Source organism: Podarcis tiliguerta (genome assembly GCF_965153285.1).
Source record: "Podarcis tiliguerta genome assembly, chromosome: 9".
Classification (NCBI taxonomy): Eukaryota; Metazoa; Chordata; class Lepidosauria; order Squamata; family Lacertidae; genus Podarcis; species Podarcis tiliguerta.
In genome coordinates this window covers 72,202,715-72,331,633 of record NC_139542.1, presented here as the reverse complement: position 1 = coordinate 72,331,633, position 128,919 = coordinate 72,202,715, and the positions used below count along the sequence as shown (strand labels likewise).

At 44.6% G+C, this 128,919-nt stretch overlaps 3 protein-coding genes across 8 annotated transcripts; 2 read left to right on the top strand and 1 right to left on the bottom strand.

Annotated features, from left to right (window-relative positions):
- Positions 1-18,267: 18,267 nt before the first annotated feature.
- ACOX3 (acyl-CoA oxidase 3, pristanoyl) lies at positions 18,268-42,028 on the bottom strand. 5 transcript variants are annotated; one of them, XM_083398997.1, is made up of 19 exons: positions 41,894-42,028; positions 40,441-40,600; positions 39,481-39,714; positions 36,104-36,178; positions 34,251-34,340; positions 33,422-33,565; positions 32,434-32,522; positions 30,383-30,479; positions 29,941-30,123; positions 29,100-29,222; positions 27,344-27,464; positions 27,099-27,221; positions 25,623-25,736; positions 24,624-24,739; positions 22,209-22,383; positions 21,316-21,383; positions 20,650-20,736; positions 19,416-19,569; positions 18,268-18,992 (listed from the first exon to the last, which is right to left on the bottom strand). In XM_083398997.1, exons 2-18 carry the CDS (start codon positions 40,582-40,584, stop codon positions 19,450-19,452), a joined length of 2,103 nt encoding a protein of 700 aa, XP_083255123.1. In that variant the 5' UTR covers positions 40,585-40,600; positions 41,894-42,028; the 3' UTR covers positions 18,268-18,992; positions 19,416-19,449. The 5 variants fall into 5 exon arrangements, with proteins under 5 accessions (XP_083255123.1, XP_083255124.1, XP_083255122.1 ...); XM_083398998.1 differs by lacking the exon at positions 41,894-42,028 and adding an exon at positions 41,556-41,863; XM_083398996.1 differs by lacking the exon at positions 41,894-42,028 and adding an exon at positions 41,566-41,792.
- A 45-nt stretch (positions 42,029-42,073) lies between these two features.
- On the top strand, positions 42,074-66,921 carry TRMT44 (tRNA methyltransferase 44 homolog; the record flags this gene model as incomplete). 2 transcript variants are annotated; one of them, XM_083399003.1, is made up of 11 exons in its annotated part: positions 42,297-42,642; positions 43,738-43,855; positions 48,306-48,525; positions 49,185-49,253; positions 50,193-50,300; positions 51,967-52,038; positions 53,922-54,022; positions 55,845-56,028; positions 57,706-58,090; positions 63,759-63,875; positions 66,535-66,921. In XM_083399003.1, the coding sequence occupies 11 exons, from the start codon at positions 42,297-42,299 to the stop codon at positions 66,777-66,779; spliced, it is 1,965 nt and encodes a 654-aa protein (XP_083255129.1). In that variant the 3' UTR covers positions 66,780-66,921. The 2 variants fall into 2 exon arrangements, with proteins under 2 accessions (XP_083255128.1, XP_083255129.1); XM_083399002.1 differs by lacking the exon at positions 43,738-43,855 and having other exon boundaries at positions 42,074-42,642.
- A 2,055-nt stretch (positions 66,922-68,976) lies between these two features.
- Positions 68,977-101,399, top strand: CPZ (carboxypeptidase Z). The gene is made up of 11 exons (XM_083399012.1): positions 68,977-69,202; positions 80,041-80,070; positions 80,529-80,903; positions 82,683-82,892; positions 84,087-84,283; positions 85,002-85,163; positions 85,839-85,997; positions 91,909-92,044; positions 95,792-95,931; positions 99,373-99,472; positions 100,846-101,399. The coding sequence occupies exons 1-11, from the start codon at positions 69,118-69,120 to the stop codon at positions 101,208-101,210; spliced, it is 1,959 nt and encodes a 652-aa protein (XP_083255138.1). The 5' UTR covers positions 68,977-69,117; the 3' UTR covers positions 101,211-101,399.
- The last annotated feature ends 27,520 nt before the right edge of the window (positions 101,400-128,919 follow it).

Genomic DNA, 128,919 nt, shown 5'->3' with positions numbered 1-128,919 from the left:
TACTGTTCACTAAGTGTCTGTTGCGCAGCAAAATGTTCTGTGAACATTTCTCCAAGAAAAACAATAGAATCATAGAAATTTAGGCACCAGCAAAAATGTTTCTCCTTAACCAGGCAAATTAACAGTCTCTGTCTTTCTAAATGTGTTTGTGGAAAGGGAGGTTATTGTGTTTGTTTTGGATCTTACTTTCTTATTTTTGTGTTCTCATCTTGTACTTCTATGTCATGAACTGCCCTGTGATCTTTGGAGGAAGGGAAAATACAGATTTAATAAATAATAGTAGTAGTAGTAATAATAATAATAATAATAAATAATAGAATTGTAGAGCTGGAAGGGATGCATCCAATCCAACCCCTAAGGAGAGGAAGAGATTAATTTTATTAGTAATTATTTAGGCTCTACTGAGTGAGAACTAAGTGGAAAGGACCTTGTCACATCCTCCATCTAATGCGCGAAACTGCTGGCTAGCCTGCCAGAAGGCTGGAGGCGACACAGCACCGCGCCACTCACCCCACTTCGCTTAGGATCGCCCGAAAATGGGTTTCCCTGCGATTAGGGGGGGCGCTAATGGTGCCCGCCGAATCCCAAGTTCACAGGCTTCACCCGCCTGTGATTTTTGATGGGTCTCTGCCTTCGCCGCGGTGGCCAGACCCGATTTCCGCGGAGCGGGTTCATCTCTTTCAGAGGAATTCCGCCATTGCCGATGGCGCTAACCCGGAAGTGAGCAACCTTTTTCAGCCATGGCCTGGTCCACCATCCCTCAGACCATGTGGTGGGCTGGACTATATTGTGAAAAAACAATAATGAATGAATTCTTGTACCCCACAAATAACCCAGAGATGCATTTTAAATAAAAGCACACATTCTACTCATGTAAAAACACGCTGATTCCCGGACCGTCCGTGGGCCAGACTGAGAAGGCGATTGAGCCGGATCTGGCCCACGGGCCTTCGGTTGCCTACCCCTATACTAGAGGGGTCCGGCATTTGTGTGCGCAGACTGGCTGAACCACTCAGCCTTAACTGATGCTGGGGGTTAGTGGCAGCACTCCCACTTTCCTCCTGAGCTTGGTACACACCTCAACAGAGAATCATATTTATTAGTTTATTTATTATTATCATTATTATTATACTCCACCTTTCCACCTGACATGGCTCAAGGCGGCTTCCTGATAAAAATAAGAACAGCTTAAAAACACAGGGAAAAACAATCATTAAAAACAATTCAACATTGATAGAATTAGAATGATATACATATATAAAATCTTAAAACCATACAAATAATTGCAATAAAAACAGCAGGGCACCAGCATTTTCATTAAAAAGTAGTGAGTTCCCCAATAATTAATAATAATAATAATAAATTCTTATTTTAAACCCCGCCCTTCCCGGTTTAAAAACCGGGCTCAGGGTGGCTAACAGCAAATATAAAACATTGATTAAAATGCGACTATAAAACAGCATAAAACACAACATAAAATGCAGCATCAATATCAATCAAATCCAAAAATTCAGGGGTCATTTTGGGGAGGGGAAAAAACAACAACCCAGATAGTAGACATCAAACGATCACCAGGGCTAACTGGCCCAAAGCCTGTTGCAACAGGAAAGTCCACCTGCCTGAGGAAGGACAGAAAGGAGGGAGCCAGTTTGGTTTCTCTAGGGAGTAGAGGAGCCACCACTGAGAAGGCCCTCCCAGTGGCGTAGTGTGGGGGGTGCAGGGGGGCCGGCCGCACCGGGCGCAACATCTGGGGGTTAGGGGGCGCAAATTACTTGCCTTGCCCCGGGTGCTGACAACCAACGCTACGCCACTGGGCCCTCCCTCTCCCCCACCAAGCAGGCTAGTGAGGGAGGCGGGACTGAGATAAGGGCCTTCCTTGAAGATCTCAAGAGGCCCAGCAAGGTCCTATGAGTGCATGAAGTCCTTCACCTAGCTTGGACCTAAGCCATGTAGGGCTTTATAGATAATAGCCAGCACTTTGCATTGTGCCCCCAAACAGAGCTGCTGTAGGATTTATCACAATTTACCACAAGAAGTGGCACATGCACCCCCTTTTCAGCGTCACAAGGGGGTAGAGCAGGGCAGAGTTACATGTGTCCTGCTGGTGCGTGTGGTGGCCAGGAACGCGAGTGGGGAGTTGCCTGCAGGGGCGGAGGAAGGGGGATTCGGTAGGTGTGGTGCACCCCAGGTGTCTTCACTGGGGGGTGACAAAATGCTGGGCAGCACTCACTGCAGGGCCTGCAGCACGCCCGAGACACTCGTCTCTCCTGGGAGTGACATGGTGGCTTGAGCGCCCGCAGGCTTCGCAATGCCCCAAATGGTTCGCCCGCAGCCTGCCCCTCAGCTGTAGGGCTGAGTGGGAGGAGGCAGGCAGCCTCCTCGCAGGCCCTGCGGAGTGTCCTGGCCCCGCCCCATGGGTGGCTGGCCCTGCCCCTGGGTGCAGGGCACATACGCCGACCCAGGCACCCAATCGGCTTGCTCTGCCGCTGGTTGCCTGTACTGTAATGGATAAAAAGGTAAAGGGACCCCTGACCATTAGGTCCAGTCATGCCTGACTCTGGGGTTGCGGCGCTTATCTCGCTTTATTGGCTGAGGGAGCCGGCATACATCTTCCGGGTCATGTGGGCAGCATGACTAAGCCGCTTCTGGCGAACCAGAGCAGCGCACGGAAATGCCGTTTACCTTCCTGCTGGAGTGGTACCTATTTATCTACTTGCACTTTGATGTGCTTTCAAACTGCTAGGTTGGCAGGAGCAGGGACAGAGCAACGGGAGCTCACCCTGTTGCGGGGATTCGAACCGCCAACCTTCTGATCAGCAAGCCCCAGGCTCTGTGGTTTAACCCACAGCGCCACCCGTAATGGATGGTTTTTAGCAAATACTTATCTCTGGCCCCACATATTTATCTCTGGTACTATTTTGTGCATCATACTTGCTCTACTTACTGATCTGAAACAAAATGCTCCTTTAAATCTTGCTCTGGGCATGTAGTATGGCTGCAAATGACTAGGGCCTCCTTTGGGTGTGCATGCATTCACTTTCAAATATAGGACCGGAGAGTAAACATTGGGAGAAAAACAGCTAAAAGTGAGCAACTTCTTTTTAGAAATAGAAGTGTTGCTTTATGCCACAGTATCATATGATTTGCGCATGTTCAGTTTGTTGCCCATTACAGATTTGAAACCTCTGAAATCCTGCCACCTGGTTCCTTAAACCCATAGTCTTTCCTCTGCAGAACCCTTCGCATTTGCTGCTGCTATCAGCCCAGCGAATTTTGAATGTATCACCTTTCCCCTAATGGTGATCCTACAAATGTCTTGACAGATGTCACGAAAAAGAGATAAATTCTTTCTTCCCTGAAAAAAGGTCTGAAAAGTCTTCCAGGGAAAATAATTGAGAAAACTTGCTAACCAAATAAGGAGCTCTTGGAGCTTTTAAGTTATGTTCTGATGTTGCTATTGTAAGCTAGTTAGCACACATATTTTATTGGGCAGCCGTATAAATATAGGTTAACAATAATAAATGGTTTCCCTCCACCTTCTTTTCTTACAACGCATTTTGAAGCCTTACTTTTGGAGAGTTAAGTACTTGAGGCTTTGTTTAAAGCAAGATGTTCAATTGATTTCAAATAAATAACAAAGTAAGCACCCAGTTACTCTTTCTGTGTCTGTGTCAAAGACAAAAAAAATAGGCTTATCACCAAGTCTGGGCTTTGTCTGAGGGAAAACTCTGGCAGCAGTAACTTGTTTCGGTCAAGTTTAGGTCAAGAGAATGAAAGCATGAGAGCTTCATTAGCTAGCTTATTCTGTTATTCCCAGAAAGAGGTATCACAAGCCCATCACATTACTCAGAATTTGATCAGAGTCCCAGCATAGTTAATGAGAAAACTTTAGTGGAAACTTGATATGAATCTTCTTAAAGTTAACATAAAAATTTGCGAGACCTCATGTATGCATAAAAGAGGCAGTTCCGTGAGAATGAGTGCAATACAATGATCCTATAGATGGGGTTATCAACCAAGAGTGGTTTTCTTTCAGTTTAACCGGTTCTGCACAACCTGCTAGATAGTATATTTGACTACTAAAACAAGTGAGGGGGTGCTGTGTAATATTTACCCAGGATTCTGGAACAAAGTGGGTTCATCACAAAAAGAGGGCTCTTGTGCAAGTGCTGCTTCTGGATCAGAGACCCTCTTGTGATGCAGGTCCAGTTTCACCAATGGTGCCACAGAGGAGTTCCTTGGTCCTGTTCCCTGTCTTCTCTTGAGTGAGGGGTCCCATGGGTTGTGGTGGTCAGGTATAGAGTACAGGGAACTCACTGGTTCAGCATACTGGTTAGGTCTTGAAGAACAGGAACCAAATAAGATAAGTCCAGAAGTTCAGTCTGGGCCAAGTGAAAGATCACAGAGAACCCTGGAGAGCTCCCTCGTTGGCAACAACTCTCTGCAGTCCTGCGAAAGCTCGTCAGCCTGATACCTCTTGTTAGGCCTGGTCCCTTTGAGGAGCTGTTTGTTATTCAAAGGGCTGTGGTTCTGTTTTGCAGCCATTGGCTCCTAGAAGTGGTAAAGAGGGATGTCCTCTGAGCTGCAGGAGGTGGGCAAGGATGGTCCAGAAGTGGGGGACAATGGTGTCCTCTGCTTCTGAGCTGCATTGCATATTGTTGGCCCAAGAACAGGACACCCAAACATTTTGCTAGTGTCAGTGAGTCCCAAGGTGTTGGCAGGCTGGCAGAGGAGGAATAATAATAATAATAATAATAATTTATTATTTGTACCCCGCCCATCTGGCTGGGTTTCCCCAGCCACTCTGGGCGGCTTCCATAGAAACAAAAAATACAGTAAAATATCACAGATTAAAAACTTCCCTGAACAGGGCTGCCTTAAGATGTCTTCTAAATGTCAGGTAGTTATTTATCGCTTTGACATCTGATGGGAGGGCGTTCCACAGGGCGGGCGCCACTACTGAGAAGGCCCTCTGCCTGGTTCCCTGTAGCTTTGCTTCTCGCAATGAGGGAACCGCCAGAAGGCCCTCAGCGCTGGACCTCAGCGTCCGGGCAGAACGATGGGGGTGGAGACGCTGCTCCAGGTATACTGGACCGAGGCCGTTTAGGGCTTTAAAGGTGAACACCAGCACTTTGAATTGTGCTTGGAAATGTACTGGGAGCCAATGTAGGTCTTTCAAGACCGATGTTATATGGTCTCGGTGGCCGCCCCCAGTCACCAGTCTAGCTGCCGCATTCTGGATTAGTTGTAGTTTCCGAGTCACCTTCAAAAGTAGCCCCACGTAGAGCGCATTGCAGTAGTCCAAGCAGAAGGGTGGCATTGCAGGGCGGCCTAAGACTGGGCAACAGACGGGAGGAGGCCTGGTAATCCCCCTTCCAAGGAGATGGCTGCCTTGGCTCAGGATGCAGGACTCTCTCCTAGGGAAAGGAGCACAGGAACAGACTCCAGGGAGGCTGTCAGACCAATGCTGGGGGCTGAGGAACCAGAAAAGGGAAGGGCTCAGCCTGGTTGCCCAGGGCCTGGCAGTGCTCCCGTCACTGGGGATTGGTGCATCTTCCCCAATGCAGTGAGCATTTGCACACTCAGCCATCTCACAAGGCACACGGATCTTGTGAGTAAATGCTCAGCAGGTGGGAGTGCCAACCCGTTGGGACCATTCTGCAGTTTCCATGCAAATCTGAGCTCTTTGCCTCCTTTAATTATTATTTGCTGATATTTTGTGCATTATAATATTCTAAGGTTATTGATTATTTGATTCAAGTTGTTTATTTTAAGTCATATCTTTTATTGCGTCTTCTTTGCATGGGATTGGGTTATTATATGATGCATGGTCTTTGCTGTATATTTTGTAGCTTCTTCAGCTTGCAAACTGCCTTGTGTATAGCAATATAGCAAGGCGGTGTACAAACTAAAAGTTTGGGTGCTGATGAAGAGCTTGGATCACTGCTTCTAGCCTGACTGCCCTCACATTTCCTGCATCAATCCTGAGCCTAACAGCTACTGTGATTCATCGCCTATTCATGTCTGCAAGTCTTCTTCGCTTCAATAAAGGCCTCTTCCTTACTCTCAAGCAAGAGTCTCTGTTGCCTCAGCCTGGATAGGCATCAGGAGAGCGAGGACACTAGTGGGAGAATATGACAAGATCAATGGGATGCCAGGGAAGGATGGTATTTAAAAAGGATAATTCACACACACACATGCTTCTACACATTTGGGCCCTCTCCATTAGAAAGCCGATTCTGACTTGGTGCCACATGTGTAAAGCCAACTTAGAATGTGACAGGTCAAACAAGTCATACATAAGATCAGGGTGTCTCCTTGGCCCCCAGATTAACATTTACTGGAAGCAAATAACCAGTAGTCTAATGTCTTAAGTACAAAACCAGTCAAAGGAAGAAAATGTTCCTTGCTTCCTTCTCAGCCTGCCATTGAATGAGTTAAGAATGAAGTCAGAAGGTGCCACAGCGCTGACTAGCAACTGCCTCATCCTTCAGTTGTTTCAAAACAATGTCTTGGCAATTCCTACATTTCTATGGTTACTAGAGAATAATGGGAAAATAGCTGAACTGAGTTGCTACAACCTGCTGGCAAAAAATAGTTTTGTAGGAAAAATACTATGAGAGAAAAACCTCGAGTTGTACATGACTACCCAACCAACAAATTTTGGGGACTTTAGCTTACAATTATAGAGCACCAAGGGGCCAAATTACACTTCTCTCAGGAGGACATAGCAATCAGACAACAGGCAAAAGTTTAGACTCAAAGAATATACTATTAGTGCAAAAGATAATTCTGTTTTTATGTTTGGATCGGGTTGGGGGAACTTCCAGTTGACATGCCAGTCTTGGTCTGCCATGCATGCCAAATTGCAAAGATAATTCACGGCTATTTCCCCCAAATTACGCCCACCTAATGAAGTCCCACCTAATGGGTAGGAGGGGAGGGATAAATCCTGTGTTGGCTGTCCGTATCTGTTCCCAACCCTACTCATCAGGTTAAGTCCTGCTCAGTTTGGCAACTTCCAAGCAAACCCCTCCCAGGTTCAGAAAGGGGGTTGTGTTAAAAACCAGGCTCAAACAACCTACTTCCCACAGACATTTTAGCAGGGCTTTCCATATATCTGGAAGGGTTTTACATTCAAGCCTGCTGAAGCTTTGCTTTAGCAGTGGCTTGCAGGGTGCTTATACGTTTATATTATGTCACTGTGTTGTTAGGTGACCGACAGGTTGGAAGCCCCACCCAACATGATAAGGATCTGGCTTGCTAAGCATTAGATTAATCTATGATATGTAGCAATGGCAGGTGAAAATATGAATCGCTGATAAAAATGGGAGTCAGGTTACTTGCAGGAGCATGACCAACTTCAAGTTGATGAAGCCCAGGGGGCTGATGGGATGGGTCCAAAGAGCCTAGCACCTTGGAAGAGGCAGTGAGGCATCCTGTCCTTAAGAGGTCCTCCCTGGAATCTGAGGATTTAAATAACTACCATCCAGCTACCAGTACCTCAAGAGGACTGTGGCCACCCAACTCCAGGCACCCTTGGATTGAACTGATTATCTTCACCCATTCCATCATCATCATCACCATCATCACCATCATAATTTATTTATACCCCGTCCATCTGGCTGGGTTCCCCCAGCCACTCTAGGTGGCTTCCAACAAAATATTAAAATACAGTGGTCTGTTAAACATTAAAAGCTTCCCTAAACAGGGCTACCTTCAGATGTCTTCTAAAGGTCTGGTAGTTGTTCTTCTCTTTGACATCTGGTGGGAGGGTGTTCCACAGGCGCTGCTACCGAGAAGGCCCTCTGCCTGGTTCCCTCTAACTTGGCTTCTTGTAGTGAGGGAACCGCAAGAAGGCCCTCGGCGCTGGATTTCAGTGTCCTTTGACTATTAGGCCTGGTTCTGGCATTGATACAGCTTTGGTTGTTGTGGTGGATAGGAGAGAGACCAGAGGACAACCCTGTCAGTTCTTCTCGAGCCCTCAGCTACTTTGATACAATTGGTCATGCTATTCTCCTGGAGCAGCTCTGTGGGTTGGGAGTGAAACCACAGAAATATGGTGATTTCACTCCTATCTGGGGGCCATTTCCAGAAAGTAACTTACAGTTAATTCTGCTCAGCCCCAGAGCAGTTATTCTGTGGGGTCCCACCGGGCTCCATCTTTTCACCAAGGCTATTTAACATTTATGAAGAGCCGTTAGCTGCAGTGGTCATCAAAGATTTTGCAGTTCGGTGCCATAAATATGCTGATGGCACCCAGCTCCAGCTCTATCATCTCATCCAGATGAATCTCTGTCTGTGATGAATCAGTTCCCGAAGGCAATAATGGGTTGGATGAGAGCCAATAAACTGAAAATGAATCCCAGCATCTGCATCCAAGATTTAATCCAATGTTCCAGTGTTTTGCAATAGTACTCCAAGATTCAGTGGCTTGATAACATGACAACTTGGATCCTTAAGTCTAAACAGGCACACGCATTATTGTCTGACTACAATTCACCTTAACTGCCTTATCTGGATTCGACAGCCATATTTCCAAGAAATACGGACCTCACTTAGCAGGTTGGCACCATCTTCTTTGAGGCACATTCAGCAAAGGGAAGAAACAAGAATCCACCACAGGACCCACTCATCTCACATGGAAACTATTTTGATCCTCTTTTCACAACACCCACTTTTTCCTGCCATGATGGCAATGTTCTGCCCATATGTTCTGTTTACTAGTTGAGAGTTGTGAAGGCAGCACTCTTGCTCTCATGGCCCGCTTGCAGGCTTCCTCTTGGCATGTGGCTGGTCAATGTGGGAACAGGAGGCAGAGATTCAGGAGGGCTTCTCACTAGTTCTTAATGGAGCTGGGTCCTTAATCCACCCCCCCCCCTTTAAACACAGGGCTCCTAATCTGACAGAGGCAGCAGTTCTGGGAGTGGGGCCATTGACCCTTTCCATCCTTGGTTATTTCTGCCTTCTAAACTGCCCACAAACCTCTGCTGTCAGTTTCCCATGTGTGTGTGTGTGTGGGGGGGAGACAGTAGCTTCTGGTGTTGGTGGGGATTTAGTTTGGGGAAATGATGAAGGAAGGAAGAGGCAGATACCTTTATCCTCAGTCCTGCTCATCCAAACAATTTAGGTCAGGCTTGGTAGTAGAGCAACTGTTTTGCATGCAGAAGGTTCCAGGTTAGAAGAGAAGAAGAAGAGTTTGGATTTGATATCCCGCTTTATCACTACCCGAAGGAGTCTCAAAACGGCTAACATTCTCCTTTTCCTTCCTCCCCCACAACAAACACTCTGTGAGGTGAGTGGGGCTGAGAGACTTCAAAGAAGTGTGACTGGCCCAAGGTCGCCCAGCAGCTGCATGTGGAGGAGTGGAGACGCGAACCCGGTTCCCCAGATTACGAGTCCACCGCTCTTAACCACTACACCACACTGGCTCTCAGGTTAAATCCTCAGGATCTCCTCCTCCTCCTCCTCCTCCTCCTCCTCCTCTTCTTCTTCTTCTTCTTCTTTTTCGATCCCTCGTAGCCAAGTAAGATTGTCTTCCATAAATATGGTTTTAGCAGTGAGTCGGTAAGTGACTGTGGAGGCCAATTCTGGATCCACACATCCTTCTACAGTGGGGACATTGGTTACCGGGCAGGAGTTGATCACAGTGAGTGGTTGGCAAGCGTGCCTTCCTCTTACCATGCTTCTTCCTTTCATCCTGAGTTTGTGCTTCTTCAAAGTCAATGACGCCTTTGGAAAGGCTGTTCCCCAATTGGAGTGCTCGCAGGCCAGTGTTTCCTAATTGTCAGTGTTTATACTACGTTTTTTTTTTAGATTTGCCTTGAGAGAGTCTTTAAACCTCTTTTGTTGACCACCAGCATTACGCTTTCCATTTTTAAGTTCAGAATAGAGTACCTGCTTTGGAAGATGATAATCAGACCTTCAAACAATATGACCAGTCCAATGAAGTTGATGTTGAAGAATCATTACTTTGACACTGGTGATCTTTGCTTCTTCCAGTACACTGGCATTGGTTTGCCTGTCTTCCCAAGTGATATGTAATTTTTTTCAGAGACACTGTTGGTGGAATCTTTTGAGGAGTTGGAGGTGGTGTTTATAAGTGGTCCATGTTTCACAAGCATACAGTAAGGTTGGTAAGTACAATAGCTTTGTAAACAAGCATTTTGCTTTCCCTGCAAATGTCTCGGTCCTCAAACACTCTGCACTTCAATTGGGAGAAAGCTGCACTCGCAGAGCTCAGGCGATGTTGGATTTTGGCATTAGTGTTGACCCTTGTTGAAAGATAACTGCCCAGGTAGGAGAAGTGATTGACACTTTCCAACACTACACCATTGAGTTTGATTTGTGGTGCTGTGGAGGGATTGTTTTGTGCTTGTTGCTACAGCACTTTAGTTTTTTGGAAGTTGAGCAATAGGCCAAGCTTTTCGTAAGCTTCTGCAAAGATATTTAGGATGGTTTGGAGGTCAGCCTCTGAGTGTGCACACACTACGTTGTCATCAACATATTGAAGCTCTCTGATGGAAGTTATGGTAACCTTACTCTTTGCTTTCAGCCTACACAGATTAAAGAGCTTTCCATCTGTTCTATATATGATTTCTACTCCGGTGGGGAGTTTCCCTTTGACAAAGTGTAGGATCATGGGGATGAAAATAATAAATAGAGTTGGGGTGATAACACAACCCTGTTTAACACCTGATCCCATAGTGAATGGTTTACTTTGAGAGCCATTGTTATCTGCAATTGTTGCTGTCATATTATCATGGAGGAACCGAAGGATGTTCACAAATTTATCTGGACAGCTGATTTTCAGGAAAGTCCACAGGGCTTTACAATTTACAGCGTCGAAGGCCTTAGCCAAGTCAATAAATGCCATGTGCAGCAGTTGGTTTTGCTCTCTGAATTTTTCTTGAAGCTGTGAGCAGTGAAAATCATGTCTACTGTCCCCCTAGAAGGTCGAAAACCATTTTGGGATTCAGGAAGCCTCAAATATTGTTAGGAGACAGTGTGCTAAGATCCTTGCAAGGATTTTGCCAGCCACAGCTAATAAAGAGATGCCGCAATAGTTTCCGCAATCCGTTCTATCACCTTTTTTAAAGAGATTGATAATTTTGGCATCCCTAAAGTCTGCCGGGATCTCCTCTGTCTCCCATTTTCCCCCGATGAGCTTGTGAAGTTCTGTTAGTTCAATTCCACCCACTTTGAAGACTTTGGCAGGTATCCCATCAGAACCGCTGGCTTTGTTGTTTTTCATTTGGTTAATAGCTGTACACAACTCACCCAGATCTGGAGATACTGCAAGCTCATCTCCAATTTGTTTTTGTGGAATTTGTGAGAGGACCTCAGCAGCTGCGAAAGACTCCTGCATGAAGCCTTGGAGAGCTGCCAGTCACTGGAGACAGCAATGAGCCAGATGAACCAAGGGTGTGACTCAGTTTAGGACAGCTTCCTATGTTCCTAACCCCAAACAGCTGCACCAAAGTTTCAAAAAACAAACAAAAGCACCCGGTGGAGATCCTGATCCCAGTCCTTCTGCGTCATGTCTAGTTTGTCTCCAAGAGAACACGACTAATTGAAAACTGACAGACCCTTCTAACCATATTAGTGGCAGCTTGGGGGGGGGAGAGAGAAACAAGATCTTTAGCATCTCTTTAAAGTAGGTCTAGCACCAGATTCATTGGCCTTGTCTTCTCAGGACAGAGATGATGACTTCCATTTGTGCCTGATCTTTTATCATGATTAAAGCACAGGTTGTCGTCATAGAGACTGTAAATGTGTACGGTACAAAAGTGGGTGTCATAAGTATACATTAAATAAATAATGCTTTTTTAAAAAATATGCTCAGCACTGACCACTTTCTTTCTCAGTTGCATTCAATTTCCACCAAGGGGATACCAGCTCAGCTCAGCAAAACTTTACATGCTCACTTGCCTCAGTTTATTTGCTGGCCGCCACTATGGTAGCAGAAGTTTTCTTTCATAAATATGTTATCATTCCACTTCAAGGGCCAACTTACTAATGACAAAGAACATGCATGGTTGGCTCTGACTTCCAGCGTTGCAGGATGAAGGTTTTGGTTTCTTTCTTTGTTTGTAAACAGTTTCCATCATGTGCAAATGTTGCTCCCAAGAGCTTTCGGGAGAATATTATTATTATTATTATTATTATTCAGGGTTTTTAAAATGATTTTTTTTCATTGTATTAAGAAAGCATTATTGTACAAATTATATACTTATGACAAGTACTGTATGTTCTACTGTACAAAGATTAAAGTTTACACAACTGAAAAGTTTTCTCTTTAATTCTGTTTAGCTATTATAGAATCACAGAATCATAGAGTTGGAAGAGACCACAAGGGCCATCGAGTCCAACCCCCTGCCAAGCAGGAAACACCATCAGAGCACTCCTGACATATGGTTGTCAAGCCTCTGCTTAAAGACCTCCAAAGAAGGAGACTCCACCACACTCCTTGGCAGCAAATTCCACTGACGAACGGCTCTTACTGTCAGGAAGTTCTTCCTAATGTTTAGGTGGAATCTTCTTTCTTGTAGTTTGGATCCATTGCTCAGTGTCCGCTTCTCTGGAGCAGCAGAAAACAACCTTTCTCCCTCCTCTATGTGACATCTTTTATATATTTGAACATTTAAAATCCCCACTACAGAACTGAGATGCATATGAATGATGGCAGCTCCTAGCTTAGCAGGCAAGAGGAGTTGTGGGCCGTCATCCAAATGGATGACACACACAACCTTCTCCCCCTTCCCCCTGAAGCCATTCTTCAACTGCCTTGGAGAGGTTAAGAGCCAATGGACACCTACAAACATATTGTGCCATCTTGTTTCATCTGCCGCAGCTAACAGTCGCCCTGTGTTATGCAACAGCTCTAATGCAACCCCCTCCTATGGCTGCTTCTTTAAAAAGAGAACACCATTTGATAGATCTGCTGACAGATCTCTTATATCATATTAAATCTGGCTTTAAGTGAGGCATGGCAAATATTTATCAGAAAATAATAGCTTAGACTTGCAGGTAACAGTTCTGCCCCACCCCTGAGGCTTGCCAGCCGGCTGCCAGCAAGGTCCTTGACAGTGGCGTAGCGTGGGGGGTGCAGGGGGGGCCGGCCGCACCGGGCGCAACATCTGGGGGGGCGCTCGCACTCACAGCTCTCTGCCCCTACCTGGCTCACTCTCTCTCTCTCACTGCAGTGCTGGCTGTGCGAATCCGATCCGAGCCGCCGGGTCGCCGCCCACTGTGGAGGGGAGGGTGCCAGGCGTGTGGTGCGGTGCAGAGAGAGAGCGAGGGACTATCTGGGGGAGGGACAGTGCAGCGGGGGGGGGGCGCAAATTACTTGTCTTGCCCCGGGTGCTGACAACCCACGCTACGCCACTGGTCCTTGATCCCAAAATTAGCAAATCAGCTGCTTTTTATCATACAAGTGAGCCAGGCAAAGGGCTGTTAACCTGCAACTCCCTCCTCCAGAGTAAACAGCAACAATGAAGGCCGCCAGAAATAATTCAACCCACATTATCTGCCTCAGAAAGGGCCAAACTATACATGACACTAAATCTATCCCTTGGAAGCAGGGTAGGTGTTTAAAATGTTTGTTTGTTTATTCACAAAATTTATACACCGCTTGAGTGTAAAAAAACCCCACAACCTCAAAGCGGTTTACAAAATGTTAAAACAAGGAAACGCAGAAAAAATTACAATACTTTAAAACATACAAAAAATTAAAATACTCAAACAGATTAAAATTCATATGAGCACTGCTAAGCAGGTGTGTTTTTAGCCTGAAAAGAGCAGAGCAAAAGTGCCTGCTTGATATCAATAGGCAGGGAGTTCCACACTAAATGACTGAATCCTTTGCTGTGATCCTGGTGATTATTAGCAATTAGTCTTGAAAGAAAAGCTCCCATTGGTTCCCAGGCACTGAGCAGCTGAAGCACATATGGAGAGCAGCTCTGCCAAAGCCTTGTTCCCACTGTAGAAAAGGGGATTAAAGAGCTTTGCCTTTGTTTTGGCTTGGGTGGGAGTGAGTCAGTAGGTGGAGCCCATATTACTGGCGGTTCAGCTCTTGCTCCATTCAAATATGGCCCCTGGTATAAATTAAACCCTGCTATTGCCAGCAAGGCCAATTTACACATTGGATCTGCCTAGCCCCATGTGGGGATATATGTCTCCAGTATATAATAGGTGAAGTCTAGCACAACTCTCTCACCCCAAGCTAGAGGGGCCAGATAGGGCAGCCGTTGCACACAATGGTTTGGCTCGAGATGAGATTTCTGGTGAGGCAGTAAGAAATCATAGATCCAGCCAGAAGATTTGCAAGGCAAGGTGCATAAGAACTTCCTAAAGTTCTATAGCCTGGGTTATTCCCAACAGATACCATAGAAAAGTATCAAGGCAACAGGTAGCCAAAGTACTGGTATCATCACTCTCAACCCTTGTGTGTTTAAAAGTATGTTTGCTTAACCTAAACCATAAGGTATTCATTACATTAGATGTTCAATAGATTATGCTGCACAGACCTCGACAGTTGGAGTCCCTTGAGCTGCCATAGTTTCCTCAAAACCATTAATCACTGACAAGATGTCTCACACATCCAGTAAAATGGTTTCATCCAAATTCTATGAGTTTTATTCCATTTTAAACAGTTTTAATAGGAATTTTATGTCCAACTATTGAGATATAACATTCTAATAACACGTTACTGGAGCTCCACCAACTGTAACATATGCTTAACATATTATGATGATGATGATATAATCTTTATTGTAACAACTATCATTTCAACTGCTCAAAATACACCCCACCCCGATATAAAAGGGAGTGTTTCTATTTTTAGAACATCTCGCCTGGTGCCCATCACAGCTTTGGGCAGCAAATTCCTCCTTAACAATGAAGCATTTTCCTTTCGCCTGCCCTGAACCTGCTGCTAAGGGTGAGTCAACGGAGCACATTTCACTGCCCTGGGCACCTTCAGGAGGAAGGATGGGATATAGCATGGGTTGGCAAACTATGGCCCAGGGGGCCGGATCTGGCCCAATTGGCTTCTGGATCTGACCCATGGACGGTCCGGGAATCGCTGCGTGGATTGGCGTGGGGATTCTGATAGTTCGGGCTGTGCCATTCCCCCCCCCCCACTGCGGTGGCACCTCCTCCCTCCCTCCTCCTGGCTTCTCCCCGCCCTGTCTAGAGAAGGAAGGGGGCTGGGCTTTGTTGAGCCACCGTTGGCTGAGCCCCATTTTAAGCAGCCCCTCCCTTTTGCACCGCTCATTGTCCCTCTACTGCCGCCAGCTCCTGCCACTCACAAGGCACAGGTAAGCAGCCACCGGGGCCCGTTCAGTGCTGTGGAGAAGGGAGGGGAGAGTCAGTGGGATCCCCCCCCCAAATATAGTCCGACCCCCCACAAGGTCTGAGGGACAGTGGACAGGCCCCCTGCGGAAAAAGTTTGCTGACCCCTGGGATATAGAGTGATTTAATTAATAAATCCATGCCCTTTTTAAGGCAGGGGCACAGGGGGCAATTATTCCAAGCCTCAGATGGGGGGGGGGTCCTTACACATGGAGGCCACATCAACTCTCCAAATGTCCTTCGGCTGTTTGTTACGCACCTATTAGAATTTGGACAATAACACTAAAGGCTTCAGTGTCTAGTTTGCCAAGACATCAAATGTTCAACTGAGGGCAGAATGCAAAGCTGTAGAGAATACTGCTCTCCAACAAGCAGACAGCGTAGAGAAAACATAGCGTCTGAACCCGGCACGCCATGTTTATTTGCACATTGGACAGAGTTGCGCACCATTATTTTTTTGTAATGGTTAGCAAAGCGAAGGTGGCCTGGGCCACTTGCAGCTCCTTGTCAAGCAGCTGGTGTTGGTTGGATCTGAAGATAAGTGCCCTCTGGAGAGCAGGACCACAGATCCGTTCAGGGAGACAGGGCATTTTCTGCTTGTGAAGAAGAGAAGCTTGAAGGTCTTGAACTGGTCTCCTGTAGAAGAATGCTTCCACTAGAGGGGAATGCTGAGCTTCTTTGGCTGAAAAACTACCAGTTGAAATTGACCTAGGAGGGGAAGCTTAGCACTACCCTAGACTTGGGGACGCGGGTGGCGCTGTGGGTAAAACCTCAGCGCCTAGGGCTTGCCGATTGCATGGTTGGCGGTTCGAATCCCCACGGCGGGGTGAGCTCCCGTCATTCGGTCCCAGCTCCTGCCCACCTAGCACTTCGAAAGCACCCCTAAGTGCAAGTAGATAAATAGGTACCGCTTTACAGCGGGAAGGTAAACGGCGTTTCCGTGTGCTGCGCTGGTGCCGGCTCGCCAGAGCAGCTTTGTCATGCTGGCCGTGTGACCCGGAAGTGTCTCCGGACAGTGCTGGCCCCTGGCCTCTTAAGTGAGATGGGCAGACAACCCTAGAGTCGGACACGAATGGCCCGTACGGGAAGGTACCTTTACCTTTACCTAGACTTGGCTTAGCCATTCTTACTGCCTTCAGCTGCAGAGCCACAGAAACCGCCCTCTGCTGCCACCTACTGGAGGCTCCCCAGTTGGGGCTGCAGCCTCTCTGCTGCCACCTGCTGCTTGGAATTCCTTACTGCATGCCTCTCAAATTCTGCTGTCATTGCTTGCATCCCCAAACTGTCAGTAAAACCTAAGGGCACAGACTTCCTTTGGCATAGCAGCATCTTGGGAGAAGGTGGAACATTCTGGACTAAAATCTATTTGTGTACTGCACCTTATATTTTTAATCTCCAGTTGATACAGAGATTAGTGTGGTTGTTAGTCAGACTATCCCCTATACACTGGAACCTGGTCCTGGGTGCTAACCCAAGGGGGGTTACACCACAATTTCCATTCATTTTATTCTGCCTCTGTGTGAGTCTCTCTCTCTCTCTCTCTCTCTCTCTCTCTCACACACACACACACACACACACACACACACACCTCTCACACAATTTTACCTAAAACGCTTATGAAAACAGTAAACCCCAGGAAATAAAACTGAGGAACCCATTTTCTCAGGTTTCCTATAGTAAAAAACCTAAAACTCGATTGGTTCTTCGTGTCCCTATGTTTGCATTCTTTAAAGACAAGAACTAGAGCATGGTGGAAACAAAACAGGTAGAGCACTGTGTGATGCTTATGCTCGAACTGCGTGCTGATGTACATGATCCTACAGGAAATAAATGTGACTTCCATGTATGAACCTGCAGTAAGTAAAACCTAGAGGTGGCAAGTCCACTTGGATAATAAGCCACAATTCTGTTAAAGTACGTTTTGCAGGTAATCAGTAAAATCTCTGACTCTGTTTCCAGATTTGTAAAGGGTGCTTGTCATCAAAAGTGATTTGTGAAAAGAAGAAGCAGATAAGCTTTTGCAAAACTGCAGGAGTATATCCCAGTGCTGGTTGCTGGTAGGGGTATATTTCCAAGTGTTGCTTATCAGGTAATGGAGGTAGTAGTCATAGGGATAAATAATAAAAGCTTTCCACGCAATATTTGGTTTCAGAGTGTGCAGTGAGAATTTGTGACTTGTTTTTCCTGGAGATGGTCAATGTGTTTGTGGACTCAAGCTGCAGAAAAGCATTCAGATGACTGAATGCTCTTGTGTGCCTTCTCTGCACATAAAAACTAGAGGTCAGGAAGAGGGAAGGTTAAAGCCATTGTCTCTGACATCTATCAGAGTCATCTTGTGAAATAACATGCTGACTTTACCTTCTTCTTTTTTTACAGCTGCAAATAAAACATTTTAAGTGTGTTTTAAGTGCAGTATACAATGTGATACTAGGTGGCGATGGTGAGCCTTATGGAAAATTCAATGTACAGTGGTACCTTGGGTTACATACGCTTCAGGTTACAGATGCTTCAGGTTACAGACTCCGCTAACCCAGAAATAGTACCTTGGGTTAAGAACTTTGCTTCAGGATGAGAACAGAAATCATGTTCCGGCGGTGCAGCGGCAGTGGGAGGCCCCATTAGCTAAAGTGGTGCTTCAGGTTAAGAACAGTTTCAGGTTAAGAACGGACCTCTGGAACAAATTAAGTACTTAACCTGAGGTACCATTGTTAAAAACAACAACGGTCTTCTGAACAGTGTGAACAGAACAGATCCTTGCAAGAGGCTGAGGTTTCTGCACTCAGCATTCAAGATTGTACTTCAAACTGCTTTTTTTTATTTTCAGCATTTTTATCCTTTTCAAGGGAACCAATAGTGTAGCAGAAAATTAAAGCAGAAATGTTCACTAATTTTATGGATTTTAAAAAATGCATATAAAATAAAACTATTTTATTCATCATTGTTAACATTTGCTGTATCTTGTCAGCACAAAACATTTCCCCCAAAATATGTAGCAGGTATAACATATATTATGTTTAGCTTTCACAAATTAGGATTTTCTGACACCAACTTACACTTAAAATTAAAAAGTGCGGATAAAATGCAGACTGTTGGTAAGGTGATATAAAGTTCAACATTTTCATTAACTTCAATTAGACCATGAATTAAACAAGAAACTATAAAAACATTTGACTACAGATGTACAAGATACGACAATTAATCAAAGTTAGAAAGTCCTTATCTGCTCTGTATTCCAGGAGAGTGAACTTGTTTTAGGTCTTTGGGCGAAATTGTGCTTGCCCAGTGCCTCTCGTGGCCCCTGCAGGAACTCTAAGGGAACTACATAAGTTTACATGAACAGAGCACACTGCTGACTTTGCAAAGGTATAATTTTCCTTCAATTTGTTATAGCTATTTCCATACCTGGAATCCAGACTTCTACTATCACGGCCACTTCAGGCTCTGAGTAGCAGCCCATTTTAAAGTGACTTCATTTCCGCAAGTGGGAAAGGTGTAAACTGGGCTGCACTGTCCCTCATTGTGCCAGTAGTCATGGAAACGGGCTGAAATGCTATTTCAAAAGCCTCTCCTTCACAAAAATTACCTTCTTCAACATGATCCTTTAACTAATAATTTTAGATTACAATTTATTATCCACGCTGTCAGGGAAGAGTTAGAAGTTTCCAGTTTCCCAGAGGGAGAAAGCATTCCCCAAGGGGGGAAGGAGAGCAGTGAATCTAATAGAAGGGAGCAAGAGGAACAACAGGGAGGAACCGGCTGTTCCCAGGAAAGGAAAGGGTTCAGTTCTAGCTCAGATTGGGAGGAGGGGAGATACAGGCCAGCTCTAGCCAGGAGGGTAGGAAAAAGAGCAGGAAAGCGAAGGGAAAGGCGCCTTCGCCATTTTGAGGGTGGCTGGTCATGGAGAAGCAGAGCTCAGAAGGTATCTGAAAGAAGTGACTCTGAGGAAGAATAGTTAAGAACCGTTTATAAGAGTGTTCTGTTAATACACAATAAGAAGTTATAAAAGAACAAGAAGCGTTTGTGTGGTGATCGGAAGAGGACAACGACCAATCCTGACACACGCCCTTGCTGGGCCTCTCCAATATACCGTCCCATTTACATTCTTGATCTTAGCCTACCTACAACAGGTTTATTAGTACAAAATTCTGACCACCAGGATGGCCTCTCCAACACCTTATTGCCTTGAAGGACGGTGCTCCACAGGTTTTTATACAGCTGGAGGGGGAGAAAAACAGAAATGGTTTCAGCAACAGCATTCATTTCCAAAATGTTCAGTCTTTGCAGTGGTGTCACCTTGATCTCAAGGAGGCACAATGAGACCTTCATTTAATAGTTTCCCTGTATCTTTACATTTGCCCATATCTCTTTTCTAGGGTGACTCAACACAACAGAGAATTCTTGCAGGTGCCATTCAGCAGAGGCTAAAATTCCTGCTAAAATTCTCCTTTCTATGCAGCAAATAAAAGGAAAAGAGCTCTGCCTTCCCTCACTCTCTTTCTCAGGGTTTCTCAACTTCATAATAATAATAATAATAATAATAATAATAATAATAATACCTTTATTGTCAATGTACAACCAGTGTACAATGAAATTAACCGAGCCTTCCCCCCAAACACTCAATCTCATTGTATTCTGTGTGCTTGTCGCACAACACACCAACCCCAAAAGTCAGTTGCACTATATTATTTTCCGTTCATATTTCTGCCTCTCTCCTTAAAATACCCAAAAGCTAGAGGGAATGGTGACGCCACCACAGCTTGTGCTAGGGCCCACTTGTGGGTATCAAGGCATCAGGAGAAGACCAATGTTTAGAGTAAATAAACAGATAAATCATTTCAAAAGAACATTATGGCTAAATTGAACTGAGCTGCGGAGTCTGAACAATGCAGTCAGGTTCCGAGATTATCAAAGAGCTGGTGAGCACATCATATGGTTTCCTCTGTCGCCTGTGCTTACAGTCAAAGTTCTTCAGTTTGTTAAGTTACTTCATTTACTTTGGCCTGGTGGAATCTTCTTCTAAATCCGTCTTCTAAAACGGTTACCTTCCCCAAGCAGAGGTGCCTCAAACTCAAGGATCAGAAAGGCTGGAAAGAGCGGTTTGAGGTGGATTTACTTCCAGCATCAGAAGAATGCAACCAACATTCATGCTGTTAGACTGTGGGTCTTCCCTCTCAGCCACTCCCAAACACACACAGTTTCTAGCTGTGACACAACCGAGCACAAATATTGAAAACACAAAGTTCAAAAAGAGTCACAGTAAACCCGAGTCAGAGCTTTGCAAAAAGACTTGCTTACCTCTCCATCAGCCCTGCCGATTGGCGAGTTGAGAATGAAGTCCGGAGGAGCAATCACATCTACCAAAGCCACAGCCTCTTGCTTCAGCTGTGCAGGAAAAAAAGTTAGACTAGAAACTGGGTATTCTGATTAGGTTTCTACAACAAGCAGAGCTGTAGCATAACTATTTTGGCAAGCCACTAACAGCCAGCAGTTTCAGATTTGTAATATGGAAAGCTCCATAATCTTCTCCAATTTTCATTTTCATAGAACCACATGGGTCATCGCGCCCAACCCCCTGCAATGCAGGAATCAAGTGTAAAAAAAGCTCAACTATTTTGGGGGTTTCCTAAAGAAAACACTAAGAAGGGTGTCCCAGGTCATTTTGAAGCATTTTGGGGTCTTCACTTGGGCCTGTATGCCTCCGAATTTCTCTGTAGTGCTCATCAATCACAGCTCTGACTTCACTCGTAAGCTAACAACAATGAAAGGCAAGAGTAGGCTCATATACCTTGCAAACCAATTGCTCTGAATGATGCCCACACATTTTACTTCATAGCTTTCAATCTAAAGGCTAGAGACTTGCACTTCTTGTTTAAAGGAAGCTCAGAGTCTGGGGCCTCTGCTGCCCCGGACTCTTCTTCTACAGGTTGCTCAGCATAATATTTAAACCAAAAGGGAACATACCTTTGAACACAGCTCTAGAATTGCATCTTGCACAAATCTGCCAGCATTTGCACCTGAAACGCAGCCACCTGAAAGATATTTATCATGATAATGAAGCTAAAGGACTCATATTGGATCAAAAAATCTGCTAGATCTGTGGGGTATGAAGAATGTTATCTGAAAGTGAGCAGGTTTCCCCTTCATGGCTGAATGGGAAGAGGACTTGGAATCTGGTGTCCAACTGCCTCACTGTGGCTCTCTGGAAAGTGAAGAATACTGCCCAGTGCCAAAGCTGAGCTGGTCGTGGTAAGCGACAGTCCTGGGAGGAACAGACAGAGTTGAGGCAAAAACTTTGTTTTCTACCTTCAAGTTCCTATTCTCCTCACGGAGCTACAATTCTCAGAATGGTTTAACAATCAATCCCTCTTCCCAGAGAACTCTGGGAACTGTAGCGGTGTGATGGGAATGGGGTTTCCCTAATAACTCTCAGCACACTTAACAAACTACAGTTCCCAGGATGCTTTGAGGGAAGCTATGGCTGTTTAAAATGTTATGGTACTGCTTGAGATATGCAGTGCAGATGGGGCCTTTAGTTACCTTGCTAGTTTTGCCTTTAAGAAGATTGCACTCCACAGCTTAAGGCAAGTTTTGTAAGAGGCTGGATGTCAGAAGAAGAGGTTTAGGAAATTCAGTATTGTATCTTAAAACACAGCTCCCCTGAGCTGTGCAGTAGAAGACGACTGGGGCTAAAAGACCAGAGCTGTAAGACTGTATAACACATTTACTGCTTCCTTGGTGCAGAAAATACACTGGGTGCCTGAACCTACTTACTTAAATGCAGTAGTAAATTTGTAAGAGCCTTGAAGTGTTTGCAGATTCTAAATTTTACCATGTAGGCAGAATGTTGATCTCACCTTGGTAGAGCACTGCCATGTGCTTATTTAAAGACCATAATCCATACAGCGAACATATATTCTTCAGTACCGGCTGGAGGCTAGTTGGTGTGTTGGAACTGTGGACGTAGTCATGATATCTTTGCAAAACAGTGTGCTCAATAAAAGCTATAGCTAAAGAACGACAATAGTACACCTTGAAAAAAGAAAGAAAGAAAAATTCAACCATAGCTACAAATCCAGGCAAAGATTACCGTATTTTTCGCTCTATTGGACGCACCGGACCACAGGACGCACCTAGTTTTTAGAGGAGGAAATCAAGGAAAAAAAATATCGCGCTCGCTGCCCAGGCTTCCTCTTTAGCCTTGCACAGCCTCCCATGGCTGGAGAGATTGCGCAATGCTTTTCTAGAGGAGGGAGAAGGGACTGACTGGCCGCGTTAGTCCCTTCTCCCTCCTGGGGAAAAGCCCGCAAGAGCCACGCGAAGCTTGTGTGTGGCTCTTGGGGGCTTTTTCTGCTTGCCTCCCCCCCTGCTTTCGCTCCATAGGACGCACAGACTTTCCCCCTTAGTTTTTAAGACGGAAAAACTGCGTCCTATGGTGCGAAAAATACGGTACTAACTGTTCAAAAGCAATAGTTAAGTAAAAGTCACCCAAAAAGAAGTTGAAAGGCCCATTCTTATTATCCTCTCTGTATCCTTCAGGGCAATCTGTGCTGCATAAAAATGATGCAGATTGTACTCTGAAGCAACTGTGTGAAGGAATGCTGGTGGCATATATAGAACTCAACACCCCAGCTGAACATCTCTCATGCGATTTCAGGGGGACAGGTATGCAAGACGGATCGTGACACTTCTGTAATATGAGGCAAGGTTGGGCATCATGTCTTGCAACTTTCATCACTAATCCGTTATCTGCAATTCTCTTGTTCCTCCCCCGGAGCTTCCTTTCAGTGGTTGGGCCCGAGAACGAGGCCACTGTCTCTGGAGTTCTGGTTGGGAAGGCCTTGAGATCCTGCCTCCAGGGGTACTGTACATCACATGGTGTCAGTCTGTTACAGCAAACAAGGAAGCCCTGTGGTATCTTAATGAGTAACAGCACTGTGGGACTCTCAGCTGTATTTAATACACTGTAGGTACCTTAGCAAATATTTAACTAGGATGAACCATCATAAGTAAGTGATAATATTGGTCCCTCCAGCTCTTTAGAAACATCCATTTCCAACCTCTAGCTTCATGAACCCTTAATTTGGATTGGTCTGCCACCATGACCCACTTTCCCCTTTTTTCGCTAGTATCCGTTTCTGACTTACCCCCACTATTTGACATGCCCATTCATGCGCTGGAGCTGCTGGGCATCTCTGGAGGAAGTCGAAACACTAGACTGACTTTGCCCATTTTTTCTGCTCCTGCTATTTTCTCATGCTCTGCCCCTTCTCTGTTATCTTCCTGATGGAGCAACGATACTAGGCAACCCTGATCCACACTCACTCGTAACCGTCCTCAGCACCTCTTCTCTACCTTTGACTCTCTTCCAAAGGCTTTTGGCATACTTGTTTCCCACCAGTGGCAGACTTGAGTACTATAGCACGATGTGCGAGGCCAAAATTTGGTGCCCCCTCCCCAGCCCTTGCACTGCCTTCCCAAAGATGGCTAAGTGAGGTACTGGGTTTGGGAAAGGAGGCACAGGGCTCTGGCAGGGTCTTAGAGCCCTCCCATCTCCTTCCCAAAGCTGGGAAGTGCTAACTAGGCTTTGGGGAAAAGGACCCCTAGGACCTTCTCAGAGCCCTGTGCCTCCTTCCCAAAGCCCAGTCCCTCATTTACTGGGCTCTGAGATGGTGTCCCCTTAGCTCAGCACCCAGTGCATGAGTATCGCTTGCAAAGCCCTAACTCCATCCCTGTTCCCATATTCACTGGAATCTCTCTGCCTCAAGTTTGGATGAGCTCTTAGGAAAGGCAACAGCATAGTGGGCATGAAACTGAATTATTATCGTTGTCATAGAGAGGGAAGGAACTGTTACTGCCTGGACACCAAACTTAATGCAGGACTTGGGGTGCCCTGGACACATTCCATAAGGTTTCAGCCCAGCATTTGGGAGAAAGAAGGTTGTGGCTCATTACACAAGAAATCTCCTGATGTCTAGATCACATTTTCCACCACTTGGTGTTAATCTCACTAGTTATTTCTTTTAAAGTAAAAAATGCATGCAGGAGGTTATTTGGCTGTAAGCCTGATGGCAGGGTTTATTCTTTTTAACTTAGTTGCTGCACAACAAAGCATGAACTTTAGCTCCAGCTGAGTTTGAGGTCCTAGGTGCTTTACTTTTCATATTTTTGTGAAAGGAAGTGTGCAATGTATAGTGTGTATGTGTAGGGGAGAGGCAGCGGAAAAGGGCAACGAAATTGCTCCACAACATAAAATCATACAATGTGTTTACCTGACTGTTGTTCCTTGCCTCAAATTCATTGCAACCACATTTTTCTTGGCTTCTCAGCTTCTGGAAACTCTCTCGGAGCAAGTAACAAACCAGCCACTTGTATGCTCTCAGAGGTACTGAAAAAAGAAATGTCAAAGGTTTAATGTTTTCATTCAAGATAACAATAATAAAAAATCCTTATAAAGCAGACGGCAAATAATGCTGATAGTTTGCATCAGAATCTGAGTTTCTGTAATGCACAGTCTGCGTTTTGCAGAAATAAGGTTGAAAAGCATCTACAAAATTAAGTATTTTGCTGCTGAAACTTAGCTGTCCTTCCGCTGCTCCACCCCAACAATTTGCTGTTCATATAAAGACAGAAGAAATAATTTCGCATTATACCAACTAATAGAGGATAGACTTTCTTTTCTTTTTTTCTTTTTTGATACTTCTATTTAAGGCTAGTGAACAAATTCATGAGCACTTCAAAGCCCCATTTTTCCTATGTAAGACTGTATTCTCCTTCATCTCCAAAGCAGTATCCTCTCTACTCTCATGTTCATCACTAACAACATCATCTGTACTGAACGTCTTTCCCAGGCATCATCCGCCCCCAGGTCCCATTTTCCCTCCTGATTTACATGCTCTCTTGTTCCCATGCCTCAAGCCCATTCACTCCTCACAGAGTTTTCATTTCCACTGTAACATATGGCATAAAGCTCCAGTCATCAAAATCTCAGTCAATCTCTACAAAAGAACTTAAAATTTATTTTGTCAAGAGGTTCCCTCCCATTCTACTGTCTCCAAGATGGGACAACCTTCCTCCTCTAGCAACCCAGCCTCTAAACTGGTACTTGCCATAACAACCCCAGGGGGCTGGTGTGTGAATTAAAGGGAAGAGAGAATGCACAAGGACTTAACCGCAAGCCCCGAAAGGAAGAATAGCCAATGGTTTGTAGGGGAAAGGGGCCACACTCAAAATTATAAGCACATGACAAGAGATGCAATTTGAACAGTTACCGGAAGAATCCATGCAATCTTGAACATTTGACACTGTGAACTTCTGGCGGAGAATATGATCACAGTCTTCCAAAAAATCTACCGATCCCAATGGTGAAGCAAAAGGACCTTTGTCTGAAATGCCAATGATACGAAAACTAAATACCAAGTCAAAGTGTGTTAATGTCTACGCACTAATGGCTTTGAAAGTCAATGCAAGTCAAAAATCTGCTCATCGGTGCATTCAGCATGGCTAATCTGATTAAGCTGTTTCCCCCATTTCTCCAACTTCAACCAAGCAAACTCTTTAACACAACTATGCTTCTGAGACACGGCCCTTTTATTTCTAAGTTGGAAGCCTTAAAAACAACCTCTATTAACCTGCACTTTGCACATGATGCACAACTGTGCACTCCTTAGCCTAATTGCATCACATTCAAATTACGTTTTAAGTTAATTGGTTTAGGAACTTGAGTCAACTCTTCTTGAACTCACCCTAAGCAGAATAAAAACAAGGTACTCAGCGTGAAACAGTAGTCAGCGCTCCCTGGTATTCTCACATGACAATTAGACTGCTGTTCTGTTGTTTGAGGACACCAGGGAGCACAGACTACTGTTTCACACTGAGTACCTTGTTTTTATTCTGCTTGGGATGAGTTCAAGAAGAGTTGACCCAGGTTCCCAAACCACAGAATATTATGGGTGCTAATTAAGTACCCACACCAGTGTGTGTTAAAAATCATGCTTTCTACAGGATGTGCCTATTCTGAGATGCATGCTTAGTTGTGGGGCAGCAAAGTTACAGGTCACCCTCAGTGAAAGTCTGAAACCTGCCAGAAGGAACAAGGATTGGGTCCAAGCTAGATCTTGAACCAGATTCCATGAGAAACATCTGAAATACATCAAGACCGCAAAGCCCACAGTTGGGTAACACCTTTATCAAAATCAAGCAAAAAGGTCACAAAAATATGGCAAGCTGTTATGCAAAACAGTGAGAGGAGGAAAAACCAAGCTTGTTCAAACAAAGACCACAGGCTGAGTTAAGCCCATACCAGGTGCTACTTGATAGCAGGTTACACACACTCTTTGAGAAAACAAAGCCTAGCTTATAATTTTTGGGTCCGTTCTAAAAAAGGTATCACCCAACTGTGGACTTCTGGATTTCTGCTTACACTGCTTTTTTGGAAATATTTCAGTTTCTGATTGGGAGGTTTCTCTCATCTCTAAAATTAAAACCGTCAAAGACACTAACATTTGCATCTACGGAGTCCAATGAACTCAAATTAAGAGTTCAAGTAAGGTCATTGTGACCCAAAACAGTACTAAGAATAGTTAAAAACAGGGTGCTTGAGTGCTGACCACCATTTCAACAGAAACACTGATAGGAATGCAGTAGTTCAACTTTGCAAACGCACAACTGCGTCTGCTGGCGGTTTTACCCCGTACCCCCTTGGTGGGCTTCTGAGTCAGTGCAACATCCAAGCTCTACATACTAACCTTGGTGTTTGGCGTTCATCCAGCCCAATAAGTAGTTGCTAGTTTGCTGCAGCAGAACATTATTGTCTCCTTCATAGGTGCAATTTGGGTCGTTGTCGTTACGGATATCACCCAGCCGATTCACTTTTGGAAAGAACAGTTAACATGTAGGGACCTTGTATCAGTGAGCTGTGCTTGTGATTTAAAATTTTATAAAACCACTTACTGACAATTATGGGAAACAATTATCCGTTAAGTTCACTTACTGGCCAGATAGCCATGTCCTCCACAAGCTTCTCTGCATTCCTGAGTTCCTTGCTGAGTCAGCCAGGAGGCCAGCGGTTTCCCCGAAGTAGATAAAGCATGGATTTCACGCCCGAGTTCCGCCTTGTAGAACCAGAGCAAACAATGAATATAGAACACAACAGCCAACATGCCGCATTAACCTTCTGGGTCCTCCTAGGCCTGAGGAACCATCAACTTCAGCGCAAAGCAGCTACGAGAGGTCTAACCAGAGGCCAAGGACATAAATCAGGGGTTGGCAAGGTTTTACCTCGCCTGGGCTGGTTCACTCCAGTGGAGATCCCTCTGTGGGCCGGATCGTGTGCGTGCGTGTGCCCCCGCGATTTCCGGCATCTGCACAGACGTGATTTCCGGCGTCTGCGCATGAGCAGACACAATTTCCAGCAATGTGGAAGCAAGTCCCCACCCCGTGCTGGTTTAGCAGCCAAGTGAGCGGCTCAGTTTCGCTCGTGGGCCAGTTAAACAACCCCTGTGGGCTGCTTGCGGTCCATGGGCCTTAGGTTGCTGACCCCTGACGTAAACGCTCAACTCTAAGCCTCTTTGTGCAGGCTTCTGGGTTACCAACAACCAGTGTTCTTTTCTGGGGGGGACTTGGGGGTACGCATACCCCTCAACATTTTGTGAATCTAAGTTTGGCCTCATTGAGGGGCAATATTTCAATATGAGTAGGAAAATGAGAGTACCCCTAAGCATTTTTTTTAGAAAAAAAGCACTGCCGACCACTGTGGGAAACTGAGCAAGGAGGATTACCAACAAGCGTACTAGCAATTTCCTGCTCTTTAGAGAATATAGCTCAGTGTCTGTGCATTTAGAACATGCAACACCTCTCTCCCCCCAAAAGGGCTCAACTGTAAAATTACTGTACTATTAAATTTATAGACGCAATTAAAATAAATTAAAACTCTAGCAACAACAGTGCCCCTCCTTCATGCTTACAAGTGATGTGTTTTAAAGAATAAATGAAAGATGCATCAAGGAAGAAGAGAAGGAATGTAAAAGAGGAGGAGATTCAGTTGAGGTAAACCAAGACTAACGTGTTTCAACTATTTCTTTTATTTAACAAAATCTAGATATTGCTTGATTGTAATACGGTAAAACCTCTAGGCAGTTTACAAGAATATTAAATGTATCATTAAGAGCAATTTAAAATGTTTAAAGATAAACAGAAATAAACAACCTGTTTCACAGTTAATTAAAATGTAATTCAGATATTACAAGACGCTCTTCCCCAAACGAATAATAAAATTTGGCTTTCATGATGTGTTCTTCTTTTCTGCATTATCTTCTCACTATTTATTTGGAAAATACAACCTTTGTACTGCTCCTGTGTTGTGTAACTTTGATTATGTACTTTATTAACTGTATTTTTGATTTCACATTAATAAAAAAAACCTTATACGTAAAAACAAGGCACTGAAGAAACATTAGGCTACATTTGTGAAATTTGTTGTGCATACAGAACTGGGTGTTTTACTCATATTCAGAAAGGTAACAGTGCTGTGCATTTTCCCACAGCTGGCAATACAGTTACTGTTTTCCTATCATGAAATTGGGGTGCACGTTGCCATGTGCTGGGCTGCGAAGCATTTAGAGCCCTCTGGTGAGCAGAATAGGTACACTCTTCAGACAGCGGGATGCTTGAATCCTGCCAGTCCAATAATGGACCAACTCATTTCCCACACAATGGCTTATAACGAAAAATTACTGACAAATCCTTACCTGCTGTGGACTTTTGTCCTTCATGAGGAGACCTATGTGGAATTCCATGGAGTTTATGAACAGCATTTTGGAGAAATGGTCTAAGACATAGGTGGCTGCTAAATACGGCAGCAAGCGCCACTGCTGGAAGAAAAATGAAATTTGCATGAGGAAAAACTGAGAGATACACATCCTTTTAAAACACTTTAAAAACACACAGAGGAGACATTTTTGTCCCCTTTGTAAAAGTGCTAATTTTCTTAACCTTCTTTCAGTGATCGATCACTCTGAGGGCCTTCTGGTGGTTCCCTCATTGCAAGAAGTGAGGTTACAGGGAACAAGGCAAAGGGCCTTCTTGGTAGTGGCGCCTGCCCTGCGGAACACCCTCCCACCAGATGTCAAGGAAATAAACAATTATCTGACTTTTAGAAGACATCTGAAGGTAGCCCTGTATTGGGAGGTTTTTAATGTGTGATGTTTTACTGTGGTTTTATAATTTGCTGGAAGCCACCCAGAGCAGATGACACAACCCAGTCAAGTCGGTGGCATGTAAAAAAAACAACAACAATCCGCTTTATTCTGCCCGTGCAGCCCTCCTCCGCAAGCACTACTTTGGATTGTTCTGAGCCAGGATTTTTAAAACTCCAAATAGCAAAACAAAAGCATCCCTCCTCATTTAACAAGGAGCCACCATCCAGCTCCAACAAAAGTTATTCTTGTTCATGAAGGATGTTTGTTTTTAAGGTGTTATATGTTAAAGGAGGACCCACTGGCCTATGTCTAAGACTTATGCTTAATTAGCAGTCTCACTGGCTGCAAAATCTAGCACTTCAGGCTTTTAAGGAGCACTCTAGATTTTCACCTGCATTTGGTATTCAAGAACAGGTATTTCTTCATCATCTGTTGGTCCAAATTGGCGCCGAGTAGCTGAGAAGCGAATTGCTATTGATATGGCCAGCTTTAAATTGACCACAGACATGGATATAATCATAACTCTTCCATTGGACAAAGCACCAAGAGAAACTCCTAAGCGCTGCTTGCGATCCTGGAGAAATAAGACAGGATAAGCGGAAAGGCTTTAAGGATTTTTAAAAAACATTTTGTACCCAGAAAATTCTCTCCAAGTACACCAAGTGTTAACATTCAAAGTATAATATTGTGTTTATGTTCTTAATTATACTGCGATAAACTCTGGAGAGCATGTGAGGAAGAACTAAACAGATTAGGCAATAAAAGGAATCCTTAGATAAGAGCAATTAAGTTTTGCATTAAGCACACGGAAGTTAGTTAAGCACAATTCATACCTTGAAGGCACTGGCATACGCTCCCTCAGCTGTGACATCTCCAGTTTGGTTCAGCAAGTTCCTTTTGGGTATCCTGACATTGTGGAACATTGCAAAGCTGCCAATCCAAAAAGAATGAATTAAGAGATAACACCTGCACATCCGATGAGCTGTAGAAATCAAATGCTGAATACAGAGACAGTTATTAGTTTCACAGAACCAAGAGCAGACATGATGTTAAATGCATGAATGCATTTAGTGTGTCTGCTTCTCCTTTCAGAATAACAGCTGCAGGGGGACTCCTGAGCAGGATCAGGCTGCAGGGGGCACTTTCAGTTGCAGTCAACAGGTCCTGTCGCACTACAAGTCCCATCATCCCTGACCACTGGCCATGTGGCTGGGGTTACAGGAGTTCAACATCTGGAGGCACCGGGTTGGCTCCATGTGACTTAACTCTATCATTCTTACATTTCAGTTCTGGTTATAGGCCTCCCTAGAGATGTGAAGGCTCAGGGGAAAATATGGAAACATTGCAGGAGGGGACTGTTCCCCATTAACAGCTGCAACCACTGCTACAATTTGCTAGTTGAGTCGTTTTAAAGGAAGCAATCAGGAAAACTATGTGCAGCACAATCCAACTGTCTCTTGGCAGGTGATGGGTTTGTGTGTGCGCATATGTGTGTGAGTGTAACACAAGGAAGTGACAGTGAGCAACACGTATTTTCTAGAAAGTAAATTCCACAAACAAATAATCTTGGTTCACTTCCTCACGCAATCTGGTTTGCATTTGTTTCGCAGCTTTGCCGGTCATCCTTGGGACCAGACTCTTCAACTCAGTGCTTCCAACCTATGAGGGTTTTCTAGAACACCTGTTAAATCTTTGTCAGTAATAGGCTGTGCATATGCAATCTGTTAATCTGCAGTGTGCTTGTGTTATGCATTCTGCTCGCGCTTTAGCCTTTGCTTTGTGCTTGTGACACAGCTGTAGTCCTGTGCCGCTAGGCCACTATGTGGTGGCTTAATAACATGTATGGATAGTTTTGCTTGGTGGGCTTGTAAGCACATTCAGGAACTGTGCACGTCAGACATTTGTCCACTCAACCTGCAGAGGCAGAGCATTTCCTGACAGGCAAAGGGAGCACCTGACTGCAGAGAGTCTAAGCCACAGGCAAGAAGGAGAGAGTCTGCAGAACATTTTTACTGCTCAAGTGGTGTGGAAGTTAAGGTGGGCAACTTACAATCTCCATACTTTTTGGCATATGAATGGGTTTGCACAGCCCTTAACTTTTCTACTAGCCAAAGTGTTTGATCCTAGAATTGTTTCTGCTTTGTGGTATTATTCCTTCAAATACAATAGAATGAAACTGCATTACAGATTTAATTGTAAAAGATAAAGGTAAAGGGAGCCCTGACCGTTAGGTCCAGTTGAGAATGACTCTGGGGTTGTGCCGCTCATCTTGCTTTACTGGCCGAGGGAGCTGGCATACAGCTTCAAGGTCATGTGGGCAGCATGACTAAGCAGCTTCTGGTGAACCAGAGGAGCGCACGGAAACGCCGTTTACCTTCCTGCTGGAGCAGTACCTATTTATCTACTTGCACTTTGACGTGCTTTCAAACTGCTAGGTGGGCAGGAGCTGGGACCGAGCAACGGGAGCTCACCCCGTCGCGGGGATTTGAACCTCCGACCTTCTGATTGGCAAGCCCTAGGCTCAGTGGTTTAGACCACAGCGCCATCCGCGTCCTGAATTAATTGTACCACTCTCCAATTTGGAATATTGCTGCTCTTTAGACTATCTTTTAGTTGTCTTTGAAAAAATGTTTGGGTTTGCAATCATTCCTTGAGAGGGAGCAGAGATTACTGTGAGATTCCAAGGCTTCTCTCCACTCTTTCATGTAATGGTGCACAATGATGCAGCAATGTGCTTGAACCATCTCAGACTGGGACAGATCAGCCTGAAGGTCCTTTCACTGTGTGATGCACATACTAGGATTTCTGTTCTCGAGGTCTGCAGAAGTGACTTGTAACTTTTGCAACATTATTTTGAAGTTCAGATTTTTTTGTTCCAACTTACCCATTATCTAATCCATTTTGCCCAAGTTTTCTACCTATATCACCAACCAACACCCCTGGCATGGGAAGAAGAGTTTTCGGATCTCGGATCTGTAACAAATACCTCCATTAAAACATTTACAAGAAGTCATTGAGCCACCCTTTTGTTCCGGTTAAGAACTCTATACAATTAATTAGAAAAATGTGCACAACTGTTTCAATGCATGCAACTGGTTGGATTATATAGCTATGATCTAAAGGGCTCTCACATAGTTCCCTGGGACAAGACCTAAGCTGAGAAGTGAATATACTTCTCCTCCCCTGGGGTTATCGGAGGCTGGGGGGAAATGTACTCACCAGAGGGGTGTCTAAGTAGACCCCTTCACTTTCTCTCACATAAATGTGTGTACCTGGGAACCATGCAGCACTAGGGTGGGGAGAACCCACCTAAAACCCAATACACAACAAACTTCACATTTCCCACAGGCGCTTCTATGGGGCTCATGATGTCTCTCAGTACACAGCTCATTGTACGATTGCACTCTCAGGTGCCCTTCAGAGAAATATTTTTGTATCTGCTACAAGGGCACATGATGCTCCCCATCTTCATGGGTCTAAAGTAACACAGGACTCAGCAGCACAGAGCTGTGCTCATCTACAGCTGCAGTGTCTCTGAATCTACTGTCCAAACGCATACAGAGGGAGCAATGCTGAGACTGCACTGGGTTGTACACTGCTTTCTGCTTGGCCAAAGCAGGGCAAGGGCACTTGCAAGCCTTTCATACCCGGTAGAAAGATGTTTGCCTGAAGAGGGACACATTTTAAGCACCCCACACACCTTTAGTGATGCCCGAGTGATCTTATGCAATTTCCAGGCTAGCAAGTGGCCGTTCCACAAAAAGTGTTTACAACTGGGAAATAATAATAGGCAAATGCCACCAATGATCCCGGTTAATGAAAAAGCTCTTGGCTTATTCCAATATTCTAGATTTAGATGAATTCATTCTCACCTGTACGACAAAGGAATGCAATCCATGGCACTGGCCATCCGGAGTATATAGCTGTGCGTAGACAACGGCATGAGTTGCGTTCTTCCCCATGTTGCCAACCCAGAACTTTGCTGCTTCAAAATCCGGTGAGTGAATAATGAATTCCTACATAGTTGATAAGAGGGGGATGGGGAGAAAATTCTAAACACACTGTATATCTTCTCTGAAATATGAAGTTGGGTGAATCTATTGACAACCTCTGTTCTGTGCTGCCGCAGCACAACCCCTGTCTACTTGGCGTTCAGCGGGGCTTTCTCTGAACTAAATGGGCACAGGACTGCAGCCTCCGTGAGCAGGGCAGAAAGGCAATGGAAAATAGTTTCACAGGAGTAAACAATACGTACATTTTAGGAGAAAGGCTCCAAACAAAGCCACAGAGGCATTTTTCTTTTTACCATTGCTCCAGTCATGGAGCTCTTTTCCAAACTATTGACCAGCAGCAATGTGAGGCTGTAGGGTACGGCTCTTCCCATGGCAGGTCCCAATACATTGGCCGGTCTGGATCAGGCCTTGCCCTCCACCCTGCTTACTGCACAAGGGCTCTGGGAGCATCTCAGGGCCCTTGCACAATCTTTTCAGAGCCTAGCCAGCAAGGCAGAGGACTAAAAAAAGCTCTTTCCAGGGTGGAATTCTCCCGTACCTCATTCATTCATTGGACATGAGTCTACGTGGGTTGCAGGCCCACTGAATAGAAAAGATTAGAGTACCTGGGTTCAGAAGTACAATGTCCTATTTTAATAAAAAGTTAAGTGAAGGATATTAGAGAACTTTACAGGGCACTGCTACTAACTTGTGTAGTCGGGTCATATCTAGCAGTAGTCCGCATGTTCTTGGTATTGCTGCCATGGCTTAATTCAGTCAGAGCAAAACATCCAAAGTTCTGGAGACAAAAGACACAAACTGAGTAAGAACTTGTACAATTCAAACCGGGGTAGCCCAAACATTAAGGCAACGGGGGATCTCTGTTCTAAAAGAGCTGCACTGGAGCTCCAGCTTACAAACTTCAAGATCTGTGAGCTTCAAAGTCTAGTCCTTAAATGATTCAAAGTGTGCACACTGCCCTGCAGCTGGGTAGAGGTCACCCACTGACCAGCAGCTGCCCTTTGGGAAAGCTCATCTCCTCTGGCAGGCTAGGACAAGAAGGGGCCAACCCTCTGCATTTGATAGGTGGGGTGGGGGGGTGTCGGGTGGGGGGGGGTGTGCCCATCTTTCAAGCTCCTGTCAGGTGGATCTGATCTCTGCAGAAATGCATGCCAAATGCTTCCAGGCGTGATCAGTTCCACTCAGGAGCTCTCAACTGAAGTTTTGATCCCTTCTGGAAGCTGCAGGGCTTGCATTTAAATTTGGCACCCAGTGCAATGCCAGCATCCTTCTTTCAGCAAGGATTACAGCTACTGTCAAAAGTTCCTGATTGGAACTGGTCCTGCCTGGAAGAAGCGGGCAGCAGGGCAGCATCGTAACGCAAATGAATTATCTGGACTGTCGTCTGCCTCCTGCTTTTTCCTTTGAAGCCATGGCTCTGCTTGTCACACACCTGGCACCATATGATGTTGGGTTAGGGACAGGTGGCCACGCGTGGCTATTGTGAGGCTGCAGCAGCTCTAAAGTGAGCCCTGAAATGTACTATATTTATCATTTTTTATTCATTTATTAAATTTGGATACCGCCCTTCATCTGCAAATCTCAGGGCAGTTCCCACCCATCTGAGCTCAGTGTTTATATTACAATTCACAGCTGCAAACGTTTAGGGTCAAGTCTAAAGGTAAATGTTAACACCAGGTCACCACAGCAACAAACAAAATCCAAAGCTTAGTCAATGTATTAGCAGTGAAGAAACACAAAATGAAAAAGTTTCCTTAAGAAGTTAAAAAAGAAAACTCTTTGCTTTATCCAAAGGAGTCTGCATAGAGTCCTTTAGAAGGAGGATCAGCAATCTCCAATCCTACTGTTCAGAAAAGCACTACTTCCCTTTGTGAACATTTTTACGCCAGGGTGGAGATTCTGTGGCCCTGTACATGTTGCCAAACTACAACTCCCATAACCCCTGTCTGCTGGTTGCACTGGCTGGGGCTAATGGGATCTGGAGTTCAACAACATCTACATGGCAACAGGCTTTTCATCCCTTGGCTAAGTTTACACCTTTTGAAAACTGTTTGGTGGTGGGAATAGGGGTCATGCACACAGAATTGATGTATACAGCTTAGGATACGCATGTGGAATCCTGCTTCTACCCTTAACAGAAGCAAGATATCTTTTGGCTTTGTGCTGAAGGACTCCACTCTGCTGATTTGATGCTGCAAGGCACTTCTTGAACTATTGCCTTATAAATTTGTATTAGATATTGGTGCTGATGATCCTGCAATAGCTTCATAAATGATCAATAAGCAAACTGATCCAGATAATTCATCACTTCCACTGTAAGAAACTTTAATTATGGTTTTCCGACAGAAACAGAGAAGCACTAGGAAATCAAAATGAAGTAACTCCATATGAGATACTACTTTACAAGAGATTTGCAGATATTGCTTCATTAGAATACGTAGCTAATCATCTTGTTTTTAGAAACACCATTAACTCAAAATTAGTGGCAGTATATATACTGTATTTTAAAGCAAACATTGATTTAGGTAGTTTAAAGAGTACCTTCATATTTGCATTATCTTTAATAAATTCTTCATGTCTTTTAGAGCCAGAACTCTCAATTGCACTTCTGAACACCTGTAAACATTAAAGACAATTAGCTGATGTAAATGATAAATAGTAAAAATCTTTTTGTTAAAGTAGAGGAAGGGGTCAAAATGACATGTTCAAGAAAGATCTGAGATAGCAAAGCATCACTGCTCACAGCTCAAACCACAAGTCAAGTGTTAAGTTGCTCCCTTCCTAGGAGAAAATGCTATTCTGTGATATTTTACGCTATTCTGCATCAGGAAACACAACTTCATTACAAGAAAATAATTTTCCTCCTGGTTTCAGCTGCAAAGTGAAATAATGAAAAGAAAAATGAATGATTCCTTGATTCCTCTGGATTATTATTAAGCAATAGTACAATATCTTCTCAAGGCCGGTGAAGAGAACAGGTTTCATCCTAGAGCACTTGCCACCACCCCACAACCTCCCAAATCAATTTTCCAAAAAGGGGGTATTTGTAACTGGGCAGTAGTCATCACAAGGCAATGGGCCCAGGGTGATTTTTTCAAGGAGTGGCCGTGTCACTGTCTCTTTCAAGATGACCAGAACCACTCCATCCCAAAAGGATGTGTTGGCCACACTCAGGATGCATGTGATCACACCCCCAACATGAAAAGAAGGGCAGGAGCCAATAAAATATGTCCCCAGGGCACATCCTTTGATCCCAAAAGGGTGATGAGGCTGAATTGAACTGTTGAGTAAGTTTGACAATCACAGTAAAATCAAACATGGAATGTGTTCGTTTTCAACCTTTGACACGCAAAGGCTCTGGTAAAGATCTAGTGAGGTAAATCCTTCCACTGCCATGATGATGATGATGATGATGATGATGATAATAATAATAATAATAATAATAATAATAATATTGTATTTATATCCCGTCCTCCCCAGCCAAAGCCGGGCTCAGAGCGGCTAACAACAGTAAAATAATACAGCATTCTAAAATTAATTTGTTATAAAATTAGTTCAAATAAAATTAATGGCAACCATTGGGCTAGAGTTCTGTGAGGATTACCAAAGGAGGGGGTCGGGCTGTGCCTCGGCCAAAGGCCTGGTGGAACAGCACCGTCTTGCAGGCCCTGCGGAAAGATGTCAAGTCCCGCAGGGCCCTAGTCTCTTGTGACAGAGCGTTCCACCAGTTCAGGGCCACGGCCGAAAAGGCCCTGGCTCTGGTTGAGGCCAGTGTAACCTCCCTGTGGCCCGGGACCTCCAAGATGTTTTTGTTTGCAGACCGTAAGGTCCTCCGTGGGACATACCAGGAGACATACCATGTTTCAGGTCTTCCCATCCTGCCTCCTCCTCCTCCTAATGGGAAGCTGGGGAGAGTTTGTTCTTCCTATTCATCAGGACTTTTGTGTTCAAGGCACTGCTGCCCACTGGTGTCAGAATAATGATACTACTTGTTTAAAAGGGTTTAGAGAAGCCCAAACATCTGCCAGACCTAAGCATTTTTATTTATTTTTTAAAAGTAAGTTGCTTGGAGACCTTTCAGGCAGTGCTATTTTTCTAGAAAAAGAGATGCCAGAACTCACCATGAACACCTCCCTCGTTCTCTTAGAATGGCAATGGCGCCCACCTGAGAGGTGCCAGAACAGTGGTTCCTGTAAGTTCCCCCGGAAAAAATGCCCTGCTTTTAGGCAACAAGCAACTGATAATAAAAACAGTAATGGAATGTCAGGTGGGAATTCTGCCTGCGTGGCACCATCCGTGTCTGTCCAAAAGGGAGAACTTGAGGAAGATTCTACATAACTCTTTACACCATTAGGTGCTTCTTGGCCTTCTAAAGGTTTCTTGGCCAGCTCAGATCACTGCTGTAAGCGACTAGGAGGTTATGTAGACTGTCTGCTTTGCTCCCTGTATGACAAAAACCACCTTAGCTTAAACCCAAAGGAGACAGTGCAATTCTGTTAGCTTCAATCAGAATCTGATCAAGCTCTGTATCAACACAGGGAAATGGCTTAAATAAAAGTAGAGAAATAGTAGTTTAATCATTTCTCACAGTTAGATGATTAGCTGACATGATGAGATAATAGTTTATAATTCTGATACCAGTTTTATAAATTTATTTATAAAAATATTTATATACCACTGTATCATAAACACATATCACAATGGTTTACAACCATATCAAAATATACCGTAAAACCAAAGAATTGTTACAATATGAGTACATCGCAGGAGGAGGCAGTACATCGCTGTTTACTGTTGGGCGTGGTTCTGCAAAAGGTCCAGAGGATAAACCAGTCAAGCAAACAGGATCAGCACCTCATACGCAGGTCTGAGAGAATCACAAAGGGCGTACCACCCAAAAGGTATTCTCAAGAGTTTGGTAACTCAGCTGTTGCATGTGTTACTGTTGTTGACAACTCTAGACAAGTTAAAGGTGTGTCTAAGTCAGAGACAAAGACACAACTGGGAGTTACTAAGCGCAACACAACTTTCCCTACCCAAGGTAATGCAGAAGCACTCATTCCTTGGAAAACAGACAACCAGAGAGTTACACTGGTGAAACCAGTGGCAGGTAGTTCCAAAGGTGGAACTGAAACAACAGGGGATTGTTACGTGTATAACAACTGCCGCTGGGAGATGTTGCCTATCAACATCTGTCTGGGATGCCAGCCAGACAGTCTGTCTGGGATGCCAGCCAGACAGTCTGTCTGGATGCCAGCCAGAGGAAGATCACCGGTAAACAAGCTCCGGGAGCGGGAAGGCTAGCCTCTCCCAAGGCGGCTAGTTTTCCAACAAGAATAACATCCTAAAACCACCCTGAGACCTCCAGTTATAGGGTGGTATATAAATTCAATACTAATAATAATGATACAGTGGTACCTCTAGTTGCAGACACAATCCATTGCGGGGTGCCATTCGCACCCCAAAAAGTCCGCAACTAGAGCGGTGCTTCTGCGCAAGTGCAGAGTGCAATAGAGTGCTTCTGCGCATGTGTGAAGCGCACAGAACGCTGTGTATACACTTCCGGGTTTGCCACGTTCACAACCCCAAAATCCACAACATGAAGCGAACTCAACTAGAGGTATGACTGTAATAATAAGTGAAATAATAATAAGTGAAAAGCAATTTAAAAGCAAAAAGAAATTAAAAACAAATATCAATAGACTATTGTGGAGGGTGTATGTTCAAGCAATGAAGTTTTCACTACAATTACCACGTGAAAAAAGTGTCAAGCCACTATAGCCTCTAAATCAAAAGCGTAGAGCAGCTCAGATGCAATCTCCAAAAGTATTTATCCAAAATAAAAATGGAATGCTTTGCTAGTAGGCTTGAGTCTTTAAGGAAATCTATAAAAGAGCTTACAGCTGCATTGTACATACCTGGGAATTTAGCACATATTTGGCTCCTAGAGACCAGTCATACATCCCCAGGCAAGTAATCAGCGCTACAACTTTTAATGGTTTCTCAATTATGTCTTCTAGCCGTAGAAAATCATATTCAAAAAGTTTCCTACAGCGGAGGAAGGTTAGTTCACGGTATTTCTCAAGAGGTAATTCTTCTCCAGTGTGACGAGCAAAGATAGGGTCATTTTCAAGAGCTGAGAATATTCTGTTCTTCATGGAAGAAACACATCAGAATAGCTGAACGTCAGATTTGAATTTATCATTGAATTGAAGTATTCATATTTTATATATTAACACATTTAGTCATTTCCCTATGCCATAAGAAATGTACAACGACAATCAGGAAGCCGTTTAAAACTTAATAAATGTCAACCACCTGACAAGCAATATTACTAAATAAGTTCACACCCAAATATTGCCTCACTGATTAAAAGCTCTTTGAATCATTATTATAGATATTGCATTTCATGTACTGCACTAAAAGCAGAAGAAGTTTGGATCTGATAAAGAAGTGCATAATTTCAATTTTATACTAATATAATTGTGTGGTTTTCCTCCAGATCAAAAACACAATACAAAAGAAATCTATCCCCTCCTCAAAAGGCTTCCAATATTTTTGAGAATATTGTTTTTACTCAGTCCTAGATGGAAAACCCTTTAAGCATGAACATCATGCACAGTCCTATCAAAATGTAAAGTAACTTACTGGGCAGCCATTTACACTGACAAAAACAAAAACACCTCAAATCCCTGTTTATCAAGGATCATGGCTCTCTTGACCTAAGAAAAGGTCCCTGGCCATGTCAATCCCTTGGCCAGACAGGCCTCACAGGAACCAGAATTTAATGGTACATATTGGATACTTTAAGGAGGGTTATGGCAGATTGTGTTTAATTTGCAACATCGTTTTTAAAGAAATATTATTCTAAGCCTTACTTTAAAACGGAGGAGATCTTCTTCCTCTACGAAGAGTGCCATCTCTTTCCAGTCGAAGGATGCTTTCTTCCGGTAGGCATCCAGCGGTCCACTGGGTAGGTCTGGGAGCACCAAAGTCTTTTCCCGATCACTGACAGATGCCATCTTAACATGCAATGTTCTGTAAGCAAACCCAAAAATCATTCAAAACAAATGCCTTTTCAAAAAAGAAGAAATCCTTCAAAAGTTACTTGTGGAGGATAACAGAGCCAGTGTAGACCATCCTCTCAGTGTACATTAACAGCTCCTGGTGCTGTGGGTTAAACCACAGAGCCTAGGACTTGCTGATCAGAAGGTTGGCGGTTCGAATCCCCGCGACGGGGTGAGCTCTCATTGCTTGGTCCCAGCTCCTGCCAACCTGGCAGTTTGAAAACACGTCGAAGTGCAATTAGACGCGGGAAGGTAAACGGCGTTTCCATGCGCTGCTCTGGTTTTCCAGAAGCGGCTTAGTCACGCTGCTCACATGACCCGGAAGCTGTACGCCGGCTCCCTCGGCCAGTAAAGCGAGATGAGCGCTGCTACCCCAGAATCAGTCACGACTGGACCTAATGGTCAGGGGTCCCTTTACCTTTAAAAGAGAGGTTGCTGCTGCTAAAAACTTTACCTTTTCTCTCTCTGACTGGATACGGGAACTGTAAATAAACTTCGACCCTGCACAAAGAAAGCTTCAAGGGGTGCTTAGATACAAGAAGGAGCAGCTGGTTTATGTGCCTGTTGACACGTCCCCTGCCTCTTATGCCATTGCTTTCATAAGCAGGTAATCGCTACTTATGCAAGGCAGCGCCCGAGTCCAACTTCCACGGACTGCGCAATCGGACAGGTGCGCTGGCAAGCAGCTCCCAAGGGCGCTTCCCCGGCCAAGGCGCGCAGGGCGGCCCCCCAGCCCCCTCGGAGCAGCCAGTCGGGGCTCCTTTCCCAGCTACGCGTTTGCGCCCCTCCGCCTTCCCAAAGGTCCCCGAGAGGGTCTTGCGGCGTGTCGCTTGGGGGGGGGGGAGAGAAGGCGAGACGCGCCACCAAACAGCCGTTTGGGGAAAGAGGTGGGAGGCCCCTGCCGACGCCCCCGGGGATTGACGCACCCGCACCCACCGTCTCTCCACGGTCGCGGAAAACGCGAGGTCGCCGCGCTGCGCACCTTCCCCGACGGCGACAGACTTCGCTCCGCGCCCCGCCCCGCGCGCGCGCAGAGACACGCGCCACCCTCTCCTAGGGCGCGCGCAGAAGCGGAGGCAGGGCGATGAGGCCCCGGGGCGCGCATCCAAGCCGGCCCCGGACGAAACGGGCTTCCTGCAGCGCGCCTGGGCTCTGCATCGCCTCTGATGGGTCTCAATTCGTGTTTGAACTTACGAGACGCTGCCTCTCACCCCAAGATCCCAGGGCGGTTTGCAGCGCGGAGTTTGCAGCGGGACTTCCGCACCTGCGGCTGCCTTTTCTTCCGCGGTGAAAGCTTTGCAGCCGCCGTGAAAGTTACATGGAAATCCTGCCTTGCCCCCTGGTTGTTGGATGGCCACCTGCCGTGGATGCTTTGGTTCAGAGTCCTGCATTGCCCGGGGGTTGGGCTAGATGACCTTTGGAGATCCCTTCCAACTCCCCCATCATGCTATGTTGCTATGACTTCCTCCAAATGGTGCCAAAGGGGAAGAGGTTTCTTATCTCTCGTTGTTGTCGTTGCAAGCGACTCCTCCCGGAATATCCCCGTGAGCAAGGAAAGCGCGCCGCTCTTGACCTTTTTCATAGCTCCCTGGGTGAGATGGAGCGGAAGAGCGGGGCGGGGACAGCTCCTTGCCCGGATGTGACGTCGTCAACCCGCGCCGGCCGCCATGGAGCTGCTGGCGGAGGTCTCCCTGCGGGCCTCGGCGCTGCTCCCGGGGGGCTTCTGGGCGGCGGTGGGCGTGTGGCTGGAGAAGCCCCAGGTGGCCAACAAGCGGCTGTGCGGCGCACGGCAGGACGGGGCTTGGCGGGCCGCTCGGCCGGGGGCAGGCGGGGAGGGGAGCCTCGGGAGGCGGGCGCTGGAGGCCGCGTGCGAGGCCTTCTGCCGCTGCTGCCGCGAGGACTTCGAAGGCCTGGGCCTCGCCGGCCCCGCCGAGGAGGAGCTGGAGGTGGTGCTGCGGACGCTCGTGCCCAAGGCTTGCCCTCCCGCGCCCGCCAGGGAGATGGTCGTCAAAGGTGACTGCGGGGCGGGAGGACGAGGAGGAGGGATCGGGGCGGCTCCCCAGAGCGAGCTCGGACCTTGGGCGGGCAGGCGGGTTGAGGCTTTTTGCTTGTATGCCCCGCCGACTGAATGACAACAGAAGGCAACCAGGTTTGCTGCCATGGAAGGCAAAGCCACTCTGTGCGGGGCAAGCGGAGAACCCTAAGCGCTTGTCCACAGTTCCACTTGGCCCGTGCCTAGAAAGCACAGGTCTGAGCAGTTTCCTGTTTGGCCCACCACTTCCCCCAGGAAAACTTGCTCTTTACTGCTGAATTGGGAGCAGTCGTCCATCCGCGGAAAATCCAGTTGACGTTTGCGCTGATTCAGCGGTAAAAAGCGGGTTTCTTGGGGTGGGTGGAAGCAGAAGTTTGGGTGAGCCCTAGCTTTGTCCAAAGTGGCCCAAAGCAAAGAGAAAACATTCAGAACATCAAAAATGAAAAGCACACACACACACACACACACACACACAGAGAGAGAGTCAGTAAATTCAAAAATCAGCTATGTGCTTGATCTTGGTGGGCAGGGACACCTTATTACTACAGTGGTATCTCAGGTTACATATGCTTCAGGTTACAGACTCCACTAATCCAGAAATAGTACCTCAGGTTAAGAACTTTGCTTCAGGATAAGAACAGAAATCGTGCTCTGGCGGCACGGCACCAGTGGGAGGCCCCATTAGCTAAAGTGGTGCTTCAGTTTAAGAACAGTTTCAGGTTAAGAACAGTTTCAGGTTAAGAACGGACCTCCGGAACGAATTAAGTATGTAACCAGAGGTACCACTGTATAGGCAATGGCTTCCTTGTGTCAATGTGGCTTCACTAACTAGCAGCACTGTGTATTTCTATGTTCAATGCAGGTGGGGAATGAAGCCTTGGGCCTTGCTAGGAAAGGGCTTGAGCATCAATAGCAAGAGCTTCCACAGCCATCCACAATAGGGTGTTGATAATAATGCTGGCCTGCTTACAATTTTATTATAAAGGTTGCAGCAATATGCTGTATGCTATGTAAGTCTTAAACACTACTCTGTTTCCCAAAGGTAAATAAAACCTACTGTTGTGAAATATTTACAGATACATTTAATAGGACCGTAACTTTTTTGCCATTGGTACAAACCCACGATGGGAAATACAAGATCAAGAAGAGCAATATTTATCAAGTTCGACTTCTGCATACACAAGACAATGAATGGTGGGTGCTGAGAAGATTTTTCACTCTTTGGAATGTATTTGTCATGTGGAATTATTACGGGGTGTGTGGTGGCTAGAGTATAACATTTTTGGAAATTTATGAAACCATTAAATGAAAATCATGCACATCCAACTTACACATTGAAATATAAGCAGTTGAGTGCTTCCTGAAACACCTAAACCTATTTCACTACTTTGGTAGCATAAAAAGCATTTATAACAGAGGTGGCATACAGGCAACTCCCCATTTATGCGTGGGTTGCACTGCTGGTCATTGCATGTGTTGGCCGAGTGTATGTAACTGTTCTGTCCCCTTCCAGGGCCGAAAACAAGCGTATGTGTCGGTGGTCACGCACACACAAAATGATCGTCACCTGTATATAATTTTTACTATTTAGCCTATATATGAAATTTAAAAAGCAGTCGTATCTCTATGTTTACTCAGATTTACCCTGATATATGGAGTGTTTCCAAGGGACCCGGGTGGCGCTGTGGGTAAAAGCCTCAGCGCCTAGGGCTTGCCGATCGAAAGGTCGGCGGTTCGAATCCCCGCGGCGGGGTGCGCTCCCGTTGTTCGGTCCCAGCGCCTGCCAACCTAGCAGTTCGAAAGCACTCCCGGGTGCAAGTAGATAAATAGGGACCGCTTACTAGCGGGAAGGTAAACGGCGTTTCCGTGTGTGGCTCTGGCTTGCCAGAGCAGCGATGTCACGCTGGCCACGTGACCCGGAAGTGTCTGCGGACAGCGCTGGCCCCCGGCCTCTTGAGTGAGATGGGGCACAACCCTAGAGTCTGTCAAGACTGGCCCGTACGGGTAGGGGTACCTTTACCTTTACTATGGAGTGTTTCCCAGTTGTACACGTAGGAATGCAGCCTCAAAAAGTATGGATGTCCAAATTAAGACAGGCAAAATCATGAATACTCCCAATCCTAGAGAAAGAGTGTTCCAAACTTCTGCACGATGGAAACCACAAATTCTGTAATAAGCAAAATAAAATTTATTTATACCAAAATGGTCTCCTGCAGTCATGGTATTAAGGGCAGAGCCCACAGCATATTACTTGTGGCAAATAAACACCCTTAAATGCTAGTATGCAAAACAGTAATATAGTAAGCCCACAACCTGCATAGGAGTTACATTCCAAGGGTTTGCCTGCAAAGGCAAAACTTTGCAAAGTCCAGAAGACCCCTGGAACCACCCTTGTGTGACTGCATTACTAGGTTCTGGAAAGGTTTGAGGCCTCTGGAAGGCTGTGGGAGCCTCCCACGAGATCCAGTAAGCAAGGTGGTGGGCTTAAAAGCCCTTTGCGGGCAGGAAAATCTGGCACAGGAAAAGCTTTTTAAGTAATCTATCTTGCTTACCCAGCTCTGGGGAGGTCATGCAAGATCTAATGAGGCCTTTTGAGATCTCGAGACGGCCCATTCTGACCTGTGATAGAAACTCAGATATGTAAGCTAATCACCAAATGGTACCTTAAACCTAAGTTATGGTCACCATAATGGAACGTATTTTTAAAAAAATAAAATTTATTTTTATTATGATGATTATTTTCATTTCTATACCACTTTATATTTGAAAGAAAATAATCTCAAAAGTGGTTTACCTACTTAATTTATAGAGATACCCCATAGCAGAAGTCCTCTGGGAAGCCAGTGTGGTGTAGTGGTTAGAGTGTCGGACGAGGACCAGGGAGATTGGGGTTCAAATTCCCACTCAGTCATAAAGCTCATAGGGTGACCTTGGGCCAGGCACAGCCTCTTAACCTACCTCACAGGGTTGTCGTAGGGATTAACTAGGGAGGGTGAACTGTGTACTCCTTGGAGAAAAAGGTGGGAGACGAATGCAGTAAATAAGCTCCCCTTAAGAAAGCTGGAGGGGCCAGCCAGGTGGAGACATCAGTTGTTAGTCTGGCATCCAGAGATCTCCACATGGTCACAGTTGGACCCTTGGCAATTGCAAAATGTGCCTGGCACCTGGGGAGTTTCTAACATTGCTTCTGACACTTTCTCCTGCTCTCCATTTATTAATTTTTCTGTCACTCATTCAAAGCTGCAATCGCATAAGTAAATCATGTGTAAGTTGCAGCTCTGCGGTACCATAAATACTAGCATCTGTAATCGGAATCTGTTTCTCCATGATTAATAGCTTGTGATCCCGAATCCGAGGCTTCATTGTTATCTCCATGGATGGCACAAAAAGTTTGAGTTTTGCACAAATGGGACCAATGTTTCTATCACATCTTGGTTATATCATTTGGTGTGGGTCAGTTTATTTCATGTGGAGGAGTCTGAAGCATGTACATAAACAGGAGTTGGAGGCTGCATCACACAGATCTAAGTGTTGCATATCTCTACAGAATACACAGAACTACAGGCGTCCCGCACTTACGTGAGGGTTATGTTCCGGGCCCCCACATCAACAAGTGAAAATTGCATAAGTGGGAAGCACCCTCTAAAAAGCCTCTAATTGTTATTCCTGCCCCCCCCCCAATCAACTCTCCTTTCAACTAGAAGCTCCACCGGCTGGAGGACATATGGAAAAGTGGTTGCAGCTGCTGCGCTACCAGCTGCTAGGCCTAAATGAAGCCCCACTGTGCCTCCAGTGTCTGGAGCTTCCACTGTCCCTGAAGTCCTCTTTGGGCTCTTGCCATTTCCTGGTTTGAATCTGTTTCCAGACCCCAAACGTCTACATGGTCATGTGCAAATCAATTGCACTTAAGTTGGACGCCTGTATCATTCTATAATGCTATAGATTATCTTACCTAAAACTCTTCCTGCAACACATTCTTTGAGAGTGTAAACCATTGTCTTAAAAATGATTTCACTAATTCAAAATTATTTATTGTCCTAATTTATCAGTTTTATTACTGGGGGACAAGGTGGCATTTCCTTTTTTTTTTTTTTTTGGAATAATATTTTATTAAGATTTTCACATAGAAAAAAAAGAAAAAGAAAAATACAAGAATAAAAAGAAAACAAGTAAAAACAATTCCATTTTCATAATATTACTTACATTCGCTTGTTTCCCAGACTTCCCCACACCTCCCCTCTCTGTATTCCAATTCGAATATTTAATCAGCAAATCCCTTCCCTCTGTCTTATCCTTGTCTTTATCTTAGTGTATTATATCTTAAATTCTTCATCTTTTTAACCTTCGAATTTTCCATACTCCTTCACCACATTATTACTAATAACCCTTTAACCTCCATCCAACATCATTCTAACATTCATTAATTTTATGATATTTCTGTAAATAGTCTTTAAATTTCTTCCAATCTTCCTCCACCGTCTCTTCTCCCTGGTCTCTGATTCTGCCAGTCATTTTTGCCAATTCCATATAGTCCAGACAAGGTGGCATTTCCTCACCCCCCCCCCATTGTTTTCCTCATAGACCTCTGAATCTCTATTACCCAGACAGCTAACTTGGGGGAAAATATTTCTTCAAAGTTTATTGAATTTTTCCATTAATGTGGTTCAGTTATGCCAAGCTTCTCTCTTTTTAAAAATAGCCAGCCTAAAACTTAAAATTGCATTTAATAGAAATTAGGAAGGTTGGACCCAGCCATGATGACATAGACCTTAGTTACGGCCAGATTGGTTTTGCTGCAATGTGTTTTGCATGGGGAAGTCCATGGAAACATACCCTCTGGCCACCTTTTAAATCCCTAAATGGTTTGGGCCCATGATACCTAAAGGACCATTTCTTTCCGATACGAGTCTGACCCTTCAGGGTCTAAAGGGGAGGATGTTCTTCACATTCCCAGAAAAGTGAAGGCATGATTGCTTGGGATGCCAGAGATTATATTCTCTATGGCTATTCCCAAACTGGAATTCCATTTTCCAAGAAATTTGGTTGACCTCCCTTCTTCCAGACACACTTTTTCATCAGGTGTTTTGGCCTTGTCAGACTGAGTAGTTTTTAAGAGACCAGTCCTCTGTAGGTTTTGAGCTTTATCTACTTTTCTTGCCTTTGATCTTCAAGGTTTTATGATTGTATTGATTTGTTTAATGGATTTTGTGGGTGTTTCTAAAAGCATTGTGTCTGCAGTGCAAGAGCAGGGTATACATATTTGTATATATTTTAAACGAAGAAAAATAGGTGGCATAAGTCTAGCTTGGCCTGCCTGTCATTCTTCTATCCTGTCTTATAGGAATGAGCACATACAAAATTCAGTAAGATAAGGCTAATTAGGTAGTGTGCTAGGCCCTCAAGTCATATCAAAACCTATTTTATCCTTCCTCTTATTTCTTTCCCCATTTCCTGGAAAGAAAGGTTTAGCTGACAGAGTTAAATTCATGCATCCATACCATAAACATGCAGGAGGCATTCCTCAAAGGCAGCTTCCTGTTTTTGATACCTTATCATTCATAGACACACGCTGAGCCACAGATGATCTCAAGCACTTTATTACCGAGCAGCTCTGATTTCTTTTTTTCTTTTTTTAACGTTGAAGGTCTATTTCAATGTTTACATCACCTCCAGAAAACTACATTTCAGATGGAATTCTGTGCCCTAAAACATCATGGCTTGGAAGTGAACTGCTGCCAAAACTTGCTAAATGGTCCACAGAGACCACAAAACGTGAATTTAAGAACACACTCTCTCTCATTTCTGTTGCTAGATACAGCAAAATTTATCAAGATCTAAAGGAAAAGTACAAAGACATTGTAAAGGTAAAGAGCAGAACGACCAGATAAACTTTTTGCTATTCAATTTTTTATTAAAATGTATGTGACAGTGTTTGTATTTCAAATCTGAATGCACGCTAAAGAAACTTCATTGGAATCTTTCACTCCATATCTAGATATTTGTATGGTGGGGAATGTTAGTATTTGTAATATGGCACAGTGATGAGCAAAAAGCCTTGCCTTTAGGAATTTTCAAAACAGCTTGCCTCCAAAACATCCCTCCCTCAAAATGCTCCAACCTTGCCAAAGAGGCAAACTGCCATTGCTCAATTCCTGTCTTCTTATTCGTACAACTGGCTCTGTGGAATCTAAAAAAAATGGGGCACTTTCTAGAAAGGCCCACCATTCTGGTGTGTTTTCTGTGGGCTGTGTATGTGTGTGTATTCCCTGCCCAGAAACCTATGTCCCCACTGTGGAAGGATCTGTGGATTCTGAATTGGCCTCCACAGTCACTTAGGGACACACCGTTAAGACCATGGAAGACAATCTTCCTCGGCTACGAGTGATCACCAGAGAGGGATACTACTATCTACTATGTGTAGATATGTGTGGTTTTGTGTGTGTGTGTGTGTGTGTGTGTGTGTGTGTACAATTTTGAATATTCACAGTTAAATGAATTGTCATTTTTGCTTGTTTACCTGCAGGTATGGCCTGAAGTAACAGATCCAGAAAAATTTGTATATGAAGATGTTGCTATAGCTTCATACCTGCTGGTGCGTGGTGGTACAAAATATCTCTAAAAATGTAGATTTATCTTTTTTTAATGAAACAGATTTCACATAGTGCTTGTAAAAGACAGGATGGAATTTTAACAAATGGAAATGTGAATTTGACTTTAAAATGCACAGTTGATATAAAAGTCTGAAATAGAGACAGAATAATGGTCTCAGCTTGGAAATGCATTTCCAAGGGATGACTGATAATGAGAAGTGATGGCGTTGAGTTTTAAAATATTTGATTTATCATGGGTATGTTATACAGTGGTGCCTTGCAAGATGAAATTAATTCGTTCTGCGAGTTTTTTCGTTATGCAAGTTTTTTCATCTTGCGAACCACCGCTGTGTATTGACGGTTTCCCATAGGAATGCATTGGCGGTTTTAAAAAAAAGGTGCAAGACGTTTCGTCTTGCGAAGCAAGCCCATAGGGAAATCCGTCTTGCGAAGCAACTCAGAAAATGAAAAACTCTTTCGTCTTGCGAGTTTTTCGTCTTCTGAGGCATTTGTCTTGCGAGGTACATCTATGAAAAGGAAAACTACAAAACTCAGTGCACAAAAAGAAGAAAATACATTGACGCACAAGAAGACAAAGCAGTAAGAGCTAAACATTTGTCATCTTTTGTGTCTATGCATTTTTTTCTTTTTTCCGTACTGAGTTGTGTACTTTTCCTTTAAGAGCTATTCTTAGTACAGGCAACTCCCCACTTATGCGGGGGTTAATGGAGTCTCTGATTAACTTACATTTCTTAAAGAATGTAGATGGACATTTCTTTATCCTTCTTGTCAAAATAGAATGTAGCCACATATCCCTATTGCAAACACCATTAGAAAATCATCTTGATTTCTGTAAACTAACAAACCTTTTTATAGTTTTCATTAATGCTGGTTTTGCCACCAGTGGTTTTTTTAAAAAATGGGTTTTGTCTTTTTCTTAGATCCTTTGGGAAGATGAGAGAGCTGAGAGAGGATTGTCCAAGAAACAGTCTTTTGTGGATCTTGGCTGTGGAAATGGTCTCCTGGTTCACATTTTAAACAACGAGGGGGTAAATAATTTGGAGTTGTCAACTTATTTTATTTCTTTATAAAACATTTATATACTGCTACCTCATTATTGTGAATAACTTCAATATTTTTTTATAATACAATAAAAGCACACCAAAATTTAAAACTCAAGGCTATCAACTAACTACAGTGGTGCCTCGCAAGACGAAAAGAATCCGTTCCGCGAGTCTTTTCGTCTTGCGGTTTTTTCGTCTTGCGAAGCAAGCCCATTGACGGAGTAGTGCTATTAGCGCTATTGACAGTTTAAGGGCTAAAAACGGCTTTTTAAGGCTTAAGGGATTAGCGGTTTTGCTGCTAAAATGCTTTTAGCAGCTTAGCGATTCAGAAAAAGGGGTTTTGGAGCGGAAAACCCCCCGAAAATTTTCGTCAATTTTCGTCTTGCGAAGCAAGCCCATAGGGAAATTCGTCTTGCGAAGCACCTCTGCAAAAGGAAAACCCTTTCGTCTTGCGGGTTTTCCGTCTTGCGAGGCATTCGTCTTGCGGGGCACCACTGTATTATAGAATGATTTTGCCTCAATGTCTGCAATAACCCAGCAGCTTAGACAAGTTTTCAGCAGGCATTTAAAGAAGAAGAAGAAGAAGAGTTTGGATTTGATATCCCGCCTTTCACTCCCTTTAAGGAGTCTCAAAGCGGCTAACATTCTCCTTTCCCTTCCTCCCCCACAACAAACACTCTGTGAGGTGAGTGGGGCTGAGAGACTGTGACTGGCCCAAGGTCACCCAGCAGCTGCATGTGGAGGAGCGGAGACGCGAACCCGGTTACCCAGATTACGAGACTACCGCTCTTAACCACTACACCACACTGGCTCAAAGGTTGAAACAGAAGGCGTCTGCTGTTACTCATGCATTCTGCTATATAAACTGAAATACTACTGGGTTGCTATATCCCTCAGTCCTGTGCCTGCCTGCCCAGAGCATATTTTCTCTCACTTCTGCAGTCTCAGGACAATGGGCAGTTGGAGCAGAACGGTTTTCCTGGTAAGGTGGGGAAAAGCAGGCTCTCTGCAGCTGCTCCTTGCTTGGCCGATGGTTGTGGCTCAGATGGTATTCTATTTGGGATTGAAGGCTTGCAGCCTCTAAATGGGCCTTTGGCTTCTGGCTGAGGCCATAGGGGACATGGATCTGTGTATTTTTTTAATGTATGTGTCTATTTTTGTGTTATGATTTATTTTAAGCTTTTGGAAACCTTTTGGCAGAAAACCAGCTCCTAGATATGTATAATCACTGCTTCAGCCTCTAACAGCGAATAGTATTCTCGAAGGGGCTTTAATAGGGGCATTCCTGTTAACAGGAGACAATGAACTGCAACATTTTGTTGTAGGACTCACATAAATACTGTATAAAAACTTGTCTTAGCGCTGATGAAGTAGAATCAGGCAATACATTGGGATGAGGGGTAAGGTAAAGATATGGTTTTATAATCAGGCATCAGTCCTGTGAGAGTCCCCTACTTTCTTTACAATTTGTGCTCCATGTGCTGCCCTGGACTCCTTTAGCATGGGATATAAATTGAACAAATACTAGAAGAATTTATGCTGATTTCAGGATGTATGGTGGTATTCTGTTCACTGTTTGTATCGTTTTTGGAAGGACTATCTAAAAAGTAAGGTACCGTTTAACTGATAATTCACACATGGAATTTTTCAGCATCCAGGCAAAGGAATTGATATCAGAAGAAGAAAAATATGGGACATGTACGGCCCACAGACACACTTGGAGGTATTGTTGAAACATGGGCTTTCTGGATGGAATCTTTATAAATTGCATCTTACTCAGAACTGCCTTTTGCAAACAAGCTCACTTACAGTGCAGTCCTGTGCATGATTACTAGGAAGTAAGTTTCATTGAGTTCTGTGAGGTTTATTGCAGGAAAATGGATGTAGGATTGCAGCAGAAGGGCAAAAGACCCACAACTTTATGTAAAGCATATCAAAATGTAGCCTAGCCCATTTTGTAAGTCTGTATTTGTGCTCAAGATTGTGCAGAGAAAACATTATATCAGCTTCCCTTCTCCACCCCCCCCCCAATTGGTTCTGTTGTTAACACTGGATACTTATATTTTGATCTCTCAAACGGAATAAGAGTAGTTAACAGGAGGCAGAGAAGTCTTAGGCTGATCATTTGTAGGGTTTCCACAGAGACCTGATGTTCATATACAGTGGTGCCCCGCAAGACGAATGCCTCGCAAGACGGAAAACCCGCTAGACGAAAGGGTTTTCCGTTTTGGAGGTGCTTCGCAAAACGAATTTGCTATGGGCTTGCTTCGCAAGACGAAAATGTCTTGCGATTCCTGGGGTTTTTTCCCCCCTCCCCCCCTTTTTCCCAAGCCCCTAAGCCGCTTAACAGCTGATCGCTAAGCCGCTTAACAGCTGATCTACGCCGCTTATCAGCTGATCTAAGCCGCTAATAGCCTTTTAGCAGCTAATCCGCTAATCCCTTAAGCCTTTAATAGCTGCTAATAGCCTTTTAGCAGCTAATCCGCTAATCCCTTAAGTCTTTAATAGCCGCTATAGCGCTAATCCGCTAATGGGCTTGCTTCGCAAGACGAAAAAAACCGCAAGACGAAGAGACTCGCAGAACGGATTCTTTTCGTCTTGCGAGGCACCACTGTACTTCATAAGGACTCTTCGTATTACCTGTATCATTTGTAACTAAGCTTTTGTTCTTGCAGTGTTTTATGTTGTAAGCTCTCCTAGTTTCTTTTTAAAGAAGAGTGAGGTAGAAACTTTGTACAATGAAGAAGTAAAAAAACAAATTAATCCCGCATTCACTTTAATTTGGATTGTTGATTCTTTCTCTCTCTCACTGTCTCAACCTTCCCCATCATTGTGAGAGAGAACACCACGCAGTAATTGACCTATACATTATGAGAGAATACATAACATATTAAGGTGGTTTAGGGGAAAGGTTGCATTTTATTTCATTTTTAATAGCCTTCGGAATTCGCTATGACCCATTGCATAAAAGCATCTTGCTCATAGCATAAGCTGCAATGGATACAGAGAAAGGGGGTGTATTAAACAATCTTTTTGCCTCAGGTGTGAGGTGGCACTGAAGTGAAGACCCTTTGCCGAAGTGATCAGGAAGAAATCCAGATTTTCTATTTAGTAGGAATGGATGATATGAAAAACCCTATGGGCTACAACCTAGAGTTCTCAAAAGAGATTTTGAATCTTAAAGGTTTACTACCAAAACTTCTGTTAGAATTTCTCAGAAGGTAAAATAACCTTCAGTTTTCAACTTCCCTCTTGTTTTAAAAGAATAAGCTTAAAATACATTTGAATTGTTTTTTTAAATGTGAAAATAAGAGAAGCGTAAGACTGCAATGAGATCTCCTGGGTCAGAACAGAGGCTCCTACCCAGTCCAGTATTGTGTTCTCACCATGGCCTCTGAGAAGCCGATGGGAAGCCCAGAGAGATGATTAAATCAAATGGTGAATCATTCTCAAACTGCACAACATCACTAACTCAAGCTATTTTGGAAATGTAATCAAACTGTAAATCTGATGTAGATGGTAATGGATTTCAGTAGTAAAACACTACTACCAGTTTTGTTTACTTTATGTGACATGTGTAAAAGGCATTGTTTTGTTTCCTTTTAGGAAAATACAGTTAGTCCAGACAATCTGTATCCAGATGTTGACTGGCTGATTGGAAATCATTCTGATGAGCTGACACCATGGATACCTGTAATTGCAGCCAGGTACCAAACCTCAGTGCTTTTAAAAACAAAGTGGACGCTCTTATCTTAGGATGAAGAACCAGTATGGAATGATATATCTACTAATCGCCTTTCTGCCATGGTACATGGAACAAATAAAAGCAGAATAAGAATAGTATAAAAATCAACTACAGCGGTACCTCGGATTACATATGCTTCTGTTTACAGACTCCGCTAACCCAGAAATATTACCTTGGGTTAAGAACTTTGCTTCAGGATGAGAACAGAAATCATGCTCCGGCAGCGCGGGGGCAGCAGGAGGCCCCATTAGCTAAAGTGGTGCTTCAGGTTAAGAACAGTTTCAGGTTAAGAACGGACCTCCGGAACGAATTAAGTACTTAACCCAAGGTACCACTGTATGTCAAAAACAACAACACACACCACAAAATACGATTTTTGGGGAGAGGATCTGAGCTGAAGTAATGACGCCAGTGAGAATGGCAACAAAAGCTTCAGTAAACGCAAAAGTTGCAAAAATGAACTTTGGGTGAAAGAAACTCCTCTGAAGCCTAGGAAGGTTGGGTTTCTTTAGAACAGGCTTCCTCAACCTTGGCCCTCCAGATGTTTTTTGAGACTACAATTCCCAGCATCCCCGACCACTGGTCCTGCTGGCTAGAGATCATGGGAGTTGTAGGCCAAAAACATCTGGAGGGCCAAGGTTGAGGAAGCCTGCTTTAGAACATAATCCAGAGAAAAGAGCAACATAGGTTTGAGTTTGCTTTAAGGGCCCTGAATGCCTGAAAGGTTCCTCCACATTTGCTGCACACCAAACGCCATGTGGCTATTGGTGGGAGGGGGACAGCCTGGGAAGGGCAGAGAAGCAAACTGAAGCGGTTGCTAAGGGATTGATGTAGAACTGCCAGTGGGTGGGTTGTTTATGGTAATGATCTCTGTGTGTTCTATTAATGTTTAATTGTTTTAAATGACATTTTTAGCTATTTCTGTTTTATCTGTAAGCTGCCGTGAGTCCCTGCCAGAGAAAAAGACAGGATATAAAATTTTAAAAATATTGTTATTTAAATTATTACTTCCTCTTCACCATAAGTTCCCAGGGCAGGTTAAACCAGTGTAAAATGCAATATTTAGATGAGCTAAAAGCATTTGAAAATGGAAGAAGAATAGGTTGAGGTTTGTGGTGATGGGGAGCAGAATTTTTGGTGACGGATAGTAGTGTGAACAGCCACCAGGGGGCAGCAGTCCATTTAGATGAGGTATATCAGCTCAATTCAGTTTTATTTCTGTATTGGCTGTGGGCCATGAAAGAATACAACATTCTACTTAAAAGAATATCTATATCTTACTGATTATTATAGAAAATGAGTCAAGATAAAAATATTTAAACGATCCCATTAGCAGTCTACAACTGCAAGGGAAATTGGAGCTTGAGATGGAATAGAATAAAAAGCTTTCGGGAATCTGGTGTCCTTTTAGCTGGAAGCCAAATTCCAGGAAGTCAAGGCAGCCTTGGCTCTTCTATAGTCCAGCTTGCCAGGAAAATGCTCTGACCCAGGCTTCCTCGGCCCTCCATATGTTTTTGGCCTACAACTCCCATGATCCCTAGGTAGCAGGACCAGTGGTCAGGGATGATGGGAATTGTGGTCTCAAAACATCTGGAGGGCCAAGGTTGAGGAAACCTGCTCTGACCTTAGTCTGCATGGCAGAGTGAAAGGGGAAATAGAGGATCAGTCTGATCTTCATAAACATTAAACTGTGACACTTCTGTCAAATCCAGGCGGTTTATAGATTTTGCATAAGTATTTGCAGATGTATTTTCAATAAATTTAGCACATTTCCCTTTTTGCAGGTCTTCCTATTCTTGCCGCTATTTTCTGTTGCCTTGCTGCTTCTTTGATTTCTATGGAAAGTACAACCGAAGGCAAAGTAAGAAGACCCAGTATAGAGAGTATCTTGACTTCGTTATGGAAGTGGGATTTGTATGTGGCTTTCGTGTGGAAGAAGATTGCCTTAGAATTCCTTCAACGAAAAGGGTAACTTCCACATGCATTGTTCTTAATCCATTTTAATTGCTTCATATAGCCTTGGGTTTTAGAAGAATATCTTGCTGTAGCCTGGCTGAATGGGTGGTCTTGAAAGTAGTGGTGGAAAACTCTTGCTCCCCCCCATAATTGCAATTCTCCCAGTCAATGTCTAATAATCCTGATGGGTTGGATTTCCCTTGAAATAACAAAGTAAGGCAGGAAAGTGTTTGGTTAAGGAAGGCTGCATGGTCAAAGAGCTAAAAACTGGCAGCATCTTAATAAATCTAGATTGTAGAGCTGTAGCAGTCCTATCAGTGCAATACATTTTAGCAACTGTCTCATGCAGAACAGTTGAGAGCACAGAATCTCACTGGTTTCAAGATGTACTTGAGTTAAATGCAGGACACTGAAATTATCCAGACTAATTGGACATTTAAAATATGTTATTAAGTTGTGTGTTTTTAATCACTTCTTGTTTGCTGCCCTGCACTCCTTTGAGAGGTAGGGCAGGATATAAATTATTATTATTAATTATAAGAATCAATCATGTGGACCCTGCATAACGCTTGCATGTGTGAGGAGCACCAGTCCCACCATAAACACCTGTCTGTAGACAAGTTTTCTTAGTGAGATAGGTGTTGCTTATCTATAAACGTTTTATACTGCAGCCACATGAAGTTGGCATCAAAATGCCAGCCCATAGCACAGTATGTTGTTTTGAACCTTGTTAAGCTCAAATCAACTACAGTGGTGCCCCGCAAGACGAATGCCTCGCAAGACGGAAAACCTGCAAGACGAAAGGGTTTTCCGTTTTCAGAGGTGCTTCGCAGGACGAATTTCCCTATGGGCTTGCTTCGCAAGACGAAAATGTCTTGCGATTTTTTTCCGCTCCCCAACCCCTTTTTCTGAAGCGCTAAGCTGCTAATAGCCTTTTAGCAGCTAATCCGCTAACCCCTTAAGCCTTTAATAGCCGTTAATAGCCCTTAAACTGCTAATAGCGCTAATCCGCTAATGGGCTTGCTTCGCAAGACGAAAAAACCGCAAGACGAAAAGACTCGCGGAACGGATTCTTTTCGTCTTGCGAGGCACCACTGTATTGCAAAGCAGACATCACAGATGGGGCTTTCATGTCATCTAATACCCCACTGAACAATGCATCACACTGTAGGCGCATCAGAAATTCAACTTAAAACAATTAAGTTGTTACATGGTAGACTTTGAAGGTTAGGAGGGAGGCTGTTCTCTCTTGGTGGTCCTTTTCTCCTCTGAGTCTTCCACAACCAAAGACTGAATATTAAGACAGGTTGGGCTAGTATCCCGAGGAGTGTTTAGTGGTGAAGTTCTGATTGCATAGTTCCTTATTCTGGGATTGTGGGGGTGAAGCAACTTCCTAGCCCAGTTTGGCTGGTGATTCTGCTGAGTTTTCCCCTTCCCCGAAGCTATAGTCACTTTAAACAAGAGGATCATGCTCTCTGCTTTGCAGTCATATCTGATGTGCTGAACATTGTCTGATCCAGATTTAATGTGGGAGGATAATACATTGGTTGTTGTTTGGAGGAGAGTGTTGCCTTATGGCCCTATAATACAATAAAAGTGAGGCAAGCTGCTTGAGTGGGAGGGTCTCTTTGTTCAGGGCATATAATTTTGTGTTTTGTGTCTAACTAGCATTAATTCTGCTGCTCTTAGGTATGCCTCATTGGGACGTCTAGAACATATCTAGCAACGCAAGGCGCTGTACTTGATGAACAGCGAGCACAGTATATCAGTCGGCGCCAGTCAAACTTCATGGTAGCACCAGATAATCAAACAGATGGATTTCATCAACATGACAGCCTCCCAGCTGCAAGCGATGTCACCATCTGCCCAGCAGCAGATACAAAAGTATCCCAAAAGACAGATGTGGGGAAAGTCCTAATATCTGGATTTCTGCCCAGGGGAAAAGAACAAATGAGAAACTGTACTACTCTCCCCCAGGATTTGGTAGACAAAGTGGTTTTGAAGGTAGCAAAATTACTGTTAAAGGAAACCAAAGGGAGTCCGCTTGAAATGTCCAACATGTGGAATCGAGGAGGTGAGATTTTTGCTTCATATATTATTTTAAAATGGAAGTTTCCTATAAATTGAAATTGTCTATTATATTTGAATTCACAAACCTCATCTGAAGGATGTTAGAAAGCATTCTGGGTAATCATGCTGAATTCATCATCATACAGAACTGTAAATTGCAGGCACCCATTGTTTTCTAACAACTCAAATATTATGAAGTTTCTGGAATGGAAAAAGTTGACATCCAGCAAGTCATAAAAATATATTGTATTATAATGGCACAGTAAAGGCTTGACACAGACAGCATGCCCGGAAAGAAATTATTCTTTAGATACAGCCCTTTATTAACAAGAGATTTATAGGCTTCTCTTGGGCCATATTGCACCCAAATAATGGTAGAATTGCTAATGTTTTGGGGAGAGGGTATTTCTTGGGAGATAGGGGAGAAACCAAGAGGGGATTTTTGTAGATGATAAATGTGTGTAATTCTAGTAGAGGCGATGGGGTTGTGCTTCATTTCCACAAAGAGGTGCTGGGGGCCGGGCCTGAGTAAGATGTCTGGTGGTGAGCCTGGATTCTTGATTTTAAATGTATGTGGGTGGATAAGTTGTAATTCTTAGCAGTGTGTGAAATGCATTATTCACATGCTCATAAGCAGTTCTTCCTCTTATATTCTAGGACTTAGCCAAGTATCATAAACAGATTTTAGGATTCATCCCTGGGAAGCTCAGCAATAAATAGTACTCTGTCCAAGGCTTTGTTTTGTCTGTTTTCAACTTCTTGTTTTTGTACTGAATAAATGTGAGCATACAGCAGAGAGAAAGTTTTTGGAGACCTTGCCTCAGTTGGTTGAGATGTAACCAAAAAATAATGGTTTGATGCTGTGTGGACAAGCCTTGTGCTCCTGTGCTCTGACTTCCCCTCTTACACCCGACCTAATTTTCTGTTAGTCCGGTTCAGAGTCAATGGTCTGTTCACACTATAGATTTCCCACTTAGGATGCAACTTTAACTATAGTTACCTAGTGGTTCCAAGATAAAGAAGCCTTTAGTCCTGGCATGTACCACTCCTTGGTTGGCAGGCTGGATCCTCTAGCAAGATCACCATGGAAGATCATCCATCAGCTTCAGGAGCAGCCCTGCTTGGTTAGGAGCAGCAGGGCTCTAGCATCATTCATATCACATCGTTTGAATTATACTGAGCTTTGCTTTTCTGAGAGACACATTTATAGGGACTCAGACGATCGTTTTATTTCACCGCAGCCCTGAAGTTCTTGGCTCCCCACACTCAGTTTTGCCCTTTCTCCCTCAGAGCAGGAAAGCAACTGGTGCTGAGCTAAAGTGTTCCTATTCTTTTCTCTCGGCTTCCAGCAGAAGAGAGGTAAAAGGACTGCTTGGTTGCCGAAACCACAGTCTGTCACTTGGCCAGATCCCCTGCTGTTCTTCACACAAGCAGCCATCAGTTGGTCTTGGAGGCACCATTGCTCTCCTCAACAACTAGAGAACACAGGTGCCAAGAAAGCAGTGAGAAGTGTTACGAGTGATATCCCCAAGAAGTTGGATGTGTATTCTCCTGCTTTCTTTGCTTTATAAACACCAACATGGTTACCAGCAGTGAGATCACCACTTTCCTTGCAGTGAAGGTACCTTGGGAAAGGATGGTAGATCTCAGATTCTCCTCTCTTTAGCAACATCCCTTCAGTCCTCAGCTTCAAAAGGGGAAGTGTAGCAAGAGCCAGACAGCAGCCCTGAGGGCTGGCGGATCATGTATCAACAAAAAAGGAGGAAGAGGGCACCTCTGGATCTCCCTTCTTCTCCTGAGTAAGCAGCTCCCCCTTCGCATTCTGAACACTGGGTTGTAATTCAGTATGAGTAAACAACAGAGTTGAGGGTGCATTCTTTTTAAAATCAATAGAGAAATTAATCCAATAGGCCCCATGTATTTCAGTTGAAAACAAATGTTACCATGTTCCAAATGGAAATGTGTTTCTCATTTGCCCTTATGTCTGTTTCCCATCTGCTCAGCTTCGCCCCTTGGCCAGAGGATCCTCTTGCTCGTTCTGTTGTCTCCTATAGAAGACCGTCACCTCCCAAGTACACCAATACTTGTAGATTCTCCCTTTTCAGATTTATTGTGTAAATTGTTAAGAGATGTTGTAAATTTACCACGACATCCTTCATGACAGCTAGGAGACATGAGTTTCTCATTAAGTTTCTGTCTGTTCTACCCAAAAGCCTTTCTATGTTGACTATTGCTGCTTTACCACATTTGTAGAATCAGAACTGTAGAGTTGGAAGGGACGTCGAGGGCCATCTAGTCCACTCCCTGCCATGCAGGAATCTCAACTAAAGTATCCATGACAGATGACCATCCAGCCTCTGCTTAAAAACCTCCAACGAAGGAGAGTCCACAGTTTCCCAAGGGAGGCCAATTTCCCGGGCCAATTTCCCGAGCTGAGCAGCTCTTACTGTCAGAAAGCTCTTCTGCATGTTATTCAGAACCATTTTTCTTGTAACTTGAATCCATTGGTTGGGTCCTAGGCTTCAAAGCAGGAGAAAATAAGCTTGTTCCATCTTCCACGTGACAGCCCTTGAGATATTTGAAGTAGTATTTTCCTCTCTCTCCCTGGGCCATGATCTTCAACAGGAAGGATGAAAAAACCACCTGTGCCCCAAGGCCCTTCAGCTTCCTGCCCAGAGTTTCATAGTCCCTTGCCATGTGTCAAAGGCTCTGTCTGGCACTTGCCTGGCACTTGTACCCACGTGAATCAGAAGGAAGGCATTGCAGTCAGAAGGCTTTATAAAACTTGGCAACTTTTCTGTCACATTGTGAATCTTTGCACCTGGAAGACAGCACACCTCCCAGGACATCCTGTTAACTCCGCACACCGCTGCCTCTGTCCCTCTCAGTAGTGAGTCACTTACCAAAACCCTACGTCTCTTCCTCCTCTGGGGTGTGGCAAGAATTGTTCTGTGCCCCGTACCTTCCACAGCCACCTGTTTTCTGAGGTCTACAACTGCTGTTCTTGCTCCTCTGGCCCAGAATCAGTGACCGAGGTAAGGGCATGGAATCAATTTTGCAGCTCCAGTGACACAGCATGGCTTCTAACAGTTCTGCTTCTGTGTGTCAGGCTCCTCCAGAAGGTTGACTCCCCCATTGACTCTTCCTCCTCGAGGGGCACCCCGCCCACGTCTCTGTTCCAGGACAGCCCACTCTTGTCTAGTGAGAAATTCCTCATGTGAATAGTTGGGCCTCAAGTTGCTGTATCTACTCTTCCAGCAAGGCAACCAACTTGCACTTGCTGCAGGTGTACCTTTGCACATTTGTAGGCAGGAAGACAAACATGGCACAGGTGTTGCCCATCACTTCAGCAGCTCCTTCACAATCCATGTGTCTCTTGGTCCTACATACACCATGAGACAGCACTCCAGGCTCTGCTTCCAGAGACTGCAATAAGCTAAACAGAATAGCTGCTGGCTGCTAATGCCTCTGCCAGCTCACTTGCATTCAGTTGATGGTCGTAGGTTTTCTATAATATCAAATTGGTCACATGGTAAGTTTAATGGTAGATTAATAGCAAACCAATTTGTTAGTTTTAGCTCTTTGTTCTTGACGTGTTTCTCATAAAACTTGCATACATGTTCTGACCTTGTAGAACAAATTTGAAGGAAGTCCTCCATTGCCTTGCAAGCCAAAGGTCACAGGGCAGAGCCAAGATTCCCTCAGCACTATTACCATCTGGCAGCACCCATCCAGAAATGACCAGAACCACTGTAAGCCCTCTAAGCCCAACGATAATAGACAATCCAGAAGGATACCATGACTGATGGTCTTGAAAGTCTCCAAAGGGTCTGGAAGAACTAACTCTTCTTCTCTTTGCCCTCTCCTTTCATCCATTCTATGACATAAGTCATCCACCACAGCAGTCAAGCCCATTTCTCTTTCAGACGTAGGCCTCAAGCTGATCAAAATAATCAGCAGCATGAAAAGTTTATGGTATTACAAAGTCAAAACCCACACCAATACCTTGCTGAAGAATGGCAAGTTAATGACCAATGCCACAAGATCTGAATTCAGCCTTTTTTAAGGAGTGGCTTCACAACTACCATCTTAAAGCCCCAAAACCAAAGTCCAGACTTCCACTCTTGATTTTACTGATTTAACCAGACAAGGTGGGCAGGGATCCAGCAAACAGGTGACAGGGCTTCAAGAACACTGCTAGATAGAATGTTGGTCCTGTCTACCTGTGACTCTTATCATAACGATAGTGTCAAAGTCATCATGGGTGTGAGCAAATTTATCTGGGAAATGCTTAGCAAAATGGTCACAGCAACTCTTTGAAGGCTTTAGGTGGTACTCAGAAGACCCTTTACTACTTTCAAAAGTTGTGCTGGATAACACTTCCAGGTGACAAAATAGTAAAACCTCTTCACCACCATCACTGTATTGACATTATATAACTGGGCAACATGTTGAAACGGTTCTCGTTGTGCACATCAACTTTACCAATGCAACACACATTCCATCTTGAAATGAAGCGTTTTCATTGAAACCTTAGACAGGATACATTCACAGGGATATATTTGATGCTTCACCACCAGCTATATCTCTTTTCTCCATATACCACTTTCTGTAGTCAGCATGCAAGATGAGGCCACAGACATGTTATTATACTGCACAGGGAGTTTTGAATACCCTTTTTTTTGTCAAAGCTCAGCATCCTGTCATCACTTGCACAATAAGTATAGTGGTCCACAGACAGTTGTATAGAAAGAAGTGGATTGTTTAATGTTGATATACATTGTAGCAGCTTAGGCACATGAATTTGGAAGTTCTGTAACCATCAAAATTATAATAAGTACGTATGAAAATTACAGAAAGTAGATTCCTTCAAATGGCAGTAGTAGCTACATTGCTCTATATTGGTCAGAGCTCTTGTCTTATACAGGATGATAACTTAGTTCATGGCACTAAGTTCAATGGATAACTTAGTTCAATGGAACCTCCAATTCTGAGTGCACAAACCTTGTGTCCGAGGAACAACTGACCTCTTAAAAGAGGTCTTATTGCTTAAAGGTAAAAGGTAAAGGTACCCCTGCCCGTACGGGCCAGTCTTGCCAGACTCTAGGGTTGTGCGCTCATCTCACTCTATAGGCCGGGAGCCAGCGCTGTCCGCAGACACTTCCGGGTCACGTGGCCAGCGTGACAAGCTGCATCTGGCGAGCCAGTGCAGCACACGGAACGCCGTTTACCTTCCCGCTGGTAAGCGGTCCCTATTTATCTACTTGCACCTGGGGGTGCTTTCGAACTGCTAGGTTGGCAGGCGCTGGGACCGAACAACGGGAGTGCACCCCGCCGCGGGGATTCGAACCGCTGACCATGCGATCGGCAAGTCCTAGGCGCTGAGGTTTTACCCACAGCGCCACCCGCGTCCCTACTATTGCTTAAAAGTAGTAGCTAAATATGCTGGAGCACACATGGCCAGTGAGAGCATCTTCCTTTAGTGCCTCTTACAGCAAAATGAAGCATGCAGACTGGAGGCACAGGGTGTAATTTGTTCTATTTGCCTACATAGACAAGGGTATTTTCCATAGCACTCTTAAGAGTAGCAGCCTGCTGTTCTCAGAAGCTCAGAACTGAAAATAGTGCTGAGGGTTAGCAATTACTTTACATAAATATATTGCTTTCTGCAGAGAGTCTCCCCCTGAGTGAAATTGCAGAACATTTGGACAAGGACACTTTAAAAAGGCTGAAGAATGAATATGGAGGCCTCCAGACCTTACTTAGAAACAATCATCAAGTGTTTGAAGGTAAGGACAAGGTTTGTTCAGTGACTGGTAGTCTCTTATATGTTGGTTTAAGTATGTGGAAGATGAATGATCTTAGTCTAAGGACTGCTTTGCCTCTGTCACAAGCATGTTGGGTATTGGATTCAAACAAGAGCAGAGGCGTAGCTGGGGGGCACTGGGTGCCACACCACGGCGGGTGGCACTTACTGCCCCCGAGCCATGCGTGCCTTCTGGGAGTGACGCGGTGGCTCGGGTGCCTGTAGGCTCCATGCTACTCAAAAAAGCAACGTGGGCCTGCAGGGCACCAGAGTGGAATGGGGCTCGGGCACCGGGATTCTGGCATGCCCCGCCCTGCAGGCGCCCCGCCCCAGGTGCCCAAGTGGCTAAAGTGGCTAGCTATGCCGCTGAGCAGGAGTGTAAGCTTCCTAGGAGTTCTGAAGCTGTAAACTTGGTCTTGGTTCCACATCATATCTGCTCCTCTCCAGCCATGGCTTAATAATAATTTTATTATTTATATCCTGCTGGGTTTCCCCAGCCACTCTGGGCGGCTCTCAACAGAATATTAAAAACATGATAAAACATCAAACATTAAAAACGTCCCTAAACAGGGCTGCCTTCAGATGTCTTCTAAAAGTCAGATGTTTATTTCCTTGACATCTGATGTGAGGGTGTTCCACAGGGCAGGTGCCACCACCGAAAAGGCCCTCTGCCAGGTTCCTGTAACTTCCCTACTCGCGGTGAGGGAACCGCCAGAAGGCCCTCGGAGCTGGACCTCCGTGTCCGGGCAGAAAGATGGGGGTGGAAGACGCTCCTTCAGGTATACTGGGCCGAGGCCGTTTTGGGCTTTAAAGGTCAGCACCAACACTTTGTTGTTGATAATTACACCTTCACAAGCTCATGGGAGAGGATTGTGGATCATGGCAGGAATGAAGTAAACCTACCTTGGAAACTTAGCTCAACAGATCCAGGCAGGCTGCAGTAATTTAGTCAAAATACAACTTGAGAAGATACGTCTTTATGGTACAGGATGGGTGTTCTTTGTGGAGATAATATGCTTTTTCAGTGCCAATGCCTAGCAGAAAATATTTTTTCTAATTTGATGCATCAGTATGTAGGTAATATCAAATTTGCCTTTTTTAATTGTAATACTGTACTTCATTAAGTACTTTTTTACTTCCCCTCCAAGGCATCTCACAAATTAGCTAGAAAATATATAGTAAAAATATTTTAGGATGCATTGTATTCTCTTTCTTTTATTTTAAAAAAAAAGTTTAGAAAAGTAAAGTATTTTTAGTAGCAATTAACATCTCCTGATAATGCAGGAGAGTATTCTATTTACAAGAATTCCTCGATAGATTAGAGGGGCCTGTCTGTCACTCATCCTGAGAGATAGCAACTCCCAGTTTAGTTCTGTTTTCTGATTGGACAGGCAGAGTGTTCCAGGATTTCCCCCTGCCTCCTTCCTCTTCATGTGGAATAACAGAATTACCAGCTCACTGGAACATTTCCTTTACAGTGGTACCTTGGGTTACATACGCTTCAGGTTACAGTCGCTTCAGGTTGCAGACTCTGCTAACCCAGAAATAGGTTAAGAACTTTGCTTCAGGATGAGAACAGAAATCGTGCTCCGGTGGCGCGGTGGCAGCAGGAGGCCCCATTAGCTAAAGTGGTGCTTCAGGTTAAGAAGATTCCACCTAAACATTAGGAAGAACTTCCTGACAGTAAGAGCTGTTCGAGAGTGGAATTTGCTGCCAAGGAGTGTGGTGGAGTCTCCTTCTTTGGAGGTCTTTAAGCAGAGGCTTGACAACCATATGTCAGGAGTGCTCTGATGGTGTTTCCTGCTTGGCAGGGGGTTGGACTCGATGGCCCTTGTGGTCTCTTCCAACTCTATGATTCTATGATTCTAACAGTTTCAGGTTAAGAACGGACCTCCGGAACGAATTAAGTACTTAACCCGAGGTACCACTGTATATAGCTTATACTTTCTTGTGTGGGCTGAAACTGGGTAATGGTGAATTAAGACACTGCAAGCACCACAGGGACACAAGGGTGGTCTCTCCAGGATTTCAAACAGGCATATTTTCCAGCCCTACCTGGAGATAAAAGGGATTGAACTTGTGGCCTTTTGCCATGCAAAACATTCTGTACCACCGAGCAGTTTATGTTAAGTATGATCAAGCACAAGGGAAGTTTTACCTAGCTCATTTAAAAAAACAAAAGCTGAGCATTTGAATTCAGCTTGAGATGCATTACAGAAATTGAGTTCATGTTGAAGGCACAAATTCTTTGATTTTAATTTTTTTTGGATTTTTCTTTCCCCTGATCTTTTATTAGCAGATTGTTGGTACCTATAACCCATTTGAGTTCTTCTATATTACCATTCATATGCTTGCAGATGAAATGTAGTTTTTTCCATCCAAATATATATTTAGATTTTACACGCCGGCCTCATTCCCGTGTATTGCCAAGCCAAATGATGCCCGTTTTGCTTCTCCCCCAGCTAAGCTAAGCGTTGTGGCACCTCAGAGACTAGCAAATCTCACATGCATATTTGTCGTGTTTAAATTTACTCACCCAAATTTCTTGTGGTTCTTATTCTGGCACTAATTCTTGTAACCTTTTGTTAATGTTCGGGTCTGTGTGTTTCTCTCTCCTTTCCCTCCCCACCCTTTAATTTCAGTTCTAAATGGGAAAGTTCATATTCGTGATTGGAGAGAATGGAAACCACCAAGGAAAAACAAGCCTGGCAAGCAGCTTAAGCAAAGACTTCCTTCTAAAGCAATCAAAACGCGCCTGTGTTGGTTTCACATCCACCATCCTCAGGGCTGTCCGTTGTCTTCTGAACTCTGTTGTTATGCTCACGGTAGTGAGGAGTTGAAACCATCTCTGAAAACAGTGACAAACGATAAAGGATTTGGGAGTTAAACTTATGCTACTTGGATGGATTTCTGGTGGAATTTCATGTACATTGGTTGTACAGTGGTGACATTTATGTTTTGTTCCACTTTATGCCTGCTCTTCTCTGAGAATCCCCTCTGTGGTAAGAGAATAAAGGTTTTTAAATCTCTTCTTGGCGGGATCCATAGTTGGATGGTTGATGTGTTTTCCTAACAATATGAAAGTCCATTGCTCTGTTGAATTTCAACTTTGATAGTCTTCTGAATTCTCTGAATAACTCAGAGGTTATAGTTTATAGTGTTCATTTTGTTTCAGTCATATCTCAGAACAACCTTGAGCCAAATCCGCCTCTGAAATTACATACCTGATGGGCAAATGTCACTCTATGACTTCGCTGCCAGTTGTCTTTGCGCTCTCTCAAACACATCCAGGCACATATTCTTTTTACATGTTTGGTGTAATGCAAAGAACACAGAATTAATCATTTTTGTTTCTGTGAAAGAGGAAGGGGAGGAGAGTTTTTGTATATAAGTTCTGAAGACGTGTCAGTGCTAGGGAGGCACAGGTCTGAGCTTTCCTGAGCTACGTCCTGTAATTTCCTTTTGGACATAATCGCCCCTTTGCTATCCTGCCCTGGTTTCCATCTAAACAAGGTGAGCTAACCTGTTTTGGGCAGAGGACCACATTCACCCACAACACACCTACCCGCTGTGGGTTTGCACATTAAAGTAGCTGGGGGTGGGGAACCTTTTTAATAAACTGACAAAATGGGGAAGGGGGCTTGGGGTCAGCACTATACTTTGACAATTTTAAACCTCACACTAATAAGATTTCAGCACTTCGGAGACCTGAATCTTAGTTTACTTCCTTCACAAATAAATAAAACTTTTACTGTTTGTGTCTGTTGTATTACGCTGCTTGTGGGGAGCCATGTTACAGAACCTTGAAGTCCCTAACATTAAAGGTAAAAGTAGGGTGTGTTTCTACAACAAACAAATGCTGATAAACTGAAGCTTCATTCAGGTAACTCTACTTTGTCTTGGGGGGGTAGACTCTAGCCCAGGCATAGGCAAACTCGGCCCTCCAGATGTTTTGGGACACAACTCCCATCATCCCTAGCTAACAGGACCAGTGGTCAGGGATGATGGGAGTTGTAGTCCCAAAACATCTGGAGGGCCGTGTTTGCCTGTGCCTGCTCTAGCCTGTTCTGTTTGGCGTTACTCTTCCTGAAAAGATCACATTCAGGACTTGACCAGTTTCCCTTTTGGCAATTCTAACTTCCCAGGAAGGGGCATGAGCAAAGAATGCTGAGTGGGGCAATATTTAACTTCCTGTGACTCATGGAGATCATCTGGTCCCAGAAAAGCAGCTTCCCCACAGCTCTGTGGCTGACTGACTTCTTGTGTGGAGAAAGGAAAGAGGCTGGTTGGAGGCTAGAGCTTTTAAGAGAAAAAGGGGCAAGCCTGCCTGTGCCATTTCCCCTAAAGAGCTGCTGAGGCTCAATGGTCTGTCACCTGGACCGCCTGTCCACGCAGAACAGTTGGATGCTGCAGAAACTGAATGTGTCAAAACTTAGTAAAAAGAACCTCAGAATGGGCACGAGAGAAATGTGCACCAATGTACCCCCCTCCCCAATAAAGCCATGCCATTTGAGGATATTCCCGGAGAGGGAAAAGCTACCTTTGCTCCCTTCTGCATTCCAGGACCCCTTCCGCCCCCCACCCTGTTAAATAGCAATGAAGCCCTCTAGTTTGGGGCTTGGTAACCTTAAACAAGGTCGCCGGAACAGAGCTTCTGTTCCAGGTTGGCTTGGCTGGATCCCCGAACAGGTGCGCTCTTGCCGCCTTGCCTTCTACCTTTCCACGACTTGAGCGCTAAGCGAAGAGTTGGGGGAGTCTGCCCGAAAGATGCCTTGACCCTGGGTCTTGACCCACATGCGAGTCGGGGGTGGGGGGGCGCGGGGGCTGGCTTTGAAGCATCGGTTCACTGGCAGCTGCTGCAGCAAACGTGCTGCTGGGGTCTTGCTCGCTCAGGGAGGAGGAGGAGGGGGCCGTCCCTGGAGCGGCCAGATCTGGCAGGATGCGCGCGCCTGGCGGAGAAAGGAGCCCCCCACCCCCCGCTCCCTCCCTCTTCCCCTTCCCAGCCCGAGGCTCCTATAAATCTGTTTTTCCACCCAGGAATACCAGCCGCTGTAACCCGATCCCCGCGCCGTATATCCCATAATACGCGGGCGCGCACTTGCAGCGCGCTCGGTCCCTTCGCGGCTGGCCAGAGAGCAGCGCGCGCGGGTGGCTCCATCGACGTGGAGGAGCCGCTGGCCGGGGCTGCCACATCACGGCGTCGGCCACGCGCGAAGGGCCCCGGCATGTGGCTCCCTCTGCTCGTGGGCGCCCTCGTGGGCGCTCTGCACCCCGCCGCCCCCGCCTGCCAGCCCGGCCAGGGGGCTCAAGGTAAGGCGAGCAGCCACAAAGCGGCGCTTCGGGAGAGGGGGAGCTGGGCGCGCGGGGAGGGGGGGCGCTTTTGCCATTGAAGCGCCGGCTCAAGGGCTTCCTCCTGCAGAGCATAGCAGGATCGCACCGTCCCTGCAGCGGCTGAAGCCTCGGAGGATGCGGAGAGACGTGAGGTTTCCTCTTTCCAGGAACAGAGTCTTGGCCAGACTCACTAATCAAAGGGGACGGTCCCTCGCCTGTAATGGTGCGCGCGCGCTTTTGGTCTCCTGGGCATTTAACTTTAAGGAAAGGGTTCCTTAAAACCAGTAAGTTTCATTCCCTGGTGCCTCCGTCTGCTGCGCGCTCCATCGGGCCCTGGGAAGCCATAAGGGGACTTCTGCTCCCGGTTGGAGGAAGCAGAAAGAGGGGGCTAAAGGGGGTCGGCGGCTCTGCTCATCTTCTCTTCTCCTACTTGCTGCCTCCAAGAACCAGGTTTTCAGAACCAGGTTGGCGACCTCTGTAAGATCATTCTTTTTCCTCCTGTATGATACTCATCTCCATTCTTTCTGTTTAGTTTTGGGGGAGGGAACTGGTTTCGTTCATTGTACCCAGTTCCACGATCTGCCCCTAGAACGCAGCCAGGGAACTGATCCCAGCCTTGACATTTAATGCTGGTAGGTGTGCTGGTCCCGGGGGTAAAGTACCTTGGGTGTAGCAAAGTCCACACGAAGAGGGGCAAGGTCCGAGGCAGAGTGCCGGGCGGTGAACAGGAACGCTGGAACAGGAGGCTGTGCAGGGAACAGGTACACCGGATGGTCGGGAACAGGAGGCCGAGCAGGGAACAGGAGTACCGGATAGTCAGGAACAGGAGGCCGAGCAGGGATCAAGAACGCAGGAAGGTCCGAAGCCAACAACGACGTTGCTCCCGCAACCTGGGGCCGGGCTGACTGGGCTTTTATCCTCTTCTAAGGCCAGGGGCGGTCCCGGCCCCCAGGAGCCCCGCCTCCCCTGGCCTTAAGGCGAGCACTCCTCCTGGGGGCAACCAGTTCCCTTCGCCTCTCTGCTCTAAACCTCTGCAGATCAGGAGAGGCCGAAGGGTTACTGGGCCCTGGAGGAGGCTCACCTGTGGCCACTGAGTCGTCAAGCCTCTCTGGGGCCAGAAGGGCTTCACCTGGGGCCAGCTCCTGATGCACTGCCACAGGTGCAGGCTCTTCAGCATCTAGGCCTGGCCCCAGTTCAGCCGGCCCTGGAGGCGGGGACTCCTGTGCAGGCCGGGATTCCTCTGTTTCATCCTCCGAATCGGAATCCCAGGCCATCACAGTAGGCTTCGGCCAGCAACGCAGGCAGCAGGGTCCCTCGTGGCATATTTTCGTGGCATCCCATGGGTCTTTCAGAGCCAAGGAACCTGCTCCAACCCTGAACTGGCCTCCTTGGGCAATCTGAGCCAATGGGGAGGATTGGCTTCCTAGCAAGAGTCTGGAGAGGAGCTTGGTGCAAGGATGGGCATCTTATCAAGCATCAAGCTCTGTAAACCAGCACCTTGACTTGGAGCCAAAAATTGACTGGGAGCTGGTGAAGATGGCAAAACAATATGATGTGCTCAGACAGCTCAGATTCAGTTAACAGTCTTTTAGCCATCATATAAACTAAGTGGAGTTTCTTCACTGTTTTCAAAGGCAGCTCTATGCCTACCGTATCCTGGTAGGGCTGTAGTTGGCATGGCAGTCTAACCTGGAAAAAGGCGCTCCTGCTCACAGTGGCCACTTGTCTCTCTAGGGCCGGGCTGGTCCATCCATAAGGCAAGGTGAGGTGACTGCTTCAGGCGGCAGGACCCACAGGGGCAAAGATCAGTCCAAGGAATGCATCACCCACTGCTGCCGTCACAGTGGTAGCAATGGCCACAGCACATTCATTGGAGCCCCCCCTCCAATGCTGCCTCTACAGTGGCCTCTTGGGGAAATTGGAGGAGCTGCTGGTCTCCTACTCCCAGGGAGAAAATGATGGGGGGCTGCCTGCTGGGTTCTCCTGGGCTCTGCGTCCATCCAGCAGGATTCAGAGCAGGCCTCTTCTCTGCCCAGCCCTACCCCCCATGGCCTTTGATTCCCACAACTGTTGGATAAGGTTGATTTGATCCCCCATCCTGTTCCTGATGTAGATCTTTACTCCTGCCCCATGTTCCTGATGTAAATCTTCCCTCACCCCTTCTTCCCTTGTGGTTCACCTCAGGCGCCAAAATGTCTCAGGCCAGCCTTGTTTCTGCAAGGTCAGCTTGACATGAAACAGGGGCTATCCTGATGACGTTGGGGAATGGGCAGGTTCCTAAGGTAGGAGATGGTCCTTCAAGTATCCTAGTCCTAAGTCACCAGCACTTTGAAGTGGGCCTACAAACTGACTAGCAGGTCATGAAGATCTAGCAAAGAAGTCACATGTTCCTAGTATCTGGAATCAGTCAAAAGTCTGGCTGCAGCATTTTGCAACCAGCTGAAGTTCCTGGACACTCTTCAAAGGTAGCTCCAAATGAAGAGCATTATAGTACTCTTTGATATGACTCAGTTATGTGTGACCATGGTCAAATCTGCCTTCTTTCCTTCTTTACAAATTGCTGAAGCTGGTGTACCAGTCTCAGCTGGGCAAAGGCAGTCCTTGCCACACCAGCTCCCTGAGCATTCAGGAGTAAACCTGGATCCAGGAACACTACCTAGCTGCACACCTGATTCTTCAAGAGGAGTGCAACTCCACAGCAGTGGAGCAAGCCAAAGCAAATTGCATCTGCACCGACAGATCTAGAGGTCCTACTAACCAAGGGCATTTGTCTAGATGGATTTTCTCTCTCTCATTCATCCAGCCAGCCAGCCAGTGACCTAGAGTGTCCACTTATGCACTTCCACAAGGAGGATAAAGGTAAAGGACCCCGACAGTTAAGTCCAGTCGCGAACAACTCTGGGGTTGCAGCACTCATCTCGCTTTACTGGCTGAGGGAGCTGACATTTGTCCACAGACAGTTTTTCTGGGTCAGGTGGCCAGCATGACTAAGCCGCTTCTGGCGAACCAGAGCAGCGCACGGAAACACCATTTTGCTTCCCGCCGGAGCGGTACCTGTTTATCTACTTGCACTTTGAAGCGCTTTCGAACTGCTAGGTTGGCAGGAGCAGGGACTGAGCAACGGGAGCTCACCCCGTCACGGGGATTCGAACCGCCGAACTTCTGGTTGGCAAGCCCTAGGCTCTGTGGTTTAGACCACAGTGCCACCCACGTCCCACAAAGAGGATAAACATCACCAAAAAGAGGAAATGAATTTGCATAAAACATACATGCTAATGTATATATGGGTGCAAATTTCAAAATTAAAAACTGGAATTTAAATTTTGGTGGCACCTCCATCCCTTAAGACAAAAGACCTTCACACATATCCATAGCACCCCCAGTTTATTCATAGCTGTCTCCATATATCTCTGTAAACTGAGTTGCTATTTTAAGGTCCAGGAGCAACCTACACAGAGTTGGCCCATCCACCCATGAGGCAACGTGAGGTGGGCTCTTCAGACAGCAGGTGTGGGTCTGAGGAGTGTGGGCTTGCCTACTGCTGCCTCCTCTTCTGCTATGAGGGCACCCCCACTGCTGTAGGCACCCCACCCCCGCTGGCTCCTCTGGCACAGGTACAACCTGCCACTGCTGCTGCTGCTGGTGGCATAGCACAGCTGTGGAGGAGACAGTGGTGGTGCTATGGCATGCTTGCAGTGGAGGAAGAGGAGGAGACAGGGCAGGAGCAGTTAGAAGAGCCCCATCTCTACTTCTAAGCGCTGGGTCAGCTCAGTGGCAGACACAGGCTCCAGTCATGTTGCCAGGCATGGTGAGGCCCCGTCAGGGGGAAAGGAGAGGAAGTGGGAAAACCTGCCTCCTTTTCTTTGTTTATTTTTCCTTTCTATCCAGCAGTAGCACTTACCATTGTGCATTATGTCCATTCATCATTTCTATTTTATTTTATTTTTTAAAAATTTTATTGGATTTTTGTATAAGCAAGCTTATAAAAAACAAAACAAAAGAGAACTCTGGATCACAAACACAGGATATTGGATTCAGGTCAATAGTGCATATGTAAAGGGTACATGAAAGTTACAAATAATAATAGTAATAACAATAACAATAACAATAATATAATAATAATGTCAGTCCTTTTTTAAGGACCACATGCTCCATATGTCCAGGGAGGCAGCAGGTAACATTTGATGCAACTGATAGGTATTTGCATAAAAGATGAATTCCTCCCATACAGAATGAAAAGAGACCAGTTTTGCAGTGCCATTAATAGCCCTAAATGCCAAGTTATCTTTTCTAGCAAAGCAAAGTTCCAAACATTATTCAGTCATGAGGAAATACAGAGGCCAGACAACGTTTTCTATTTTTGGACGATAGAAAGGCTTGCAGAATTTAAAGTTTGTTGGATTTCATGTCATTATTATTACTTTCAAACAAAGGCAAAAGGGAAAGCTGTGGGGCAAACTGAATAAATTCAATTTCTTTGAAAACTGCCAACCTAAATGATTGAACCAGGGGGCACTCCCACCAAAGGTGGAGGTATGTACCCCATACCCTGCAATCTCTTTAGCAATCTGGGCCACGCGGGTGGTGCTGTGGTCTAAACCACTGAGCCTGGGGCTTGCCGATCAGAAAGTCAGTGGTTTGAATCCCCGCGATGGGGTGAGCTCCCGTTGCTCAGTCCCTGCTCCTGCCAACCTAGCAGTTCGAAAGCACGTCAAGTGCAAGTAGATAAATAGGTACCGCTCCGGTGGGAAGGTAAACGGCGTTTCCATGCACTGCTCTGGTTCGCCAGAAGCAGTTTAGTCATGCTGGCCACATGACTTGGAAGCTGTACGCCGGCTCCCTCGGCCAATAAAGCACCGCAACCCCAGAGTCATCCGTGACTGGACCTAACAGTCAGGGGTCCCTTTACCTTTTACAAGTCATATTGGAAAGTTAGATTGGTTAAGTTTAGAGTTTTAGAGAAAGTTTCCTTCCATGTGCAGAGATAAATTCTGTTGGTCTACTTGTCACCCATCCATCATTCCTTACAGGGTAAATTCCAGAAATACAAAAGCTGGAGAAACTATTTATTTAACTATGCTGCATTGGAATGTACATCCCGTTTTTTTAATGTGTGCAGTGGCCACAATATCTGCCTTGTATCTGCTGTGTTTTGAAACAGCTCCACCCGTTTTGAATCTGTGCTGTATCATTTTGATTCAGTATTTGGGTCCAACTCTGATATGTTAAATTTGAAGCTGCTTCACGCCCATTGACTATAATGGGAGATATAAAACTTGCTATTAATTCCCCCATTTCACGTAAGTGGATGAAATTTGCAGTCAAAGGAGTGGTTTAAACCTGCTTGATTTCAGGCAGATCCATTCAGGGGGTTTTTGGGTAGGGAATCTTTAGGGCTGTATCCAAGTGAACAGTTATGCTTGTGCAATAATGTTTAGCTGTGCAATGTAACTTCCCCACTCCCTGCACTCCCCCCACAAAAAAAATCTGCTCCAGAAGATTGGGGGAACCCCTGGACAAAATTTGGCACAAGAAGAAGACAGGGAAAATACATTGTGCAGCTAAATGTTGTTACACTAGCATAGCTGCTTAGTTGGGTACTGCCCAAAGTCTCAACTTTTTTCTGAATTAGATGCAAACCAAAGACAATTTAAAACTGAAGACAAGGCCCCCTCTTCTGAGGGGATGAAGACTGCCAGATTTCAGGAAAAAAATAGACACAGCAGTTCTCCTACAAGCTCACACTTTTGTTTTCTCACCCTAAACTGGCAATCAAGTTCTCTCCCTCAGTTTGTTATGGGCAAAATCAGTTTGAAAACTGGGGATATGAAGGTGGCAGTCCTGGGTAAGAAACTCAACGAAGTTCATACAAAAGGTCCAGGGACTTTTTTGCTAGGTGATTTTCTCATATCTATCTATCTATCTATCTATCTATCTATCTATCATCTATCTATCTATCTATCTATCTATCTATCTATCTATCTATCTATCTATCTATCTATATCTATCTATCATCTATCTATCTATCTATCTATCTATCTATCTATCATCTATCTATCTATCTATCATCTATCTATCATCTATCATCTCTATCATCTCTATCATCTCTATCATCTATCATCTATCTATCTATCTATCTATCTATCTATCTATCTATCCATATCTATCATCTATCTATCTATCATCTATCTATCTATCATCTATCTATCTATCTATCTATCTATCTATCTATCTATCTATCATCTATATCTATCTATCTATCTATCTATCTATCTATCATCTATCTATCTATCTATCATCTATCTATCATCTATCTTTCATCTATCTATCTATCTATCATCTCTATCATCTATATCTATCTATCTATCAATCATCTATCATCTATCTATCATCTATCTATCTATCTATCTATCTATCATCTATCTATGGAAATCATGCTTTTCAGTCCTTTCTGAAAGTGCCCTTTGTGAAGAAGAGAAAGAGAAAGAAATGATTTTTAATTGTTTGGGAGGAGGAAGAATGATTGGGAAGGAAGCAAGCTATCCCAGTAGTCAACTCTAGCTGCTTGCTTTTCATAGCCAAATGACAACCCAACTGAAGAACAACTGTTTATTTACTTCAACATCTTTCCCCGCAAACACTGTGATTGCAGTGCACTGGGGAAATAATTAAACGTCTGTCGATCCCTTCTACCTCTCCACCCCCTCTGGAGTTCTGGGCGTTTCCCCAATCAGTCTGGTTTCATTTCTAAGAAAAGAAAAAGCGAAGTGGGGGCAGGGGGAAGGCTGCACATCTAACTTCTTTGAGGGGAAACAAGGCCACAGAGGGACCTTGAGAAGCCTTGTTAATGCCATTTGGGCTCATGAAAACCTGCCAGAATCACTCCAATTTGCCGTGTTATTTGGGGCACACTCAGAACATATGTATTGGGACGTGGGTGGCGCTGTGGGTAAAAGCCTCAGCGCCTAGGGCTTGCCGATCAAAGGTTGGCGGTTCGAATCCCCGTGGCGGGGGTGCGCTCCCGTAGTTCAGTCCCAGCGCCTGCCAAACTAGCAGTTCGAAAGCACTCCCGGGTGCAAGTAGATAAATAGGGACCGCTTACTGGCGGGAAGGTAAACGGCGTTCCGTGTGCGGCTCTGGCTCGCCAGATGCAGCTTGTCACAGTGGCCACGTGACCCGGAAGTGTCTCCGGACAGCGCTGGCCCCCAGCCTCTTGAGTGAGATGGGCGCACAACCCTAGAGTCTGTCAAGACTGGCCCGTACGGGCAGGGGTACCTTTACCTTTACCTTTACAGAACATATCTCTACTAAGGTAAGGCAAGGCAAAGGACTCCTGGACGGTTAAGTCCAGTCAAAGGCAACTATGGGGTGCAGCATTCATCTGACTTTTCAGGCTGAGGGAGCTGATGTTTTTCCATGTGGTTAACATGATTAAACCACTTCTAGCACAACGGAACACCGTGATGGAAACCAGAGCACATGGAAACACTGTTTACCTTCCCGCCGCAGTGGTACCTACCGTATTTTTCGCTCTATAAGACGCACCGGACCACAAGACGCACATAGTTTTTGGAGGAGGAAAACAAGAAAAAAAATATTCTGAATCTCAGAAGCCAGAACAGTAAGAGGGATCGCTGCGCAGTGAAAGCAGCAATCCCTCTTGCTGTTCTGGCTTCTGTGATAGCTGTGCAGCCTGCATTCCTTCCATAAGACGCACACACATTTCCCCTTACTTTTTAGGAGGGAAAAAGTGAGTCTTATAGAGCAAAAAATACGGTATTTATCTACTTGCACTGGTGTGCTTTCAAACTGCTAGGTTGGCAGAAGCTGGGACAGAGCAACAGGAGCTCACCCCGTCGCAGGGATTCGAACTGCCGACCTTCTGATCGGCAAGCCCAAGAGGCTTAGACCATAGCGTCACCCGCATCCCTTATCTCTAGTATGCATCACTCACAGAGGCCTGCAACAAGTAAGGCCACAATTTCACACTAAAACCCCAATATCAAGATAGCATACTCAGCAGGGCAAAAGCTGGTGGCCATGCAAAGTGCAACATGAGTTGCAGAGCAGCAGGCAGGGAGGCGAGCAAGCAGCCCAGGCAAGCTGCAGAGGAACAGCCAGGACCAGCCTGCTCTGCTGACACTCTCTCACCTACCCTGCCACTAAGGCCACAGCAGTGCTGGAGGCTGAGGGAAGGCAGCAGAGCCCTGGTCTGCCCAGTGGCGTAGCGTGGGTTGTCAGCACCCAGGGCAAGGCAAGTAATTTGCGCCCCCTAACCCGTGGATTTGCACCCCCTAACCCTAACCCCCAGATGTTGCGCCCGGTGCGGCCGGCCCCCCCTGCACCCCCGCTACGCCACTGGGTCTGCCCCACCTGTTATGGGCAGGGCTGTAAGGGGAGGGGGAGGGGCAAACAGAAGCAGGTGGGGTAGAAAAGGGGAGGCCCTATCAGTGCAGAGTGGCCTTTGCAAGCCTTCCTGTGGCTCTGCTAGCCGCAGGAGAAAGGCTACTGCTGTAGCTGCCAACTCTTAATTTTATTGAGTTTACTTTAATGCCACTTTTCCACAATGAAATGTGCCCGAAGCGACGTAACAGCTAACATTAAAAGCATCAAAATACAGAACATAGGAAATACAAATGTACAAAATGCAGACCATGTCAGTACAGTGGTACCTCGTGTTACAGACACTTCAGGTTACAGACTCCACTAACCCAGAAATAGTACCTCGGGTTAAGCACTTTGCTTCAGGATGAGAACAGAAATCATGCTCCGGCAGCAGGAGGCCCCATTAGCTAAAGTGGTGCTTCAGGTTAAGAATAGTTTCAGGTTAAGAACGGACCTCCGGAACAAATTAAGTACTTAACCCAAGGTACCACTGTATGTCAAAAACAACAACGCACACCACAAAATATGAGGTACCACTGTAAATTAAAACATGACAAATATCAACAACTTGGCCAACAAGGAATAAATTCAATATATATTTATAAGGCCACAATCTGGGCTTAAGTACGTAAATACAAAGCAAGATGAGAGTTATATGCCAATAAATTCTCTGGTAATGTATTTCAAAGTACTCCTGTACTTACAAACAATGGGGTGGGGGGAGCATTTGCAAAAGGTGGTGCTTTAACTTGGATCTTAGGCAAGTCAATCAAAAAATTGTGTTTTTATTGTTTTTGTAAAGAAAAGCTCAACAACAATTTCGGTGGTTTCCTAAAAAGAAGCTCAACAATGTTGACGTCTTCCTAAAACCTCAACAACTTTCAGGGTATACTGGTTTTTACTTGGCAACCCTACTGGAACGACCAGCTGCTGGTGCAGGTGTTATTGTGCTTTGAATTATCTGGGCATGGCTCTGGCATCTGTGAAGGATGGGCCAGGGTTTGGGAGATCTGTAAGGAGAAGGAATTGGGGCATGGGTAGCGGGGGGAGGGGCAGCTGCCCCCCTAGATCAACTAAAACAATAGAAATACTTAAGTAACTGACCAAACCAAGTAACTGATCGCCGAAGAATTGACACTTTTGAATTATGGTGCTGGAGGAGACTCTTGAGAGTCCTATGGATTGCAAGAAGATCAAACGCATCCATTCTTAAGGAAATCAGCCCTGAGTGCTCACTGGAAGGACAGATCCTGAAGCTGAGGCTCCAATACTTTGGCCACCTCATGAGAAGAGAAGACTCCTTGGAAAAGACCCTGATGTTGGGAAAGATGGAGGGCACAAGGAGAAGGGGATGACGGAGGACGAGATGGTTGGACAGCGTTCTCAAAGCTACCAGCATGAATCTGACCAAACTGCGGGTGGCAGTGGAAGACAGGAGTGCCTGGCGTGCTCTGGTCCATGGGGTCACGAAGAGTCGGACACGACTGAACGACTAAACAACAACAACAACTGACCAATCACATTGGTTCTGTCCCCTCTTACCAAAGTCCCCCCCACCCAAGTCCTGCCTGCCCCTAACAAAAATTCTGGCAACCTCCATAGATTGGGGGAGGTGTAAAGGGAGGGGGTTGGCAGGGAGGGGTTTTTTTGTGGTGCTGGTAAGCAATGTGAGCACAGCCTCTAGCAGTTTTGTAAATTGCAGGTTGCAAAGGCTCCTTTAAAGATCTATGTCTATTACAGTGGTACCTCAGGTTACATACGCTTCAGGTTACAGACTCCGCTAACCCAGAAATAGTACCTCGGGTTAAGAACTTTGCTTCAGGATGAGAACAGAAATTGTGCTCCGGCGGCGCGGCGGCAGCAGGAGGCCCCATTAGCTAAAGTGATGCTTCAGGTTAAGAACAGTTTCAGGTTAAGAACGGACCTCCGGAACGAATTAAGTACTTAACCCGAGGTACCACTGTATATGTTTTCTGGTTCATCAACCTACATTCCTTCCGCTTCCCTGGACTTTCTATGCATCAAGTCCTAATGATGAGATCCGAGAATGAGTTTTGGAAATGTTCAAACTCTCTCTGCTGCTGTCTGTATTGCCACCTAGTGACTAAAGTGCAGATTTAACCTATAATATTGAATCTTTAATATGGTATGTAAAGTTACACGAAGTGATGATGAGGGTTCTTCCTGAGCTAGTTACAGACCATAAGTTGTTTCTGCATTTTCATGCACATTCAGATTTGGCATCCAGTCACTGAAATCTCTCTCAAAGCAGAAGTTATACATTTAATATTTTTGGGTAGGCAGATGGTTTCGATGTGTAAAAATGGTTTCGATGTGTAAAAATTCTATCTAATATGATGCAATTTGAAGCAGTCATGTTTTAATTTATTTCATTACAACCTGTCCCCCCACCCTCCACCTTTGTTTTCCAGCTCAGTGTCAAACCCCATCAGAAAATAAAGGTAAGATATCTGTTTTTGTTCTAAATACTGAAAAATCTTCCCAGATTTTCTCACACAAAGAGAGACAAAAATGCCCATATTTCACTCAGAATAATTAATGCTACTGCTTCACCCCATGTAGGAACTTGGCGAACATAGGGGGTGCTTTGCCATATCACTATTTGCCTTCCTGAATAATAATAGTAATAATAATAATAATAATAATAATAATAATAATAATGCTCATGGAACCCTTGTTTTAAAACAGCTGTTCTGGATGCCAGTTTGCTTCTGGGCCCAGTTCCATGTGCCAACATGTTTAAAGCCCTAAACAACTTAGATGCCTCAGTCCTGTGAAGAGTTTCCAGACAAGCCACTAATTAATAAATTCAAGGAAAGTGCTATGTTTAATACTAGATTGTTTTAGGTAGAATGCTTAACAAGAAACATTTGTTTACTTATCTCCTGATTTCTTACAGCGACATGTGTGGACATCAGCTTGGGATCCTGCAATGATGTGTCCTATTCAAAAACAATTTTCCCTAATTTGCTGGATCAGAAGTCCAGAGGAGTGATTGAATACAGCTCCGAATATATCTTGATGAGTGTGCTCCATAACTTGCTGCAGGGAGAATGCAATCCTGATCTAAGGATTCTAGGCTGCTCCATTATGGCCCCAAAATGTGAAGAGGGGAAAATTGTTAAGCCTTGTCGTAAAGTTTGTGAAGCTCTGAGGAAAAATTGCCTCCCTGCCTTTGATGCGATTGACATGGCATGGCCATATTTCTTAGATTGCGATCGCTTTTTCGTCGATGAAGTAGAAGGATGCTTTGATCCATTAGCAAAGCTGCGAGGTAAGAACCAAAGCCATGTCTGCATCTTGTATATTATGCTGCGACGATCAGATCCAGTCAGCAGGCCTAGAAATTTGGCATGTCCTTGTAAATAAAAGGACTAAAGGCCCTGGCCACAATCCGAAGTATTTATGTCTGTAGGCTACAGAATAATTCCTACCGATATAATTCCAACGTATTAGGGACTTTGACTAGAGGTCAACTGAATTACTCATTTTGTTACAATTGAATATCGGTTGCTGAAATGAACTTGTTTCAACCTGAGTTGAATCAGATGATGCATTTGTCATCTGGATTGCCAATCAGCCAGTCTTTTAAGAAGGAAAGCGGAGATGTCAGTCACATAATTAGATATGTAGCTGATAATTTATGCACAAATAAACTAACCAGATTACTGGCATAGCCTGTACAAAACCACCTTGGGTTGACATCTGTTTAAAGGTAAAGGTACCCCTGCCCGTACGGGCCAGTCGTGTCCGACTCTAGGGTTGTGCGTCCATCTCACTTAAGAGGCTGGGGGCCAGCGCTGTCCGCAGACACTTCCGGGTCATGTGGCCAGCGTGACAAGCTGCATCTGGCGAGCCAGCACCAGCGCAGCACACGGAAACACCGTTTACCTTCCTGCTAGTAAGCGGTCCCTATTTATCTACTTGCACCCAGGGGTGCTTTCGAACTGCTAGGTTGGCAGGCGCTGGGACCGAACAGCGGGAGCGCACCCCGCTGCGGGGATTCGAACCGCCGACCTTTCGATTGGCAAGCCCTAGGCACTGAGGCTTTAACCCACAGCGCCACCCGCGTCCCCGTCATCTGTTTAGGTCCATGTAAATCAGTCCTGAATGAAATAAAGTATTTGGTGTCGAGTTGGGACAAAGGTTTTTATTCTACATCACCTTGAGGCAATTGCGTAGAAAGTGATCAATAAACTGATGATTTAACATATCCTGCACACAGATTGGTTAAATCTCAATGTGATTTTAATGCCAAAAGGGTCAGATTAAGATTAGTTGATGTCTTGGACTTGCAATCATTTGATCAGGAGGGAGCAGAAAAACATGTCTCTTTATAGTACAAAGAGGTATCACTCTAGCTAAAGGAACCAAGATTTTATGTCTTCAAGCATGAAGATCTCTTTTGCAACCATTTTATTCTTCCTTCATACTTCACAACAGCCATGTGGGGTAGGCTAGCCTGAGAGCTGGTGATTGACCCAAGGCAGGAAGTGAGCAAAAACAATGATGAATTAAGTGGAAGTGAGTTTAAAATGTAAAACTGTATATGCTCAGATTATTTTCATTTTGGTTTATGGGCTTGACAAAATGTTTTCTGCTTTGGTGTTTTGTTAAGATTTGTGAAACTCTACAGGCTCAGATTACTTTTTTGTAGTCCACAAAATCTTATGCCACAACAAACTTGTTAGTCTTTAAGATGCTACAAGACTTGTTTTATGATATTCCAAAAGCCTCTGAGACGTTCACAAACAGAGCATGATGGAGAATAAGGTCTGCTGGACATAGTTCTCAGAGACATATTTTCCTTAGGGACCACTCTGCCTGCAACCCAGGGAACAGGATGACTTAACATGGGGTAAGTGTGATCCTAAAATAGCATATTAACCACCTACTTACAATTGGCTATCATGTTTGATTTACACATATCTTTCCATTTCTTTGAATTACATTTGTCCCAATTGTGTTATGTCCTCAGATGTTGGGATAATCTTCTACATGGGCATAACAATTAGTGAGCAAGCACAGCTGCATCCATTTTCTTGCATTGCAGGGGAAACGGAATTTGTGGAAGATGCTCCCAGTGAGGTTCCTACTTTCATTCAGTTCACCCACCACTCGTACTCACAAATGGTGAGAGAATTGAAAAAGGTGGCATCCAGATGTTCCCACATTGCTAAGTTGTACAGTATCGGCCGCAGCTTTGAAGGGAAAGACCTCTTTGTGATTGAGTTTTCTACTAGTCCTGGACACCACGAATTGCGTGAGTAATGGACACTAGAGGTATATGAAATTTGTTCAGAGTATTGGCATTGCTTGAACCATGGCAAACTGGAAAGAATACTCCTGTCCCTTACTGTTAACTACACTAGGGATTGAGACCTGCATCAGCGAATAACGACTAAATTAAATGTATTTATTTTGCTGTTTGGTAATAGCAGTGTTCAATTGCTGTAATATTTATAGAATGAGCATGTCAAATAACCATAAATGAACTATTGACTTATTGCATGTTTATACCAGATCCTGTTTCCACCCTCCAGCAGTGGCTTAGTGTGGGTTGCCAGAACCAGGGCTGCACCTGCTCTGTCTGAAACAGAGCCTACCCACCCCAGGAAAGAACTCTTTGATGGTGGCACGCCTGTGCCTCTCACCTTGAGGCATGAAAATGTGGGATGTGAAACACAAGAGCAGTCAAGTACAACATTCCTAGAGTGAACATGTTTACACATGGGGAGGAATGTTTGTCCAGCCAGCAGGTAAACTTCCTGTTTCCTTCTGGGCTGGGACAGATTTCCTCTGCAAGTGACTAGAGGTGGGTGTGGCCTCACCTGTGCAGGTAACGACAAAAGCACAGGGCAGGGCAGCCATCTCTCCCTCTTTGACTACATCGAAGAAGCAACATCTGCTTAGCCAAAGATGCTTCCAGCCAAGAGAGGACAAAGGGACTGTCTCCTTATGAGATAGTTTCCAGGTGTATGTTACTTTTCTAAGCTAAGTCTGCCTTCTGGGATCCGATTGTGAAGAGAATGTGTGAGTAAACCTTTTTATACTTTTATAGAAGACTGTCATGTCTTATCTTTTATGAGGGAATAAGGGGGAAATACCAGAACAGTTATTATAGACGCTTTAGCGAGCCTGAGCAAACACATCCGCTGCAAGTTTAAAAAGGGGAATGTTACTCTGCTAAATTGTGAACTTGTTAACACAAGTTGGAAAAGGATATAATCAGACAATATATCCTCTCCTGCATCCCTGAAGATTCCCACAGAAAAGGCCAGTCTGGGGCAGGGAGAGATCAAATGTCTCCCAGTGGTTCTTACTTTGGCAGTTTGTGACAGACACCTTGATGAGGGCAACACAAAGCACAGTGACCGCTGAGCCAAGTCTCACGGTCTGTTTCTTGAAAGTCATCTTGAAAGCCAGATAAAACATATCCTGGTTCATCTCTTCACAGTTAAGCCAGAGTTTAAATACATCGGCAACATGCATGGAAATGAAGTTGTGGGCAAAGAATTACTGATCTACCTTGCCCAGTATTTGTGCTCTGAATACCTTACTGGGAATTCCAGAATCCAGACGCTGATCAACAACACTCGAATTCATCTCCTTCCTTCCATGAATCCAGATGGATATGAACTCGCAGCAGAAGAGGTCAATACCTAGCAGGGGATTGGGCAGAACTTTTGTTTTGAAAAAATATAGTGCTAAAAAAAATAGTGCCCAAGGAGTCTTAACAATGAATTCACAAAACAATATTTAAAAAACTAAAAAACCTCTTTTGCTTTTCTTTGGCAATAGTGTGTGATTTGCATTTTTTACCTGAGTCTTCCAGAACAATTTATTTCGGGGTGGGGCGGGGCTGATGTGTAGATCCTTCTGCCTCTTGGTCAGGAGTTTGTGGCCAGCAGTTTCTTCAGCTCTGTAAGGCTGTAGCACCCAAGCTACAGTTCTCCTCCCCCCCAAAAAAAATCCCAGGTAGAAGGAGATCCTGCAACGTTAATATGTTGTGTCTTCTCCAGTTTTCAAAGACATGTGCAGGAAGATGAATCAAAGGAGTTACTTTTGGAATTGCCATCACCCATCTCCTCCCCTCTGCTTCCCCCTAAGGTAAAATTCCTCCCCTTAGTGACCAGGGCAAAGTAGTGTAGGCAGGAGGCCCCCTCAGACCCCCCAATATCTGAACTGACCACTTGAGTTTTCTACTTCATTTTCAGGGCAAGCAGGCCCACTTGCAGCCTGTGACTATTTTGTTTAGATTACATGTTAGTTGCTGTTGTGGCTCTTCTGGATTTTCTCTGGTGCTTCAGTGCACCATCTCAAAGTAGCACCAGAGTTGTGGAGCTTATCCTTTTGTTCACTGCTTGACCAGGGGGCTGGCTACAATGGATGGACAAATGGGAGACAAACAGCGCAGAATCTGGATCTTAACAGGAACTTCCCAGATTTGACGTCTGAAGCTTACAGGCTATCAAGGGTCCGAGGGGCTCGTACTGACCACCTCCCAATTCCACAGTCTTACTGGTGGGGTAAGGTATGGACTGCAAAAGTTTATGAAACGTGCTCTATTTTATAGGCCATTAACATAGTATCTAAAAAGGTAAAGGTACCCCTGACTGTTAGGTCCAGTTGCGGAGGACTCTACGGTAGTGGCACTCACCTCGCTTTATTGGTTGAGGGAGCCGGCGTACAGCTCATGTGGCCAGCATGACTGAGCCGCTTCTGGCAAACCAGGGCAGCGCACGGAAATGTCGTTTACCTTCCCACTGGAGCGGTACCTATTTATCTGCTTGTACTTTGACATGCTTTTGAACTGCTAGGTGGGCAGGAGCTGGGACCGAGCAACGGGAGCTCACCCCGTCGCAGGGATTCAAACCCCCGACCTTCTGATCAGCAAACCCTAGGCTCAGTGGTTTAGACCACAGCACCACCTGTGTCCCCTAACATAGTATCTAATCGCACATTTAAAATATCCTTAGATCATCAGGGCTAAAATACCCTTTGGTGCATAGTCTGCCTTATTTCAGTAATGCGTGTCAAAATGACCTCAGTTCTTAATTTCATGAGCTATGGTGATATCCTTCTTTACACAGAGCATTTTCATTAAAATATTACAGCGGTAATCTTCAGGCTGTGTTTTCCATTCATAAGATCTCAATGAGGCCATATTAAATGCATCTTAATGTGATCACTTTAAAATGTTCTTCAGGTTGCCCCTGAGACGAAAGCTGTGATGAAGTGGATCAAATCTATCCCATTTGTCCTGTCTGCCAGTCTCCATGGGGGGGATCTGGTTGTTTCCTACCCTTACGATTACTCTGTGCACCCCCTGGAAGAGAAAATGTTTTCCCCCACCCCCGATGAAAAGGTAATATTGCATGACAGACCCATTCGGAGTAATGCTAACCTGTGTGACTTTGCAAAATGGCTGACCAAAGATTTTGCTAAGAATTGCCTGACAAGAAAAGTGTGATAGTTCTACAAACAGCAATTGCTTGCATTTAAATGGCTCACCACGCACATCCATTGCAGTTTAGAACAAGAGTCATTGTATTTAAGAAGAAAATGGCTGAATCCATTGTCCCAGGAAAGCCAAGTCTTAGTCCCCAGGAGGAAACATTGAAAGAGCAGCTCTGAGTAAAATTAAAAGGCAACAGAAGGGGGCAGTAATGTCATTTTTATTTAGTCTGTCAGAAGAAGCCCTTTTACTCACTTTCTTTGGGGTTGCAACTCCCAAAGCATCTTTATTTAGAAGCCTATGGGATCTCCTTCCAAGTAAATTTGTCTAAGATTAGAGTGAGCTATTACCCTCTGAAGAACTTTAAAATGCACATTTCTCATTTTCCTCTTGTGCATTTTATTGCCTTAAATCGCTGAATTACAAGAGAAATATTTCACTTTTATCTCATAAAATGCTCCCCACCCCTTTTAAGGCAATCGTACATGTAGTATTATATATCTGGATTCATCACACCAAGCAGGTAAGATGTCTATAAGATGGAGCCCAAGATATTTTGTGTGGATTCTCAGGGCCAGGCATCATTTTGGGAAGGCCAGTATAGACTTGGAATATGGGTCTCTTCCCACACATATATCATAATCCTATCCTATACATTCAATCTCAGAGAGCCAGTGTGGTGTAGTGGTTAAGAGCGGTAGTCTCGTAATCTGGTGAACCAGGTTCGATTCCCCGCTCCTCCACATGCAGCTGCTGGGTGACCTTGGGCCAGTCACACTTCTCTGAAGACTCTCAGCCCCACTCACCTCACAGAGTGTTTGTTGTGGGGGAGGAAGGGAAAAGGAGATTGTTAGCCACTTTGAGACTCCTTAAAGGGAGTGAAAGGCGGGATATCAAATCCAAACTCTTCTTCTTCTTCTCATGAGTCATGGAAGAAAAGTGTTTCTCCAAATTCTGAAATGACATTTCTAACATTTCTGAAATTGCACCATGGGCAATGCTAGTGTTTGTCTACTAATCCCCAAAACACACACATTTTTCCTTTGCTATTATTTTGCTTTTTTGGGTTATTTTTGTAACTTTGTGTTGGACCCAGTAAAGGAATTATACCACCAATGTTTTGAATACCCCCCCCCTTAATGGATTCACAAGACAGCAAACATTTTATAAAGCATGCCATTCCCTTCAAAGTTTTATTTCTATGGTCTTTTTTCATTGCAAAATCATGAATTATCTCCCAATTTCTTCTGGCAAATATATACTTGATAGATGAAATAGCTAAGTGACTCACAGAGCAATCCTATGCATTAGAGATTAGGCTGACTTTGTTCAGTGGTGCTTACTTCCCCCTAAGTCAGCATGGCATTGCAGCCTTATCCACTCTGGGGTTCTGGTCGAGCACGTGCAGTTTTTAATGAGTGGCCCTTTACACTATTCGCAAGGCTGGATCTTTGCCAAAACAAACAAACAAACAAACAAACAAACAAACAAACAAACAAACAAACAAACAAGAATCAGACAGTACAGCTCTATTCTCTCCTGTTCCTTGTGAGCCTTTTCAATGTGGTGATGCTAATGGTGCTATTACCTGTCTTTTGAAAGCATTAGACTGGAGTCATGTGATGCTTGCGGCCCATTGTCTTCATCATTTGCCAAAGACAGTCTCGACACTGAAATCATCTTATTCATCAACTTCCCTAGTTAGTGTATTACCCGAGTCAGACTGCAAAATGGCTTGTTTTTCTGGGAAAAGGCTAGAGGATTGTTGGTGTCGTTTAAAAGGTAAAGGTACCCCTGCCCGTACGGGCCAGTCTTGACAGACTCTAGGGTTGTGCGCCCATCTCACTCAAAGAGGCCAAGGGCCAGCGCTGTCCGGAGACACTTCCGGGTCACGTGGCCAGCGTGACATCGCTGCTCTGGTGAGCCAGAGCCGCACACGGAAACGCCGTTTACCTTCCCGCTAGTAAGCGGTCCCTATTTATCTACTTGTACCCGGGGGTGCTTTCGAACTGCTAGGTTGGCAGGCGCTGGGACCAAACAGCGGGAGCACACCCCGCCGCGGGGATTCGAACCGCCGACCTTTCGATCGGCAAGCCCTAGGCACTGAGGCTTTAACCCACAGCACCACCCGCGTCCCTTGGTGTCGTTTAGCTCCCCTTATTTAACTTCCTTGCATTTCTGACTCCTTGACTGATATGTATCACCAGTCCCAGAAACAGTGGTATGCCGTGCGAACGACACATTTACTCACATAGATTTTGGGCCTGTGGTTCCTACCAGCATCACGGGCTATCACTGTCCCAGGTTATTATGGATGCTTTGTCCCTTCCAGCGGCTGCATCCCTCTCCTGCTGTGCACAAGGAAGCCAGGGACTTGCAGTTCTTGAGAACACAAGCACGAATCTTTCTGTCTCTAAAGCTACAAATGCTAGCTTTTCTGCAGAAACACATTCTCCCTGTCCTAGACACACAACTCATTGTTTGGAAAGTTAGTTTTTCTTTCCTAACGCAGAATCTGATTGATTGACTCCAGCAGATCTCACAATAGGTATGTAGATGTAGGTGTGGTACGCTGGTTTGACATCAGCGGATAGGAAGTGCCTACAGAGGGTGGTGAATACAGCACAAGATATTATGGGCTGTCCCGTGAATCCGCTGGATGAAATAGTGGAAGAACGTTGCCTCAGGAGAGTGAGGAAAATTCTCAGGGGTGATTCACACCCTGGCTGGCACTTTCTTGATCTCTTGCCCTCAGGCAGAAGATATAGAAGCAGGATTAGTCGCACCAACAGGGTAAAGAACAGCTTCTATCTGTGGGCTGTTAGGCTACTGAATGAAAAGATAACAAGAGGGCAACTGACTTTTGGGTTTGGTGGGTGTGCATCAGTAAATGAGGGGAATTAAGACTAAGAGAGCTGAGTGGGGGGTGCTCGCGTAATCTCACTGTATACAAGTTGTGCAAGTGACAATAAAGTATTTCAATATTTCTATTTCAATAGATACAGGAAAAAGAATTCCCCAGAAATATTCTGAAGCATGATCTGCAATTTAGTCAGTTTGGACCAGGCTCTGCTGGTGCACCTGATGGTAGAGTCAAGGGCTCCCACAGTTTGATCAAGTGCTGGAGCCAATGCAAGACTGGATTCACCTAACCTGAATGTCCTGCTGCCTAATCCCAGATGTGTTGGATTGTGCTGTAGTCATTCAGTCAGGAGGAAAATGCACGCTGTCTTTCTCAGAGGCAACTTTTCCAGTTCTAGCGAGTCCTGGCATAGATGAAGACCTGATAGCCTCATTTCAGTGCATGGAGCAGACTGGGAGGCGTTCTCTGACACCCTGCAGTGTTGGGTATCCAACTGAAGGGGGAGCTAGTCAGGCAATAAGAGGTACTGAGGGGAGAGCTAAGGACACAGTGTCCCTCAGCCCAACAGGGGATAAAGGTGGGGTGGGAGATACATTGGGTGGGGGCCCCAGTCACTAAGAAAGCAAAACCCCCAACCCAAAAAGGGTGAGAGTCTCACCAGATAGCTCTGAACGTTAGAGACGTGCTGGAGCTCTGAAGGCATTTGTGACCCACAAAGAAGTAAGATGGGAACCCTCAGGATCTGTTTGCCCATTGTCAGCCTCGGCTTTTGGAGCCCAGAAAAATCTAGCCTTGTTCCTTATCCACAGCTGCTTCACATGCTGCCCAGAAGCAAAAACAAAGAGAGTGTGAGCCACCTGCTTCAGGTTGTTGTGCAAAGGCAAAAACAGTTGACAAGGTTTTAGTTTGGCTAAACACCCGACACCATCTTTACAGAAGAACTGCTGCCACTTCTGGGTTCTATGTGACGTGGACCTCAAAATATAAACAAGAGGAAGCTTAATGCGTTTTAGTCAACGGCCTGCAGCCTGCTTCTGTCTGTGGTTCCTGCTATAAGTTAACCTAGAACTCGGAGTGAAATGTGCTTTACCAAGGGAAGCTTGCCTCTTCTTGCTGCTGCAGCCTGTCTGCCCTTCATCCAGAAGCTGCTCCTCATCTGCAGCCCCTCTGCCGGCTGCCCGGTCACAAGTCCTTGGGCCTTGCTGTCTCCCCCTCTTAATCTCCACGGCACATGTGCTTCTTTGTGCCTCCATAGCATTTGCTGGTTTCTCTCCTCCAGACACTTCACCACCAGAATATTTTAGCTAGGCAAATGCACAGCTGAGTGCCTTTCTCTTGAGGTTTTTCAAAGGCTGTTAGCAGAATATCTGCAGTCTAGTACAACTGACATCAAACCAGGGCTGGAATAAGCCTTTTTAATTTATGCCAAGAGAACAGAGGTGCCCTGGAATGGGCATTTGTGACTTCGCTTGCCAGATCTAGTCAAAGAAATGCTGAGCATTTAACACCTTTGGAAACCTATAAGAGAGGTTTTTAAACTTTGTTTTATACCATCACTGCTTGTTGCCTAGAGAATATATTTTTATTAGGCAACTAATGAAAATAAGCGTAACAACCCGAAGCATTTGCAGTTAGAAATTGTGCTGCAGTTTAAAACACACAAATTCTAAGTGGTGGTTGGACACAGATGTGGAATCATTATTAATGACAATATGGTAATAAAAAAAATTAATGACCAAGAATCCTCACTCTGCTGATGTAAAATTAAAATAGCAACAAAAACTCCACACAGAACAGACAAGGATCCAGGAGGGAGACTGATAATCAAGGTTCCTTTGTTGCACCTACAAACGAATCTCTTTTTTAAAAAAATAATATTTTATTAAGTTTTACAAAAAAGCATAAAACAACAATAAACAAACAACCTCACAACAACAAAAAACAGAAAACAGAAAAATAGATACTACTACTACTACAACACACAAACATAAGACAGCAAAGTACAACAAAGAAAATAAACATATTAAAAACAATTTTTGTCTCCTTGTATTCTTTACATTAACTTATTTCTCCGACTTCCCCAGACCTTCCTTCTCTGTATTCCAAATCAAATATTCTGTCTGCAAATTCTTTCCCTCTATCATATTTTGATTTTCTGATACTCTTAAAGTCTAGTATATAGTTGCATTTCCTTAAACCTGACAAAATATTAAATCTTTCTCTAATCACTTTTTCCCAAATACCCATTCACCCTCAATCCGATGTCATCAAACATTCATTATCTTATAATGTTTCTGTAAATAGTCCTTAAATTTTCTCCTGTCTTCCTTCACCGTCTCTTCTCCCTGGTCTCTGATTCTGCCGGTCATTTCTGCCAATTCCATATAGTCAATAACTTTCATCTGCCACTCTTCCAGTGTGGGTAGCTGTTGAGTCTTCCAATACTGTGCGATGAGTATCCTTGCTGCTGCTGTAGCATACGCAAACGAATCTCATCGGGTTCAAAACTAGACTGCTTCCTCTCTTTTTTCATTCATTAAAAGAAGGAAGAAATGAAGTGAACAACAGAAAGTAACATGATAGGAAATTATACAGGATCAGAAACTGTAAAATTTTCTCCCCCCCCCCTCTTTTTATCTTTTTGTAAATGGCTTTGAGGGTTCCCCCACCAACAATCAAACTCCGTCTAAATTTAAATAAAGAAGCCAGCAAGCCAGCCAAAACGTTATGCCAAACATTTTCAGCCCATTTAACTAGAATAGGCTGGGGGCGTTTCCCATAATATCCCAGTACTGGTGGGCTGCTGTGCAGGTCACAACCTGTTTGAAATGTCCAAATGCAAGTGGTAACATCAGGAATTTAATGGACATGTGCTTGCAACGTGTGTGTTTCAACAACTGGAAGGCAAACAGCATTTGGAGTAAATAAAAATAATTTAACTCTCTCTTGTTTTTTTAGATGTTCAAATTGCTGTCTAAAGCCTACGCAGATGCACACCCTGGCATCTCGGACAAGTCAGAAATGCGTTGTGGTGGAAATTTTGTGAAGCGAGGAGGCATCATAAATGGTGCTGAGTGGTACAGCTTTGCAGGAGGTACATCTCTTTAGCAATTTGATAACTCTGCAAGAAGCCTGAAGTTTCTAATCTTAAATTCTCAAAGGAAATTTCAGTAAGGCTTTTGACAAAGTCCTCCGTAATAGTCTCAGGAGGAAGCTGGTAAAATGTGGGTTGAATGAGGAAGCGGTTAGGTGGATTTGTAGCTGGTTGACTGACTGAACCCAAAGCGTGTTCATTAATGGTTCCTCATAATCCTGGAAGAAAGTGACAAGTGGGGTACCACAGGGTTCTGTCCTGGGCCTGTTGTTGTTCAACTCTTTGGAAGAAGGAATTGAGGGGATGCTTATCAAATTTGTAGATGACACCAAACTGGGAGGGGTAGCTAATGCCACAGAAGACAGAATCAGAATTCAAAATGACTTTGATGGATTGGAGAATTGGGTGCAAGCTAACAAAATGAATTTCAATATGGACAACTATAAGATTCTGCGCTTAGGCAGGAAGAACCAGGTGCACAAATCTAAGATGGGGAACACCTGGCTTACTAGTTGTACATGTGAAAAGGACCTAGGGGGTCTTAGTGGACCACAAGCTTAACAGTATGATGCAGCAGCAAGAAAAGCTAATGCTATTCGAGGCTGCATCAACAGAAGCATAGTGTCCAGATCAAGGGAAGTCATGGTCCCACTCTATTCTGCTTTGGTCAGACCACACCTGGGAATACTGTGTTCAATTCTGGGCACCACAATTTAAGAAGGATGTTGACAAGTTGGAATGTATGCAGAGGAGGGCAACCAAGATGATCAAGGCTCTGGCAACTAAGGCTTACAAGGAGCGCTTGAAGGAGCTGGGTATGTTTAGCCTGGAGAAGGGGAGACTGAGAGGAGATATGATAGCTATCTTCAGATATCTAAAGGGCTGTCACGTGGAAAAGGGAGCATGCTTGCTTTCTCCTGTTCCAGAGGGTAGGATCTGAATCAATGGTTACAAGAAAGGAGATTCCGTCTAAACATCAGGAAGAACTTTCTGACAGTAAGAACTGTTCAGCAGTGAAACAGACTCCCACAAGAGGTGCTGGACTCTCCATCCTTGGAGGTTTTTATAGGTTGGATGGCTTTAGCTGAGATTCCTGCATTGCAAGTGGTTGGACTAGATCACTCTTGGATCCCTTCCAGTTCTAAGATTCTATGAAACAGACTCTTAAAATGGACAAACCACACAATATTTTCACATATTATAGCAATTCCTAGAATTTCATGGGTCAGTGTCATCGTAGTGTGTCCATGAAGCTATTGCGAGTTGAGAAAGAGAAACTTTGGCTGAGTGTGCTGATTTGTTATTTATTTCATTTCTATCCCACTTTCCCCTCCAAGGAGCTCAAAGTGGCTCTCCTGCTCCTCATTTAATCCTCACAACAAGAACCCTCTGAGGTAGGTTAGGCTGAGAGGAAGTGACTGGCCCAGGTTACCCAGTGAGCCTCATGTGGGGATTTGAATCTAAGGCTGGATCAACAGATAAAAAAACGCTAAGAAAAAAAGTTATATCTGTCAATGCAATTTCCCATTGGCTGCTGGTGTCGCATTTTTATACTGCATTTATAATGTTGTAGCTCACCAGTATAATTAGTCCTAAGGACTAGCCTCCCAAGTCCTAGTCTAATACTCTAACTGCTACACCACACTGGCTCTAATGTAGGCTTGACTAATTTGTGATCCATCAAACCAAATGTATTAAAAGGGAGAGAACGATATATCTGCCAGCATTTCACAGATGGAAACAGTGATGTGTTTCTATCTTACCAAGAATTAGGTACTTCACACTGTTGACAAGACACAACACTACCTGCTTTATTCGCTTGTTTTGCAGTAATCTGTCCTCTGCTGAATTTAGAGCCCAAAGTGGGATTCACTGGAAGCAGGGAAATGCTGTGGACACATAATTGCCCCACAATCTGTTATGGATAGTTCAAAATATCTTAGCAACTGTACAGTGTGAAACAACAACAACAACAATGTTTATATCCTGCCTCTTTTCTATAAAGAGATCCAAGGTGGCTTATGGATAAAACAGAAACAGCTAAAAGCATAGAAAAAAATAAAATTAAAAGCAATTAAACACTGATTAGTATTTAAAACAGTGCTTTTTTCAGGGGGTACCTGAGGGTACACAGTACTGGCACCTTGTTGTTGTTGTTAAAAAGTGTGATGCTTACTGTAACAGCTTCATAGTGAGTACTGGCACCTATTTTTCTAGAAAACAAAGCACTGATTAAACACACATATAAAAGATATATTAAAACATACAGATAATAACAACAAGAACATCACAACACCACCCCTTTCCTTAAAAACAGTCAGGCAGAAATGGCAGGCTGTGCTGTATTTTTCACGCACAGATATTTATCTGCATGTGCACTAGAGACAAAGTGCATCCGTGCACCTCCTAAGAGCTCTAATCTTGATGAGGGAGCCAAACACTGAAGACTGACTACTCCAGCAATTCACCCTAACAAAAACGTAGCATGGCATCCCTAAGGGGAGAACGTAGGGGAAATGCTTTGCCAGGGACAGGAGCCAGACAATAGGCTCTTTCTCTGGCTGATACTGTGGGTGAATGGGAAGGTTTCTGAGGAATCGTTCTTCAGGCATCTGTTTCTAGAATGGCTAATGAGACAAGAGGAAAGTGCGAGTGAACCAGGCGATTTCAAGCTACACTCCCATGTTGAGACATGACTATCTGAATAGGGAACTGGGCATTTGGAATGGACTGAAGAAGTCCTAGTGGAGCCCGGAAGTGGTCTCTCCCCCACCATCAGTGAGACCTCCTGTGTACCAGGAAGCGGTGAGACTGCTACCCACTTGGCACAGCGATAACCACAGTGGCTTGTGGGATCTATTCCAGATGATACAATTCCATTCCAGAGTTTTGGCAGAACAGAATGAACTCACAGAGGTATAGAATGATAGAGTTGGAAGGGACGCCAAGGCTCATCTAGTCCAACCCCCTGCAATGGAGGAATCTCAACTAAAGTGTCCATGGCAGATGGCCATAATTCCTCTCAAATTTTCCAGAGTTGAACTCCAAATCCCTACTTAAGTCATATTCACATTTCACATGACTATATGAATCTACATTGATTAGAATGTGATTCTGTTCCAAAAATAATCTCCCGTTTTCTGTTCCACATTCACACAATGCGGCAGCTAGACTGGTGACTGGGAGTGGCCACTATGACCATATAACACTGGTCCTGAAAGATCTTCATTGGCTCCCAGTATGTTTCCGAGCACAATTCAAAGTGTTGGTGCTGACCTTTAAAGCCCTAAACGGCCTCGGTCCAGTATACCTGAAGGAGAGTCTCCACCCCCATTGTTCTGCCCAGACACTGAGGTCCAGCAGTGCGAGAAGTGAGGTTACAGGAAACCAGGCAGAGGGCCTTCTCGGTGGTGGCGCCTGCCCTGTGGAACGCCCTCCCACCAGATGTCAAGGCAATAAACAACTATTTTACTTTTAAAAGAGGCAGCCTGTTTAGGGAAGTTTTTAATGTCTGATGCTGTATTGTTTTTAATATTCAGTTGGAAGCCACCCAGAGTGGCTGGGAAAACCCAGCCAGATGGGCGGGGTAGAAATAATAAATTATTATTATTATTATTATTATTATTATTATTATTATTATTATTATTAAACTAAACCCTGGGAGGCTCCAAGTTGCTTTAGTGTCGTATCAAAATGCCCCCATCAAATACCGTCACTGATGAACCTTCCAATCTTCCTCTTTTCAAGGAATGGCAGATTTTAATTACCTTCACACAAACTGCTTCGAAGTTACGGTGGAGCTTGGCTGCGAGAAGTTTCCCCTGGAAGAAGAACTGTATTCACTCTGGCAGCAAAACAAAGAAGCTCTTCTGAAGTTCATAGAAATGGTAGAGTTTCTTCTGACTTCTTTCTTTCTCCTTCCTTTTACTGAGCTGCTCACCAAGGATGGTTTGTGACATGATTTGACTCAAGGGACTCAGCTGCCTTTTCCACAAATGGGCTGCAAGTAGCAGCCCACAGATAACTCTGATGTAACTTCCTCCCATGTTTGAGATTATAGCTGAAGACCGAGGGCAAGCAGTGTCCAAATTCCTGCTGTCAAGCCAGTTAGTTGTGCTCCTTTTTCATTCTGTTCATCCTGGGCAGGGCCGGCCTGTCCATGAAGCAGACTGAGGCAGCTGCCTCAGGTAGCAGAATCCAAGGGGCACCGCCATGAGCCCCCATCGCCGCCGCTGCCAGAGAAGTGAGGAGAAGCAGCTCAGCTCTACAGTTCTATGATTCTAATGTGTAGTGCAGACAGTGGTTTTTTTCTGGGTGTGCTGAAAGGATATGCACTACAGGCACTTTTTTTTCTAGAAGAAAAGCACTGAATTCAAATATCATTTTTACAGTCATTTTTGTGCAGGGCACTTCAGAACAGACCTTCTTGAAACCCTTATTGGGGAGGCTGCAGCTTTTTCAAGCAAATGCTCTCTTAGATCAGTGGCCTGGCAAGTCTACCAGAACAATAAATGGCTGCAAAATTAGAAGCAACAAGACATCCCTTTCCAGGTCATTAGCAGGTATCTGTTGTGTATTGTCCTGAGGAGCCTGGTCATAATAGGGATTTAAAGTAGTTAGGAATATGCCCGTTTCCCTTCACGGGCATTAAGTTACTCCTCATTAAGCATCCCTGTTTGCAGTATCATCTTTCAATACAAAGTCCAGTCCAGACCCATAAATTTATTTTTATTTTACAGCTGATCTGCTTTAGAGAATCCAAATGGGACTCACTCGAGACAAAAGGGCCTGCGAATAAATGAGCCCCTGATAGAGATGACTGAGTCAAGTCACTTTGTGTTTAGCCATAGGCCATTGTAACAAAACACTGACCTCACCCAGTAAAGTCTGTGAAGCACCGGAGGAAGAACAGGAGCGCGGAGGGAGCGAACCACCCCCGGCGCCACTATTCCGGTAGGGTGCTGTCACAGCGGCCCCCCTGGACACGTGCCACGCCCCCACGCCCCAGGAGCCATGCCCCCAGAACACGCACCACACCCTCGCGGGTGGCGTGTCACACCTCTGCGGGTGGCGTGCTATGTCCCCGGGATGCGCATCATTCCCCTGGGGCGCTAGCCATGTCCCCGCCTGCTCTCCACCCCTGGTAGCGGAGCATGCAGCTTCACCACTGCTGGGAGGAGCCCTGAATATAGCACTTAGGGAAGCAATAAACCAAGGAAATTTCCTGAACAACCGAGGGTCCTCTCAGTCAAAACTTTTGCCTCATTCTGCCCCCGCTCCCCAGTCATTGCAAAAAGGGCCACTCTGTGCATGATAGATAAATCTTCACATGATAATCAATCCTAAAAATTCCTGGGCTCAACCACCTTTTTCAAGTTCAGTGGATGGTATTGTGCCATCCCATAAAGTTTCACCCGAAACAGAAATGTAGATTGATGGAACTCGCAGCAATAGATGGAAATCCACTCTCTGCTCTGTGGCAACCCCTCAGGGAAAAGCCTTACTCACCAACATCTCTTCTTCGTTCAATAAGCAACAATTAACTTTATAGCGAAGTAAAAATTAGAAACATGAGCTATTTACAGGCTATTTACAAAAATGTTTCATACTCAAAATATTTTGAAGCCAACAACCAAACACAGTTACTATTTTTTTAAGTACACAATTTTTCATAAAACCATGGAAGATTGGGGGAGGGTGAATAACTAATAAATTTGTAACATTGAAGAAGTGGCACCCATCATCAAAACCTGATGAAAAGTCAGTTAATTCTGTCCTGCACCTTTCTGTCTTCACATCTACTTCATGTCCAGAAGATGGAGAAACATGGACATGATTGGAATACACTCTCTCTTGCAGACAACAGCCCAGGCCCAAGCAGCAACTTATTTGAAGTTTCAAACAAGGTTAATGGGGCTGATCAGTTGGTTTTACTCAGTCCTGGGTTGAATATACATTCCTCTGCAGGCCTGACAAAGTCACTCTAGAGTGCCTGCTGTGGCTGTAGACACCAGTGTGGGAGAGACATGTTTTGTTGCAGCTGGAGCAGATGAAAGCACCCAGAAGTGTTGCTACAGGTGCATGATGGCATTTCTTCACTCTGCACTCCTCCCAGAGGTCATTCCTCCTATGGTCACTGCTATGGATGCACAACATGAGTGTCTGTCTCTAGACACAGTGGTTGTCTGTAAGGGATTCCCACATGGTGGGGGTGATGTTGCCAACCTTCATATCACGTTTGCAGACATCTCTGCCTTCTTCTTTGGCTATCCCCCGTAGCCGAATAAGATTGTCTTCCATAAACATGGTTTTAACAATGAGTCCGTAAGTGATTGTGGAGGCCAATTCTGGATCCACACATCCTTCCACAAGTGGGGACATAGGCTTCCGGGCAGGAGTAACACAGAGTTGGTCTGCCAATGGGCCTGGTGTCTGAAGCCAGCTCCCTACAGATCACATCCTATCATCTTCCATTCTGTGGATATGACCAAGCCAGTGTAGACGTCGCCGAGACAGAAGGGTGAACATACGGGGAATGTGGCCTCAAGAGAGCACATCTTTAAGACTCTGTCCTGCCAGGTAATGCCCAAAATCTTCTAGACGCAGTGCATGAGATGTCACTCCTAACAGCTGTCAGTTGCCTACATAAAGCAGCATGTTCAGCACACAAGCCTGGTTGACCTTCATTTTGTTATTGGGTATAGGCATCACATTCTCCCATACCCTTTTGGAGAGGTGAGCCATTACTGTAGCTGCCTTGCCAATATGCTTGTCCAGCAGTTGGTTATGATGGAGCCTATGCAGACAAAATTGTCTACCGTGTGCGGTCAACAGTGCTGATGTGTGGGGTCCTGGCGATGTCCTGACCCAGGATGTTGGTCTTTGCCAGGCTGGTGGTAAGGCTGAACTCCCCAAAGACTTGGGAAAATGATTGATGAGTCTCTGTAGAGCCTCCTCAGAGAGTGCTGTCAAGGCTGTGTCATTTGCAAACAAGACCTCTTGGATAAGGACTTTTGTCTTGGTGTGGGTCATGACTGTTTGAACAGACCCCCGTTGCTCCTCAAATGAAAGTCCACACTGTCTTCAGTTGAGCTGAAGGCAAAAGAGAGCAGCAGGGAGAAGAATATGCTAAAGAGAGTTGGGATGAGAACACAACCCTGTTTCACACCATACAATTAAAATCATAAAATAAAAACCGCAAACAACCACAGAGGTAAAATGCCATTAAACTCTCACTACGCATTCAGATTTTAATGGTGCTAGTGAGGAATAGAGACAATACGTTACTTTATTACCACCTGTTAAAATTGCTGTCTCTTTCTTTGTAGGCTCATCGTGGAATAAAAGGAATTGTATCTGACAAATTTGGAAACCCGATAAAGAATGCCCGAATTTCGGTCAAAGGCATCCGTCATGATACACTTGCAGGTAATAGAGTTCGATGGAGAAGCAAATTAAAGCCTGAAAGTGGGAGGTGGGATTCATCTGAATATCACAATATTCTTTTTTCATTTCAAATACAGTAATATTTTATTAATTGATTCACTTATGCAACATCTTTTTTACCTTCAAGTCAATTTACAAAATCCAAAAGCAATAAAACAACTCGGACATTAATTGTAACTAATAAATTAAACTATCAAAATACAGTAGTTCCTCAGTTTATGAACTTAATCCGTTCTGGAAGTCTGTTCTTAAACCAAAACTGTTCTTAAACTGAGGCGTGCTTTCCCTAATGAGGCCTCCCACCACCGGTCCCCTTCCACCATTCAGCTTCCATTCTTAGACTGAGGTAAAGTTCGCAAACCGGGACACTATTTCTGGTTTCGTGGAGTTCATAAACCAAATAGTTCGTAAACAGGGCTGTTCTTAAACCGAGGTACCACTGTATCAAAGGAAAGATCAAAACAAGGGAAAAGCCAATGTGATGCTCTCCAGATGTTGGATTGCAGTTCCCATCAGCTCTGACCATTGAAGAAGAAGAAGAAGAGTTTGGATTTGATATCCCGCCTTTCACTCCCTTTAAGGAGTCTCAAAGCGGCTAACATTCTCCTTTCCCTTCCTCCCCCACAACAAACACTCTGTGAGGTGAGTGGGGCTGAGAGACTTCAGAGAAGTGTGACTGGCCCAAGGTCACCCAGCAGCTGCATGTGGAGGAGCGGAGACACGAACCCGGTTCCCCAGATTACAAGTCCACCACTCTTAACCACTACACCACACTGGCTCTCCATGCTGGCTAGGGCCGATGGAAATTGTGGTCGCTTCAGGCAGTGGAATCTGGGGGGGGGGGGGGGCCTCCACCTGCCCCTGCCACCACAGCAGAACTCACAGAACTCTTGTGGAAGTCTTGACACCAGTAGGTGAAACTTTGGGGTGGCAAAGTAGGATGGGCGGCCCCTGATTGTAGGGCGACAACATTTTGGGGGCCACATGTTCCCCAGGCCTGTGTGAGAATAACATGGAAAGACGCATCCCTGTCTGTGGTTCTCCAGTCTTGGTCTCAAACTGCTATAAAGGTTTAATAGTGACAGGAAAGTTAAATGAGCATGGTTTCCAACTAGAACTGAGATAGGAATTTCAACAGGGACAAATATAAGATTCTGCACTTAGGCAGGAAGAACCAGAGTGGGGGCTTAAAGCTTAGTCCCCTCTGTCCTAGTCTACGACTACATTATGCCATCTCCAGAGCATCTCACTTTCAATAACTCCTATACTACTGAAATAGACCAATGAATATGCATATGTGGAAGTATCATTCTATAATGTTTGGAAATTTAAAACAAGACATTTGTTTCCTTTAGCTGCCGGCGGAGACTACTGGAGACTTCTGCCTCCTGGTACATACGTTGTCAGTGCTCAAGCTCGCGGCTACAGTAAAGTCCTGAAGAAAGTGACTTTGCCTGCCAAGATGACCAAGGCTGGACGGGTGGACTTTGTCTTGCAACCCCTCCTTAGTAAGCCCCCTCGAATTGGCCATGGGGCCATGGGCACAGCATATGAGCGTTATGACCCACTGGAACACTTTGACCCTCATGCTCAACATGCCCAACCAGAACCAAGAGATGATGGAGGGCAGTCTGTCCAGCCGAGAGAAAAACCCTGGTGGTGGTCTTACTTCAGTTCTCTTGATCAACAAAAACCTTTGTGGCTGCTTAAACATCACTAAACTGTTCTATGTCGCACTCTTCATCTGAGCACACTAGCAGTCAATTGCATTTCCAGCTCTACTTTTGATGATAACAGAAGTATTTGAATCCGATTCCATTGTGAATATAACATTGCCTTGCTTTCCCCCTCCCTGCATTTTCTTTACTTCAAAATACAAAGAAAATATTAAAATTAGTATGCTCTTAAAGCTGGATGTAGCGGCTAATATTCCCCAGTACTGTGCTTCCCTTGTGCCATTGTTGTTAATCATCAGATTTATTATTTATTAGGACCCTAAAGTACCTGTAGAGAAATCTTTCTGATCCTTTAATGCATTTTCATACATGTCTTAACACATTCATTACTGCAAGTGAAAACACCCTTTAGGAAAAATTGGAAAAGCCTTTTCTTCTATACACATTACTTCTACTTAACTTGGTACATTAATTTCCCCATCTGAAATGGTTTCTTAAAAAATATCACTTAACGTCTACATTGGTTTTCATGTAGGCTTTTGAAAAGTATGAAAGGAGAGATCCTCATTTAAGCCGGCAATGACTTAAATGGGGTAGCCGGATTCTTTCAGACTGAAAAGGACATCATGCTCTTGCGGAAACGAAGATCCAGCAGGCGTTTCTCAAAAACAAGTCATAGAATCATAGAATCATAGAGTTGGAAGAGACCACAAGGGCCATCGAGTCCAACCCCCTGCCAAGCAGGAAACACCATCAGAGCACTCCTGACATATGGTTGTCAAGCCTCTGCTTAAAGACCTCCAAAGAAGGAGACTCCACCACACTCCTTGGCAGCAAATTCCACTGTCGAACAGCTCTTACTGTCAGGAAGTTCTTCCTAATGTTGAGGTGGAATCTTCTTTCTTGTAGTTTGGATCCATTGCTCCGTGTCCGCTTCTCTGGAGCAGCAGAAAACAACCTTTCTCCCTCCTCCATGTGACATCCTTTTATATATTTGAACATGGCTATCATATCACCCCTTAACCTCCTCTTCTCCAGGCTAAACATGCCCAGCTCCCTTAGCCGTTCCTCATAAGGCGTCGTTTCCAGGCCTTTGACCATTTTGGTTGCCCTCCTCTGGACACGTTCCAGTTTGTCAGTGTCCTTCTTGAACTGTGGTGCCCAGAACTGGACACAGTACTCCAGGTGAGGTCTGACCAGAGCAGAATACAGTGGCACTATTACTTCCCTTGATCTAGATGCTATACTCCTATTGATGCAGCCCAGAATTGCATTGGCTTTTTAAGACAAATCTCATTTCTTTTTCTGATAGAGTTACAAGCTTGGTGGATCAGGGGAATGCTGTGGATGTAGTGTATCTTGATTTCAGAGAAGGCCCCAGTGATATTCTTGTGAAGAAGCTGGTAAAATGTGGGATGGACGAGGCAACTGTTAGGTGCGCTTGTAGCTGGTTGACTGAGCGAGCCCAAAGTGTGCTTATGAATGGTTTCTCCATCCTGGGTTTTCTGAAGCTTTAATTTTGATGCCATTGTCTCCTCCTCTTGTTATTTAATTCAGATGGAACTACTGAGGAAAGTGCTTCTGGTAGTTTTTGAGACCCACCAGCCGCCCAACAGTTTGTGTCAGAGCACATCCCACAAGGACAGGGAAGCAAATATTGGGAATAAGGACCCCAGATACAGGAAGAAGCCAGGCCAGACCATGATTTCAGCTCAGTATCATTTAACTATTTGTGTTCTGGATAGGACAAGGTGTATTTGTGTTTACCCCTGACCTTGTCATCATGCATCCTGAGGGAAGCAATTAAGATGCAAATATGGGGGGGGGGTATATGGAGGGGGATTTCCCTCTCACTAAACATTGCTGTTTTGAATGCTCAGGAAATGCAAATCCCCTGATGAAAGAGTGCTAGCTTGAGAAAGGACATCTGGATGACATACAAGCCAGCTTCCCGAAAATAAAACCCTATAATAAATAAATGCAATGCAAACTTGCGCACACCTCTCTCTGGCCAAGCGAGAAAATGCACAGAAACATTTGAGCCTCTTCAGGTTGCAACAAAGCTGATGCGAGCACATATGGACGGGGTTTTCTCAGGCATGGAAGCAGACAGGTCAGCTAGAAGCGAGGGAGCAGGGCCATGTGGCCCCAACATGTGGCCCGAAGGGGCCAGAAGGAGGCACTCCAGGAAAGCCAAAGGCCATGAGAAGTGGGGGGGGGGGGTTGCCCCCTCCTGCTCCAACACTCCCAGGCAAAGCAAGCTGCCCATCTTGAATAGATTAAGTTGGGATTTTTCTGGGAGGCAAACAGGGAGAGCAGCAACAGGAAAATCGTAATAGGGTTTCACGTGCAAATAACAATATAATGGTGTTGCCAAATGCAGATGTTATTACCAAGGGAGGGTTTTCCCCCCCTATATAATGTTGGACGAAATTAGCATAAAGGCGGAGATTCTACCTCTGGCCCTTGTGGTCTCTTCCAACTCTATGATTCTATGTTTCTACATACACTTACCTGGAAGGTTCTGGGAATGACTGGCTTGCATGCTTCTAACTTGAAGCTCAAAAGCCTCTCTCTCCCACCCTTCCCTGTCCCCCCCCTCCCGCCCCCACCTCCCAAGAAGAAAGGCAGTTTCTTTGCATTTCTATTCAGTTCTATTAACCCACTTCTATTAACCATTTCTAAAATAAAAATAAGTTTAGGTTCCCGAATTGCAGCATATAAACCTTTCAGATTGGAAGGAAGCTTGTTTTGTTTTAGAAATGGTTACTCTGCTTTCCGTTATTCTTCTTCTTATTCTTCAAATCCTCAAAGCAGCCTTTATCATAGCAAATACAAATTGAGTAAAGCTAATGACCTGGGGAAAACTTTGCAATTCTTTGCCATCAATCATTGTTTTGTAGAAGCAGAGGGAAATCTTCTCATCTCATACTGAATGAACTTCAATGGAGCATTGATAATTTGTTTACTTTGCAATTATCTTCCATCAGTGGAGACAAATTGATTTGAACAATAAAATTGATGGCAAGTGCAGTACAAATGTCGTCCAAAACTGAAGAAAGACATAACTAGTTTCAATACCTGGGAGCACAAATTTACTCAGAAAATACATATCTTATTTGATAATGCACTGCATTGTGTATTAGGACTAGGAGATTTGCATATAAGGTATATTTTGTACATTTAAGCAGCCTAAAGATTCAATTTTAGAACTTATTGTCAATGTAATTACTAATCCCTCATTGGTTTTTAGAGGTTCTTTTTTTTAAAAGAAGAAAATAATGTCAATAAATATTTAAAGGAAGCAAAGTAATTGAAGGGGCTTCCTTTTTTATATACCAGTAATATAATACTTTTGCTGGATATAAGAAAATGAAGTTAACACATTGGATAATAATTAATAAAATATTATGAATAAAAAGCATCTCAAAATACATACCAACTAAAATGAGGTTTGCATATTAGAAAAGAGCAGAATAATCTTTTACACACATTGCACTAGGACGCCTTGGGCTGTCTGTGGGTTTTACCCTGTTTTTGCCTTTACTGGCTGTGTGTTTTTCCCTGCTCCTCATTGACTGAGCAAGTGTTGAACACAGCAGCCGTTCTGCTGAAACAGAAGAGATTGCAATGTATGCAACATTATATTTTGTTAATTACTACATTTTCCCATGTATAAGACAATGTTTTTTGCTAAAAAAAAATGGGGGTCGTCTTATACACGGATGGGAAATGCATAGGGGTTTTTAAAAACCCCCGCACTACTTCCCTTCCCATGGCTGTTGTGAAGAAGTTGCCAGAAACCCCGGAGCGCTGGAGATACTGTCGCTCCCAGGTGCCCAAATTTGGGTGGTCTTGGGTGTTGGTGGGGCACACTCTGCTGCTGGCCACACCCACCCACCCACCCCAGTGCCCCAGTGCCCCAGGCACAAGCAGGGGTTGCTACGCCAGTGCTTTGAATAGTTAATAAAATATAAAAGTTGTTCTGTTTGATGTTTAAAATATTGATTCCTTAATTTTGGTTTCAAAAAAATAGGGGTTTTCTTACACATGGGGGCATCTTATACATGGAGAAATACAGTATAAGTATTACTAACCCTACTTGCCACCATGACCTTAATAATTGTGCTAAATAATGCACATCTTTCCTTCCCAAAAAGGAGAGCCCTGCAGGAGCAAACCAATGGCCCATCAAGTTCTCACAGTGGCCAACCAGATGCCTCTTGGGAAGCCCGAAAGCAGGACCTCAGCGAATCAGCACTCTCCCCGCCCCCTTGTGAGTCCTAATAACTAGCATCCAGAGCCATATGTCTCAAAAGATGACACTAAGAAATTTACTATTTTATTTCTAATATTTGTATCCTATACAATTCACTGTTATTAAAATACAATTGCAAATATTGTACAATTTAATACATTAGCCCTGCAATCTTATATCCTCTGAGGCAATAGGAGAGATCTCCCTCTCCAAGATCAGAAAGAGACAGCCAATCTTAAAGAACTTTGGGCTCACTTTTCCAAACCAGGTGGCATCAAATATTGCAGAACGTGAACAAACCATAGATGACGCAAGGAGTAGCTTAGTAGCCATGCAAGTCTAGACCATGGGGGAGGCATGAATGATAAATTCAAGAGAATTGCCTTTTTACTACTTTAAAAGTCAAAGGAATTTGGGTAAGTGTATTTAGAAATAACACCCAGGATAACTGCCTTTTAAGGAACTCTAGTAGAGTGTTGAATCACAGGCGCTCAAGGGGGCACCATTGGTCTAAGTCAGAAAATAGGCTTTGTCACTGTACCTAATTAATTGATATTTTCTTACAATTTTCTTTTTTCCTTAGGATCTACTTGCACCATTTGGTTTCCAAGGGTATCCTGGAATATTTTCAGTTGGACCTGCTCCAAAAATCCTTTTTAAAAAAACAAAAAAAACAGTAAATGCTTGTAAATTATTTTCTCAACTTCCTTTGGTGTGGAAATTTGCTGTGACAGGTTGAAACACCCAAGAGAGTGAGATATTGAAACTTCTGTGCATTAAACCATGGAGCCGTGTTGCATGAGGCTGGTTCTAAAAATCGCAGCGTTAACTTGAACACTGGAAACGGCAAAATCTCATCTATTCTCAGAATCTGCGCTTTAAAAGTTCACCGGGGTTGCATTACTAATGTTGTCAACTTGGCAGAAATGCAAGATCACTGTTAAATGATAACAGTATTTCTTTTTGCAAACTTTAAAGTCTGGAGGAAAACGATACTTCACAGTTCAAGCACATTTGACTGGGCTAATTTACAAGGTAAACAAATCATTCTGAGCCCTGATCAAAGTGCAGATCTAGGGCCCAGTGACCTGATCTTTAGGTGTGAGAAAGAAAATTGGAGGAAGAAAGTCCCATGCTTGAAGCCTTAGCCATTGGACTTTGACTTGACCTGCCCGCTTAGCTAGGAGTGGTTCCCCCAGCTACTAATATGGGATAAGGTGAAAGGTTACCAATTAGTTGGAGAAGCTAAGAAAGTTGTAAGCAGTTGCTCTCGGCTGTCGTTTCAAATTAGTATTGGGCCACTAGTAGGTAGGTTATAGCGGTCAATGCTTCACTGCACTGCATTGGTTGCTGATTCAGAGACAGTAACAAGGAGACATTTTTCTATCAGTTTATTGTGCCAGGCTGCTGTAATTTACAGTAGGATTTTACTAGGGAAACCCATCGTAATGATTTCTGTTATTTCCACGTCATAGGTTTCTGCTTAGCCGTGAAAGTATTTTTCTTTCTTTCAGTGAGTCACATTCTTCTGCAAGGTTGTGTTTCTTTTGCCATTTCTGCAGTATAAAGGAGGTCTGCTCTTGCTTCGTTTGAAAGAACCAAGTAAAGTCCACTCTTTTAAAAACGTAACTAATATTACAGATTCCAAATTTTAATACAGTGGTACCTCGGGTTAAGAACTTAATTCATTCCGGAAGTCCGTTCTTAACCTGAAGCACCACTTTAGCTAATGAGGCCTCCCGCTGCTGCCGCACCACCGCTGCTCAATTTCTGTTCTCATTCTGAAGCAAAGTTCTTAACCTGAGGTACTATTTCTGGGTTAGCAGAGTCTGTAACCTGAAGCAGCTGTAACCTGAGGAACCACTGTATTGTAAACCAGATTCCAAACGTTATGGTATTATTTTGTGTATGTGCACGTTTCTAGCGGTGGAATCATAGAATCATAGAGTTGGAAGAGACCACAAGGGCCATCGAGTCCAACCCCCTGCCAAGCAGGAAACACCATCAGAGCACTCCTGACATATGGTTGTCAAGCCTCTGCTTAAAGACCTCCAAAGAAGGAGACTCCACCACACTCCTTGGCAGCAAATTCCACTGTCAAACAGCTCTTACTGTCAGGAAGTTCTTCCTAATGTTTAGGTGGAATCTTCTTTCTTGTAGTTTGGATCCATTGCTCCGTGTCCGCTTCAGTGGACAGTGGGGGGCACTTGACCTCCTGTGGGGATTGGCTACACTGGGCATTTCTGCTGTGCCGACCTCTCTCACTCTACATCCTGGCAGGCAACAACAATGCAGCCAGCCGGAGGTCAGGTGAGCACGGCTACCCAATCCTGAGTGTGCACATTTCTGTATTGTTACGCACACCACACTCTCCAGCCAAGGAGAATTTCTGGAACCCCAGTGCATCCCTTGCTTGGTTCCCTTCTACTGACGGTCACTGGAGACTGGGGGCATTTCTGTGATAATAGGCTTAAAAAGGTAAAGGTACCCCTGCCCGTACGGGCCAGTCTTGACAGACTCTAGGGTTGTGCGCTCATCTCACTCTATAGGCCGGGAGCCAGCGCTGTCCACAGAGACTTCCGGGTCACGTGGCCAGCGTGACAAGCTGCATCTGGCGAGCCAGCGCAGCACACGGAAACGCCGTTTACCTTCCCGCTAGAAAGCAGTCCCTATTTATCTACTTGCACCCGGGGGTGCTTTCAAACTGCTAGGTGGGCAGGAGCTGGGACCGAACGACGGGAGCTCACCCCGCCGCGGGGATTCGAACCGCCGACCATACGATCGGCAAGTCCTAGGTGCTGAGGTTTTACCCACAGCGCCACCTGCGTCCCAGTGATAATAGGCTTATTTACACGCATATACAGGCTGAATGTGCGATGGAAGGCTCACAGCATTGACTCCCCAACACATCCTGCTTCCCCTTAGCTTCCCGCAGGGACAAGAAGTACAACACTCCTTTTCTGCAGGCATAAAAGGGCGGGGAAGCCAGAGACCTAGTTGCTGGGAGTGTGTCTGCATGAAGGTCCTGTCTCTTTTCCTGCTCCAGGAGTGCTAATTTCTTTTACACTCTTATATAGTGGAGGCTGGCCTACTAAGGCTATTGGGGGCCAGCCCTCCCATAGAGAATGCCAAACAATATTTTTTTTACCCCCTTCCCTCCCCTCAAAAATCTCAAAGCTATTTCCTGTGCTACACACATTTTATACTTTTATTTGAACTCTCAGAAGCTCTGCAAACATTCCTGCCTATCTCCCATTCTCTGGCCAATGGGGTCTCTGCAGTACTCGGCTAACCCTAATCCAAAAATGTAGCTCTGGCAAGGAGGTCCCGCCCCTGAGACTCAAAGCCGGAAAAACATGTGACTGAATGGGCCGCCTGAAGGCTCCTGTCCATTATGAAGGCTATCCAGCATTCTCAGTGTTGGCCTAGTGAAGCCTTTTTACCTTGTCCCGTCTCCCTTTGCGCGTTGCCCCACGTGGAATGAGAAAGGAGAGTAATGAACACCAGGGTGTGGTTCACGGAGAAAGGATTTATTCAGTTCTGTGCAGAGGCAACCAGCGAAATCGCTTCCAAAGGCTGGCGGCACTTACAGCAAGCAAGCTAGCATCTTTTATACCCTTCACATCACCCCATTCCCCTCATTCCCTTATTTGGTTCATCTAGTGCCCTCTTGGCAGTTTATCATTGGCTCCGGTTTTCTGCATAAGCTGCTTCCTTATGTGGCTATATGGTATGGCTACGTGTTCCTCTTTACACAACATGTTTTTCTACATCCTTACAGCGTGTGCTCGTGACACAACTCTGTTGCAATTGTGACACCATCCTGTCCTCCTATTTCTCGTCACCTTTGTAATTTTCCTTTTACACCGTCATCTCCTTCACTAGTAGGGCCACCTTTGCATGCTCAGAACTGTATTTTTGTGTGTGTGTGTGTAGCTAGATAGAAGAAGGATGTTGTTTAGGGTTGCATTTATTTTTGTGAATGGGGGAGGACACTTGAAAGTGCTATTGGAACAGTAGGGTTTCTAGGTGTGTCTCTGGGTTTGAGATCTATAGAGAAATTTTGCGTTCCAGTTTTTCTTAAGGTTTAGTGCACAGGTTTACTGCACAGCACACCCAGGCAAACTTATGCTAAGTGAGACCCCTTCTGAACTAAAGCAAGACACTTTTCACTTTCTATTTGTAAAATTGTAGTGCTTCAGAGTCCTGGGAGCCAGTGTGGTGTAGTGGTTAAGAGAGGTGGACTCGTAATCTGGGGAACCGGGTTCGCATCTCCGCTCCTCCACATGCAGCTGCTGGGTGACCTTGGGCTAGTCATGCTTCTCTGAAGTCTCTCAGCCCCACTCACCTCACAGAGTGTTTGTTGTGGGGGAGGAAGGGAAAGGAGAATGTTAGCCGCCTTGAGACTCCTGAAGGGGAGTGAAAGGCGGGATATCAAATCCAAACTCCTCCTCTTCTTCAAAGTAGCTTTGCAAGGGAGAAAACCAGAACAACGTGGCCATGTTCCTGTGAACTTCTAGTAGTCTAGCGGGCACCAGCTGCCACAGCTCTTAGGTGCACACAGACCTTGATGGCATCCTCTCCAGCCGGGAGAGGAGGATGAGACATGTCCCTTTCTGCTAGCTAGTTTCCATAGTAAGCCTTTGGCCCAAGCTTTTATAATGAAGTAGATGCTTACTAGACCTGGCTAGGCTATTTACAAGAAATTGTTCTCACCATTTTGCAGTTGCATGTCTTTGCAGAACTTTCATCTAACAACTGTAAAATCCTATGGTTGGAGGAGACTCCAAAAGCCCAAATTTGTTATGTAGGTGGGTTTTTTTTGTTTTTTAAAAACAAATGTTCTTGAACTGAAATCATGCTCTCCTAGAATTCTGTTTTGTTTTTTAAAAAAAACAACCTTCATTTGAAAAATAACAGTTCCAGAACCAATATGTTTTTTTCTCCCCTCCAAAGTTCCTCTCTGTGCATATCAGAAGTTGATTTCTGGTTTCTGCAACTCTTTTTGGATTAGAATTGATTCCCCCCCCCCCCCACATTCAGCAGTTTGCAGACCAGGTTCCTATTGTTAGTAATCTTTGCTTTGTAGAAAGCATTAACATTTTGTCTCTACTTAACGTCATTCTTAAGGGACACGGGTGGTGCTGTGGGTTAAACCACAGAGCCAAGGGCTTGCCGATCAGAAGGTTGGTGGTTCAAATCCCCGCGACGGGGTGAGCTCCCATTGTTCGGTCCCTGCTCCTGCCCAACTAGCAGTTCGAAAGCACATCAAAGTGCAAGTAGATAAACAGGTACCACTCTGGCGGGAAGGTAAACGGCGTTTCCATGCGCTGCTCTGGTTCGCCAGAAGCGGCTTAGTCATGCTGGCCGCATGAGCCGGAAGCTGTACGCCGGCTCCCTCGGCCAATAAAGAGAGTTGAGCGCCACAACCCCAGAGTCAGCCACGACTGGACCTAATGGTCAGGGGCCCCTCTACCTTTTTAATGTCATTCTTATTGCACCCACACCCAGGAAATAAGGAGGTGGGATAAAAACTTCTTGCCACAACTTTATTGACTGTTTACAGGATCTAGCTAACAGTGGGATAATTTAACTATCAACTATTTCCAACCCCCAGTGTGAATATTCTACTGCTGAGGCTTGAGACAATGGATCTCATGCAGTGCTTGCTGCATCTCCCTGACATTCAGGTGAGCACCAGCCTGGCTCTGAGCCCGGCAGCAGTTATATAACTGTCCCAATCTCCTCAAGGCCCCAGGTGTCTTGGGAGAGGCCTGCCTCATCACCCCACTTGCTCGTTAGCTTTGGCTGAGTGAAGCAGCTGCACCCCAAGAGAGTCCTGGTAACAGCTCCATCTCAGGACGATGGTCCAGTAAATCCTCTTCGACCCTGCAAGTGATGTGTCAGGGGCCTCGCCGCCATCTCCTCCTTCCTACGCCCTCTTTATCCCCACTGACCCTCTAACAGGAAAGAACAAGCTTCCTTCGTTTCCTATTTGTGTATGCAAAAGCATTTCTAAACTGTTTATTACTAGAATAATCTCTAAGCAGTGCCCAGTATAAAAACATACAAACCCAATAAAGCATTAATGTAGAACCATGAAAACAGAACCAAAAGAACGCAAGGTACAGGGACCATGGTACTGAGCTGATTTAGAATATTTGGTCCATTCTTTGAAGTTTTTCGGTCCATCCTTCCTAGTTTTGTATCAGCCTAAATGAGACAAAGGATAAATGTGATGAGAAATAAAATGAAGTAAAAGGTAAAGGTAAAGGAATTAAAGGTAAAGGAAGTAAAAAGATAAAGTTAAGTCCTGACAGTTAAGTCCAGTCGCAGATGACTGGGGTTGCAGTGCTCATTACAGGCTGAGGGAGCTGGCATTTGTCTGCCGACAGTTTTTCTGGATCATGTGGCCAGCAGGACTAACCAGAGCAGCACACGGAAACGCTGTTTACCTTCCTGCCAGAGTGGTACCTATTTATCTACTTGCACTTGACGTGCTTTCAAACTGCTAGGTTGGCAGGAGCAGGGACCAAGCAACGGGAGCTCACCCCGTTGCGGGGATTCGGACCGCTGACCTTCTGATTGGCAAGCCCAAGAGGCTCAATGGTTCAGACCACAGCGCCACCTGCATCCCAAAAAATGAATGTACTGTCGATTATATTAAGCAATGCTGAATGTCTCCAAAACTTGCTGTGCTTCTTCATGAATGTTTAGAGGACCATAGGGCAACACAGTGTTGTTTGTGTCACCCTGGGCACAAACAGCATAGCTTAGTGGTGACTTGATTTGCTCTTGCCTGTTCTAGGTCTCTCAGTGCATTATCCAAGTTGTCAAGGACAAGGACTTCCATTTACTGTGGAAAGTTATTTCAGAGCCTGAGGTGGATTGAGGAATTCCCTCCTGATTCCATTGCCCACTCTGGAGTTTCACAGGGGTGGCCAAAGGGATTTGACCCTTTTGTGTGCACTCCCAAGTTAGTGCATGGAGAATGTAGAACACCCATGGTTGTTTCAGATCCTCTAAGTATTCCTCTTTTCTAGGGACAGTCCTGGATTTACAGAAGCTGGCCCCATTTCTGATTTCAATCTGGAATGTCCCGCTTTTCCTTAGGATTAGGGGCATCTTTCCCATAGAGGCTAGTGGCGCAGGGTGCCAGGGCGCCAAGTTCTGGAGGGCACCAGAGAAGAGGTGGAGGCTGGACACGGCACCTCCTGGCATCAGCTTGCCGCCCTCGCCCGCCTCCACCATGCCGCCTGCGCCAAAGCAGCACCACGCCCGGAGCCTCCTTCTGCCGTGGCCACCACGGCATGAAGCGTCCAGCTGACCCGGGAGGCGCCGCATCCAGCCTCGGCCTATTCCTAGCGAGGGGAGCTGCCCTCCAACTGCCTGTCTCCTCCAGCCCCACCGGCAGTGCCGTCCTCCCTAAAAAAAGGTTGACAACTCTGGGAAATGGGGGCGGTGCTGGTGCCGGAGGGAGCTTTGCACCACAGCGCCGGATATGCTTAAGGCGGCCCTGCTTAGGATGTCCCTATTTTCCTCGGATAAATGTTGGAGGGTATGTTGCTTGAGGACCCCACTTCTGCCTTCGCTGCCACCAAGTCTTCTCCTTCTTCCTGCTTACCAAGTGCCCCCAGGAGAAAGGGAAAACGGTCTTCTGTGGAAACAGACCCATTAACTAACAGACACCTGTTCCTCCCAGGCATGCTGGGACATGTCGCCCCTAGGCTGTTCTTATTGGGAACATGACATTATTTTACGAAGCTACTAAGGATCTGGAGCCCCACAATGCCAGCTTCATTTCAACCACCTCTCCCTTCTCTGCCCTAGGAAAGTTTGGGATCTCAGGGCGTGGGGAGGAAATGGGAAGCTGGCAATGAGAGCTCAAGATGGGGGCTGAGTGGGCACTCCCTCCCTTGCAACTGATCCCAGGCATTTTTTGTCATGAGGACCTCTTTGCCATTATATACTTGCAAGCTGCCAGATCCTGAGCAAGGTCGGCATCAGTGAGGCTCTATGAAGCAATTTGCCTCAGGCATCAGATCCAACCCCACCGTTGCTCCACTGCCAGCCCCACCATGGCTTTGCCCCCCCACCCCTGCCATCACAGCACCCTTGCACCACAAATGCTGCATTTTTGCTTTGGTGGCAGTGGGGAGGTGGGGGGTGCATATACCATATGCCTCCAGTGGCAAAACATTGCAGGCCACCCCTGGTTCCAAGGGAGTGACTTTCCAACTCACTTGTTCCTGGTTTTTTTTTGTCATTGTTCTTTGACATGGCGCCCAGCATCTCCACACCACAAATACTTACCATTACGACAGTAGAATATTCTGTTCTTGACTTTCAGCTGTGCGCAATGTGCATTTGTAGTTGCAGTGGCTCCACCAACAGCTGTGAAACGAGAGCCTGGTTCTTCAGCTCGTTCAATCTGTCTTGCGTGTTTTATGGATTGACCCAACAGGTTGTGAAGATGAAACTGCCCGTGGATTTCAGTAGTTGCACGTGGAAATTTTCTAGCGTTGTCAAGACTTCTGCAGAGTGAAACACACACTAGTCCACGCAATCAAGGAAAAGAAAACTGAACATGAGAAAAATGTGTTGCACAGGCTTGCATCCAAAAATGCCCCAAAGAATGTTAGCATTTAGTCAGAGTTAATTGAGCAGTTCTCCAGTTTGAAAGACATGACTATTAAATCAAGCAGAGAACCATAAAACATTTCTGGCAGTTTATTACAAGGCTAACTTCAGACTGAGAAGAAAATGTCTCTCAGGCCTGTAGGAATATGGTTGGAATGGGGTGGGGTGGGGCGCGGTTTGAAAGGCAGAGGAGAGGCCACAGCTTTGAACATAGATTGCTAATTAATAAAGTGTTTTTCTTGTTTCAGTTAGCTTTGGCCATCAAGCTATTGCTATTACATTACTATTGGAATCTACATTTATGCTTAAAATGAAAGGCGGGGGGGGGGGGATGCCCCAAAATAAACTTCATGGAGGTCAAACCACAAACCAGACAAGGATAATAAATGTGAATGACTGGCAGCTGACAGAGTGACAGTAAAAAGAATTCCCCTCCAGGTTATTATTTTTATTAAATTTGTCTATCTTGAAATTCAACATTTTTTTTAGGTCCCCCCCCTCTATATTTCTCTCTCACACACAAACACACACATTTTTGGACATGTCAATTCCATGTGGAGATGCAATGGATGGCTAGGAGAAGGAAATTGTAAACAACTGGATATGAAACATCCTTTAAAAATGATGTGTGGGTCCATTTTGTTTTAAAGGTATTTGCCACCTTACATGAAATGACAAAAGGCTCTGTCTGCAATCTCTGCTTTACGGATAAAGGGTCATAAAAATAGTAATCACTATTAGTCTGGACTTTTCAAATCATAATCAGATAATCAGATATTACCCATCTCTGTTACCTGGCCTTGCATTGATTACTTGAATGTGCATCTATTCCCTATTAGAAGTCCAGAGAAAGTTAACTATTTTTTGTTAAGGTATTATATGTACAGTACAGTTTAATCAACACAATTCTGGATTGGCCTCCACAGTCACTTATGGAATCACTGTTGAAACCGTATTCATGGAAGACAATCTTACTCGGCTACAAGGAGAAGAAGAATAATCAACACAAACATTTAAGCAATTTACATAAAAGTTGGTTGCACTTAAGCCTACTGAGGTCAATGACATTTAAGTTAGAACTGGAGTGAACCAAAACCGAGGGCATGTAGGTGAAGGACCCCTGGATGATTAAAGTCCAGTCAAAGGTGACTATGGGGTTGTAGCGCTCATCTCACTTTTCAGGCTGAGGGAGCCGGCGTTTGTCCACAGACAGCTTTCTGGGTCATTTGGCCAGCAGGACTAAACCGCTTCTGGTGCACAGAGGACTGTGACGAGTGCCAGAGCGCACAGAAACACTGTTTATTTTCCTGCCACAGCAGTACCTATTTATTTACTTGTGCTGGTGTGCTTTTGAATTGCTAGGTTGGCAGGAGCTGGGACAGAGCAATGGGAGCTCACCCCATTGTGGGGATTTGAACCGCCAACTTTCCAATCAGCAAGCCCAAGTGGCTCAGTGGTTTAGACCACAGCGCCACCCACTGAGGGCATGCAAGACTCACTTTTTGCAAATCCCCCTTGGCAATGATTTAGAGGTCACTGTGAAAGGAAGTGGAAGTGGCCCCCCCTTCCCCTCCATGCAGAGGCTGGGGTTGGGTGTGGGTGGCATCCTGTCTCCACTGCTGAGTCCACTGGGCAAGATTTCCATGCTCTGCTACACTGCGGGCTGTGCAGGTGCTGTAGCACAAGATAGGAAAGGAGCTTCAGCCCAGTTGTCAAGGCAGTACAACCCATTCTCGTGATGCCTGTTCAGAATGAGGGCAATAGGTTTAACTTCGTTTGCCTTTTTTGATGGCTAATGGTGGTGCAGTATCACATGGCGAAGGAAATCCAAAGAATGTTGACAGAAGGATGCTGAAGCCGGAGAAGATTAGGGTGGTGAACAGTGGCAAAAGACCTGTCAACGTTTTTAGAGTTAGTGTTTATAACATGTCTGCCTTCTCAAAAGCCCACCTTTCACTCTCAAAATGTTCACAGGAGAGCATCTGGCACAGATCTAGTTTTGATGGACATTTTCAGAAGGACTTCAAAGGTGCTTCCCAAGCAATGTCGAGTTTTCTTTTTCAATGGGAGGTGGTTGATTGACTCATGAGACCATTTTGGGGAAGCCACACCCACCCTACGCCTGATGCCTTCAAGGTGTCAGGTACAGGGTGGGGAATGGTGGGGCTTCAGAGGAACTACCAGAAGTTTAACAAGGACTTCTGGTTGTTCTTTTGCTGAAGCAGGCCATGCTCCCTATCAGCTGATGGGTGGTAGAGGCACACCTTGCTCAGGGAGGGAGAAGCAGTCTCCATTCAATAGAAACTGCTTCTCCCTCCCAGTGGAGCTCTCTGAAACCACCCTCTATGGCTCCTTTCCTCCTCCTCCATTGGAGGAAGAAGCAGTGGCGGAGGAAGCCTCTTCGGCACCTGGTGTGGAGCGCCAAGGGACAGGGTGAACCATCCATAGGAGCGGGGCGAACCGCCAGCTGGCGCGCGAGTGGTGCACATACAGACGGCACACGAACACCCTTGACCGCCCTACAGCTGGGGGGGAGGGAGGCAGCAGGCAGACAGCTCAGAGTCTGTGGGTGCCCAAGACACGTGACGTGGGCGCACTGCCGGCCCTGTGGTGAGTTCTCCCGCCATTTTGTCACACACCCCTCTTCAGGGTGACACCCGGGGCAGACCACACCCCCCACACCCTTCCTATGCCCTTGGGTAGAAGGAAGCAGTGTGGGTGGCTTTCATTCCATAGAGCTGGCAATGCCCCTTGCACTGCGGCTCCCAAGCACAGGATCCCTACGCAGTGCATTTTGACAAGGGAGTGGAGCAACCGATTTGTCAATCAAGTGGCATCATAATTATGTCGTGTGATTGACAGGTGGGTTGCCTGCCCTGCCTACCTGTGAAAGCTGGCCCATGGATTGGAGATCTGGCTCCCTGCTCTAGAACTTCAGGTATATGTGACTGTCATCCTATTTCAGCGACATCAGAAGAGCCTGATGGGCCAGGTCTAGTGAAGCACCTGTTCTCACAGTGGCCAATCAGATGCTTATGGGAAGCCTGAAAGCAGGACCTGAATTCAATGGCTGCTCCCCAGCAGATGACATTCAGAGGCGTACAGCTTCCAACAGTGGAGGTAGAACACAGCAGTCATGTATGGTAGCCATTGATAGCCTTAACCTCCATGAACTTGTCTAATCTTATTTTAAAATAATAGTTGAACCATGTTCCACTGTGTGAACTTTCTTTTGTCTACCCCGAACCTTCCAAAATTCAACTTATGTCCCTGAGTTCTAGTGTTATGAGAGGGGGAGAAATGCCTTTCTCTATCCACTTTCTCTACACCAGGAATTATTATATATACCTCCATCTCTTTGTACTGGCCTAGATTATTTGATTCAAAGATCAGGCGGCTGTTAATAAGCCCCAGAGCTGCAAACTGTTATGCTGTTGGGCACTCAGTGCCCCAAATGCTATTTCCTCATTTATGTTCCCTTTTACGTTCTTAATGATTCGGTTCATGTCTTTGAGTTTTCTTCTACCACTACTTGATGTAAAGAAAAATGATTCTCATTCTGTCTCCTTAGCATCAAAGATAAATTAGGTACATTCTGTCAATCTGCGTCCACCTAGACTGAATACTTAGAGCGTTTCTGCTCTACATTATATTGTTTCTCTTTGTAATAATACTCCTACTTACACCCTTGAGGGACAACATCTGCTATTTCCCAATCACCAGATTTATGTCATCTTTTCTCCCTCGGCAATATCCTTGACCACAGTGATGTGGTAATTTTTTTATGTATTTCAGATGTGTTTTTCTCAGGGTCCTAAACATCAGAATGTACTCAGCCTTTATACTTTTCATACTATCTCAGCAGCACCAGGTTTGGGGAGGGTAAACCTTTTAAGATAATTGTAGCCCTTGAGGTCCATCCAAGTAAAAAATTGAAGAAACTAAGCAATGGTTTCAGCTTAGTATCAGTTTCTTATCTGTATAATAAGAAGGATAGGATGTCCAGGCAAAGTGTTTGCCCCTTGTGGTTCGGTAAGGAGCTCTGATTTCTCAGAGACTATGAAACAACTTAAATGGAGTTGGGCAATAGAGTCTTACATTCTTGCTTTCATTTACATGCAAAGAACAAAGCCTTGTTTACAGTTACATCTTTGTCTGAATGAAGATTATCAGGGGAGCCTTTGGAGTATGTTGAATGGGAAGATGGCTTCCTCTCAAGAAGCACATATCCAAAGCAGAGGTGCATTTGAGTAATCAGAACCAGTCAGGGTGGATGAGTCATAGCCGCAGCTTCTCAGAACCAGAAAAAAATATAAGATGGGCCTCACTTTATCACACTAACACAGGGTTACCAGACGTCCCCAGATTTGCAAATCCCCGGACAAATTCCATCCCTGGAATGTTCCCAGATTTGCAAATCTGTCCCTGGGAAACATGGCAGCGGCAGACTCAGCAGCCCAGAGCCAGCCTAGTAGCGCAGTTGGCTCTGGCTGGCTTCAGGAGCTGCTCGCTGCTGTGGCGCCCGCCATTTTTCCTCGCCGGAAGTCCCCATATGATGTGTTGAGTCCAGCCAGTCATAACATTTCTCTTAAGGTAACAGAAGGGAAAGAAGGGAAGGACCTAAATATTCAAATACTGCTTTTGACAGCTTACTGATTTATATTATTTGTATTGTCATATTTCATATTCCACCTCGCATTTCAGAATAGGGTGTGGATCTTGTTTCCCCCCGCAGTTTATTTATTGAAGTATTATGATTGTATAATGGCTTTCTCTTTTGTAATATGTAGACATCAGTGAAGAACTATATATACAGCTGTTAAGGATAGGTATACAGCAGTTTCTAGATGTCAGGAATCAATCTCAAATAAACATTAGGCTAACTGAGCAAGAGCTAGCAAATGCCCAGACCAGTCATAGAGAACACGACATGTAGAAAATGTACAAATAACACAGGAACCTGAAGAAAAACAAGGAAAAACCTTGTCTTTTTCCCAAAGAAAGCTAAGAGACATCAAGACAACCAATGGATGGATGACCTCACAGTTCATGTTGTTTAAGCCCAATCAAAGTCTGACTTGTGCAAGCCTCCCAATGGTTCTCAATTCAATTAGCTTTTTATAAGTGAAGAACAGACAGCATACATTTCTCCTATTATGACTTTATCTGATAGAAACTCTACAATAAAGCAGGACAGTGCTTTAGGGGTGAGTCATATGGTGCTAAAGAGTCATTTCATGCAAGGTTGAGAGCCATTTGGAGATCCTGCTACAGGCTTTGTAGTGATGGCAGTAAGTAAGGGTGGAAATAAGAATAGACCCACGCAGAAAAAGGGCCCAAGATTCAGTTACTGTTGCATTTTGGATAAGAGAAATATAAGCTTAAATACTGAATAGCCTATGCTGGATACAATATAAGTACAACCAGATATTTTTGTTGTTATTGTTATTCTTTTTTATAAATGGTTTCCATACTTGCAGGGTTGCTGAAAATTGAGGATAATGCACACCCTTCTAATTTGTATGTGAAATAAAGGCTTGCCATGCTAGGCAAAAATCCCTTGGTTTACCTATGTCTCTCAATATAGATAATCTAGCTGGTATTATGAGTAATATAAGCAACTCTGGGGGACTTAATATCGAGATTAGGATACCCTCTTAATATCAAGATTAGGATACCCTCAAACAAATAGAAAAAAGTATGGGTTCTTTCAAAAACAAAGAGATTATCTGTTGCACTTTCTCCAGAAAGTTACAGCCATCAGATAAGTCCAGTAGAGGTGATAATAGGAGCCTCAGTTTCCACAATTATGCTAGCAGGTTATGGAAACACCATTTACAAAATGTGCAAATTGTACTTTTGTCGTATGTCATTTATTCTATATCAGTTTGTATGGATTTAAATAGCCAAATAGATTTACAGTCACAGTCATCTATAGACATTTCCCTAGCACTTTCCCAAGTTATCTTTAAACCAGTCATGGTAACAGTTTTGGTTTTAATTAGTTCCGCATATAGTTTTGATACTAGACCCTGCTCTGAGAATTAGTTGCTTCTAACACATTTTTTTTAAAGCAGGCAGTTTGCATGCATTTGAATCCCATCCTCTTTAAGAATATATTGTAACTGATGTATTTGTACCCAGTCTACATCAAGTTCTCCAATATCTGTTCATAATTGCTCCATGGTAATTGGATTGCCACTTTAATAGAAACCTCTAAGTTTGAAATAGCATTTTTCTTCCCATTTTGCTAGTTTATATTTAGGTGGCGCTTGGGACACGGGTGGCGCTGTGGGTAAAACCTCAGCGCCTAGGACTTGCCGATCGTCAGGTCGGCGGTTCAAATCCCCGTGGCGGGGTGCGCTCCCGTTGCTCGGTCCCAGTGCCTGCCAACCTAGCAGTTCGAAAGCACCCCTGGGTGCAAGTAGATAAATAGGGACCGCTTTCTAGCGGGAAGGTAAACGGCGTTTTCGTGTGCTGCGCTGGCTCGCCAGATGCAGCTTGTCATGCTGGCCACATGACCCGGAAGTGTCTGCGGACAGCGCTGGCCCCCGGCCTCTTAAGCGAGATGGGCGCGCAACCCTAGAGTCAGACATGACTGGCCCGTACGGGCAGGGGTACCTTTACCTTTACCTTTATTTAGGTATATCACATTTGAATCTTCCTTTTTAAAAAAACTTGTACATATTTTCCATGTTTCAGGAGCATCCAGGAAAAAAAGAATTCCGAATCAGAAATATTTCCTGTGTCTAGAACCTTCCCATTTTTATTTTGTGTTATTTTGTACTCTGACTGACAGCAGCTCTCCAACATCTCTCAGACACAGGTTTCCTCCCAGCCTTTTACTGACAATCCTTTAATTGGGGGTTGAACCTGCATGCAGATATGCACTTAACTTCTGCTAGACCCCGTCCTAATTGCACTGCGAAGGGCAGCCAGGAGGGAGCAGTGGAACTAAGCTTCACACCACCAAATCTCTCGGCTCTGCACTCCACCAGATAGGTCAAGATGCAGATTAAGTTTCTTTGAGCCAGACTTTATAATTGCCATCTGCAAGGAAGCACCAAGAGAGAGAACCTTAAAGAAGTCTCCATGTTTTGCAAGGACTGCTAGAGGAATTTTTTTTAAATTGTGATAAAAGCAGAGAGATCCAATCGCAAGCACCATGAACCTTTGCTAAATGTCAAGGTTTTGTTCTCATCATTAAGCAAAGAATCTCAAGAGGATATATTGTTAGTATATATGGCCAAAGTGATGTAGCCCTTGTGCTCCATTATCATTATGTACAAAATCAATATCAGAACAATCCAAGTCTAGACGCATAAATGTCAAACTATTTAACAAGAAGCAGTTAGAGCGGGAGCAGGAGAAAACCCACTTAAATCGCCACTGAGGTGGTCTGAGTAGCTTCCCAGGATTTTTTGTAAGATTAAGAAACTGTTTAACTGAGCATGTAGAACAAAGCCTGGGGCCTTCTGGTCATGGAGAATGAAGTATATATGAGTCTCTACGAGGCGAGACACAGTGGTAACAGCAAGAGACTTTATTGAGCTAACAGAACAGAACAAGGGCAAAGCAACTGCTTATATACATTTCTGAAGGCCTGGGCCACTCCCACTCTCAACGTGATTGGCTGTCTAAACCACCAAGCTACAAATCATAACTCAGACCTGAAGAGCCTATTCCAGTAACCCAAAGCCTGATAATGCTATGTGATTGGATATCATGTATCGAATCAGAACACAGGTGCTCAGATTCCTTAGTCCAGACTCAAACTTAGGCGAACACAGACCACTGAGTATATAACAGGGAATATCAGAGGGAACAATTACAGAGTTCTTTATTGTACCTGTCTGATTGTAAAGATGGGCTGCTTTGTCAAAAGCACGGGTGTCAAACACAAGGCCCGCGGGCCGAATTCGGCCCGCCAGACCTCGTCATGTGGCCCGTGTAGCCGCCGCCGGCCGCCAGCCTTCACCTTTTATTCTCACTTTTTTTTTGACACAAGAAAGCCGCCTCTTCAGCGCATGCGCGGCAGCCTACAAGCCAGAGAACGTCTGCCCTCTAGCGGCGCGGGCCGTTCTACACAGGAAACCTCCACTTTGCATGCATTCAGGACACCTCCACTTGTTTTTATATTGAGCGCATGCCATCCTGTGATGTGACAGATCCAACGGCTGCCTGAACCCTTCTCTCCTGTACTGTAAGTACATATGATGTATGGGGGGGGGGGTCTGCTTATAGTCCTACAGATACAACATAGTCCTACAGATACAACCGGCCCTTTGAGGGTGACCAAACTGCTGATGCGGCCCCCGATGAATTTGAGTTTGACACCCCTGGTCAAAAGGAAAGAGATTCGTTAATCTAATTTTCTCTTTCTTTAAAAGTTTTAGGTTACCTCTCGACTTTGAGAGAGCTGAAGTTACTCACATCACTTTCCTTAACCTTGGCCTTGTTGGTTCTGTATAGATTTATCAGCCAAAATATTTCTTGTAGTAACACAGGAGAGAAAGCAATGAAAACAGATTTCACCTGTCTGTAAAATCATTATTGGCCCAGCATTATTAGTCCTAATAGTGTTTGCAGTTTTCTGGTTTTGTGCAAATATGAGGAATCAAAAGAAAATTTGCCTATAAAAAATGCTGAGCTCTTGATGTACCCTTGCTAGGACGCTGGAAAAGAAATGCAAGCAATTTTAAAATCTCAGCACACACTTTTCAGATTACTGCCCATTATATCAGGTGTAGAAACTTTTAATGTGATTTGCTTGTGCAGCTTTCTGGTTTTGTGCAAACATTAAGAATGTGTGTGTGTGTGGTGTGTGTGTGTGTGTGTACACTCCTCGGTTCAGGAGTGTGCTGGAAAGAGTTATATGTACTGGTGGGAATGTAAGAAAGTAAAAAACTTCTGGGAAATGATATATAATGAGATGAAAAAGATGTTGAAATATACATTACAAAAAAAAAATAAAAAAATCCAGAAACATTTCTACTTGGTATTATAGGTGAGGACATTAATAGACAAGATGTTAAATTGTTTCTATACGCAACAACAATGGCAATAGTATTGTTAGCCCAGAAATAGAAGCAAGAAAAAATTCTGGCGAAAGAAGAATGGCAGACAAAATTAATGGACCACGCAGAATTAGATAACATGACAGGAAGGATTCACAGAAGATTGGAAGAAATACACGAACTATTTGAAGAGCAACTGTAATCAACAAATTACATTAGTAGGACTACAAGAAGTTTTGTAAGAATTATACGAAACATTGCAAAGTAGAAAAAGAATAGAGATATTAGTTATGAGACTTAAATGTAATAGTGAAAGTAAGAAATGTATAGTAAGTGATTAGACTGGAAAATTTTCAGATATGACTGATGGAAGTAAAAAAATTGTATAAGATGTAAAAGTATGTTTAATTACTGTTGGAAATGATATGTCAAAAAAACTAATAAAAATTATTTTTAAAAAAGAGGAAAGAGTTATAAATACAGCCAGAAATGAAAAGAAAACATTGAGGAAGCAGTGAACATGGTAAATGGAGTAGCAGACAGTAAGGGCTGACCTACTCCCACTCCCATCCACCCTTGCCCCCCAAAACACTGAGACAAATAGTCCCCAATTCTGAGTGGAGTGATTTGGTGTCTGATTTCCCTCAATTTATCAGACAAGCCCAAGGCTGCCCACTGTAGACTATGAAGCGAGGAAAGAATATTCCACCTAAACATTAGGAAGAACTTCCTGACAGTAAGAGCTGTTCGACAGTGGAATTTGCTGCCAAGGAGTGTGGTGGAGTCTCCTTCTTTGGAGGTCTTTAAGCAGAGGCTTGACAACCATATGTCAGGAGTGCTCTGATGGTGTTTCCTGCTTGGCAGGGGGTTGGACTCGATGGCCCTTGTGGTCTCTTCCAACTCTATGATTCTATGATTCTATGATTCTGCCAAAGGTAGGTTCTCCCTTCACCACCGTCATACAACTCTGAAATCCAAAAGGATGTTGAGAGTCAAGTGATAGTTGGATAGAGAACTGGCCAGCCAAACTTCTAAACTGTATTGGAAGAAACCTCAGGCAGAGGACAGGAGAAGGAACAAGCAAAATGAAGCATGCCCAAGTGCCTGAATAATCACCATTGTTTCAGGAAACGCCCCTTTAAGAAGATGGCCATGCTCCTTTCTTAAGGGAGGGTGATCACCACTTGGGTTGCTGGGTGACAATGCCAATTGAATTAGGGGGAGGCAGATTTATTATTCAGAGGGCTGGTCTTGGAATTATTCAAGATTAATCTGGTAAAATAGCAGCTTGCTTTGTGGATTTTTTTGTGATTGTTTCTTTAGAAAATAACCCTAGTATGTTCTTGAATGAATCTCTCATATCCAAGAGAGCATCTAATACTTTTGTGGAAGGAAAGCTGGAAGGGGAAAGAACATCATGACCTTCCTAGACCAGAACTGGAATAAGAACTGGAATATCATCATGAATAACTTTCATAGCTCAGTTTTAAAGAAAATTAGAATACTCCCCTTTCCTCTTGACCCATTGGCATTGAACTGAGGGTATTTTTAATACGTTTTTCACCATTGTGCTATATAGTTGAATTAGAAAATATAATGTTATGTAATCCACTGTCTAGATCTGTGTTGCTTCAGTTGTTTATATTGTTCATAATGGCTTTTCTAGGGTCTGTATGAAGATTAACCTGTCTAGCTTGCATTGTGCACACAGATTCACCCATATTGATTACTGAGATCATTATGAACTTCAGTTTGGACATTTTTCTTAGATACATTATGGACTCAATGGCTCTTGTAATTATATGAAATCTGAAAGTACCCAACACTTAACTCATTACTCATTACTTTGATTTTTATATAGACCACAGTGTGTGCATATGCATCTCTCTCTCTCTCTCTCTCTCTCTCTCTCTCTCTCTCTGCATAATATAGCCCTAAGAACAATCTATACAGCTATCCTTTCCTTGCTCATCTGTTGAGTAGATCTGCAAGGTCTGTTACATCAAGAAAATGGTAGTTCCATGTTAATGAACCAGGGCAAGCTGCAATTTAAATGAAGATGTGGGCTGGGGTACTGCCGACTTATTCATTCATTATGCTTTTACTTCCTGTCCTCCCTTCAAATAGCTCAGGGCAGCATAAATGAGATCTTCCTTCACTTCCCATTTTATCTTCATCACTCTGTGAAGAGGGCGGGGCTGATAAACAGCCAAGAGCCAATCAGAGAGCTTTCTAGCAATGCAGGGACCTGAACCTGGGATCTTCTGGTCCTAGGCTAGCACTGGCTGGCTCTCAGGTGCCTGCTGAGCATGTGGACTGAGAATGGGAGACATAATACTTGGCTACTTTGCAGGAACCCCCACAAGCCATCTTGTGGTGTGGGTCCATAGCTCAAATGTAGGACCCCACGTCAGGTGTGAACTCTTCTCAGTGGCCAGAGCAGCACTGCCTCATGCACAATATGGGATGCCTCCAGCAGGCAAACCCCTGTAGGTCCCAGACCCAGATAGGCAGCTTTTATCATTACTTTCCTAAGAGGGACACAGCTGCCAGATGAAGTTGGCAAAATGCCATAGCAGCAAAACTATCAGGTTCAGAAGCAACCCAAATCTGAATGTGATTCTTCTGGGGTTGAGGACTGACATTTTCACTTCCTGTGCTTTCCCTGAGAATGATCCGTATGGCTTACACCTCAAAAAAGATTCCACAATAAACATGATAAAAACATTGCTACTTCATGGCTCATCAACACTTCCGCTTGTCCTGTGTCTAGAAAAGAAGAAGAAGAAGAAGAAGAGTTTGGATTTGATAGCCCGCCTTTCACTCCCTTTAAGGAGTCTCAAAGTGGCTAACATTCTCCTTTCCCTTCCTCCCCCACAACAAACACTCTGTGAGGTGAGTGAGGCTGAGAGACTTCAGAGAAGTGTGACTGGCCCAAGGTCACCCAGCAGCTGCAGGTGGAGGAGTGGAGACACGAACCCGGTTCCCCAGATTACAAGACTACTGCTCTCAACCACTACATCACACTGGCTCTCAGGTTTGTGCGGATTCCCACTTGACCTCTCCTTTCTGGGCAAGGGTCAGAGCGGTTTCCCCCACACCACACCTTTCTCAAGGGAAACCCACTCTTTAGCTCTAAATCGGAGCAAGCGTCAAGCAGCGGGACACAATGAAGTGGGGATAAGCCTTCATTGTGGAAGAAGGTTTTGTAAATTAGAGCCAGGCATCAGGTGAAATGGACACAGTCCATGAAAGATTATGACATGCCTTTATGGTACTAAACAATGACTGTTTTTATGTTGCACATTGGGAAAGAACTATATGCTTTTATGCCCACGTTAATTCTTCAGCCTGTAAAGGAAGTTGATTTCTGCACTGACAATCAGAAATCCACCCCTTCAGGTTCCCCATACAGTATATGTTTAAAAGGTAAAGGGACCCCTGACCATTATGTCCAGTCGTGACCGACTCTGGGGTTGCGGCGCTCATCTCGCTTTACTGGCCGAGGGAGCCAGCGTACAGCTTCCGGGTCATGTGGCCAGCAGGACTAAGCCGCTTCTGGTGAACCAGAGCAGCGCACGGAAACGCCGTTTACCTTCCCGCCGGAGCGGTACCTATTTATTTACTTGCACTTTGATGTGCTTTCAAACTGCTAGGTTGGCAGGAGCAGGGACCGAGCAATGTTAGCTCACTCCGTCACGGGGATTTGAACTGCTGACCTTCTGATCGGCAAAACCTAGGCTCTGTGGTTTCACCCACAGCGCCACCCGCGTCCCTCTGTATATGTTTAGACATAACAAATATGTAAAACCATGTTGCTATATCATAATAGTTCATTTCATGAGACAATATGTTACATTATGTGGTATCTACTGTAAAATGTTTTAAGGATTTTTACAAACAAGTGGTATATAAACAAACAAACAAACAAACAAACAGTGGTGATCTACAAAGATAATTACATAATTTCAGCCATGTGATATAGGTGAAATTATCTGAATATTTTAAAATGCCTATTAGTAGTTAAATAAAGAGATTTTTGCTTTCTAAAGGCCTCTGTTTTTCATTTCACATACCCACAAATTGAGCCTGTATGATAATTTTCATTGGATAAATGCTAGTTTAAATAATTTGCATTTGACCTTTAAGCTACTATTAAAATGTTAAAACAATTTATGCTGTTAAAATGTATTGGATAAAATACATGACAATCACTCTTATAGAATGTGAAGCTGTTTTGATGATCTTTAAAGATAGTGGATGGTATTTATGATAACAGCTCAAAGCACCTTTATATCACAGCTGTGGTGAGGCTTAATGTGGCAGCAACTGTCAGAACAGATCAATACATGCTTTTCAGGCAGCTTTTGGTGCTGTAATCCAGTCCTGCAAGAAGTGACCTCATGAGCAGCCTAAGCTCTCTTGTTCTCGTTCTGTTTGATTAATTGAAGAATATCCAGACGCACTAAAACGACAAAGCGGGACAAAAGCTAATTACCAAAGAAAAACAATGAAGCTGAGGGTGAGCCTAGCTCAGCTTTCTTCTGAAGAAGAGCCTACTCTCTCCCTTTTATTTTGGTATCTCTTCTACTAAACGTAGTTTTCAAGAAATGAACTGAGAAATGCACGTTACTGGTAGGAAATTAGCATAAAGATACAAGGCTTAGCAACTGCTGAGCAGTCCAGTTTGCGCACACGTTCACAGACTGATGACAAAGCATACTTTAAGATGCTTTGCATTAATACATTGTGAGATGTGGTTTTTACAGGGAATTAGGATGCTTACAGAACGCACCCCGGCCAGATTCCTCTCTGAATATTGGGGTTCCGCTTCACTGGAAATGTTTACGAAAGCAGAACCAATCATATCAGAATCCAAAACAGCAGAATTGTTTGGTGGTTTTTAATGACACAGAATAGTTTATTTGCTGACACAGGAGTATTTGCTTTAATATTTGCTTTATTTCCTCCCCTTCTGATTACACTTCAGCAGAATGAAAATTTTAAAAAATGATCTGGAGAGAAAACCCATTTCTAGAACCATTTGAAATTGTACTCTTAAATCACCCTGTCCACAAAGCTCAATTTAAAATACCCATGCTAGGAATGTGTTGTTAACTTTTCTTCCAAAGGATCTCAGTTTTGCTCCTTCAGGAAGGTTTTATTAATTTATACTTTTTATTCTTTTTTAATGTTTGGGAATATTATTTTATATATGGATTTACAGTTTACACCTGGAACATTACATTCATAAACCCAGTGCTATTTTTCTAGAAGGCCTCCCTTGTTTTCTTATAATGGCAATGGTGCCCACCTAAGAGGTGCCAGAACTGAGTTCTGGTGAGTTCCGGCTAGAAAAAAGTCTGACATAAACACACGATTCTACACTGGAAAAGATAAAGGGACCCCTGACCATTAGGTCCATTCGTGGCCAACTCTGGGGTTGCGGCACTCATCTCCCTTTATTGGCCAAGGGAGCCGGCGTACAGCTTCTGGGTCATGTGGCCAGCAGGACTAAGCTGCTTCTGGTGAACCAGAGCAGCGCACGGAAACGCCACACTGGAAAAACCCTCATACTAATTCATTCATTTATTTCAAAGCATTTATAAACTACTTAATAGTTCAAAAATCTCTTAAGTCTTAAACCCCTCCCCAAAATATCAGTAAATAAAAAATACAACCTAAACCCAATTAAACAGTGGTATAAAAGTACATAAAAGCAAATAAAACAGAAATCCAGAGGACTCAAACATGTAAAACAGGGTCCAGTCTTATGGATCAGAGAAAACCTTGGCAAATGCCAGAAGAACATTTACCAATGTTTGTTTGTGTTTGTGT

Excerpts from the sequence above, each read along its gene's own strand:
- ACOX3 (XM_083398998.1), bottom strand. The coding sequence starts at position 41,734 with ATGCGCGCCCCGGGGCCTCATCGCCCTGCCTCCGCTTCTGCGCGCGCC. Across the intron at positions 32,523-33,421 it reads TGCATTCCTTTGTCGTACAG|ATCCGAGATCCGAAAACTCT; the intron begins GTGAGAATGAAT and ends TATTTGTTACAG. Across the intron at positions 20,737-21,315 it reads TTCTAGAGCTGTGTTCAAAG|CTGAAGCAAGAGGCTGTGGC; the intron begins GTATGTTCCCTT and ends TTTCCTGCACAG.
- CPZ (XM_083399012.1), top strand. The coding sequence starts at position 69,118 with ATGTGGCTCCCTCTGCTCGTGGGCGCCCTCGTGGGCGCTCTGCACCCC. Across the intron at positions 80,071-80,528 it reads AACCCCATCAGAAAATAAAG|CGACATGTGTGGACATCAGC; the intron begins GTAAGATATCTG and ends GATTTCTTACAG. Across the intron at positions 99,473-100,845 it reads CCGTCATGATACACTTGCAG|CTGCCGGCGGAGACTACTGG; the intron begins GTAATAGAGTTC and ends TGTTTCCTTTAG.